Consider the following 144,179-nt stretch of genomic DNA (forward strand, 5'->3'; position numbering starts at 1 on the left):
TTTTGTGAACTTTGTTTTCATTCATGCCATTCCAAGCAAGTGTGTCAGTTTTTACCTACCTACATTTTTCCGTGGTTTATTAAGTTTCTAAATTTATACTGACTTTTTGATCACGCAGGACACCAAATTTACACGCCTCTGCGTAGCATTTTTCCTGCCACAATTTGCACACCATTGACTTCAGAATTAATATTTTGCGTGTGTGTCCCGTCGTCTTTCCCATTTGCACTGTTACTTCTTTGTCAGCCTTATCACTATGGAATTTAATTTTGCTTGAAGCTAGAGTGCACTGACAAAGGCCACGTGTGTACCTAGTCACGTGACAAAGGTAGTTCCCGTTACCTAGGATCTACTGTTCGCTTTGCCAAGTAATTCCGATTTAAATTTTGGTAGTTCGCAGATAAGAGTCCGCAGTCTTATTGCAAATCGCAATTAGCATACCCATGTACCGTAGTACGCCACTAGAGGACTCTAAAGGAAATGGTGCAGGTTACTGATAAAGTGCAAATTTCTGTATTCGAAACAGAACTGCACTGCAACAATCATTATTGACCTGTGCATTTGCATCAACGCATGTCACAGTAGTTAGTGGTCCAGAGTCGTCAAATGCTCGGTACTGATACTATTAGGCCATCAGTTGACGAATGTGCATGCGTTCTCGCACAACATTTTGTAGAACTACATTATCTCTTTATCAAATGCTGTAAAACATGAATAAATCCAAAACTACACGTACTGGTGCCGTTGTAAAGGTTCTTATATCGTCCTATAGTATAACACATAATAATGCTTCTATATTCTCAAGGTACAGTTGTAATCTAGAGGCAGCCGCTTCCACAAACTTAAGATAGTACTTTTCATAACCATCAACAGTGCTACTCTCTGTTACAAAAACTATTATCTTAATACGTCAAGTCCAGTACATTGCACAAAAACAATACTGCATCCATATAGAACTGTCAAGAGGAAACGTAAAACCTAAGGTCTCTAATTCGAGTAAGTTGGTGAGTGGTTTCCACGGAACACAGCTTCAGAGTGGGCCCAGAAGTGCCACTTGAACACATATTTCTTTCGGTTTAACACAGTGACACTATCCTTTCTTAAAGCGCAAAAAATCTCCACTCCCCCTAAATTTGACTACAACCACAATTTATCTTTAAAGTGCAAAACCCTCACGTTGTTTATGATGTTACCAAACAAATGTTGCCCACTCTTGAGGGGCTTCACCACCGCTGTTGAGCCATTTAGCCATTCTCTTTGTTACTCTACTATGTAGACGTTTCTTAAGAATTTCTTCTCGTTTGCCTCACACATTTCATTACACAATTTCGACAACTTATTTCTTAAACTCTCGTTTTCGTCATCCACTTCTGCCATTGACCAGTTTTATGCTTCAGTCTCGGCTCCAGGTTGTGACCTGTCGTAAAAACAGTTTTCACTCTGTGTTGCTAAATAAACTCTGCAGTTTACAAATTGGCCAATATGGCATTAATCTACATGTCTGTGTATTTTTCACGTTCTGCTGATTCCTGTGTCCTGCCGTTGCAGAACGATATGAATACCTTTCCATCGGTGTCAGTAAATTTAATATGATTTATCGATTGGTGGTCCTCTTTTATAGCATTTGGTTCCCGGATACGTAGTCCCGAAACATTTTGTACTAAAAACACCACAAATTTGACAACTGGTGTCATACCATTGTCAGTAGATACTCATCTGACGTTTTTGCAATGGCAGCACAACAGATAATCTTGTAGTGTTTCAAACACGTCTAAATGGTGAATAACGGAGTGCCAAAACACAAAACATTTGTCTGTGAAGAATCTGGAGTCATATGCGAAATACGTAAATGATTTCAATTGGAGCATCTATCACATACATAGATTCATGTGAATGTTGCACGAAATAAATTGTCTGTAAATAAATATATAATTATTCAGTTTTCGTGGGTTGCTTTATGCCGTTCTTTAAGACTTGGCCCTGTTTGAACACGACAGAAATCGCCGCCAGCTGCGTTCTGCCTCCTCTCACACGCATTCATATCCATAAAGCCAGCGGCACCTTTGCGTTTTGCAGAAGCGTCTTGCCAATCTAAGAGTGTGAGTCAAATGAAAACCTTAAATTTGTAGTAACCAATGGAAATTTCGCACCGTTTTCCTGTAAGTTGGTAGTCGTGCTGCAAACAGCGTGTAGGTGGCATAATAGTGCAGATTTACACATACCGTCGCAGTATTAGTATAAAACTGCGGCCGGCCGGTGTGGCCGAGCCTTTCTAAACTCTTGAGTCTGGACCTGCAGGTTCGAATCCTGCCTCGGGCATTGATGTGTGTGATGTCCTTAGGTTAATTAGGTTGAAGTAGTTCTATTTTCTAGGGGACGGATGACCTCTGATGTTAAGTCCCATAGTGCTCAGAGCCATTTGGAACACTTTTTTTTATAAAGATGGGAGCCCCACTTGCGACTTGCACCAGGGAAGGACAACGTTCTGTTATTCGGTGTTTGCGTAGTGAGTGTGTGAAACATATTGATATTCATCGACGAATTAAGGTTCAGTACGGTGATGGATGTTTGTCACAGTAACAAGTTACGAATGGAATAGGAAGTTAGCAGATTGTTTGACTTCACTCGAAGATGCTTCTCGTCCAAGTCAGGCACAGTGAGTTGTAACCCACATAACATTGCAGAAGTTGAAGCCATGGTGAAGGAAAACCGCCGAGTGACACTGAATGACACTGCAGAATTTTTACAGATCAGTCGTGGGTCAGCACACCACATTGTGCATGATGTGTTCCAGTTTCACAAAGTGTCTGCAAGATGTGAACCACGGCAGCTGCCCCCTGAAATGAGAGAACGACGTGTTGATGTCTATGAAGAACGTCTCGGCGCTTTGGACAAGAATGTGATGGCTTCCTTGCAAGAATCGTTACTGGGGACAAAATGTGGGGTCACATACACCAACCGGTAACGAAGAGAGAGAGCAAAGAATGGTGCAATTCCTCATCACCAAAACCAAACAAGTTTTGAACAGAACCACCAGTAGGGAAGGTTATGATGACTTCCTTTTGGTTCGAAAAAGTCGTAATTTGGAAGCATTTCGTGCCTAGATGGACCACTCTCTACTGTTCATCATACACATATCTCCTAAAAAATCATCTGCGGAACTCAACAGAATGAAAGCGACGTGGAGTACTGTCAGCAGGTGTCCTTTTGCAACATGACAGTCCGAGGCCCCACATTGCCCGTACAACAGTTGCAACAATCACAGACCTGTATTTTGAGTGTCTCCCTCATCCACCATACTCACCAGACCTTGCCCAAGTAATCTGCATATATTTGAACCACTCAAAGACACAATGGGAGGAAAGAAGTTCCGTTCTGATGAAGAGGTATGCGACTCGATGCGTGAGTGACTGCGCGGACTACCAAAAGAATTTTTTTCTAAATCAATATACGCACTTTGTAAGCGCTGCAGGACTTGTATTGAGCGTGGGGGAGATTATGTTGAAAAATGGTATATCTTTGTACCACTTTTGCACAATAAATAACATTTAATAAGTACTTAAGGTTTTCATATGATTCACCCTCGTATACGACTTCTTCAGCGGCAAAACGGTCATAGGAATCCATGTCGCCACGTGGATTCACCAACCCCCAAAAAGGGAACAGCTCAACCATCCACAGACAAGGTGACGTTGAGTGTTCTTTCGAATGTTACGGGGTGGTGCTGGTGGATTACGCTAGTGAGGATGAAATCGTCACAGGAGCAAATTATCGAAGCCACGATAGGCCACAAAACCAGCATGTGGTGCTATGTCGTATGCAGAATCAGTTTTCGTCGAGCAAAGACAGCGGTACGAGAGAGATTCAAGATGAAGTGTCGCAGGCAACCGTCTGAGGAGGTGTCTTTTCGCCACGACAGTAACGTAACTCATTCTACATACGACATATCCCCACATACTGTTTCCGTGGGCTACCAATTTTCCTTCACTCCCTTATTCTACCAACACCGTATCCTGTGTGACGTCTCTTTAAAGGTGATTCTTTAGGTCGAATATTATCTGAACCATGAAGTACTGACATCTGCATCAAAGGTTTCAACCAACTTGGGCATCGCTAAGGAATTTTCGTCGTATAGATGGTGAATGTGTATAGAAATACGATCACCAGTTTCCAGTGTCATGATCCGACTTGTTCTAAGCGATAATTAAAACTCTATTACTTAACATCGTGTCCCGATTTATGTTGGTCAGATAAAAGGTTCAAATAAATAATTGAGGAAAATGCTCTCATTGCTTGTTCTGTAATTACGTGTGCAAATGCCTTTGCTTTTCCGGTTGCAGTTCGTAGTAGTCGGTTGGCTTGACCACTGTAGTACGGTATTACCGCGGAACAGCGAGTCGGGAAGCGGCGGGTGTCACGAGGGCCGTATCTGTCGCCGCGGCACGGCGCAGCCGGCACGGAACAACAGAGCGATAAATTAGCACTGCTCCCAGCCACTGGCGCTGAAGGGCCGATACGCTCGTGGTCCCGTGTGGCAGCGCCGCCTGTTACCGGTACACTGCTATCGCATGTCCCGGGGCGCGAAGGCGCAGCCGGCAACCCGCGACACAGATAACGCCGTGCTCTGCGCTTCCGCGTGACTTCCTCGCGGTAACTGCTCGTCCGTCCGTGCCCACGTCTCTCTTGCGGTTCACAGTCCATCACAGTGCTCACTGCGGAACGACGACAAGGTGTCTTGCTGTTTGTTTCATGTCTCGTTTACAGCCGGAGCTTACTCGTAACGTAATTCAGTACTCGGGCTCTGCACACGGACAAACTCCAATGGAACTTGTTGATATCGCCAGTTGGTAACTGGTCACTTGCAAACCATTTTCTCTGGAGCTGAATAGCTCTCTGTAGGCGGCTCCACTGTGGAGTAACTCAAAGGTAAATCACTCCCAACGTGTTACCAATAAGTTGCCAGCGAACTGGCGTCCAGATTGCTACCCGATATCCCATATCAGCTGCGTCGTCTCCTAGAACACATTTCCGTTTTTCTGTTGCTTTTTTTTTTTGTAAGAGGATGAGTAGCTTTAGAACAATATATCTGCACAGGAAGTGAAAAAAGTCTCATTTTGTACTTCTGCACAACGCCAGAGGAAATAGACTCTAAATCATGAAAAGTTTGAATGCTAATAGAAATCCCCTAAATTCCAATTACACGATTAATCACACAAATTTAAATGGTGTGAATTGAAGGAAACACTTGGGGATTACAATTACATTGAACAAAAATTGCCGCGACACCATAGACGCTAGTGTAGGGAAAGCGAACCAAAGACTGGAATTTTTTCATCATTGCGAAATAGCGACGTGAGTGTCAACGATATCACGAAAGGAAAGCGAAGTATTTTGCTCTGGTATATACGAATAATTACTTTTATTACTATTTTTATTACACTCATTGCTATTATTACTATCGTTATTGAAAAGTTCAATTTTAAAGTACATCTGCTGTCTTTTCAGAGAGATTTTTTTACGTCATTGATACAACACCAGGGGTACGAATCTTATGTAAGGACCTTCACTGCTGTATCTCAGATTTTCGAATAATAGTCATTATAGCTCTCATGAAATTAATGTTACTCTAGTAAAATGTTTTATATATTTTATTGTTATTCGTATTATTATCTTCACGGTATCACAGGAAAGTTACATGAAGACTATTAGACATACTGAATAAAGTACGCACAACACACGACAGACAAATTTAGTTTCGTAAAATGTGCAGTAGTGTAGTAGTACTACAGAGCACGTGTCAAAATTTACAGACAAACTTCCATCCCACAGCGTCGCATCGATTTAGTTTCTATGAGAAAAAGTACGAGTACCACCATAGCAGTATCTTAAAAATGTCTTTATCATACGACTAATTTCAGCGTCACATTACCGCCATCCCCAGGCTCCGTTTACCAAAGAACAACAACACTGAAAATTAAACAAGTATAAAACAACGAACACATAAAATTATGATATTCTAGTGTATTAGTCGAAATAACCTTAAGGTAAGTACGAATAAAGCACGTATGTCAATACCTCCATTTTTCTCTAGTCCAGAAATATCTAAGCGTATGAGTCCGAATCACAGTCATAAAACGCAAGGCTGCCGTCATAAGGCAATGGACACCTCAGAAGGGCAATTTTCGTCCCTTAAAAACCAAATCATTAAAACAACAAAAAGTACCAAGGCTATAAATTTAACAAAGACTCCAAAGAATCAGACATAATATAACTTAAAACGTTCGTTAATGGTTAAAGTCGTATGCCAAAAGTGTATATGTGATATAAGAACCTAACGTTAAAAGTGAAACAAATGTGGTACGGGATAACCACAGACCTGTTGTAGCTGTATTTGAACCACACGATTTTCTGACAATCTCTCTGCAAGGACTGAAATTGCTCTCCTTTCAAAATCATTTATAATTTTGTTAAATAAATAAATATACAATGCCTCAATTACTGTGTTCACTATTACACCCTTGTGCGATTAACACAAAAACCTAACCGCAAGAAACAAAACTAAAACATTCCATAATAAAAAACCTCCTAGAAACAAATCCTGGGGAGCCGAAAACACATTGTACACCTGCAACCTAACTGCTACCAACACACTGTATGAGTGTTGGGCACGGCTGCCTAAGACCTTCTGGTACCCACTGATCTCTAATCACGTCATGGGGGCTGCTGTGTAACACGTGTTAAGTTCGGCTCGCGAAATTTAGTTGAATTCGAAGATGTTCTCGCAGGTGGTGTTGTCTAGTACCAGTGGAAATTGTGTGAACAACAGTGTTCTGTGCAGTAGTGCTATTTTTTTCTGTGCTCCGCCAATATCTTCGAGAAAATAGTAAACAGAAGAGTCAACAGTAGCGCTTCCAGCAGCGGGGAAGCAGCAGGTGTGGCGGGCTCGCTCTTGGTGGAAGGTGTGGCCGCGGCTGCCGGCATAGCGGTGCTGGTCCGCTCTGAGGTAAAGGCTGCGCTTCGCAATAAAAACAATCTCGATTTGATAGCAGGCACTATATCAGTTACTGTAACGGCAGTATTGGCCAAAATATGTGAAGCTGTTGAGGCCAATACTGCCGAAATTACAGCACAAAAAATGTCTGTGTCTGAATACGAGAAAAAGGCACGTGAGTTGGAAATGAAACTATCTGCCGCAACAGACGAGCTAGAACAGTACCAAAGGCGAAATAGTCTACGACTGTTTTGAAGTAGCAGAAAATAAGGCAGAAGACACAGAGAACCAGCTTATACAGGTTGCGCGTGAAAAATTAGGCGTTGAAGTGACAAGGCAGACATTGACAGGAGCCATCAGGTGGGACGAAAACTACCAGGTGCTACCACACCTCGTCCAATAATAATTAAATTTGTCTCATACCGAAAAAGAGCAGAGATCTTTACCCAGAAGAAGAATTTAGCAACGACAGGACTTACAATAAGGGAAGATCTGACACACGAACAACTAAAGATTCTAAACGGTGCCATATCCCATTTCGGTCTTAAGAATATGTGGACTCAGGATGGCAGAGTAATCATTAAGACAGCAACTGGAAAGAAGACAGTCACAAACATGACAGAACTGAATAGTATTAAGTGAAGCTACTCGAGCCAAAAGTACAAACTTAACACCATTTGAAAATTGTAACAGCCCTATACTCAGATAGAGTCTTTTAATTGTATTAACTTTTTAATTATACCAATATTTGTACCTTCAACTAATTGTTTTTGTAACTATATTAACTTTTACTATTTTTTGTATCTGTAGCTCTAACCACTACTTAATTTTAGTTACTGCTAATACTTTCTCTCAATACATTCTCTTCCATTCTGTAATAGTTCTATTGCAATCATTAGTCTCTCATTTAGTTCATTAATCACCCATCTCTTCCGTTTAAATGGTTCATATTAAAATCACTATCAGTATCACTTTAGCAAATTTCAATCTAATTGTAGCTTCCTACGATAATCACTACTTGTCTCACATTAGTAAATTTCAATTTAATTCTAGGATTCAATTTAACTCCTACGGTAATCTGTTAATTATTAAGTTTACTTCTCTCTGCTGGCAGCATCGGCCTCTTAAATCACTCCCCTTTCCCTTATTTCCACCATAAGGTGTTTCAAATACGCTAATTACATTTCTCCTCTTACGACATAGGATACAAAGTGACACACATCTGTCACTATTTTGGTCATATTCCCCATGCACCGAATACAGCTAATCCATTTTCTATACTCCCGGAACCTCAGGAAATCTCTTGCGGTCACCTTTCTTTCGGCACTCGCGGAGTCACAAACAGGGCGCGCAAAATCTCGGACACCCCTGTGTTATGTCATTTGGCGGAAGCACTGGCCAGTGCCCCTCGCGGCAGGTAGTGCCTAACAAAGGGACAAACCAGTCTGCCACCCTACTCCAGGCTGTCCAGCGGAACGCGTTATAGCTTTTAGCAGCTCACTGCAACATCCAGTCTTTACCTGCACATTACGAAGAACTTAGCCTCCTCTTCAACCAAATATACAACCACGTAATCCTCTTATCCGAAACGTGATTGAAACCACACATATCCTCTGCATCTATTCATCTCCCAGGTTACACATTTCTTAGGGCAGACAGATCAAAAAAGCGAGGTGGCGGGTTCGGTGCGTATATACGAACAGATCTCAAAGCGAAAGTCTTATGTACGTCAAACCCTGCTGAAGAAAAAGAGGCTGAATTCAGGTTCATTGAAATAAATATACAAATTCGGAAGTTCTGGACTGTCGTCGTGTACAAGCCGCTAAAAATAAGCTCAATGAGTTCCTTCCAGTCGGAATTACATTCACTTCAGTGTCAATACGAACATGTCATCGTAATGGTTGGCTTGAACATATACCTGCTAAGAGACACTCCCTCCGAAATAGACCTAAGAAGACTGTTTACTTGCAATAGCACGAACATTCTTCCATTACAACCTACACACCTTACGGCGCACAGCCATACTCTTATAGAGGTAATCCCAACGAAAAAGACTGCCAAAATAAGAGATGTTGGTTAAACATCGGCCCCTGGCCTCTCAGCACATGATATAATATTCCTGACCTACACTGTGCAGCCCCCAAGGATCCAATCGCGATACATATCTTGTAGGAACATGAAACGTATTGACCTTGACGCTCTAACAGCCGATTGCTCAGAAATCGCAGGGCATGAAATAACCAGAGAACCAACAATTGACGGCATAATTAATGAACTTGGTGATAAATTCACTGCGGTCTGTGACAAACATGCACCTGTGCGCCCAATCAGAGTAAGAAAATCTCCTGCTCCATGGCTGACAGCTGAATTACGTCAAATGATGACTAATAGGGATGCTGTCCACAGGCGTTTCAAGGCAGATTCGAAACCCGAGCGTGTCGAAGAATATAGAAAGGTACGGAACAGAGTGAAACAATGCATTCACAATGCTAAAATGAGGCACGCTCGCTCCCTTGTATGCAGCGATCTGGCGCCCATGACTCTATGGAAGAATCTCCGTAGGTGAGGGGTCGGTAAGACTAAATCGGATACTACTTTTCATGTGTGAGCTAACGAATTAAATGAATTCTTCTCTGCACCTCTGAATACCCGCAAGGCTGATAATTACCGTCCACAAGAATCCCCAAACAGGATAACAAACAACACCTTCCATCTAAAACATGTAACAACAAATACGGCAAGAAAAGCAATAATGAGAATCTCTTCTGATGCAATAGGCAACGACAGTATCGGTATAACCATGATTATGAATGTTGCCGATATCTTAGTACCTGTCTTAACTGACATATTTAATTTTTCCCTCGTGAACGGAATACACCCCACTGCATGGAGAAGAAGCATAATTCGACCCATCCCTAAGATCGAAATCCGCAAGTGCCTAGTGATTACCAACCAATTAGCATACTGCCTGTTGTTTCCAAAGCACTTGAATATATTGTTTATGACCAAATCACTGAAAACTTGCATGAATTGAGCCTATATGACAAATTTCAATCCTGCTTCCGTAAACATCACAGCACAAACACTGTTCTAATCAAAGAAAATAATGACCTGAAATATGCCATCGACAATCGAAAGGCAACAATATGGACGCTACTGGACTTCAACAAAGCGTTTGACACTGTTAAGTTTGACATATTGCTCAGAAAAATGCTACAGCTTAATTTATCAGATAGTGCAATGCGATGGTATGAAAGCTACTTAACAGACAGACAGAAATGTGTTGTCTGCGTAAATGAAAAATCTTCCTGGAAACATGTTTCCTCAGGAGTGCCACAAGGATCAGTCTTAGGACCACCTTTGTTTTCTTTGTATGTCAAGGATATTTCGTCGGTTCTGTCTTCCTGTAAATATCAGTTCTATGCCGACGACCTCCAGCTCTACCTAAGCGTCAGACCTGAAGATGTAAACATTGCAATCGCTCAGATGAATGATGATTTGTCTTCAGTAGTGACATGGGTGAGAAACCTGGGGCTTAAACAAAATGCAAAAAAGATGCAAGTAACATTAATAGCCCATCAGATATTAATAAGTTCAGATTTCCGCGAACGGCTACCTCCTATTCTGCTCGACGGTACTCCAATACGATATAAGAAAACAGTTCAGAACTTGGGTGTAACTTTGGACGAGCATCTCAACTGGTCGGAGAATACAGTCGCAGTGTGCCGCAAGACGTCTGCTTGTCTCTATGCTCTCAAAAAGTTTCGGAACATATTTCCACAGGACTTGAAACGCCAGTTCGTGCAAGCACTCGTTCTACCGAACCTCGACTGTTGTGATGTGATTCAACAAGGCATCAGTAGTGAAAAAAAAAGTCTGCTATAACTAACCGTGAATGCCTGTGTGCGTCACACCTGCATCATTCGCCGATATGATCATGTTAGTGCTTCATACTCCGAACTAGGATGGCTGCGGCCGGACAAATTGCCTTACTACCACACTCCATGTCTACTTCACCGACTCCTCGTCGCGCAAGCACCCCAGTTCCTTGGTTCAAAGATTAAAAACCTGTCATGCCATCATAATCGAAACACGAGGTCACTCTTATTTGGTATCCTAACTGTGCCCACTTACAAAACAAAAACTTCCGCGAACTCCTTCTCAGTGGCCGCTGTCCGCCTCTGGAACAAACTGCCACTTACCTTACGCAAAATTCAACCTCCTGCTGCTTTTAAGAAGAAGTTGAAGCATTTCCTACTATCATCCTCATAACGTTCTCCACAAAATTAATGTAGAAGGCCAATCCTCTCATCTGTCAAATGGCAAAGCTAGCGTCTTCTATCTTGCTTCTGAGATGTCCTCCTCTACATCTATCTCTATTAGCCACAAAATCTTCTTTTCCTTCAAATTTCCTTAATTATGTTTCATAATGTCTCTCTATTCTTCTCCTCCATTCATCATGAGTCTCCCTCATATTCCCTGCTGCTAGCACTCCTATCTAAAATCTGCTTCTTCAATAATGTCTAATTATATCAGTACTTATAATCTACAAATATAAACTCTATATGTATGTATTTTTCCAGGTGTGCCTTTCTAATTTCTTATTTCACTTTTTGTACTAGATGTAGTTTAACATGCCTACTAAAACATATGAATGTAAAAGAAGTAGGATTCCTGGTTAGATGTAAGAGAGGGACCTATGGCCCTAATCTTGCCAGGTTAAACAAACAAATAAATAAATAAATATACATAAATATGTAGGCTACTATGTCGTCAGATAAAGTGTAAAAACAATAGAAATAAGGTACTGTCCCTTCTTATACACCCATCACTTATTCCAAAGACTGTAAACCACAATATCTGCCACGTCTCATGCTTTGACATATCGATTCAATGTATATGAAATCAGAGGGAAAAGAAGAAATGCAAACGGCACCTTGACCTCCATGATACCAAACCAGAAAGTATCATTCCATAAGAAGTAGGACATGGGAAAACGAACACGTAATAAAAATCTATGGCCTAAGTAGATATAACTTGAGAGGAGTTCTAAACCCTTATTCTAGCAACTGTGCAGTATGCCCTAATAAAAATTGCTAACTTTAAAAACCTCAGTGCGTACTCTGGAAAGTATAATGTGCTACAGAGCGAGTGTCCTTAGTAATCGTTATACAATGTCTGGTAAAATACAAATCACAGCTGAACTCATCAAAATTACACCATGATGGTAAGATAAGAAGCAGAAAAAAATTCCACATGATAGGTCGATAAAATATCCATAAACGTGGATCAGCGTTTGTCAGATAAATCAGATCCGAATGCTGGCCGTCAACTATACATCTTTGGCATATGCCTTTAAACATTAATGAACATCTTTATTTGTATCATGTCTGATACTTTAGACCCTTCATTAAATTTATATACTTGGTACATAGTGTTGTTTTAATGATTTGGTTTTTGAGGAGCGAAAATCGTCCTATTTCGATGTCCATTGTTATTACATACGACGACGTCCATGCGTTTTGTGACAGTGTTTCAGATTTATTTTGTGTTTAGTTTTTATACGCTTATACATCTCCGGACTAGAGGGAAAAATTTGGATGTATCAACGTATTTGCTCTATTGGTACTTACAAATACACATATTACTATTACCTCAAGATTGCTTCAGCTAATACATTACAGTGGTATAATTTTATGTGTACATTGCTTTATAGCCGTTTTGATTTCAAGTACTGGCATTGAGTTGTTAGAATAAACACATTTTCAAGATAGAACTGTAGTGGTATTCTTCCTCATATATGTAATCAGCTGAACTCATCTATGCAGTAAGATGTACATCCTTAGATTTAGTTTGTATTTGCAGATAGACAACCCAATGAGCTCATATCGAAAGCTGTATGTTATCGTGTCTTCCTCGGTAGTTTATACCAGTGACAGCAATGAACTTCAGAAGACACTGAAGATGGCCAAGTCATAAATGGTTCTCGTATTGAGCAACTGTGATATAAGTTAAAAAATTTTTAAAGTTGATGTGTTCCCTGATATGTCTATGTCTATGCAGTTTCTTTGTGAAATTCTGGAGGTATTAATAACACTGTATTTCGAGCTGGAGTGGAAGGGGTAAGAGGTAGACCTCAAGAAACTGTGGAGACCTCCCCAGTGAATGTAAGTCTGGATGTCCACCTTGTCATCCGGCATGCCAGAAAACTATTACAATAATGGCAGAGAATTATTATTTCTGGAAAATGCATACCATGTGAGGAGTACAACCCAGCAAAAGGACAGCCTGTGATGCATCACTACCATTATAAACAAACGAAAGATATTGAAATTTATTCAGCTGCTTGAATAAAGGAAAAGAGATTGGGAAAGTTTTTTCTTTTACTGCAGAGTAGTCAAGTAATCGTTTCAACATATCTCTACAACTGTTCAGAAAGCCGTTATGAAAACTTCTAATCTCATGGAAACACTGCTAATTGCTACTTGAGGAAAACCAACCTTGACATTGAGTAAGCTGTCCATATAGTTAGATTCAAAGTATTTAGTGAACATGAACATAAGCATTGTAGAAGGAAATCATGATATGAATGCAATATATGTCTTTCGAAAGATAATCAGGACTAATTTTCAGAAAAAAAGTTCAGGAACCAAATTTTCGAGTTTAGCAGTTTAAAAGTTCCTAGTTATGTAGGGTGTGAATGACGATTATTTCCAATTGCGTCAGTACTTTAGAGTAAACTAAGTCGAACAATATTAGATGCTACGCTTGTGATTAATGAAGTGGGAAACTACCACAAACTGTCGTACTGAACAACCTAAGCTGCAGCAGTTGCATGGTGCGGACTATAGATCCTAAAGATTTAATGACCAAGACCTTCAAGCAGAATGTCGGCTGTAGCTTCACTTAGTACTGGGATATGTTTCGCTAGGATTCGTAGTTTTCGATTATTTCGAGAGAAACGTACCAATGTGACTTTGAAACGCGTGCCACCATAGGCTCAAACCACACCGATAAGGATTTTTGAAATGTTGCTCTCGGGAGTACCAGAAAGATTTCAGTCTCAAGTAGTACAGGACAATCACAGGAAGATGGTAGCCATAGCAACAATTTGTACTGTAGACTGGCATGCCTGTGTTGGGAAAGAACCAGACCTCCAACCGCTAATGTAAGGTTTGAACCTCAAATCATTATAGGAACAGAAAGATGCCTGTGGCAGGAGATACGTTCACTCAAAATTGTTGGAAGTTACCTAACAGTGTGCAGAAGATATAGGTGGAATATCGTTGTAAGTGTCGAGGCTATACTGGACAATCGAAATAAATAAATAATTGCTTCCTTTGAGCGACCTCCAAGCTCAGAGAATTCAGTTGTGGAACAGTTCAAAGAAATAGATGCCCCACTCATGCAGTTATAGTATCCACCCTTGATATGAAAATCGTTTCAAAGACTGTGGTAGGTATGTATCGTCGTAAGATCTTATACTAAATTCTTTCTCCGAAAAATTTTTGAGCAGATAGTTCAGGACACTATTCGAAGTGCAAATCTGTGCAAAATCATACTTCAACTCTTAGCAACAAATAACCCTGAGGAAATAGGTAGGAAAATGACAGGCACAAATATTAGTGACCACATAATAGTTGTAGTGAGGCACTAAAACATCCATATCCACCATTAGTATACTTGAAGTTTGTATATTTTACAAATAGATAAAAATTCGCTTGGCAGCTTCCCAAGTAATTACGCAAGTGTATACAAGATGTGGCCTGAATGCAGAGAAGTTGTGACGTGGCCGCTGAAAAATTTACACCGAATAAATTGATAAAAGAAAATACCGATCTCTCGCGATACACAAAACTGGTCACCACACTGTTGCTGAAGCAACTAATAATTCGTGCCAGGTTTAAAAGAACAGTAAATCTCCACTACTTGCGATTTTTTACTGAACCCTAGCACGGGCAACAATGTGAGATGCTTTAATAGCTTCCACTACAACTCACTGTCCTGAAATCTGACAGAAAATTCTAAGAGATTCAGATCATACATAAAGCAAAGCAACATTAAATACCCTCACTACACTATATCATTATTGATGACAGCGACACTAACGCAGTGTTATTCAACTGTCCCCAAGTGCCTTCACCACAGAAGACGAAGCAAATATTCCACACTTAGAATCAGTAATATCTGCCAACATGAGTAACTTAGAAGCGAATATCCTCGCTTTAGCGAAGCAGCTAGATGTATTAATAAAGGCAAAATTTCCTATCCAGATAGTATACCAGCTACGTCTGCTGATGCAAATCTCCATACCTGCCAGTCATTTACTTCAGGTCACTAGACGAAAGACCTGTACCAGGAAATTGAAAAGTTGCACAGTTCGCACAAGTACTCCTGAAAGGAAAATTGAAGTATCCAAGGAATTACTGACCCCTATCAATAACGTCGATTTATAGTAAGAATTTGGAAAATACACTGTACCAGAACATTATGAATTACTTTGATTGAAACTTCTAAAAAAACTGAGTGCCTGTTGAATATCGCTTTAGTTGTACAAGTAGATTCGTGATACCTTGTCACAAAGGTCGCAGTACATAGTAATTGACAGGAAATTAAAACCATATGGTCAGTTGTGCAGGAAGTGTCTGATCAGCAGCGCAAGTTTGACGACTTAAAGTCAGTCCATAGTAAAAATATTTCTCTTACTTGTAAATCATATATATGTACAGTATTGGACAATCATTTTCTGAGCATTGGTGGCAAATTAAAGATCTAGTTTCTACAGGGAATGCTATAATTCTTTTGGCAAACATCTTTCCCAGATTGATGTCTGAAATATTCCTCTGCGATACAGACAAGTGGGAAACTGAGTCAACAATAAAATGACTCAAGACTATATGCTCTCATGGATATATTAAGTATCTTGCACAATATTAAAGTACTGTGCTGCACATGTTAGCCCTGTATTTAGCCACAGTTGTAGTTTTTCCTTTGGGAATGGTCCGTTTCCTGAACGATTAAAGTACTGATTAGGAAAGCCGCTTACAAAACGGGAGGAAAGGCTCATGCAGAATTTTTTTTTGCCTATTTCTATGTCGTCAGTGTTTGCTAAAGTTATTGAAAAAGCTGTGTTTGTAAAGATAATTGATGATTTTATATCACACGATTTGCTATCAAATGTAAAGTTTGGCTTTAGAAGTCGTTTAACAACTGAAATTGCTATATTCCGTCTTCTCTGTGAGGTACTGGATAGGTTAAACAAATTGTTTCGAACGCTAGGCTTAATTTTTTATTTAACTAAGGCGTTTGATTGTGTTGATCACAAAATATTTCTCCAGACGTTGGCCCATTACGGAATACAGGGTGTAGCTCACAATTGGTTCACCTCATACTTTAGCAACAGGCAGCAAAAGTTAATTTTTTACAGTGTTGAGAATGGCTGAATGTTGGGCTGAGTGGGCTACAGTCATGTGGGGGGGGGGGGGGGGCAAGGTATCAGTGTTTTGCCCACTCCTGTTCCTTATTTATACAGGGTGATTCAAAAATGCATGTAAATATTTTAAGGGTGTATTTGTGATGTAAATATAAGACAAAAATGTCCTATACAATTTTTGCTGTACTTGGCTTATTACAGAGTTATGAACAAAACATGATAATACATTCAATACAACGTAAAGTATTTACTTCCCAGAGTTCACAGTTTAATTACAGTGCATTTGGACTAAAAACGCAAACTGGTAAATAAACGTGACGTAACAAACTGAAACAATTCCTCGCGAATACTGTATTACTTTAGTTCCTGTTGATTGAACTAAATCAATGCAAAATAACTAAGGAAAATACGTGAAGAATTTACAGACTGTACTGTACTGTATTTGCACAAATCTTAATGCAATGCATGTTCAAAATGCTGTCCCTGAACTTGCAGACAGACCCGTGCTCGTCGCCGCAATGATCTCTGCACATTACACAGTCCGTTCAACTCTCCACGAATAATTTCACAACCACCTTCAATTCTTTGTTGTAGCACTTCTCTGTTCGGTACTGCAGAAGAATACACCAATGTCTTTAGTTGGCCCCATAAATAAAAGTCTAAAGGGTTCAGGTCAGGTGATCTGGCTGGCCAAGCAATAGGTCCTCCGCGACCTATCCATCGATGTGGATACGCATCATTGAGGTACGCCCTTACGTTGCGGCTGTAATGGGCAGGAGCACCATCGTGCATAAACCACAAGGTGGCTCGTGTTGCAAGAGGGACATCCTGTAACAATCCAGGCAATTCCCCCTCCAAAAATTCGCGGTAAGCGTGCCCAGTCAGCGTTGGAGGTAGAACACGAGGTCCGAGTAAGTCATTCCCCACAATATCACACCAAATGTTTATGGAGAATTGATGTTGATATCCACGCACAATTCTCGCGCCAGGATTCTCGACAGCCCACTGGTGCATATTATGCGAATTGATTACACCCGCACGAGTAAACATGGCCTCATCTGTGAATAATATCCGCCGAATGAACATTGGATCATTCAAATGACGCTCTTGTAACCACTGGCAGAATTGCTGACGGCGAGGATAGTCTGCAGGTGTCAATTCGTGCACTTTGTGCAGGTGAAATGGATGCAACTGTTGTTTCCGAAGCAGCCGCCATACAGTAGATTGTGGAAGTCGTACAGCTGCACTAATTTGTCTCGTACTGATGGCTGGATCTTGGTCTACCAGGTCCAAAACATGTTCCTCGACGTTCACTGTATGCTCAAGTGGTCGACCTGAATGTGGCCCAGTACGAATGCCATACTCCCGCATACGTCTGTCCACAGATACAAACGTCTGATGACTTGGTAACCGTCGTCTTGGAAACAGCTCACTGTGCCTTCGTCTTGCTGCAAGTGCGTTTCCATCTGCTGCACCATACACAAGGTGCATATCAGCATACTCACTGTTTGAGTACATCATGTGCACGAAACCTGTAGCCTTCCGACGATGAATGAACGACAGGAAGTACGTTTCCGTTACCAACAACATCAGCGCCATCTTCTGTACAGTAGGAGTAAACAGCAATTGCAAACACAAACAAACACTATTCATGCAGTTTCGAATCAACTGTTGGGAGATACGTATGTGCATTACGTACCAGAATATGGCATCCTGCTGCTTGCACTGACGTCTTTTTGATACGGACATGACTTTCGTATTTTAACGATAACTCTGGAATGAAACGTTTATGGAAAAACATTTATAGAACATTTCTGTCTTATATTTACCTCACAAATACACCCTTAAAATATTTACATGCATTTCTGAATCACCCTGTATAATGGATATCCCCCCTATTATTATGGGTAACACTAAAGTATTTCCGTTTGCAGATGACACTAGCTTTTTAGTAAAGGATGTTGTGTGCCACATTGGCTTGGTTGCAAATAGTGCAATTCATGGCTTGTAGAAAATAAACTAAAACTAAATGATAGTAAGACCCAGTTTTTACAGTTTCTAACACACAATTGAACAAAACCTGACGTTTTAGTTTCTGAGAATGGGCATAAATTTATAGGTGTTCAGATAGACAGTAAGCTGTCGTGGAAAGTCCACATTCAGGACCTTGTTCAAATACTTAATGCTGTCTTTTTACTATTGGAACAGTATCGGAAGTGAGTGATCGTTTGACACGAAAATTAGTCTACTTTGCTTAATTTCCTTCGCTTGTGACGTATTATTATATTTTTGGGGTAACTCTTCTCATTCGAAAAGGATATTTTTGTCTCAGAAATGGGAAGTTCGGCCAATAAGTGGTGTAAGTTCAGTAACCGCTTGTCGACCCCTGTTCCCTAGTATCGGTATTTCGACATTGGCCTCTCAAATTATATACATATTCCTTACTGTCATTTGTTAACAATATGAGCTTATTCCCAATAATTAGCAGTTTTCATTCGGTTTATACTCGGCAGAAATCAAACCTGCGTTTGGATCTAACTTCCTTAAGTCTTGCGTAAAAAGGTGTGCAATATCCTGCTGCACCAATTTTCAGTAAGCTACCACTAGAATTCAAAAATATTAGTAGTTATCCAAGCGCTTTCAAATCGAAACTGAAGAGTTTTCTCATGAGTCACTCCTTCTATTCTGTCTAGGAGATCCTTCCAAAATTAAGCTGATTATTGTTGTACCATTGATTGCGTTTACTTTACTTAAATAAATAATAAAGAAAATTATCGAATGAAACAAAAGTGGCATCTGGCGTTCTTGGAAGTTTTATAGGCCCTCAGCTTTGCAAAATATATGTAAACGATTTAGAAGACAATTTAGCCAGCCACCTTAGATTGTTTGCAGGTGATGGGGTCATATACCATCTAGTAAAGTCACCAGAAGATACAAAACAGTTAAAAAATGACTCATACATGATATCTGTTTGGTGTGAAGATAGGCAGTTTCCTCTGAGTAAGGAATAATGTGAGGTAATCTGCATGACCACATACTAAAATCGTTACATTTTGTTTACACGATAAATTACTCAAAATTTAATGCTATCAACTCAATTAAATAATTAGCAATTACAATTAGGAGTAACTTAAACCGTAACTACTTGATAACATTTTCTGGAATGAAAACCAAAGTCTGTGTTTTATTATCAGAAAGCTTAGAAGATGCAACAGGTTTAATAAAGAGACTGTCTACAGTATGCTTCTCTGTCCTCTGCTAGAGCACTGGTATGTGGTATGGAATCATTACCATATAGGATTGATGGAGGATATGGATGGACGGAGGACCTTGGAAAATAGGGGAGTGAGTGGCATGTGTATGGTAGGCGAGTTGGGATGACAATCATTAAAACAAAGGCGTTTTCCGTTGATGCGAAATGTTTTTACGAAATTTCGATGACCAGCTTTTTCCTCGAACGTGGAAGTATTTCAGTGTCGGCAACCTACAAAGGGAGAAATTATCTTCGTAATAAAATAAGAGAGCTCAGATATCGCATAGAAATACTTATGTTTGTTATTTTTGCAGAGTAGTACATGTAGTTGTTGATGTATACATCGTCTATTCGGCTTATTTAGGGATTTGTGACTGGCCAGTTGCACTACTGGCGTTTTCAGCGATTTCGTTGACATTACTAATATCAATTAACTGTGAGGGTCACGATAGAAAACATACTTTGCTAAGCGTTATGTAAAAAGTAATGGCGATTGCAGGTCGATAATTTTTCACCGAACAAGCACAGTAAATTCGTACTAATAAGGCTATACAAATAAAACGGCTAAATTCTTAATACTACAGTGTTAAAAGTCGCGAAGCTGAGTTAAAATACATGAACGTTACAATTTGTAAGTTCACCATTAAGTGAGTGGCGTAATAAAAGGCTAAGTGAATGAAGACAAAAAATTGATTACGGGAACTAATTGATATAGTTGCAAATTTTTATACAGAGGTAGGAGGGATGCCACGAATAGCATACTAAAAACCGTGAATGATAGGAGTTGAGTTTGGGGGTCTAGCTCAGATTGTCGTAGCTTTTGTACGTTCCCTTGAATTCCTCGCAAACAAGACCCTCTAACGAAAATATAACTGAGTACAAATATAACTTCATTAAATTTCCTACAAAAATTTCTTATTTAACAATTCCTGTCTTATTCAACAAGTGCTGCTTAACCAATAAGCTATATCAGTAGCACCATTATCAAAGCCATGTGTATTCGTTTAAATGTCAAAGATAAATTTAGCTACAACAGTAGTCCCACAAGAGTGTTGTGCTTGAAATCTGATATACTTTGAGAAATAATGCAACTTTACTTCTGTTCGAGATTGGCATCTTCTTTCTTGATTATAAATCTATATTTACTCTAACGAGTAATGTGTGTGTGTGTGTGTGTGTGTGTGTGTGTGTCAGAGAGAAAGAGAGAGAGAGGGAAATAATTTAATTTTAGTGGCTAAGCTTGTACTCTATCTCTCTCTCTCTCTCTCTCTCTCTCTCTCTCTCTGACACACACACACACACACACACACACACACACACACACAGAGCTTGTACTCCCCCCCCCCCCCCATGAACCATGGACCTTGTCATTGGTGGGGAGGCTTGCGAGCCTCAGCGATACAGATAGCCGTACCGTAGGTACAACCACAACGGAGGGGTATCTGTTGAGAGGACAGACAAACGTGTGGTTCCTGAAGAGGGGCAACAGCCTTTTCAGTAGTTGCAAGGGCAAAAGTCTGGATGATTGACTGATCTGGCCTTGTAACAATAGCCAAAATGGCCTTGCTGTGCTGGTACTGCGGACGGCTGAAAGCAAGGGGAAACGACGGCCGTAATTTTTCCCGAGGGCATGCAGCTTTACTGTATGATTAAATGATGATGGCGTCCTCTTGGGTAAAATATTCCGGAGGTAAAATAGTCCCCCATTCGGATCTCCGGGCGCGGACTACTCAAGAGGATGCCGTTATCGGGAGAAAGAAAACTGGCGTTCTACGGATCGGAGCGTGGAATGTCAGATCCCTTAATCGGGCAGGTAGGTTAGAAAATTTAAAAAGGCAAATGGATAGGTTTAAGTTAGATATAGTTGGAATTAGTGAAGTTCGGTGGCAGGAGGAACAAGACGTCTGGTCAGGTGACTAAAGGGTCATAAACACAAAATCAAGTAGGGGTAATGCAGGAGTAGGTTTAATAATGAATAGGAAAATGGGAATGCGGGTAAGCTACTACAAACAGCATAGTGAACGCATTATTGTGGCCAAGATAGATACGAAGCCCACACCTACTACAGTATTATAGTAGCTCTGTAGATGACGAAGAAATTGAAGAAATGTATGATGAAATAAAAGAAATTATTCAGATAGTGAAGGCAGACGAAAATTTAATAGTCATGGGTAACTGGAATTCGAGTGTACTAAAACAGAGAGAAGGAAACGTAGTAGGTGAATATGGATTGGGGCTAAGAAATGAAAGAGGAAGCCGCCTGGTACAATTTTCCACAGAGCACAACTTAATCATAGCTAACACTTGGTTTCAGAATCATGAAAGTAGGTTGTATACATGGAAGAACGCTGGAGATACTAACACGGTAACAGATAGATTATATAATGATAAGACAGAGATTTAGGAACCAGGTTTTAAATTGTAAGACATTTCCAGTTGCAGATGTGGACTCTGACCACAATCTATTGGGGAACTGTACATTAAAACTGAAGAAACTGCAAAAAGATGGGAATTTAAGGAGATGGTACCTGGATAAACTGAAAGAACCAGAGGTTGTACAGAGTTTCAGGGAGATCATAAGGGAAAAATTGACAGAAATGGGGGAAAGAAATACAGTAGAAGAGGAATGGGTAGCTTTGAGGGATGAAGTAGTGAAGGCAGCAGAGGATCAAGTAGGTAAAAAGACGAGGGCTACTAGAAATCCTTGGGTAACAGAAGAAATATTGAATTTAATTGATGAAAGGAGAAAATATGCAAAATGCAGTAAATGAAGCAGGCGAAAAGGAATACAAAGGTCTCAAAATTGGGATTGACAGGAAGTGCAAAATGGCTAAGCAGGGATGGCTAGAGGACAAATGTAAGGATGTAGAGTCTTATCTCACTAGGGGTAAGATAGATACTAGATACTGCCAACAGGAAAATTAAAGAGACCTTTGGAAAAAAGAGAACCACTTGTATGAATATCAAGAGCTCAGATGGATACCCAGTTCTAAGCAAAGAAGGTAAAGCAGAAAGGTGGAAGGAGTATATAGAGGGTCTATACAAGGGCGATGTACTTCAGGACAATATTATGGAAATGGAAGAAGATGTAGATGAAGATGAAATGGGAGATACGATACTGCGTGAAGAGTTTGACAGAGCACTGAAAGACCTGAGTTAAAACAACGCCCCCCGGAGTAGACAACATTCCATTGGAACTACTGACAGCCTTGGGAGAGCCAGTCCTGACAAAACTGTACCATCTAGTGAGCAAGATGTATGAAACACGCGAAATACTCTCAGACTTCAAGAAGAATATAACAATTCCAATCCCAAAGAAAGCAGGTGTTGACAGATGTGAAAATTACCGAACAATCAGTTTAATAAGACACAGCTGCAAAATACGAACTCTAATTCTTTGCAGACGAATGGAAAAATTAGTAGAAGCCGACCTCGGGGAAGATCAGTTTGGATTCCGTAGAAATACTGGAACACGTGAGGCAATACTGACCTTACGACTTATCTTACAAGAAAGATTAAGGAAAGGCAAACCTACGTTTCTAGCATTTGTAGACTTAGAGAAAGCTTTTGACAATGGTGACTGGAATACTCTCTTTCAAATTCTAAAGGTGGCAGGGGTAAAATACAGGGAGCGAAAGACTATTTACAATTTGTACAGATACCAAATGGCAGTTATAAGAGTCGAAAGTGAAGCAGTGGTTTGGAAGGGAGTATGACAGGGTTGCAGCCTCACCCCGATGTTATTCAATCTGTATATTGAGCAAGCAGTAAAGGAAACAAAAGATAAATTCGGAGTAGGTATTAAAATCCATGGAGAGGAAATAAAAGCTTTGAGGTTCGCCGATAACATTGTGATTCTGTCAGAGACAGCAAAGGACTTGGAAGAGCAGTTGAACGGAATGGACAGTGTCTTGAAAGCAGGATATAAGATGAGCATCAACAAAAGCAAAACGAGAATAATGGAATATAGTCGAATTAAATCGGGTGATGCTGAGGGAATAAGATTAGGAAATGAGACACTTAAAGTAGTAAAGGAGTTTTGCTATTTGGGGAGCAAAATAACTCATGATGGTCGAAGTAGAGAGAATATAAAATGTAGACTGGCAATGGCAAGGAAAGCGTTTCCGAAGAAGATAAATTTGTTAACATCGAGTATAGATTTAAGTGTCAGAAGTCATTTATGAAAGTATTTGTATGGAGTGTAGCCATGTATGGAAATGAAACATGGACGATAAATAGTTTGGACAAGAAGAGAATAGAAGCTTTCGAAATGTGGTGCTACAGAAGACTGCTGAAGATTAGATGGGTAGATCACATAACTAACGAGGAAGTATTGAATAGGATTGGGGAGAAGAGACGTTTGTGGCACAACTTGACCAGAAGAAGGGATCGGTTGGTAGGACATGTTCTGAGGCATCAACGGATCACCAATATAGTATTGGAGGGCAGCGTGGAGGCTAAAAATCATAGAGGGAGACCAAGAGATGAATACACTAAGCAGATTCGGAAGGATGTAGGTTGCAGTAGGTACTGGAAGTTGAAGAAGCTTGCACAGGATAGAGTAGCATGGAGAGCTGCATGAAACCAGTCTGAGGACTGAAGACAACAACAACAACAACAACAAGCTTGTACTTTCGAGAGAGAGAAATTTCATCTCTATCTGGTTCCACCATTAACTTTGGTCACATTAGATCTGTGTCTCGTTGAATCAAAATCTTTGGTCGTATTGTGTAGTGTGTAAATATTTCGTATTGTGAAACAATTCTTGAGCGCTTGAAAAATACATAGTTTGTGACATATAAGTAAACATCTTATCAAAACACCTTCTTCCTTCATTCCTAGAAAGGAATTCGGTCCTTTATTTATTTATGTGTTACCGCTGTTTACAAAATATATGCCACTTAGTTTCTAGGACAGGTCGTAATTCAACAGTATGAAACTTTACCTGCACAGAATGTGCAACAGTTGATTATGCTTAATAAAATTTCACCGTCAAATACATATAGACTTAAAGGTAATTAAGAAATGAACATTTTAAACTTATCGGTTTATGAATTGAGGATAGAAATTCAAGAAGATGAAGACAGATTATGACAGATTATGAACACCATCATTTTCATAACATGTCCTATTTTATCAAGGCTTCATAACAAAGGTATCATTTAAATTACACATATTACTGAAGACGTTTCTACATAAACTAAAATGACAATTGATCCATTTCTGTGTTCCTTAATTTAGTCTCATTTTACATCTAGATCTGGATGTTAATACCACTGCCTCTACCTGTTCCAACATCATAGTGTATTTTGTGTATGCGTTCGTGTCATTCAAAGTATTCCGTGACCGTGTATCTGTGTTTCCTCTTATTTGAGTAATTGTTTGTTGTAATTTGTATAATTCGTGTAACGTACGTGACACACTATTGATTACTTTATTGAGTATGCTCCAATCGTCCTACTGTGGTAGAATTTGTCATATATGTTTCAGTTTGTCATAGTGTAAAGTGACATGTCATGAGTACCTAATTCTACGCCCGTGCACATGGTTGTTTGGCTGAGACCAAACCGATGGAGGTGTTCTGGGTATGAACAATGGCCCACGAGGAAATGGACTATACCACGAGCTGGATCTATATGTTTCAGCCTCATTCGTCCCTTGATGTTTGGGAAAAAGGTGTGGATACGACAGCTGTCGATTTCCTTCCTCACTGCCACGTATCATTTCGCCAGCGGTTTAGTTGGCGCGTTTCTGTGATTATAATTTCAAATATCTTGTCGAGTCTGTCTTTCTTCAACCGGTACGCTGCTGCTCTTGGGCAGAGGGTGATGTCAATGAGACAGTCCCATCACAATGCGTAGTGTCCCCGCCGTCGCTGTGCTTGAGACCCCCGACATCCTGACGAGAACCCTTCTTTGGCCACATCTCATAATGATTTTATGTGTTGCAAGCTTCAGTCGATGCAACCAGGCGCTCGCTGCTAAGCACACTGTGTATTCGAGTAGTGCAATATTTTATGTACGTTTTATCTATATGGATAGTCAAAATTTGTGGTATTTAGTCTTGCTAACTAACGCATGATTTTCATTGTTTGTCAGTTGTAAGCCTCATATGAGCAGAGAACTTCAGTTTATCGACCGAGTATACACCTTAGTATCTTGTCACTCTTCAGCGTTGCAGGTTGTGCTATTTAGCCTGATGGTGAGATTTCATCTTAGGTCGCCTTCAGTAGTAAGTACACCGTTTTATTAACTGCAATTGTTAGTTTATTGTTATTGCACTATTTATTGATGTCTAGGAGGAGTTGCGTAGCCTTTTGTTCTAAGTGTCTTCTTGAGTTTCCCTGCACCACTCTGGGCGAATCATCGACGTACGCTATTAACCCCTATTGCTGTAACTTCTGTGTAGAAGCTGTTTGTCCCCGGCTCAATAGCAATGTTTCAGAATAAGGGTCCACATAGGGACTCCTGTGGGCATCCTCTGGCGATTTGGTAGTCAGCTCTTTGGTGGTCCACTCGCTAATCCTTCAAGTCCGTCTCTGCAGTAGTCAAAGAAGCTGTAATACAAAGTTGTTGGGATCTGCATTAGTCTTAACTTCGCGAGTAGCGCCGGCCACCATAGGTTGTCAAAAGCGCCACATTTATCAATTAATTTTGTCACGACATATTTGCCCCGGGCTCTCTGAATTATGTGTAAAGCCCTCTTCACTGCGTCGTCGACAGACTTGTGCGGCCTGAACCCATACCGATATGCACTCAGGCTCAGAAGCTGTTTGTGTGACTTCAGTCTGACACACATTAACCTCTCCTTGGCCTTTCATTGTACATTCAATAGACAAAATGGTATGTATGGTTTTGCGTCTATTAAGTAATTATCCTCTGATTCTTTGGTAATCACTGTATTGGCAATCTTACAACAGGCAAATATTACCCCTGGCAGTAAAGAGCCATTAAGTAACTTCGCCACCTAGGGAACGATCTGTGGTACAGCAGTTTTGATGGTTTCTGTGTGAACTCCATGAAGGCCCAGAGCTTTTCTGTCTTTAAGATTCGTTATTGCCAGCGCAACCTCATCGGTAGCGAAAGGAGTAATGATTCTACCACTTATGCAGTTAATGCCCATTTGTCTGCGTAGGTCTGTGTAGTGGTTTTTGCCGTGTGTAGGGTCATCGTCTGATAGTGGCTTGTTTAGCGGGTTCCATGTCGAACACATGCAGACCTGCGCCTTTGTACCTGTTGTGTACATAGCTCCTCGTAGTCAGCGCGTACACAACTTTCCCACTAGAGCGCGCCCCGCTAAGCACAACAGCGTAGGCGCAGCAGTCGTCCGTCTCCGCACTACGAGATGGCGCTGTCATAGCGACGGACCAAATTCTGCTTCCGCCGATCCACGTATTAATATGTAACGCAGCCAATGAGATTGCTGCTAACGTAGAACCTTTTCTCCTCACGGATCACACTCGCGCAGGGATACCAGACCGCGCGAGGTATTATAAAGAGTGCACAGACCTCCGATTAGTCTCTCTCCGGCGGTATTCCGCAAGGTTACCGCCCTTCGGTTGTGCCATTCCAGCACTAATCGAAGCGCTAGTTTTGCAGGTGCCAGCCAGCCAGCCAGCCAGCCAGCGGTACAGCCGAGCAGCAGCAGCAGCAGCAGCAGGAGCGGTCCCGACCAGCATCAGCGGTCCAGCCTGTAGCAGCCAGCCACCCCTCCTGCAGCAGCAGTCCAGCCAGCCAGCCCGCCCTCCAGCAGCGGCAGCAGCAGCAGCTGCAGCAGCAGCAGCCCCGTCCGCGGTAGCGGCGCCAGCTGCGGCATACCTGCCAGTCGGCGTCAGCGTCAGCTTCAGCTTCCACGCCAGCAGCTTGGGACTCTGGTCGTCGTCCGTCTTCGTCTTCGTCCGTCTTCGTCTGTCCCCAGTTTTCTTCTTCTTCTTCCCCTTTCCTTTTTGTCCTGTGTACGTTTCTATATCCTTGTCATCATGTCAGCTCCCACCACCACTACGACCACTACTACCGCAGCCATAGTCTACACGTCCCCCTCTGCCGCCACTACCACCATTACATCGTGTGCCCAGTCACACACCCCTCTTTCCATCCCTCCTCTTCTCACTCTCCCTTCGCCTTCACTCTTTGTCGCCCATTGTCCAGCTTCTTCCTCCCGCTCCTCTCCCTCTGATCGTTTCCCCCCACTCCCCCAGCCACTTACTGCAGCTCCAGCTAGGGTGGTGGCCCGTCGGGCCACTGCCCACGCCTAACTCTTCCCATCGCCTTCACCGTCACCGCCACCGCCGTCGCCTTCACCGTCACCATCTCCGGCGCGGTCTGCTGCGTCCACGCCGGGACCTGCCCGTTCCCGCCACGTCCGTATAGCTCCCATCCCTCATGTCACCACCCACCCTTCTGCCGCCGTTAAACGCCCTAGTGGCACCGCCACCGACTCTGCTCCCAAAAAGGCCCCGCCCCATCCTCCTTCCCCCTCCCAGGATGCCATCGATGTCACCCCATCTGCCACTGCTCCCAATTCCTCCTCCCCCCTTCTTTATACAAATACCTCCTCTCCCGTCCGGATCCTTCCCTTATCGAGGCCCGGAATCTCTCCCTCCTCCTCCGTCAACACGTCCCTGGTGCCCCCGTGTCTCTACTCACTCCCAGACGGGATTCCATTCTCATCTCCTCCCCCAGCCCTACCCTCCATACTGACATCCTCTCCCGCCTCCCCATCACCCGTTTTGGCCCCAATACTTCCCTCACCCCTGCTCCTTCTCCATCACCCACCCGCCAACCCAAACCCCCGTGTCGCCCGCCGACCCTCACCACTGTGATTACTTGGCTCAGTCCGACGATCACGGAGGAGGAGGTGTTAGCGGAGCTCAAGGTGCATCCCACACTGGAGGTGCGGGCGGTCCGCCACATTTTCAACTCGTCCAGCCCCACCCTGCATTGACCGTCTATTGAAGGAGGGTGCCCTCCTCTTCCACCAGCGCTATAAGGTCGACCCCTCCTATTTTCCTCCTCAATCCCTGCGCTGCCAGAGGTGTCTGCGCTATAACGCACACCCAACAGCTGAGTGCCGCGAGGCCCCCACCTGCCCGCATTGTAAACAAACGCACTTTCTCCGGCAGTGCCCTAACCTATAATCCCTTCCCTCCTGCAATACCTGTAATCTCCCCCATCCCACCTACTCCCAAAAGTGTAAAGCCCGACCCTCTCCGACCACTCCTGAACTCACGGTACCTGTGTGTCCTCTGGATACTCCCACCCCTCCTGGCAATTCCCTTCTCCCCCCCCCCCCCCCAACCCCTGAGGACATCACACCCTTCAACAGGTCTCCCTCACCGCTCGTTCCATTTTCCACTTGAAAATGTATGCCACCTACTCCAACAACCAGGCCCATTTCACCTTTTCCCGTCTTGACACACTTGTCTAAATCCCAGTCATGGCGCGACAGCACCGTATCCTTTTCAACAAAATCCGCTCCCTTTCCGCCAACAAGAACCTCTTCCTGCACACCCTTGCCACCCACCTCGTGGATGCCTTCCTGCTCAATGAAACTTTCCTCCGACCCCACCACACCGTCCACACGTCGCCCTACCTCCTTCACAGCTCCAATAATCCCCTTCCGATTGCGCGTGGTGGAGTTGCCATTGGTCACCACCGCCAGATCCCAGTACGGCTCCAACCTCTCCTTCCCGACCCCACAGAACACCTGATCCTTAGTCTCTTCTTCCCTGGCCTTACCGTCACGTGCGCCACCATCTATGTCCGCTCTAACGTCCCTATTCCCTTCTACTTCCTCTCCCACATTGACCGTACCTTCTCCTCCTAGGTGATCGCCGCCGATCTCAACATCCATAGTCGTTCCGCCGCCCAGTTATGGCGGTGGCATCGGTTCCTCTCCTCCCTTCAAGGGGACCGCATCCACATCCCCCAGCACACCCGTCCCGAATCCAACTCCACTCCCGATGTTATTCTTTCCTTAGCTAACCTCCTTGTCTGCATAACGGTGGATGTCCTGGAAACTATTGGTAGCGACCATCTCCCTGTCCTCCTCACCGTTTCCGAAGGTCGCCGACCCCGCCCCGACCCTCGTAATGACCCTCCCCCAAAGTATATCCATGACTATTCCCGTGGCAACTGGAATGCCTACCGGGATACCCTCTCCACCCAGGTCGATAGCCGTCACTTCACCTACCACCACCCGGACGATGTAACCCATGCCGCCTCGTTTCTCCAGCAGACCTTGTCTGAGGCCCTGGAGGCCCACGTCCCTACTGTCGCCATCCACCCCCACCATCCTAACTTACCAACACAGGCCATCCTCCTCCTCTGTGAATCCCGTTGTCTCTACCGTGCCTTCCTCCACATGTGTGACCCGGACACATTACGACGCCACCGGCAACTCCAGCGACACATTCGTAATTTGCTCGCGGACAAGAATGCCGGGACTGGCGACAGACAAGCACCCGTTTGAATGCCACCCTACCTATGAACTCGTCCAAGTTCTGGTCAGCCTTCCGTCGCCTTACTGGAACTAAACCCTCCCCCTACTATCCTCTCCTCCATGATGATCACCCACTCCCTGACACCCTTAGTAAGGCCAATCACTTTGCCTCCCACCTCTCCGATGTATTTTCTATCCAGGACGATCCCCAGTTCGATTACTCCCTATTCCCGGATGTCCTCGATGGAACTGACATCTCTGTCCCTCCCCTAGTGGCTGGTTTCCAGTGCTTGGACAACATTGCACACACAGAACTCAATGCCCCTATTACTACACAGGATCTCATTGCTACACTCCGCACCAAACGCAACACCGCTCCTGGTCACGATCGTGTCACCTACCGTCACCTTTGTGAAGCTCCTGTCTCTTTCCTCTCCCTCCTCGTCAGGCTCTACAATGTGGTCCTGTCCACCGGTTACTACCCCGACCTGTGGAAAACCTCACGTATCGTGATGTTCCTTAAACCTGGTAAACCGCCATCCGCTGTCTCCTCCTACTGTCCCATCAGCATTACCTCGGTCTTCAGCAACGTCCTGGAATCTATCCTCACCCGCCGCATCCACCAGCATCACCGCCAGCACCACCTCCTCCCCATCACCCAGTGTGACTTTCGGCCATCATTCTCTTCCGATGACCTTCTTCTTCACCTCACTCATCTCCTTTCCGAACAGCTTAATTCCCATCACTCTGCAATCTTCCTCTCCCTGGACCTCGAACGTGGTTATGACCGCGTATGGCATTCCAGTCTCCTCTTCAAGCTCCAAACCTTCGCCCTTCCCATTAATTACGTCCATCTGATCGGCTCCTTTCTCTCCCGCCGTCCGTCCTACGTCACCATCGATAACACAGATTCCTACACCCTTTTTCCCTCCGCTGGTGTGCCCCAAGGCTCCGTCCTCTCCCCCCTTCTGTACCTTTTGTATACGGCAGACATGCCTCCGCCATCACCCCCCATCCACCTTCTCCAGTTTGCCGATGACACCGCCTTCCTTGCCCTTGCCCCCACCCTGCAGTGCTCCCAACACCTTCTCCAGTCCCGTCTTGACCGGTTCACGGATTGGTGCAACCAGTGGTTGCTCAAGGTCAATCCCTCCAAAACCCAGGCGATCATTGTAGGCAAAACCACGCCTTCCTTCCGCCTCCTTGATTTCTATCTCACCATCTATGGCCATCTTATCGCCCTCACTCCCACCCTATAGTACCTTGGCGTCACCCTCGACCATCGCCTCTCCTAAACCCCCCATCTCCGGATAATGCAAGCCAAGGCACACTCCTGCCTCCGCCTCCTCAAGCTCCTTTCGGGCCATACGTGGCGTCTGGACCCCTCCACCCTCCTCCACACCTATAAATCCCTCATCTGCCCTATCTCTGCTACGCTCATCTGGCCTGTATCTCTGCCCCCCCCCTTCCTTTTATACATCCCTTCTAATCCTAGAACGCCATGCTCTCCGCCTCGCCTATCGCATCCATCTCCCCTCCCCTCCACGGACTCTGTACGATCTCATTCCCTTCCCCCACCTCCTTCTTTTCCTTGAAAGGATACGGATCCTGTACACCTCCCACAAACTTGACCCTCCTCACCTGCTTGTCTCGCCCATCCTCTCCCAACCCCGCCCACTGCCGCGCCTGTATTCCCACGCCCCACCTGGTCTCCATCTCTCCACCCTCCTTACCCTCTCCCAAGGTGGCTTCCGGCAGCTCCCCCTCTCTGATGATGTCCTCCTCCCCTCCATGTACCCATCCGATCAACTTTGATCCTCCTTCCCTCTTCCTCTGTCTGTTCCTTTGGGCACCCTCCCTCCCTCCTCCCTTTCTCCCCACCCCTCCACCGGGCTTCCCCTCCCCTGTCCCTCTCCCCCTCCTCCCTTCTCCTCGGCCATTGGCATCTTTGTTCTCTCCTCCCCACCCTCTCCCCCCTCATCCTTCTTCCCCTCTTGGCAGGTCCCCGGACTCGCACACGCTACGTGGACTTTCGCGCGCTGGAGATCATCGCTATCTGTGTCTCGTGTGTGTGTGACGTCGTTTTGTGTTTTTAGTGTCCGCCGTCACGCTTCTACGTTCACTTGTGCCATCGGATTCGTCAGTGTTCTAGGTGCCGTGTCAACGTGTTTTCGGTGTCATTATCGTCGAGTGTGAAAGGCTCTGTGTTTTTTTTTTTGTGTGTATCTGTGACCACTATTTTCTAGCCCGTCACTATGTTCATTCTGTTTCTCCAACCTGTGTTGTGTCATTGTCCACACTATGGCTGAAGAGCGGCGTAGCATGCCGCTGATAGCCTACCTGTTTGTATAGGTATTAAAATAACAATAAAGGAAAGAAAAACTCCGATTAGTCAGTCTGCATTAGTCTGTAGTTAAGTTTTAGTCTGCGCTTAACAAGATTATCATATTCCCTTACATAGACATGAAGAGAAATGTATAGACACTTTGTCAAGTATCAGATATATGTGAAAATAAGATTAACGTACCAAGACCAAAGGAACTTCAGATTGTCTATTGTAAATAGCATCAAGAAACCAGTTAAGTTATTTTTATGTTTGCTATTGTTTTAAGTAATGTGTTTGAAAATTAACCAAATTCTGTTTAGAGTTGGTCATCGTTAATCTGCGACTCTGAGCGTGCTAGTGGCATTTCTACCGTCTGACCTAACGGCCGAAGATAAACACGCCACGATAAGACCACGAGACATGTTGCTGACACTCGCATACTTCACTGGAGCGATAAGTCAAATAATCTGATGGTGTGTGTACCGAAGGTCTTACAGTACGCACACCACAGTACCGTTTCGTTGCCTTAATGTTGGTGACTTTATTTTTCTCTGTTTGTGTATTCAAGGGCTCTCCCCATGTGTTATTCTGTAACCTGGTCCTGACAAATATTTCCAACGGTCCTTCTTTGCTATTTGTAATTCGTCTTTATATCGTTTGCCTCAAAGTGTTGCTGCAGTTCGACTTTTATTTCTTGAGATGTCTCTGCTGACTGGTAGTATCGTCTTTTCCCTAGCTAGTCCTCCCTTAGTATTTGTTAATAATGTCGACCTTGGGATACTTTGTTCACGTAAATCACTGATTTTTTGGGACTGTAGATATCTGAGCCCCTTGTAGTAGATCAGTTAATATGTGTGCCCTGTGATGGATATCACCTCGCGAGCTTTGCAAGAGGAATTCTTCAATAGTATCCTTTAGTATCTGACAGTTTGCTCTATATAAAAGCAGTCGCGGTTGTTGTTGAGTGAATTATTTATTGATGTCTTATATCCTGTTACCCTGTCCCTTCTTTTTGTCAGTGTTCGCCATATACTGCTCTCCTCACCGATTTTGCAGATATTCTCCTCATTCTTACATTACCATTCCACTTATTTTTCAACATACTTCCGTACCACTGCATCTCAGAATCCTCGACCCTCACCATCTCCTCTTTTTCTCAATGTAACTGATTTAGTTCCATGCTGTGGAGTATCCTAATCGTAAATTTAAGGCCAATAAATTACACAAGTAAACTTGGAATGCAATACTTTCTTTGCTGTGCTAGTTTGCTTTCTATGTCCTACATATTTCTTTAGTCGTGGGTTACTTTGCTCAAAAGTTACCAGAGCACTTGTACTTTCTCTCTTTCGTTGTCCCTAATTCTGAAAAAATTTTCCTCTGATCTCATTTCACTTATTGCTTGTTACTTTCATCTTTCTTTGGTTTTACTCCAAGTCATAATCTAGGCTGACTGAGCTGCACGATAGCTGCTGCATCAGATAAAGATCTTTAATACGGAAACCAGCAATTACAATCTAGTTAGCCTTTAGTTACCTGAATATATTTACATTGCATTTGTTGCCCTGTCGGACTCAAGGCAAACAGTTCATTGTTACCTCGGTCAATCATGTATGTTGACAATATGTTTGCCAGTGTAGTAGTAAACAATTATGTTTTAATTTCAGCCCAGCGAACAACGAAAAAGGAGTCGGACAGATGAAAAACAAAAACTACGTTGAAAAGTAGACACAAAATATCCGCATCAGCAATGGGACATTAAAGCCATAAAGGAGTGTTAGATACAAAATATTTGCTCACCTACCAGTTACTACAACGCCACACCGTTGCGTATGTTATAATTAATGTCAGCTCTGAAGAACTCGCTAGAAAATACACATGAGCTCAGTGATAAACGTTCAGTCTTCAACCTCTTGTGACAAATTAATTGTGCCTGCTAGACTTCTTAAAGTAACTACGTGTCTTGAATGGGCCTCCATGGGATTCGCCCTCAGAGATACCATCCTATTTCGTGGTAGAGGATCGCAATAATTTCAGTCCCAGAATTCAAGTGCAATTAATTTTATATCATACGAGAAGCGTTAGGCTGATAATTCTTCTGCTTACAGATATCATTTATTGTTGAATATGAGAGCATTTAATTCCGTTAGTGCTGCTTATGCAGCTCGTAACGACTTAACCAATAAGTACATGGTTTTAGGGCAGATAAAATATGTTTGCTATGCACAGATTTTCTCGGAAGATATTTGATAACTAGCAGAGCCTCTCCTGGGAAATTTACTGAAGATTTCAGAGTCACTAGATGTTTCGATGAGGATAAGAGGAATTTTAGTTCCTCGGGCGCTAAGATTGCGCGATCCGTCACGGTGGAATTAAACACGGCAGTATACCGTGGCCCGCCTCCCTCTCGGAGACCCAAGATTTCCCTACAGATGTTGAGGTGGGCCCGCTTTCCAAGGGGTATTTAATTTATGAAGGTAATTTCGTGTCTCAAGGCTGTGGCAAGGTGAGAGGTGATTTATGCCGGATTCATAACGCCTGCATGCCGCCTGGGGACCGACCATCCTTCCAGGCGGTGTCTTTAGAGACGCGCAATTAGGACGACAAACTGTCGTCCTTCGGAGGAACACCGCGCCTCAGAGAGCTCCTCTCGTATCTGCGTGAAGAGGTGCTTCTGTCTTAGAATATTGAGTCATTGCCTTACGAACATAACATTTAGTTCCGCTTATTTCTTCCAATATAGTTCATTAACCTCTGCCAGCAAAGGATAATAAAAACATTGTATTTATTATGTATTCAAATGTCTTTCCACTGCTACTTCTCAGAACATTTCTTCCGTTGTTCTTTTACGATTTCTTGGGGGAGTTAATTTTAATCTTAACGAAAAAACTGTATTAGTTATTAGGGGAAATAACACATTTCTTAGACATTCATTTAGTGAGTTCAGTCGGTAAATTGACATGGTTAACATAACGATACCGCATAGTCAATTCACCTAATTTATATTGATACTGGATAGTCCGGAACCGCGGGGCTTCTACAGTCGCAGGTTTAATCCTGCTTCGGGCATGGGTGTGTGTGATGTCCTTAGGTTGGTTAGGTTTAAGTAGTTCTAAGTTCTAGGGGACTTATGACCTAAGATGTTGAGTCCCATAGTGCTCAGAGCCATTTGCACCATTTTGAACAGCAACGCCTAGTCCACTCAACTTCCTTTTTGCTTAACAGCTTTGATCCCAAATTCGTCAATCCAGAGAGTCTCCTGACAGTTATCGTTACCTATCAGCAATGCAAGTGTAACTCATATCTTAGACAGATTCCATCATCATTGAAACTAATGATACTCATTCCCTTTCACCACTCCTCCGAATTATATCCTCTTTTGAAGGAAATGCTATCATTACGATGCTTAAAATCCTCCGCCTAAACAAATTCAACAACTTGCCGAACCCCCATACTGACAGCAGTGATTAAAAAGGTCAGCTTAGAGTACACCGAACAAGACACCGAAACATAACTCAACTCGCAACCGGGCATCGATGTGTGCAAGGCACTCCGAATTCAAAACGATAACGGACTTCACTTCTCAGTACAAGTGTTCTCAGAATCACTGATATCAGTGACACACTTATCAATGTGACCTTGATTTACCGCAGGAAGAGCATTGCAGGAACCCACGAATCTCTCCTCACCACAAGCAAAACTACCTTCACAAACGATATTGGAACATAAGTTCCCCATATTCCTGGAACATCTGCGACCTACCACACTCCATCTACTCCTACAGATGCAAATCTAAACCAAACCTGAAGTCACCATCGCCATACGTACAGTTGATCAACCACTCCACACAAACAACTTCCTCGATTCTCCATCAAACGCTGAAGATATAATCTGTTTCATAACATTATCCTGAAGAAAACGTATATCCTTTAGAAAGACCCAACATTCCAAAGCGAATAATTTTCGCCACCCATACCATCTCAGTACCTACATCACATATTTCTATAATAAAACTCATTTCATTTTCGATCGTATCGAAACATTGGTCTAATCTACCCATCGAACTCCTTGTTTTTTTTTAAAGTGGTGCAACAGACATGCAGATCATATACGAAACTAACTGCTCTCAATATTTCAGTAACATATTCTTATCAATATCCTCTAACAACATGAAATCTCTGCGCTCCTCCTCAATGAAACCTTTCTGCAACCACGTTATTCCACCCACATTCCCTTTATATCTTACATCGCACCTATAACCCGCACCCTATAGCCTGGTGGAGAATGGCCATCGCCAGTCTCTGAACCATCATCTCCACTCACTAACCACTCCCAAATGATCCAAATGAGCACCTCGCCCTCACCATCTTTTTCTCAAAACACACACATCCTTTACAGTTTATGACCCATACAGACTGAAGTGTTACCATATACATAATCACAGCTGATCTTAACTTTCACTCCAGCACAACATCCGAAAAATGGTGGTGGTACCTATCATCAATATCCTTAATGGCCACGATATACGCATCCCTGTCCACACCCACCCTTAAAGGCAGGCACACCTCCAATGTCATTATTGTCTCCCCGTTATTCTTGAGGCCCACCGTAATAGAAGCCCTAGATCACCTGCCTGAGTGATCCACCAGATCTCATACCGTGTACCAAACCCAACCTGCACCACTCCTAATCGTCCACCCTAGAATATACAGGATTGATCTCATGCTGAGCAGAATGCATAACATACCCAAATGCACACCACAATCGAAAGCCATGAGTTTAAACTTCAAAATCCCAGCAACATCCTAAGTGAGACTGACATCCTACAAAATACTGTGTTGGATGCTTTCCCAACACATCCCACACTAGACTCTCTACTGTTCTTCCTCCACATGCTCTTCCTCAACTCCAAGAATCCTGTGATGTATACAGTGAATTCTTTGTGCTCATGATTCGGATCCTTTCACATGCCACCGACATCTCCAGTGACATGTTCGCAAATGATGTCAGGACTCGCAAATAGCTTGCGCGAAACTAAACTCCATAAGGTATTGGAAACATTACATAGACTCTCCAGAAAAAACGACACTCCCACCTATCCCATCCTACACAACAACAGGCCATTTCACATCCTACCTGGAGACCACATGATCTCAACTTTTATTACACTATGGAACTTTATGTGTATGAATGTACGAAAACGGAGGTCCCTCCTCTCACCCCTAATCTCCAGTACTTACACATTGCCTGGATCTCTGCGTCGGCTAAATTCTATCAGTCCCTTGAAATACTGGAAAGACATGCATGCCACCTCGTCTTCTGTATCCATCTACCTTCCCCAACTCGCATCCTGTACCAACGCATCCACTTCTCAAACCAACTTCTCTTCCTAGAGCGCCTCTCACCCCTAATCTCCAGTACTTACACAACACTCCATGAACAAGACTCCACACACCAATAACAGCTGACGATATTAACCGTCACTGAGAAGAAAAAAACCTATCAAAAAACCTTACTGTTCTGTACAATATGCCATCTTGTTCACAGGTGGTTACCGAGAGCACTGAAAAACGTACAAAGTCTTTTCAAGAACTGATAATTCATCCTTCCTGACCTCATCATATTGACTTACCACCCTCTTGACAATTTTCAGCAAAATCTTTGAAATAAATCTATAATTTATTAGCATCTTGCAACCCACCTACCCATTCCCTACACCCAATGTGACTTTCATTCCAACAAGTACATCGATGACCAACTGCATTACTTTACCCACATAATCTCCTGTCAACTAAATAATGGAACTCCGCTATATTTATCTACCGTGATATCCAGAAAGCCTTCGATCATGTATTGCATACTGGACTGCACTTCAGGCTACAACTCTATGCAGTCACAGTTAACTCTGTCCACCTTATAGCATCCTTCCTTTAAAACTGTCCTACATATGTCACAACCAAAAATGTCTGCTCCCACATATTTCGCCGTGGTGTAAGTGTGCCTCAAGGCTCTGTGATCGCACCCTTCCTTTACATCCTGTACACAGCAGACATTCCTAAATCACGACCCAAATATACCTCCTGCAATATTCTGAAGACACCACCTTCTTATCCACTCATCTCACCCTTTAAGTCTCCCATACTTCCCTCCACTACCTCCTGAATCTCCTAGTAGAGCGGTATAATACATGTAAACTTCAAGTAAATCCACAGAAAAGCCAAGACAACGTCTTCAGTTGCACCACTCAGTATTTCCATCATCCAGGTTTCCTCCATTCCATCCTTCTAATTATCAGGGTAAATCATTTAGGACTAAGTCTCAACAGAAAAGTAATATGAAACACATGTCTCCTTACCATCCAACACAAAGCCTGAAACCGACTATAGCTATCAAAGCTACCAACAGAACACACCCCTGGGATCTACATCTTTCTACTGTTATCTTCACCTACATATCCCTCATCCTCCCCATCTTACCATATGCCAGCATTGCCTGGATCTCTGCGTCGGCTAAATTCTATCAGTCCCTTGAAATACTGGAAAGACATGCATGCCACCTCGTCTTCTGTATCCATCTACCTTCCCCAACTCGCATCCTGTACCAAAGCATCCACTTCTCAAACCAACTTCTCTTCCTAGAGCACCTCCCATTGTCCCAACCACTAATAATCAATCCAGGTGCCCTGAGATGTCATTACATTCATATTTCACCCCTAATGCACCTTTTTGCCTTACCCAGCCTCTCTTGCTGTAATGTTAAGTAACTCCCACCACCCATTAATGAAATCCACCCTGAGATAACACCTGTTTCTTTCCCAAGTCACAACATCCCACCTTACACCATCCTCACATTTTCTGTCTACCCTTCCTACGCCTGGATGATTACTAGTCACTAATTGCAGTTCTAATGGTCTCATAGTCAACTCACCATCGCAAATTAAAGCTGACAAAACATGTATGGGTCACCTAGCTTCGAAGGAGTTTTAGGAAGATTACCCATGACATTGTGATTTCCAGTCAGGAAGGTCGCAGTTCGTAGTAATAGACGGCAAATCATCGAGTAAAACTGAAGTGATATCAGGTGTTCCCCAGGGAAGCGTCCTGGGACCTCTACTGTTCCTGATCTATATAAATGACCTGGGTGACAATCTGAGCAGTTCTCTTAGATTGTTCGCAGATGATGCTGTAAGGTCATCCGAAGACCAGTAACAGTTGCAAAGCGATTTAGAAAAGATTGCTGTATGGTGTGTCAGGTGGCAGTTGACGCTAAATAACGAAAAGTGTGAGATGATCCACATGAGTTCCTAAAGAAATCCGTTGGAATTCGATTACTCGATAAATAGTACAATTCACAAGGCTGTCAATTCAACTAAGTACCTGGGTGTTAAAATTACGAACTACTTCAGTTGGAAGGACCACATAGATGATATTGTCGGGAAGGCGAGCCAAAGGTTGCGTTTCATTGGCAGGACACTTAGAAGATGCAACAAGTCCACTAAAGAGACAGCTTACACTACACTCGTTCGTCCTCTGTTAGAATATTGCTGCGCGGTGTGGGATCCTTACCAGGTGGGATTGACGGAGGACATCGAAAGGGTGCAAAAAAGGGCAGCTCGTTTTGTATTATCACGTTATAGGGGAGAGAGTGTGGCAGATATGATACACGAGTTGGGATGGAAGTCATTACAGCATAGACGTTTTTCGTCGTGGCGAGACCTTTTTACGAAATTTCAGTCACTAACTTTCTCTTCCGTATGTGAAAATATTTTGTTGAGCCCAACCTACATAGGTAGGAATGATCATCAAAATAAAATAAGAGAAATCAGAGCTCGAACAGAAAGGTTTAGGTGTTCGTTTTTCCCGCTCGCTGTTCGGGAGTGGAATAGTAGAGAGAACCCTCTGCCAAGCACTTAAATGTGAATTGCAGGGTAGTCATGTAGAAGTAGAAGCAGAAGTAGAAGTACTGTGTGTGTTGTGGTGTGTGAAATAATGCATACTCCAACCACCATTCCTGAATTTCGTAATATTCATGGACGAATGCACATTTACTGGAGTCGGCATATTAAACATGCACAAGATACACATTTGGACAGAAAAAAAGTCCTTGCTGAAGGTGATTTAAAATCACCAACACAGGATTGGCATTAAAATCTGGGCAAGGATAACTGGTGATTATAAGATTGGACGGCATCTACTGTCAAACAGACTGACAGGACCGAATTATGTCACAGTTATTGGAAATGTTTTGCCAACCCTAATGGAAGTAATGCTACTAAATTTTAGGATGGTCATGGTGTTGCAGTGTGACGGAGCTAAAGCACACTCTGAAGCTGATGTATGGAATCTCCTGAAGATCGCATATCGGAATCGATGGAGTGGTAGAGGTGGACCATTTCCATTTCCAGCATGGTCGCCACATCTTACACATCTCAACTATTTTCTGTGGGGTAGTATGAATATCCTGAAGAGTATAGTGTATGACTCACCTGTAACGTCAGTGGAAGACCTTATTGCTCGAGTCCATAGATTGAATCAAATACTTCCAAGACAACCACATGTGCATGAGGCTCAGTGATGCTGATGTAGGATCCGCATTGATGCTGGTCGTACACACTTCAAAGCCATCCTTCTTGAATATATCTACATATATAATGCGGGTATACAAAAAGACATAGTGATCCAAAAATCCATCAACATGCTCTGAGAGCCAGCAGTATGCACCAGAACAAGTAAATAAAGTCTAGTAAACATGAGCTCTAAAGTGCATACCTTATGACATATCCATCTTCGATAGATTAAAACACATCTATAGTGCTGAATAGATGCTTATAGCTCTTAAGGTATGTATTTCATTAACCATATTTACTTGACACTATTTTCATGTTTTGGTACACTCTGGCACGTCCCAAACAGTGGAAAGCAAAGACTCTGCTGTATAAGAGACGTATTTGGAATTACTGAAGTGGAATAAATGCTCCTTACTACTGCCTCTGAATGTATTATCCTTTTACTAAATCCCTGTGTTATACGCTCGTTTCCCCAGTTCCCTGTAATATGAAGTAAGAATTAATACATGTCGTTAGTTTGCTTAAATTATTTCTAAGCTCACTGGCTATGTTATACTTCTAGGGAGGTTTATTGCTCACTGAGGTGCTGAACCACATAATGGGTATTGAAACGGTTTTTATTATACTGTAGCTATTGGATCTTGAGTCTTGCTAATTTTGTTGACTCTGAGTTGCTTTTAACGAAGGGAAGGTAAAGGTTTTTTGGCCATCAGCCAATAATTCTCATTTTTGCCTTATACTACTTCTTCACTGCACCTGTGATCGTGGTGAGACTCTTGCTTGGGAGATACCATCCACGAGTCACGAAGCATTGGGGAAATTTCCTCGTTCCAGACACTCCAGGATGGCCCCATGTCAACTCATATCACATTGTGTCTGGGTACCTCTTCCCGGGGTAAAAGGCGCTAGGGCACTAGGCTCACCAGCCAAGCCCTTGCTACTGCCACACTGAAGGCTGCATTTTGCCTGCAGTCAGGTCAGAAACACATTAAGAGGTTGGCCTCCAAAGGTTTTATTTATCGTCTCGCTAAGAAATGTCGCCGTTTCGAAAAGATTCTGATACACATTAATACGTGTGACAAGAAAACTAACTCATTCATTACTGCCAGTAAACAATAATCGTGCTGTGAAGTACTGCTGAATTGCTATACAGTAACGCACAGAAACGGTGCCTTCGGATTCCAGTGCTGCCGGTTGCATACCTTACAAATGAAGAGGCCACTGTTGTATCAGTGCTATACCACCTGCGTTCTTTAGCGCTGTGTGTACTCCGCTAGTATGACGAATGGTACTGCAACCGCTTCATACTCGTGCAGTCATTCTCTCTTGCTGCAGTTTGCAATAGTCGTGGCGTAGTATGGGAGTTGAGTAAACGCTATTGCTGTTGTAAAGTATCACTGACAAAGGAGATATGACCGATTGTGGGGATCAGATTGTATCCAACAAAGTTGCGTTTTGTGTGACAGTCAAGGGTGTAAGACGAATCATAAGAGAGGCAATGTATACATGTACAAATGCATTCCACTAGAGGAAGAGTGGCTACCGGAAAAAGTTCCATGTTATTGTCCACATTGGTTGCAATCTCGTTTATTCCATTTCCACCATGAGAAAAAGTATGTGTCAATGAAACTAAAACTGAGCACAGAACAAGAACACTATTATGTCCCTGTGGACAAAAAACATTCTATTTCTTCATTCTTTTTGTCATGGCAGATAGTGTTTCTGGAATAACAGTGAATGTAGTAGCTTACCATAACTTCCGTAACTTTTCAGAAGATTAATGTAAAATTATTTTAATGAATGCTCATTATTTCGAGGATGTTTTTCATAGGTGTTTCGTTTGCCCCGTACTTTCGTCGCAGACTTGGTAAAGCATACGAAGTGTGTATGAGTCGACATAATTGTTAGACATTCTCTGAAAATAAATCTTTTCTCTTCTAACAGTAGTCAGGCACTTCGTATCTGGTATTTCAACAGGTATTTGGAATATCGTTTAGATATTGTGTAGCTGGAGTAATCGAAAACAAATTGAGCTCGTCACTTGTTTCATTCATCGCTCAATGTCGACGGAAAGCGGAAGTTTGTTTCCCGTTAAAATGCGCAATTTTACGTGCCAAATCGTTAGAGAGGTCGCACATTAATCTAGTGCGATACTTGCTTTATTCTAATGTATTAACAGGGACACTAAAACGCAGAGTATAAGTAACAGTACAGCACCGACTTAGGGGCTGTGCATACTTGGCAGTAGCATTAAGCACGGGCCAAGTCAGTGCTGTGGCTGCCGAAGTAGAGTTCATTCGTCATCCTGTACCGTACTAGAGTAACCTGGGAACGCTTTATCGAATGAGCACGCAAAATGTTGCTTTAAAATCATTATGTACTTAATGACAGCAAACTAACTGACACTTTCCGTCGACAATGACCCTCGCATGGTATACCTGATGAGCACTTGTACCGTCCCCAGTGAAATATTACAAATAACTTGGAAATAACAGTAAAACAAAAACATTTTAATATTAGATTATAACTGAACACTAACCGCTCGGGCGAGATACAATTTTCTCTCATGCGTATTATTATTATTATATAAAATTCTGTGAATGATTTTCGAGTGCAGAAAATGAAAACCTGCTCACGAAACAAGAATGGACCAGATAGCCGAAAAAGGAGCTATCATTTGTCTTATTTTAGCTGTTATCACTTCTCTTGTCTTCGTTGCGAGTAGACGGACATCTTGGCGAGTGCCTTTGAATGTAAACAATACTGTATCTTTAATCAGATAATACATTAGTGTCAAGTTATTATTCACTTTTAATTTGTAAGAGGTGAGCCCTATCTCATGTCCGCTTCCTTGAAATAACCTGCATTTTAAGTAATTTACAGCGCAACAATAGCGGCGAATGTTGCAGCGAACGACGCCATTATGGGGCAATCTTAACTTATAAAATTATCGGAAGCGAAAAACTCGCCCGCTACAATTATAATAACATTTTTTCACAGTCGCCAGCCTTTTCAGCACAGCACGTAGTTATAAGATTTCTATTTTCAGTTAAACAGATCAAGAGCCACGACCCAGTCTACAATGCAAACTCTAAAAGTGGTGAGAAATAATTCTCTCTGGCGTGTGTGGGCAAAAAGTAAATAATAATTACAGATCTCATGCTTGATTAAAAACGTAATTAACCGATGCAATAATCTGAAAGAGTTTACTTTATTTTTCGACTTATATATCTATGTTCTAAGATCAGTGTGTCTTACAGTTAGTAGTGTGACAAATAATTTTGCTAAAGATTGATTAAATGGATAATTTCCACAAAAGAAATTTAATGTAACTCAAAACTGAAACCAGATTATCAATTATTTTGAGCAAAGCCCACCACGTTACGTCAGGAATACTCCTCAATTATCAGTGTGGAATTTGTGCATAAAATAATAAATCACGTTGTCACGCGAGACACTAATTGTTTGATCTGACTCCAGTTACGAAAAGCAAAAGTGAAACAGCAAATATTTCCTGACACACCAGAGAAACTACGTCTGACTATAAAGAGGGTAGTCAGAAGCAGTCGGGAAAGATTGTAATGGTTTTTCCCGGAATACTGCGTTGGGAAATAATTATAAAGAAAAAATTTCGATGCTTTGAGCCGTTTTCGAGTAATTTATCACTGAATTCAGACAATCACGTCGTTGCTCGCGCAGGTTTGAAGTAATTGCACGACCTAAAATGCGGCAGTGCAAAGACACCTCTGGGTAGTGACTAACCACTTGTTGAAATACTTATCAGTTAAAATGTCCCTTCCTCAGAGGTGATTAACTTAGGTGAGCAATAGTTGCGTTTCTTCGATTTGAGGAAACCAAACGAAGAAAAAGTTTCGCGGAAGTACCGTTAGTCAGCTGCTTGAATTTGTCAGCGAGGCGATATGATTGGCTAACTTAAATACTAAATAAATTGATACGGCCAAAGTATTAAATTTTTTTCTTAACAATTATTTCTTAGTTTAAACTCCATAGCAACATACTTTACACGATTTTTATACTATTCCTGAGAGCCTGTATACACTGAGGTGACAAAAGCCATGGTATGCCTCCTAATATCGTTCAGATGGTTCAGATGGCTCTGAGCACTATGGGACTTAACATCTGAGGTCGTCAGTCCCCTAGAACGTAGAACTAGTTAAACGTAACTAACCTAAGGACATCACACACATCCATGCCCGAGGCAGGTCGAAACTGCGACCGTGGTGGACGTGCGGTTCCAGACTGAAGCGCCTAGAACCGCTCGGCCACACCTGCCAGCCTTAATATCGTGTCGGATCTCCTTTTGCCCACCGCAGAGGAGTTACTCGACGTTTTACAGGCGCTACTAATTTATCAGGAGTCCTTGCATGAGCACTGAGCTATGCTGCTTCTATAGGCATCCATAAAGGGGAAGTGTTGCCGGCGCAGTATTTTGTGCGTGAACTGACTTCTCAATTATGTCCAATAAATGTATCATGGGATTTATGTCGGGTAATCTGGTGGACAAATGAATAGCTAGAATTTTCCAGAATGTTATGATAAGGCGTGTTGTGATCCAAGAAAATTTTATCGTTGTTTTGGAACATGAAGTCTCCACGTAGCGGAATATAACCGTTGTCAGTCAAGGATCGGTTCAGGTGGGCCAGAGGACCCAGTCCATTCCATATAAACACAGCCCACAGTATGGTACCGACGATGGTGTCACTAATGCGGAGTTACTACTAATTTCTTCACGAAAAAAGACGAAGTAAATATTCCAGAATTCGAAATCAGAACAGCTGTTAGCATGAGTGACATAAACGTAGATATCTTAGGTGTTGCGAAACAACTCAAGTCACTTAAGAAAGGCAAGTCTTCTGGTCCACATGGTTTACCAATCTGGTTCCTTTCAGAGTATGCATACACAATAGCGCCTTTCTTAGTAATCATATACAACCCCTCACTAGCCGAAAAGTCTGTTCCTAAAGACTGTAAAGTAGTACAGGTCACACCAATATTGACGAAAGGAAATAGGAGGAGGAGGAGGAGGAGGATATTGGTGTTTAACGTCCCGTCGGGCACGAGGTCATTAGACACGGAGCACAAGCTCGGATTAGGAAGGATGGGGATGGAAGTCGGCCGTGCCCTTCCAAAGCAACCATCCCGGCATTTGCCTGGAGTGATCTAGGGAAATCACGGAAAACCTAAATCATGATGGCCGGACGCGGGATTGAACCGTCGTCCTCCCGAATTAGAGTCCAGTGTGCAGGAAACAGAAGTAACCCATTGAATTACAGACCCATATCACTGGCCTCAATTTGCAGTAGGATTTTGGACCATGTACTGTATTGGAACATTATGAATCACCTTGAAGAAAATGACTTACTGATACTTAACTAACATTTATTCAGAAAATATCGTTCAATGCAACACACCTCGCTCTTTATTCCCATGAAACAATGAGTGCTGCCGACAAGGGATTTCAGATCTGTTCCATTTTCCTAGATTCGCAGAAGGCCTTTGAAACCGTTCCTCCCAAGCGAATGTTAATGAAATTGCGTCCATATGGAGTATCGTCTCAATTGTGTGACTGGAGTCGTCATTTCCTCTCAGAGAAGTCACAGTTCGTACTGATAGACGGTAGATCATCGAGTAGAACAGAAGAGATATCCCGCGTTCTGCAAGGTAGTGTCGTAGTACCTTTGCTGTTCCTGATTTACATAAATGATATACGTGATAATCTGAGCATCCCCCTTAGATTGTTTGCACATGACGCTGTATTTTACCGTGTAGTAAAATCATCAGACGATCAATTCCAATTACAATATTATCTAGAGACAAATTCTCTATGGTGCGAAAAGTGCCAATTGGTACCAAACAAAGAAAAATGCGTGGTCATTCACATGGGTACTAAAAGAAAGCCGATACATTTTCGGTATACGATAAATCGCACAAATCTAAGGGCTGTGAATTCGACTAAATACCTAGGAATTACAATTACGAGTAACTTAAATTAGAATGATAATATTGCGCGGAAGGAGAAAAAAAGACTGCGCTTTGTTGGCAGAAAACTTAGAAGATGCGACTTACCCACTAAAGAGACAGCCTACATTACACTTGTCTATCTTCTACTGGTATAGTGCTGCGCAGTGTCGGATCCTTACCAGGTAAGATTGACGGTGGACATCGAAAAAGTGGAAAGGAGGGCAGCTAGTTTCGGTTATCGCGCAATAGGGGTGAGAGTGTCACTGATATGGTATACGAGTTGGAGTAGCAGTCACTAAAAAAAAAAAAAAAAAAAAAAAAAAAGAACAAAGTTGGTTTCCTTTCCGGAGAGATCTATTTACGAAATTTCAATCACTAACTTTCTCTTCCGAATCAGAAAATATTTTGTTGACACCCACTTACGTAGGGAGAAATGATCGTCATAAAGAAATCCGTTGGAATTCGATTACTCGATAAATAGTACAATTCTCAAGGCTGTCAATTCAACTAAGTACCTGAGTGTTAAAATTACGAGCAACTTCAGTTGGAAGGACCACATAGATAATATTGTCGGGAAGGCGAGCCAAAGGTTGCGTTTCATTGGCAGGACACTTAGAAGATGCAACAAGTCCACTAAAGAGACAGCTTACACTACACTCGTTCGTCCTCTGTTAGAATATTGCTGCGCTGTGTGGGATCCTTACCAGGTGGGATTGACGGAGGACATCGAAAGGGTGCAAAAAAGGTCAGCTCGTTTTGTATTATCGCGTTATAAGGGAGAGAGTGTAGCAGATACGATACACGAGTTGGGATGGAAGTCATTACAGCATAGACGTTTTTCGTCGCGGCGAGACCTTTTTACGAAATTTCAGTCACCAACTTTCTCTTCCGAATGCGAAAATATTTTGTTGAGCCCAACCTACATAGGTAGGAATGATCATCAAAATAAAATAAGAGAAATCAGAGCTCGAACAGAAAGGTTTAGGTGTTCGTTTTTCCCGCTCGCTGTTCGGGAGTGGAATAGTAGAGAGATAGTATGATTGTGGTTCGATGAACCCTCTGCCAAGCACTTAAATGTGAATTGCAGAGTAGTCATGTAGATGTAGATGAATAAAATAAGAGAAATGACAGTTCGAACGAAAATATTTAGGTGTTCCTTTTTCGCACGCGCCATTCGAGTGGCAGAGAAGATGTATGAAAATGGTTCGATGAGCCCTCTGCCAGGAACTTAGGTGAACTGCAGAGTAACTATGCAGATGTAGATGTAGACCATGGAGCCATCACCTGCTTGCATAAGGCCCTATTAACACCTTGGGTGCACGGCTTCGTGGGCTCTCCGCGACACTCGAGCCCTATCGTCAACTCTTACCAGCTGAAACCTGGCCGCAATCGATCAGGCGACGGTCTTCCAGGCGTCTCGGGTCCAACCGATATGGTTACGAGCCCAGAAGAAGCGCTGCAGTAGATGTGGTGTTAGCATTGGCACTCTCATCTGCAGCTTACTGCCAAGCTTTACCGCACCGTCGTAACGAATGCGTTCGTCGTACGCCCCACACTGATATCTGCGGTTATTCCTCACAGTATCACTTGTCTGTAAGCACTGACAACTCCCCTGCTTACGCCACTACTCTTCGTCCTTAAGTGAAGGCTGTTGGCCACTGCATTGCCCATGGTGAGAGGCAACGTCTGAAATTTGGTGTTCTCGGCACTCTCTTGACGTGGTGGGTTTTGGGACATTGAATTCCCTAACGAATTCCGAAATTGAATGTTCCATGCCTGTAGCTCAAAGTAATATTCTGCGTTCAAAGTCTGTTAATTCCAGTGGTTAGGCCAAAATCACGTCGGACACCTTTTCACATGAATCGCTTGAGTACAAATTGCAGCTCCACCACTGAGCTGTTCTTTTATACCCTGAGTAAGCATATCGCTACCCCACGACTTCTGTCACCTCAGTATATACGTATTCACTACGCGCCAATGTAGCCGAGAGCGATAATGCGTTTGTTCCTGGACTCAGGTAGGTGCGCCGGCCCCAGATGGAATCAACCCTGCGGATTGACGACGAGCGCCGGTATGGCGACCGGCCTGGATGTGCTTTTAGGCTATTTACCACATCCTGCTAGGAGAATACCGGGCTGGTCCCCACGTTCTGCCTCAGTTACATGACTCGCCGACATTTGATACCGTTCACACTCTTTCACGGTTTCCACTAGCCGCAGACAGCTGGGGTACACCAGTTTCGCTCTGGGGGGGGGGGGGGTAGGGGGGGAGGGGGGGGGGTTTGGGGTGGTGACAGGAAGGGCATCCAGCCACCCTCTGACACTAACAGCGCCAAGTCCACTGTAAGAACGACGATCCCGCGTTGAAGCGGGGCAAAGGCCCTAAGAAAATTATGATCATGAGTATATATGTATACATACACAGAGACAAAGAGTTCCGAGATGTCCTCATACGACTCGCTGGTGAGCTTAAAGCGAGTTTATGGAGATCATTTCTTGTAACCACGCAACGTTCTCGAACAATAGTCTTCTGCCATCATGCCGTGCTTACACTGATGGAAACAGAAACGGTTACACTATGAAGCACCAGGCCGGTATTAATTGAACATTGTGACAATATTAATAACGAGATTACAAATGATAACCATTCATTCTATTGCCTTTCGCTATCAGTAAAAGACGTGACTACCATGAAAAAGATACCTTTATGGCATGGAAACAAACAGCCTCCAAATTTTATTTTAAGCTATTTATTGCCTTATGTGGAACACGTAGTGTGTTATATCATCAAGATTGCTGTGTTGAAGTTGCTAGTAAAGGATATGTCTTCGTATCCTTTTCATTAATGTTTCCCATTCTTAGCACAAAATTTCGAGCATTCGGCCCACCTTCGACAATTTGGAAATAAGTACCGTGTCACTAAAGAGCTCCCCACACCATTTTTCCATAAACTCATGAGGAACGGCTGCTTCCTGTGATCTTCCGTCACGTCGACGACGGCCGCCTTGATGTCGATCTTATCACCACAAGCAAAAGGGAGAAACATCGCTGAGTATCACAAAATGCCACTAATATTTGAGTACATGTTTGGTAGTTTAGTGCTCAGAGACGAAGGTGCAACAGCAGCGCTTTAACTTTCCCATCTCGTCCCTAATAAATTACTGACGTGCTTAAACAGAAAACTATTTAATTGTTACTCTTTCTCTCTGCCCCCGAAGTAGTCTGCGGCTGTGGTAGGGGGGAATCTCTTTCAGCCATGTGTTGTGAAGTTGTGTTGGCGGTCATTTGTTCCTGAATTTGGTTAATTATTCGGTTCAAAAAGTCAAGTGGCTTTGAGCACTATGGGACTTAACATCTGAGGTCATCAGTCCCCTAGAACTTAGAACTACTTACATCTAACTAACGTAGGTACATCACACACATGCATGCCTGTAGCACGATTCGAACCAGTGACCGTAGCGGTCGCGCGGTTCCAGACTGTAGCGCCTAGAACCGCTCGGCCACTTCGGCCGGCAATAATTCGGACTGGATGAAACTTGTGATGCAGGTTGTTACTTATTAATTCCTTTTCTTAACGGCATTATCAGTAATAATTTGTGATTCAAGAGTAAATGATTCATCTATCATACAATGCAGTAATTGTTGCAGATTACCAGCAATCATATCCCAGTCGGGAATAGATTAAATAATATCCTAAATGTTATATTCCACTCTCAGTACTCAACAAATACTTTGATCTGCCTCAAGAAAACATATGACTATCGGCGTCCACATACGGGTGTGTGGGGCGCTGGAGAGGGGGCAACAAAAAGAGAAGTGAAAAAGAGAATAAGGAGAAGGTTAACGCCAAGTTTGCTGATCACCAATTCACAATGTTAAGAAATACCTCGGAAGAAAAATAACGCTTTGCAGATGAAGTGAAGAGGAAGTAAAAAGCAGGCCTTCAGAGGCAAAGAAGGTATTTCTGAACAAAATGTTTTTAAGTCTCATAGACTCCCATTCGAGGAATAAATTCTTCAGAACGTAAGTTTGGAAAATAGTTCTATTTTCCTTTAGTTCACGTCCATGGTCACAATTTTTTTCACATCATTCTACCAATTTCGGTCTATGATGAACTGTTTTATAAAAATTTATTCTACACCCCGGTTCCCAAAACTCCTGAAGATAGACGTTGACTGTGAATATTATACCACAGACATAGTCCCTTTAACAGTTCAGGGATGTCAATAAACCAAACCAAAGATGTAAATAACCATGCAAGAGTAGCGGCTATTAGACGCAGGGAGCCAATCCAACAGGAAGGAGGTACAAGGCTTGTGTTGTCTGTAGTTCAATCATGCTTAGACGTTCAGTACCGCGGTTCGATCGCATCCGCATTGTTAGTTTGTGCAAGGAAGGGCTCTCAATTAGGGAAGTGTCCAGGTGTCTTGGAGTGAAAGAAAGCAATGTTGTTCGGACATGGGGGAGATACAGAGAGACAGATATTGTCGATGAAATGACTCGCTCAGGCCGCCCAAGGGCTACTATTGCAGTGGATGACCGCTACCTACGGATTATGGCTCGGAGGAACCCTGACAGCAACGGCACCATGTTGAACAATGGTTTTCGTGCAGCCGCAGGACGTCGTGCTACTACTCCAACTGAGCACAATAGGCTACATGATGCACAACTTCACTCCCGATGTCCATGGCGGCCGGCCGCGGTGGTCTAGCGGTTCTAGGCGCTCAGTCCGGAACCGCGTGATTGCTACGGTCGCAGGTTCGAATCCTGCCTCGGGCATGGATGTGTGTTATGTCCTTAGGTTAGTTAGGTTTAAGTAGTTCTAAGTTCTATGGGACTGATGACCAGTGCAGTTGAGTCCCATAGTGCTCAGAGCCATTTGAACCATTTTTGTCCAAGGCGGGGTCCATCTTTGCAACCACGACACCATGCAGCGCGGTACAAATGGACCCATTAACAGGCCGAATGGACGCTCAGGATTGCAATGACATTCTCTACACCGATGAGTGTCGCAAATGCCCTCTACCAAACTATCGTCGGAGATGTGTTTCGGGGCAACCCGGTCACGCTGAAAACCTTAGACACACTGTCCAGCGAGTGCAGCAAGGTGGAGGTTTCCCGTTGTTTTAGAGTGGCACTATGTAGGGCCAACGTACGACGCTTGTGGTCACAGAAGGCGCCGTAACGGCTGTATCATACGTGAATGCCATCCTCCGACTGGTATTGCAACCATATCGACATCATATTGGCGAGGCGATTCGTCTTCATGGATGACATTTGGCTTCCTCTTTGTGTAAATTTTATGAATGACTTCCTTCAGGACAACGACATCGCTCTCTAGAGTAGCCAAAATGTTATCCGGAGATGAACCCTATCGACAATACCTGGGATAGATTGAAAATGGCTGTTTATGGACGACATGGCCCACCAATCACTCTGAGGGATCTACGACAATACGCCGTTGACAAGTGGGACAGCCGGCCGGTGTGGCCGTGCGGTTCTGGCGCTTCAGTCTGGAACCGCGTGACCGCTACGGTCGCAGGTTCGAATCCTGCCTCGGGCATGGATGTATGTGATGTCCTTAGGTTAGTTAGGTTTAAGTAGTTCTAAGTTCTAGGGGACTGATGACCACAGATGTTAAGTCCCATAGTGCTCAGAGCCATTTGAACCATTTGAACAAGTGGGACAATCTGGACCAACAGTGAATTGATGAAATTTAGGATAGAATGCACCACGAATACATGCATGCTTCAACCCAACAGGACGTGCTACTGGGTATTAGAGGTACCAGTGTGTACAGCAATCTGGACCACCACCTCTGAAGGTCTCGCTGTGTGGTGGTACAACATGTAATGTGTGATTTTCATGGGCAATAAAAAGGGTGGAAATGATATTTATATTGATGTCTATTCCAGTTTTCTGTACAGGTTTCGGAACTCTCGGAACCGAGGCTAATGGTTCAAATGGCTCTGAGCACTATGGGACTCAACTGCTGTGGTCATCAGTCATCTAGAACTTAGAACAGCTTAAACTTAACTAACCTAAGGACATCACACACATCCATGCCCGAGGCAGGATTCGAACCAGCACCCGTAGCAGTCGCACGGCTCCGGACTGCGCGCCTAGAACCGCGAGACCACCGCGGCCGGCCCGAAGTGATGCAAAACATTTTTGTTGTGTGTATATTCGAGTAGCTGTTTAATTCGCAATCATGCCGCAGCTTCTGTTACAGCACTGTATGCTAGGGACTTATATACTGTTGGAAAACCAAAACAGAAAAGTATCAAAGCGTTTGGTATTTTGTACAACAGAAGACTGTTTGTAATTAGGTGGACTAAAAAGGAATTAGGGGGTTTTCCGTAGGATCAATGAAGAAAGGATGTAATGGAAAACACAGACATGAAAAGGGGAAAGATGACAGGAGGTGTCTTAAGACATCAAGTATTAACTTCAATAGTACTAAATGGTGCTATAGAAGGTAAAAACTGTAGACAGAGACAGAGACTGGAATATATCCAGCAGTTACTTTTCTGTTATATAATAATTTTTTGTGTCACATATAAAGCTTACTTCTATTGCATGACATCTCTGGAACCTGAACAACTCATTAGTATGGAATATGACAGTTACAGAGTCTAGCACCATTTGGAAAAATTTCTGTGCACCGCTAATGTAATATTATTCCAGATAGTGTTAAAAGGTACCATCAGTTTGCTAAGTATGCTGCTACTTATAGGACAATGTAGTCGCTGTATGATCATAAGCAATCGAGGAAAGCAAAAATATATATAGCGTATCGAATGGCATGTAACTGAATGAGGTGTCTATATATGCTTAATGATAACCTTAACAAAGAAGATAATGGGATGTAGTCTAATTAATTCGGGTAATGCTGAGGGAATTAGATTAGGAAATGAGACACTTAAAGTAGTAAAGGACTTTTTCTATTTGGGGAGCAAAATAACTGATGATGGTCGAAGTAGAGAGGATATAAAATGTAGACTGGAAATGGCAAGGAAATCGTTTCTGAAGAAGAGAAATTTGTTAACATCGAGTATAGATTTATGTGTCAGGAAGTCGTTTCTGAAAGTATTTGTATGGAGTGTAGCCAGGTATTGAAGTGAAACGTGGACAATAAATAGTTTGGACAAGAAGAGAATAGAAGCTTTCGAAATGTGGTGCTACAGAAGAATGTTGAAGATTAGGTGGGTAGATTGCGTAACTAATGAGGATGTATTGAATAGGATTGGGGAGACGTTTGTGGCACAACTTGACTAGAAGAAGGGATCGGTTTGTAGGACATATCCTGAGGCATCACGGGATCACCAATTTAGTACTGGAGGGCAGCGTGGAGGCTAAAAATCGTAGAGGGCGACCAAGAGATGAATACACTAAGCAGATTCTGAGGTATGGTTGCAGTAGGTACTTGGAGATGAAGAAGCTAGCACAGGATAGATTAGCATGGAGAGCTGCATCAAACTATTCTGAGGACTGAAGACCACAACAACAACAACAACAAAGAAGACTCCGTGCAAGCTCCAGTCTCCCTGATTTTATCGCCATCGTATTTTCGGGAGTATACGAAGGAGGAAGCAATACATTGGTTCACTCTTGTAGGAACATAAGCTCTAGGAATGTTTACTGTAAACATTAATCGAAATGGTAATGCAGTACCTGCTGATCTCCATGTGGTTTCGCGTTTGCTAAATGAATCAGCGACAAATCGTTCTGCTTTTCTTTGGATGTAGATTTACCTCTACCAGCGCTATTTGGTACGAAGACTAGATTCGTAAACAATATTCCAGTGCAATAGAAAGGAGGTTTTGTATGCTATATCATTCATGCTGACGATGGATAGTCCAGTCAGATCTTTTATTTATGATGTTCCTTATTATATTATCAGTTTCTAAAAGGTACAGGTTCTCTCAGGGAGCTTCCAATGAATCTTAGTATGGAACCGTCCTACTTGATACCAGTTGTATCTGTTTGTTTCGCTTTAAATCAAACCGTAGCCGTAATCCCTAATTTTTAAAGGATAGGACTGCTTTCAGTAATGTTTCTAGAGTTGTGTAATCATAGAATGATGGATCTGGCAACTGACAACCCCAGCACAAAGCGTCTGTTCTATGCTCCTTAGATCTCTTGCTACTATTTTCTAGCCTAGCATTTGATATGTATATAACAGCATCGTCCATGAAAATCCTCGTGGAATTCCTAAAGAGTACTTCAGGTTATTTATACATATATGGTCGAAAGTAATAACACCCCACTCGTAGAAGAAGATTTCTCTCTGTCAGGGATGACTTGCTGGGTTCCGTTTGCTAGGAACTCTTCAGTCCGGAAAAGTACCGAAGACCTTCTGGAAGTCAAGCAAAACGGCAACAACCTTGACTCCGTTATCTATTGGTTTCGTGTACGAACTGAGCGAGCTGGAATTCACGTGTTCCTTGTTTGCCGAATACATGTTGATTCTTTCCGGAGGCTGTCAATAGGTTAACAAAAACTTTGTTCAAACACTCAGCAAACGTTGACCTCAGTGACATAGACCTACGGTTTTCTGCGTCAGTTCGACAATCCTTTTTGAAGTCTGGAATGAGCTGTGCTATTTTTCCATAGGACTTCACAAGAAGCGACATATAGCCACTCCTACACAGTACTAGGGTAAGATTGCCTGGGAGTGGAAGGACCAGACAAAACAGAATTGATCATTATTCGTATCAAAATTTTTAGTAACACTCCTCACGAATAGTAGTTTTTCCAATTAGGTTAACATTAGCTTGATATAATAAGAAAAAAACAAACACCCAATACAATAAAAAAATAATAAAATTTGCTGATAACGGATAAAACAAACTCTTCACAGGTTCTTTTTCTTCGTTGAAAGGAGCAATTATTAAGTACAAAACTCAAGGTTACCCCAAATAACAGTGTTTTATAAGAAATATAGCATGATTGGATAACATTTTCTATACAGGTGAGCAATAAACACCTCTAGAAGGTTTTTGACTATATGCAACCTGTAATTCGTCTTTACTTAAAAGTAGTTTATTAAAAGGAAACCAAAACAATCAAAACTGTCTGATATGAAACCACCACGTATCGGGCAGTGTGGTCCGGACGAACAGCCATGAAATTCCTTAGAACGGGCCTGATACGCGACTTAGCACATTCCTCCTATTCTGAGCAATCAGCGGGTACACACCATAAGACGAAACCTACAATGATAGCCCGATGAACAGAGAAATAACTATCAAGCAAAACGAACAAAAGCTTAAATCATCAGATTACACGAGAGAAATGGAGAAGCTCTGAGCACCTGGCAGTATTAAAGTCCATGTTCAGCCATGGTAAGGAAAGTTATCACTTAATTTTTGGCAGAGACTGTAAAACAGTAAGAGAGTACCATATGTTTTGATTAACCCGCTCTGGAAGGCTGGGGGCAATAAGGTGTCACGGTGATGTGTTTAATCCATCATCGGAAAAAAAGTTCCCAAACTTCCTCTGACAGTGACCTTTGTATGACCTAACCAACATAAAATCTTACTCACATGCATAATACATTGTCCGTTACTACTGCGGAACAATCAGTTGAATCGAGTAAACTCGTCATTAACCACCAAAATATAGCGCTGCCCATCTTTGGTCTGCGATAGAGGACCGGCGTAATCAATAAAAATGCACTTCATGGAGACCTCAGCCGGAGTGGAATAAAGCAAACACCTACACTCGTAGGATTTCGGCTTAGAAATCTTACATTCGCGGCACTGATTAACCATTATTGTAATATCATGATACAGCGTCGGCTAGTTTAGCCACTCATGGATCTCGTGAATGGTTTTATATACCCCCCAGTTAACCCACACAACAGAAGATTTGAAAACAGCCGGGACAAGTGGAGTAGGCAGACAGTTTTTAAGCTCTTCGTCCTGGCGCTCAAACCAGCAGAGAATATCCTTCGGCAGTTCGTACCCTGGAATTTCCTGACCGGCTCTCAACTGCTTCCTAATGGAGCGCAACTTGAGGTCCCGTTCTTGTCGTTGCGGAAGGTCAGAAAACACTACCGGAACCTCAATAAGCACTGAATTAACAAAACCTACCACCTCGGCATTGCGGGTAGAAGAATTCTTCTCCTCCTCTTCGAACATTCTGCTCAAGGTATCCACTATAATGTCATTTCGACCCCTGATATGGCGCATGTTGAAGCAGAAGGCAGAAATTCGGAAAGCTCGCCTTGTAATACGCCCAGTTTTACGCAGGCAAGCCAGAACCCAATCTAGCGCCTGGTTGTCTGTCTACAGTGTGATTTTCAGCGTTCGAGGTAGTATTTAAATTTTCGTGAATTGGAACTGGAAGTATCTGGAGACGAAGAATAAAGGTGTTCACTCGCCATCTTGCTCCTGAAACAAAACAGGGTGCAATTTCTGCGTTAGAGGAGTCGATTTGGACAATGAACTGTTGACTGAAGTGAGGAGCAGCCACAACACGGGCTTTACTCAAACCTCTCTTAAGTGCATCAAACATAGCCCGTTGACTGTAGGTCGAGACAAATGGGTCACCCTTGTTTCGATCCTGGTTGAACAAAGTAACTACCAAGGCAAACTTCGGAATGACTTTTCGAAAGAAGTTAGTCGTTCTAGCGAAATGGGTTACCACTTTCTTAGGAAGGCGGGAGTTGTCGGAACCAAGCCTGATCAGTCCTGTCCCCTTCGGCCGAGATTAGATGCCGGGGAAAAGATACCTCACGGCGAGGTAAAGTAATTTAGCCAGTTCGTCTGGTTCGGCAGTTGGTCACGCTTGACTTAAAGGTTACAGAACTAGATGCTAATGCTACATTGTCTAAGTAGTTATACAAACACTTGAACTTCAGATATCTGAGCAAGGGATAGATTAACCTAGATTCTGGTAATACATCCGGTTAAGATCGAGAACGGAAAAATGAGTGCCACAGGAAATCATAGAAAACACCCATGTTGACCAGTTTAGTATAGGTTAGATTAATACTAATTCCATGGATCATGAATACGATATATCGTAATGATGTGGAACGAGTCAAATTTTCCAATACATGACACAATTAAGTTAATTTAACGACATAATTAAGTTAATATAACAACTTTTTTTATTTTTTTTATTTAGAATTTTTTGTTTTTTTTTTCTTTATTTATATCTAAAAATTCTTCTATAGAGTAGAAGGAGTTGTGTAAATTTAGAAATTCTTTTAATTTCTTCTTAAATACTTGTTGGTTATCTTTCAGACTTTTGATACTATTTGGTATGCGACCAAAGACTTTAGTGGCAGTATAACTCACCCCCTTCTGTGCCAAAGTTAGATTTAATCTTGAATAGTGAAGATTATCCTTTCTCCTAGTAATGCAGTTATACACACTGCTATTACTTTTGAATTGGGTTTGGTTGTTATTACCAAATTTCTTAAGAGAGTATATATACTGAGTAGCTACTGTGAATATCCCTAGATCCTTAAATAAATGTCTGTTGGATGATCTTGGGTGGACTCCCACTATTATTCTGATCACACGCTTTTGTGCAACAAAAACTTCATTCCTCTGTGATTAACTACCCTAAAATAAGACGCCATATGCAAGCAATGAGAGAAAATAGGCGCAGTAAGCTAATTTACTAAGATGTTTATCACCAAAATTTGCCATGACCCTTACTGCATAAGTAGCTGAACTCAAACGTTTCAGCAGATCATCAGTGTGTTTCTTCCAATTTAATGTCTCATCAATGAACACACCTAAAAATTTTGAATATTTTACATTAGCTATATGCTTCTGAATGAGGTCTATATTTATTAATGGCGTCAAACCATTTACTGTATGGAACTGTATGTACTGTGTCTTATCAAAATTCAATGAGAGCCCATTCACAAGGAACCACTTAGTAATTTTCTGAAAGACATTATTGACAAATTTCATTAGTTAATTCTTCTTTGTCAGGTGTGATTACTATACTTGTATCATCAGCAAAGAGAACTAACTTTGCCTCTTCATGAATATAAAATTGCAACTCATTAATATATATTAAGAACAACAAAGGACCAAAGACCGACCCTTGTGGAACCCCATTCTTGATAGTTTCCCAGTTTGAGGAATATGCTGATCTTTACGTATTATGAGAACAGCTTATTTCAAGTTTCTGCACTCTTCCAGTTAGGTACGAATTAAACCATTTGTGCACTGTCCCACTCATGCCACAATACTTGAGCTTGTCTACCAGAAATTCATGATTTACACAATCAAAACTCTTTGACAGATTACAAAAAATCCCAATTGGTGGTTTTCGGTTATTCAGATCATTCAAAATTTCATTGATGGAAGCATATATGGCATTTTCTGTTGAAAAACTTTTCTGGAAACGAAACTGACATTTTGTTAGTACTTCGTTTTTAGAGATATGTGAAGCTACTCTTGAATACATTACTTTCTAAAAAATTTTGGATAAAGCTGTTAGAAGGCAGATTGGACGGCACCTGTTGGCATCAGATCTATCCCCTTTTTTATGCAAAGGTATAACAATAGCATATTTCAGTCTATCAGGGAAAATGCCCTGTCCCAGAGAGCTATTACACAGGTGGCTGATAATCTTAGATATCTGTTGAGAACAAGCTTTTAGAATTTTGCTGGAAATGCCATCAATTCCATGTGAGTTTTTGCTTTTAAGTAAGTTCATTATTTTCCTAATTTCAGAGGGAGAAGTGGGTGAGATTTCAATTGCATCAAATTGCATTGGTATGGCCTCTTCCATTAACTGACTAGCATCTTCTAATGAACACCTAGCTCCTACTATATCCGCAACTTTAGAAAATGATTATTAAAGATTTTTCAACTTCTAACTTTTTGTTCATAAAATTTACATTCAATTTGATGGTAATACTGTCTTCCTGTGCTCTTGATTGACCTGTTTCTCTTTTAATAATATTCTAAATTGTTTTAGTTTATTATCAGAATTGCTGACTTCAGACATGATACACATACTTCAGGATTTTTAATAACTTTTCTTATTGTAGCATAGTAGTTTTTATAATGTTTGATAGTTTCTGGGTCACTACTCTTTCTTGCTGTCAGATACATTTCCCTTTTCCTGTTACAAGATATTTTATACCCTTAGTAAGGCATAGTTTGTTACATTGTTACTTACGAGTATATTTAACTATTTTCTTGGGGAAGCAGTTTTGAAATCCATTTACAAAAGCGTCATAAAATAAATTATATTTTAAATTGGCATCAGGTTCACGGTACACCTCCTCCCAGTCTAACTACTATAGGCTTTCCCTGAAATTTTCAATTGTTAAATCGTTGACTCAACGTACTACTTTGGAGGACTGTTTAGTACTGGTGAATGGAGCTATGGCATATATTGTAACAAGCTGTGCACCATCATCAGAAAGACCGTTCTCAACAGACTGAGCATTTATCTCATTATACTTATCTTGGTCTATAAAAAAGCGACCCTTTGCCACCCTAGTAGGAAAATCAATGACAGGTGTCAAATTGAAAGAACCAAGTAATATTTCAAGGTCATTTTTCCTATTACCCTCTTTCAGAGAATCTACATTGAAGTCCCCACAAATAATAATTTGCGTCCCCTGTCTGACAGATAGCACAACAAGGAGTCCACATTCTTCAGAAACAGAGGAAAATTTCCCGATGGGAACGGAAACACACACAATGATCACTTTATGATTAAGGACACGGTAGTCTACAACAGGTCTGAACCCTACCACCCCACAAAGTTATTATTATTGAATAAAATCGTCGGTGATAAAAAAATATCAGTGATGCATACGCGACATAGACGGCATTAGAACACAATCAATGACCATTTTATCTAGCGAGTCATGAAATACTTCCATCTTAGGTGGAGACAGCCGATAAGGGCATTTCCTGGCTGGAAGATGGTCAGAAAGTGACATTTAATATTAGATAGGATTAGTCGTACGTAATTTAACTGTCAACTGATCAGTAGGTCAATACGCAAACTGTGACTACATCCCGCTAACCTTAATATTACAGAGATGTGCCCTCCTAGGATTGTGACACAAGTTAAACTTCACTTAAGACCGAAGTGCAAAATAAAATTTATCAACATAATCCGAAACTAATCCTGCTCCACTCACAAAATCACACTCCAAGAGGAGGTCGGTGCTTACACCCTGTGCCACCAACACCTTCAACGGTCAGGAAAATAAATCGACAGGACAAAACATGTTCACGGATCCTATCAAAGAAAGAGATTAACCATTAACATTTCCACTAGTTCTACCTGTGGTGTTTAAATTGGGAAACTTACAAATGATCGGGCCTCTGGAGTAACACCTACGACTCGTTAATTAAAGTGTACTTGGTGGCATGCAGTCAAGGAATATTTAGATTTAAAAAAAAAATTATTTCAAAGGCAAAGTCAAATTTTTGCAAGTGTTCTCCCCAAGTAACTTAATCCGTGCCTACATGACTCAAGTCGCATGTTTCTCAAAACTGAATCAGTTCTGTACAGTTAAAGCTGCTGACAAGAGACGCCCTGAGCCCTCTGCTGAAACTGCTAGCACATTCGCACCATTGGTTTTAGCCAATAGCATGCGCGGGATACCGATCACCTGTGTGGACGGTGGAGTGTTCTGCAGTGCAGAATACAGTTGCTTTTCTCTCTCTTGGAATCCCGACTTTAAGTAGCAAAGACACCTCTGGCTCTGCCTTTCGTGACCGGCCACAAACGTAAGTTAACAAGAACCGCTTCCGCTTCCGTTGCCCATTTCAATTAATTGTCCCACCCCCTAGACTCTCCTAAACCTGGTAACGTGTGACCCTAGGCACGCCCATTGTACGCCGTACATTGAAATACATCCTCTTTATTGTGCCTAATATCCTGTTTTGTCATTTAACTGTAGACCTGGATGTCCAGCCTCTTATCCTGACTGCTCGACCTCCTGCATCCTGTCGTCACGAGGCATATGTAGCTACAATCTCGCCCCCATACCCAAACCCTGTATACATTTACAACTGGTACCAGCAGTGGAATCATATACATTCACAACTGGTGGCAGAAAACCCCATACACTTTACATTTGGTGTCAGAAATGGGATCCGTTCCACCATTCAGCCCATAGGGTGGCTATTTCTTTTGGTTCATATTTGACATTGTGTGGTTGGTCAATATTCGCCGCTGTTATTCCGCTACAAGCCGAGCCTGGGTTCTGCAGTGTGCCGGGTGCGACGCCAATGCCAGACGCTGCGTCCGCAATACCAGCGCCCAGGGCAAAGTCCACACTCCTTGCCTCTCGCAGTGTGCCTTTCCTTCACATGCTCGCTGAGTCCACCGAGAAGTGCTCCACAGAGTAAGGGCGCACAGAGTCCGCTATGGCCCCATTTGACGGACGCAGTCGGCCCAGCTTCTCAGTAGCCGCCGGCTAACTCTGAGACCAGCGCCGAGACATGAAGAAAACGCTCGAAGCTTCTGTATCGCTACCGTGGCTACCCAAAGCGCACAGGCGCGCTGTTCACGGTCAGCGCAGTTTCCCTGCCACTGCCGCCGCCCACTTTTCCCGCGAGTCAGCCCACTACTGCCATATGCGTTTCGGTCCTCGCATCAGCGCGCCCCACACAGGGCGAGTTCCTTCTGCGCCGTATAACCAGCCGCTCTGCCGCCCATGCTGCTGCTACACGAGTACTACGTGCGTACGGCCCGCCGCTGCCACGGTATCTTCTATACTGTGAGTGTTGATTTGTGTTGAGACCTTGCAGCCATTTACCCAGAGAAGAACGTAGGGAAAATACACTTTTGTTGAACATGTTTACTGCCATAAATTTCTTATCCAAGTTTTAAACTCTGTTGTCGTTGAGTTATTTCATGCCTAGTTGTGATGAGCAGTTTTGAAGGTAATTTTGAGAGCTTTTAGTTGATCTCCAGGGATGTGCAGCTTGCACAATGTGTTTGGCAAGCACAGAGTCTCCCAGCTGTTCATGGCATTTTCTTCCGTTTTGTTTTCGTATCATGATCAACTCTTTCCTATAAGCATTATTTCTGTGTCCTATAATGAAAGTAGGATCCTTCCCCTTGCACCATTGACATGAGCGCTTTAAGGGCTCTTTAACGCCCTGTGCCATCTTACCACGTCTGCAAGGTTTCCGAAATCATTGGCGCTCTAAATCTTTTTATGTTGATGGGAGTTCGTTTTTATTGCAAGGCCAGGCACAGACACGAAATCAGCGTTTAGGCCATGTAAGAAACGCTACAAACCATTGGATTCTGACGGTCCTCTTGACGTCCGTTGTTTACAACTGGTACTAGGCGACTTAAGGCCCCAAGTACATACACAGTCGTAATTACACGATTAGTACTTATGTTGCCGAAACCGATAGGTCGTTGTGTGACATGCCGGATTGCATAACGAAAGGAATTAACTTTTTCTACCTTCTCTTTCTTTTCTTTCTCGTCCCTCTGCATTTACTTTCCCAATCGTTTATCGATTTCTGTCCATACCTTCTGTTTTTCATAAGTGGTAGTTCCTTGGTTAACTCAATGCTCGAAGTTACGGTGAAACAGAATTGGTCTGTTAACCCCTTCTACGGTCGCAGGTTCGAATCCTGCCTCGGGCATGGATGTGTGTGAAGTCCTTAGGTTTAAGTAATTCTAAGTTCTTGGGGACTGAAGACTATAGATGTTAATTCCCGTAGTCCTCAGAGCCATTTTTTTGTTAATCGCTGTAAGTTTATAAGAGAGGATATGACGATTTCTAGATGTTATCCCCCACAGGATAGGCTAGTACTGTCGATTTAAAGTGATGTATGAAGTTGTTTCATTGAGGTTATTGGTGAGCAGGCAAAAGGTCCTGTGTGTGTCGTTTTATGTGATGTTAAATGGTCTGTTTTATGCTGCGACCCGTGCCACTTTATTGTGCAGCGAGTTTCCAGTCGAGACAATGTTTTTAGCCGTCTAAATTGCGGCTTTGTTCCCAGTGAATGCTTACTATAAGCAGAGACCACATGGCACAATCAAGTGGAGTGGCACATCTGTCACCTTGCGATAAGTCAGCCATGCCCCCAAAGGTTACCACTTCTCTCCCTATACTTCGTATTGCCTCTACTAAATTAAGTCTAATCTTCCTTTGATTTATGAGTCATTTATTGCAAGTTTTGAGTGACAATGTACGCAATGTATTAAGTGTTTAAAGGTACCTCTTCCAACTACTGTATACGTATTTGTAATTTGATGATATTGAGCTGTTTGTATTATTCTGCTTTGTTGCACAATTTTTTTATTGTACTGTATTTCACTTCTAGATCTCCTTTACTGACAATGATTTTGTTTTGCCTTTCGAAAGACTGCATCAAGTTCACCTTGCCAAAGTATTTCTACAACGCCACTTTTTACAAGCCTATGTAATTGGAGCTTTCGTTTTGTTGTCACAACTAGAATGCTTAACCCCGCCTTGCGCGTCCATTCCCTTTGTCTTTTCTTGTTCAATAGACTGAGATATTTCCAATTTTCATCTAACTTTTGCAACTAATACTCCACTGATCCAATGCTTTGCAGATGAGGTAAGCCTACTGTCGGTTTAGAATCATTTAATTCCCTGTTTTCTTTCAAGCAGCCTACGATTACAAAGGATTGAGAGTTTTTCACTCTCATGCCCGTTTATCACACTATAATTCCGAGTGGAGTGGCAAGTGACCACCAGCTGATGGAACGCGAAACAGAAATGGTTGGCCGTTGTGGCCGAGGAGACATGGATGTGTGTGTTGTCCTTAGGTTAGTTAGGTTTAAGTAGTTCTAAGTCTAGGGGACTGATGACAACAGATGTCAAGTCCCTTAGTGCTCTAAGCCATTTGAATCGGAAACGCATTGCCATAACAAAACCGGCCGCTATGGTGTGTCTTCCCGTGAACCGCCATTTAGGTTGGTGGCGCTTTGCACTCCCGAGCCTCCTCAGAAGTATTGTACATCCATACTACCTTCCGTAAACCCTTTGCATGCCAGCTGCGATATGCATTTTCGTGGAAATCCTTGCTAAATGAAGCACCCGAGTTACCTACTCAATAGAGAAGAGTTGAATGCGTCCCTGAAGTGAGCTACTATCTCGCTGTAGAGCGGTGCGTGAGGTAGAAGGTTCACCCAGGTGAACACAAGTTTCGTTATTATTCACCCTACTTCTTACGAAGTAATTTGTAGACGCATTGAGGATGTTACGAGCGAGCACGGAAATTGACACTGCTGCCATTTGGATACAGTGCCCCGCCGTGTGTTTAGGAAATGAGAGACACCGTTTTGTTTATTCAAACAAACACAGCCATGATGATTGAAGCTCGTGCTGAAATAAGCACTAGTTTGTTGATGTTTATCACCCATGACGTGACGTCATCACCAAAGCGCAGTAACGCGCTATTATGCTGAAAATTTAGTTAGCAAGAGACTTCCATCCAAATGAATAAAAGCTTTATTGCACAATGACGCAGTATTCTGCACCCTTTTCTTTCGTAGCTCACCCTGTTACTTCAGCGTTTCCTGAATTTTGTGTTTGTTGGAAATCAACACTGAAATACACTCTTTCGTCCAATATCTGTTTGAGAATTAATGCAAGTATTGTACTATTGATCTTACCTGAGGCTCCTAAATGGTTTTTACTGTGCCACCATGCATTTTGTGTTGTCCTGTATCAGTTAGGGTGTCTTCAGAGTGCACCATTACCGGTATTTGACCCTCTGCTAGCCAGCATTGTCTTTTATGTATGCTTTGCATTACACCAACAGTTCACGCCGCCCGCTGTGCAGAGTGCTGAAATAGCCACTGCCACTTCCCCTTCGCCCCTGTCGCCATACCTCGTCCCTCGCACATACTTCCCCGCTCTTTCCCCTCCCACAAGACGTCTGTAACGCCACAGATAATACCCCCTCCATCACCCTGCTTTAGAGAATTGCAATGAAAGTTCGTCGACGTCACACTTCCTTCCCAGGCAAGACACGTGCTCTTGTTCTGTCAGTCAAAGTTTGTTTACAAACAGTGCGTCCGCTCGTGACGCACAGAACCACATTCTAGATGTGAAACATTTCGTATTTTGTGAATTGATTAAAAACTCACTGCATTCTCTCCCTTCCTTTATATAAACTCTTCTGAATAGCACGAGAATATTGTTAGTTGTTTTGTCACTATGGACAAACCTTTTAATTACCACTGGTAAAGTTTCGCCTGCCTGTCCTCTATGCCTATAACTTTGTTTTACAAGCTTATATTATGGCATACGACAGTCCCCTGATTTCATCCTTAATTCCAGTGTTTTTCCAGTATAAGAAAAGGCATTGTACTTTGTATTTTAAAGTGGGTTAATATAGATAAGGTTTGTATTATGTGTGTCTTATGGTGCCCCATGTCTTGGACTTTGTACATGCATCCTCCATTAAACTGAAATCTGTTAATATTTCATAGCCTGAGCAACTTTGTGCAACTACTACCTTCAGAAAGAGTCAGATGACATAGTAAGATTTTACTAAGGATGAAATGCACTTAATCCAGTTCCAGCCAAGTAAGGTGTTAATGTTCTGCAGTAAGTCAATTCATTGTGTTTCTTGTTTGCCATAGAATTAAGTGTTTTGTTATAATAGCACATTGTCCCCTCAAACTAATAGAAACCACGATAGTTCATTACTCTTTTGCGAAGCGTTCTGGCATCATTTTAACTTCATTTGTCTGAAGACTGGATTATATGGACAGTGATGATTTCAACAATTTCAACTGTTACGGGAAATATTGTAATGTAATTCGAACAATTAATATTTAATTATGTTCTTTACAGATGAAACTTAATAAACTTAAATGCTTGTAAGTCCCCTTCGTTACATACACTAAATGAAATATTGTAACAGATCCTTCCCATAGTATTAAGGCACCTACTAGGGCAAACCGTCTTTCTGGGGAGTAACTGATGCCGTTTCGTAAACAATGACTGTCACCACTTCTCTGGAAGGGGAAAGGAATGTACATGGCGACAGCCAGTCAAGGAATATTTTAGGGAATTGGTTTATTTTTTTTCTAAGGCACAGTCAAATCTTTACAAATATTCTCTCCTATTAACTTACGCCATGCCTACGTAACACAAGTCGCTTGTATTTCAAAACCGAGACTGTTCTGTCCAGTAAAAGCTGCTGACAAGAGACGCCTTGAGCCCTCTGCTGAAACTGCTAGCGAATTCACGACGTTGGTTTTAGTCAACAGCGTGAGCGGGATACCGATCACGTGTGTGGACGCTGTAGTGTTCTGCGGTGCAGAACACAGTTCTTTCTCTCACCTGGAATCCAGGCTTCTTGGGAGGCAGAGCCTATGGCTCTGCTCTTAGTGACTGGCCACCAACTTAAGGTAACATAAACCGCCTCCCCTTCCGTTGCCCATATCAATTAATTGTCCAGACAACCAAGACGGGCCTAAACTTGGTAACTTCCGACCCTAAGAGCACCCATTGCACACAGTACATTGAAATACATCCTCTTTATTGTACCTATTTTCCAGTTTTGTCATTTAACGGTAGTCCTGGATGCCCACTCTATATTCCTGATCGTTCGACTTCTGCACCCTGTCGTCACGGGGCATATGCAACGACCGCCTCCCAGCTTTTCCAAACCCTGTACAAGAGTATATTTACACTACTGGACATTAAATTTGCTACACCACGAAGATGATGTGCTACAGACGCGAAATTTAACCGACAGGAAGAAGGTCCTGTGTTATGCAGACGAATAGCTTTTCAGAGCATTCACAGAAAGTTGACGCCGGTGGCGACCCCTACCACGTGCTGACATGAGTTATGTTTCCAACCGATTTCTCGTACACAAACAGCAGTTAACCGGCGTTTCCTGGTGAAACGTTGTTGTAACGCCTCGTGTAAGGAGGAGAAATGTGTACCATCACGTTTCTGACTTTGATAAAGGTAGTATTGGAGCCAATCGCGATTGCGGTTTATCGCATAGTGACATTGCTGCTCGCGTAGATCGAGATCCAATGACTGTTAGCAGAATACGGAATCGGTGGGTTCAGAATGGCAGTACAGAACGGATCGTGGCTGTAACGGATCGTACAGCCACGTCTTGATCCCTGAGTCAACAGATGGGGACGTTTGCTACATAACAACGATCTGCACGAACAGTTCGACGACGTTTGTAGCAGCATGGACTATCAGCTCGGAGGCCATGGCTGCGGTTACCCTTGTCGCTGCATCACAGACAGGAGCACCTGCGATGGTGTACCCAACGACGAACCTGGGTGCATGATGAATCCAGGTTCTGTTTACAGCATCATGAAGTTCACTTCCGAATTTGGCGACATCGCGGTGAACGCACATTGGAAGCGTGTATTCGTCATCGCCATACTGGTGTATCACCCGGCGTGATGGTATGAGGGGCCACTGGTTACACGTCTCGGTCACCTCTTGTTTGCATTGACGGCACTTTGAACGTGGACGTTACATTTAAGATGTGTTACGACCTGTGGCTCTACCCATCATTCCATCACTGCAAAACCTTGCACTTCAGCACGATAATGCACGACTGCATGTTGCAGGTCCTGTGCGGGTCTTTCTGGACACAGAAAATGTTCGGCTGCTACCCTAGCCAGCACATTCTCCAGATCTCTCACCAATTTAAAACGTCTGATCAATGGTGGCCAGGCAATTGGCTCGTCACAATACACCAGTCACTACTCTTGATGAACTGTGGTATCGTGTTGAAGCTGCATGGGGTAGCCATCCAAGCTGTGTTTGACTCAATGCCCAGGCTACCAAGGCCGTTATTACGACCAGAGGTGGTTGTTTCAGGTACTGATTTCTCAGGATCTATGGGCCCAAATTGAGTGAAAATGTAATCAACTGTCAGTTCTAGTGTAATATATTTCTCCAATGAATACCCCTTTACCATCTGCATTTCTTCTTGGTGGAGCAGTTTTAGTGGCCAGTAGTGTACAACTGGTACCAGAAGTGGGATCATATACATTTACATTAGGTGTCAGAAAACCCCACATACTTCACAAAAGATTGCTGTTGGTGTCTATCAGTGTACAGAGGGCTCGTCATTGTACTTACGCAACAAGGGAAGGGGATTTTGGGTAACACCCTTTACTTTATTACATGCGCTCGGCAACGTGAAGGAGGTGCCACAACTTCCCTGCCTATAGCGTCAGCTGCCAAACGCCTTGTTTGGAGATCTCTCACTTTCGAGCAAAATGCTCCCGCCGACCACAGCGATTAAACCTACCTTGGGAGAACCTCATGTTATCAGCTCAAACCGCTCCCAAAGTGAGTTTGGCGTAACCCCCTCCACAAGAGTGACTAAAGTATCCAAATCACAATAGGTAGTCGGTCTCTTGACCAACAAGACCCTGGAACGGTTCTCCAGTTTAATACGTCGCAAAATGATGGCAACAATCTCGTACTTAACCAACTCTAGATCAAATTCCGTGGTATCAGAGAGTACTTCATGAATATACTCACCTACGTTCCCGACAAAAGATAGTGAACCATAAAGTACCTGATACTTACCGTTATTTTAGGGCCAGATATGAAACACATTTGGAACCAAGGTTCTATCATCATAAGTGTGGGATCCTGCCCACTGATGTAATACAGGATGCCCCGGAGCCAACATACAAGCAAATAAAACTAATTGAGTTTCATACAGTAATTATATTGACAATAATTACCTTGGATTTACAATGACGTGTCACAAGCAATTGTAGACACGCAAATAATCAATGTCCTTCAATATATACAATTTCCATGCAAGTAAATATGCAGATCGCAAATCACAGCTCGCCTTCTAGTGCGGCTCTTCTAGTGCTCGTTTTCTAGTCTCTCTTATAGTGTGTGTGAGGCTATTCTCTTCGTATAGGTGGCGCTCCTGTCGTCGTGTGGTCCTAGTCAGCCCACTATTTGCTGATGTCGTCTCGCAGCCTTCTCTGCGGTTACGCTCTATGTCGACGTGCCGACGCTTGATTTACGCCGTAACAGTTAGAAATTTCAAAGTTAACTAGTTAACAGATAGTTGAATGTTGTTGTTGTGGTCTTCAATCCTGAGACTGGTTTTATGCAGCTCTCCATGCTACTCTATCTTGTGCAAGCTTCTTCATCTCCCAGTACCAACTGCAGCATACATCCTTCTGAATCTGCTTACTGTATTCATTCTTGGCCTCCCTCTTCGATTTTTACCCTCCACGCTGCCCTCCAATACTAAATTGATGATCCCTCGATGTCTCAGAACATGTCCTACCAATAGATCCCTTCTTCTAGTCAAGTTGTGCCACAAGCTCCTCTTCTCCCCTATTCTATTCAATAACTCCTCATTAGTTATGTGATCTACCCATCTAATCTTCAGCATTCTTCTGTAGCACCACATTTCGAAAGCTTCTATTCTCTTCTTGTCTAAACTATTTATCGTCCACATTTCACTTCCATACATGGCTACATTCCATATAAATACTTTCAAATACGACTTCCTGTAATTTAAATCTATACTAGATGTTAACAAATTTCTTTTCTTCAGAAACGCTTTCCTTGGCATTGCCAGTCTACATTTTATATCCTCTCTACTTCGACCATCATCAGTTATTTTGCTCCCCAAATAGCAAAACTACTTTACTACTATAAGTCCCCCATTTCCTAATCTAAATCCCCCAACATCACTCTACTTAATTCGACTATATTCCATTATGCTCGTTTTGCTTTAGTTGATGTTCATCTCATACCCTCCTTTAAAGACACTGTCCATTCCGTTAAACTGCTCTTCCAAGTCCTTTGCTGTCTCTGAGAGAATTACAATGTAATCGCCAATCCTGAAAGTTTTTATTTCCTCTCCATTCATTTTAATACCTACTCCGAACTTTTCTTTTGTTTCCTTGCTCAATATACAGATTGAATAACATCGGGGAGAGGCTACAACCCTGTCTCACTCCCTTCCCAACCACTGCTTACCTTTCATACCCATCAACCCTTATAACTGCCATCTGGTTTCTGTACAAATTGTAAAAGGCTTTTCGCTCCCTGTGTTTTCCCCTGGCACCTTCAGAATTTGAAAGAGAGTATCCCAATCACCATTGTCAAAAGCTAGTTGAATAGAAAGTGCTACACCGTGTGACAGAAGATTTAATCGCAAATCGTCGTCTAGCTGGTCGTATTCGTTTTATAAGGTGGAGCGTTAAGTTGAATAGAAATGGCAATACTGTGAGACAGAAGATTTAATCGCAAATCGTCGTCGAGCTGGTCGTATTTGTTTTATATGGTGGAGCGTTAAGTTTCGAATGTTCATATCACAATTAACTGTGCGAGTCATTCTAAAATTTACTTTCTTCATCAGTATGTCAAGCACTTATTTTCGTTCATGCAGTCCGAGTACAGTTAACGTAATCTTTAAGACAACAAAGGATGCCTTTTGAATGTCTTACTGCTTTGTTTTATGTTTCATGTGATGTAATGCCAATTAAGAAATTAAAAACTATTGCAGAGAGTTAAATGCAGGAGTAAAGTCTGATTTATAAATTGCATATTCTGGAAGAATATTTCGTACTCAATGTAACAATGTGCTCTTTAATTTCGTTTTCATATATGTTTCTTTGAAGGCTCAGTGATGAAATGTATAGCTAAAGTGTACCTTTTTGTTAAATAACGCATCCACTTCTCAATATCTGCCGCTCCGATGCAAATACACGTACGTAACGAAGTTACAATCGTTGAACAGGCAATCTCGCCTTCCTTTTACAGTTTTTGTTTGGCATTTCCAGCACCAACAAATTTCCTGCGCGTATATTTGTAAACGCAAAAAAAGCAATTGCTTCAAGCGCTGTCTCTTTTTATTACTGGGCCGCTTTGCATTTACCCAGATATATGGACACAGGAGATCACACTTTAATCTGATCAATCGGAAAGAGTTGATAGAGTGGGAATATTGACTAAAAACTGGAGCAGTATTTCAGTGTGACATCATACGTACACTGCACAGAAAGAAGAGCAACATTCTAAATGACAAGTTCATTTTATTGACAGTGATGTGCCAGCCGCTTCATGAGGATACTTATGCCACTGCTGAAGTATCCACAAGTTTACGTCATCGCTGCCGGCTTCTCGAACGACTTTATGTCGATCCTGAAGGCATAGCATCATTGTAGAGGTAGAACCGCTGTACCACACCGACCGGCGGTATACGATAACAAATAGACCAAATGAAACACACATGCCTCAGTAAAAGGTGTCCAAACAGTCGCATCAAAACTCATTGTATCCCCTCTGGCGGATAGGGAGGCGTTTATTCTCACAAGCCAATTATATTAAGGGACCGAAATGCATCCTGAGATAAGCTGTCCCAAAACCTTGCTCCTACATCAGCAATTCGGCAATGCTCCTTGGAGGCTCTGGTATTCAATAAGTTCCCACTTGATCATATCCCATAAGTGTTCAGTTGGCGAGAGATCACATGCATTAATACAGAACCTATCCTCATGACTGACATTTACACAGCGAACACTTTCACGATACCAGAGTAGCTATGCTGGGGGACTAGTGGTGTCAGTAATATCACGGCAAGAGACAAAAGTTATCTCAGTCCCGCTCTAAGCAGACAACTCTCAATGAGCCCTCGTAACACAGCTCGGACTGCATATGCCTGAATTTCGTCCATGGATGAAGTTAGGTCGGTCACCACTACTTACATAATGCGTCGATCTTCACGTACGCCTGAACTACACGGACGTCCAGAAACTGGTCTGCGTGTGTGGGATTGTTCCAAAACCCACTGTTGAAAGCAGCGACATACGACCGATACCTTGAGCCAAACATATGCAACATTCAGTCGATACCTCTATCCACCTCCCTGCTGGTCCATATTGTGACTCCATTCAAATGGCTGAAGCTCTTCAGTAGGAGTAGCAACGTTGGCGGGACATCGTTGTTTCCTACAGTGAATGTTTCAAATTCCTTTCACCTGTTAGCTCAGTACAGTTACAGCCTACGTCAAAACAGAGGCCGCACGGACAGGTTTCTTGAGCGCCATCTTATCGACGATGACCGTAGCAAATGAATAACTTAGGAATCATATCTTCCCCGGGTGCCACACAACACAGTCCTTGAGGATAACACATTTTATTTCCGACAGTGTTGTAAAAGTTGTTGAAATTCCGTAGACATCAAAATTTCGTTGTTGGATAATAAACAATTGAAATAAACAATTGAAATACCTACAGAGGTGAGAATCATGAAAGATTTTCGCTTTATATGGTTGCTTACAATCAGGGTAAAGTTCTGCACTAATATTTCTTCATATATTCGTAAACGTCCTAACTGAAGTCGGGAAAGTGGAAACGATGATTTCTCCCTCACGAACATATTGCGAGAGACCCAAAAGGCCACCAGGTAACATGAATCCTTAATCACTTTCCAAGACCGATCTAATACACATAAAGCTTGCCATGTCAGAACTGTCCATTGTACAGAGAGATACCTCCGTTCTTATTCTCCACATATTTATAATGAAGTCCAAAAGTCATGGAATACATCCTAACAACGTATCGGACATCCTTTTGCCTGACCTAGTGCAACAACTCGACGTGGAATGGACTCAGAAAGTCGAAACTGCAATGAAGAAATATTCGGCCATGCAGCTTATATAGCCGTCCAAATTGCGGAGGAGTCGTTGGTGCTGGATTCTGTGCACGAACTGACATCTCGATTACATTCAATAAAATTCGAGAACAACTGTGGTCCGCTGACATGGTACATTAGCATTCGTAAAAATTCCACCTTTCATTGGGAAAATGAAGTCCATGAATGGCTCCAAATGGTCTCCAAGTAGCGGAACATAACATTTTCCAGTTATCAGTCGGTTCTCTAGGGCCGGTGGTCGCAGTCCATCCCATGTAAACAGAGACCACATCATTAAGGAGCTACCACAAGTTTATACAGTACCTTGTTCATAGTACCTTGGCTTCTTAGGGACTGGGCCACACTCCAACCATACCATCAGCTCTTATTAACTGAAATTAAAACTCACCCGACCAGTTCACAATTTTCCAGTACTCTTGGTTACAACCGGTATGGTCACGAGCCCTGGAGAGGTGCTACAGGCGATGTTCGTGTTGTTAGCAAATGCACTCTTGTTCGTCGTGTGCTGCCATTGCCCATTAATGCCAAAGTTCGCCACACTGCCCTAATGGATACGTTCTTCGTACTTCCCACATTGATTTCTTTAGTTATTTGACACTGCGTTGGTTATCTGTTAGCACTGAAAACTCTAGGCAAATGTCGTTGCTTTCATTCCTTAAATAAAGGGCGTCGGCTACTGCGTGGTCCGTGGTCAAAGGCAATGTCTGAAATCTGGTAATCTCACACCACAGCCTTGACAGTGTAGCTCGCGGAATAAAATTTCCTAACGATTTCCGAAATGGAATGTTCCATGTGAATATTTCCAACTACCATTCTGCGTTGAAAGGCTTTTAATTGGCGTCGTGCGGCTATACTCAAATCGGAAACGTTTTGACTTGAATCACCTGAGCACAAATCACAGCTTCATCAATGCACTGACATATTACATATTCCGTTCTCGATGCCGCCGCCATTTTCACATGTGCAGATCGATATCCCATGTATTTTAGCACATCGGTGTACATCTGCAAGTAATCTGTGGAAGGCACAGTAATGGTTTCTGGCGGTAAGTACTCAGTACACCCATTTCCTATTGAGCCGCGGTGGCTTAAATTTTGACGACCATCTCCCATTACTGGCCCCTTAGGTACTTCTACAACCGGTATTAATCCTGATCATTCGCCATGACGAGGGTCTTTGGTCGAGGAGAGTATTGTTGGTTTCGGCATGTCATAGTACCGGCAGTAAGCGGGAGGCTGCGTGGCTGGCGAATTGCTTTTTGTGGCACTCCTCCTCTCCGCGCTTGCATCTCGTGAAGCAGCGAGTTGTTAAGTTGGTCGCAGCCAACGATTTCGGGCGGGATGAAGTATTAATAGCAATGAGTTGAGGAAAGGGCAGCTGACGCCACGTGCAACCTGATCAGGAAGCACCAGGACAAATCTAGGGGCTTAAACATTACGTCATCCCTGCTTGGAATCCTGGTCATGGTTCCTTTGCGCTTGAATGGAGTTAAGTGTTTATCTTTTACTGATACTTGTTATCTTTAGCTCACGTCTGTATTAATGTTGAATTTGACTCGTCATGTCCATTACGCCTCCGAGTGATTGTATGGATGGTCACCGCTCACTACAGTTGATTTTAATCTGTTTTTTCCATATCATATACATTGCAAGTGTATGAATACTCTCTGTTGCAAACTGAGTTGATGTATTTGGGACTGCAACATAGTCTGTGTCGAAGGCAATGCACTTTTAAAAGAGGGTGTGCCTTGATGTTTGGATTTGTTGATATTTGTTTCAGGTCATCTATTTTCATGTGATATTAATGAGCATCAAGCTAGTGATTTGTATATGTCGTTACTTCCATAGTAAGTTAATATTACCTACATTTTAGGAATTCTCGTTTGTAGCCTTATTTGTGCAGATAACTGTTTCCTTCCTAATGAATATGGGCATGGAATTTCTGGCCTCAGACGAGACGTTCCTGTGTCCTGGACTTGGAGCAGAGACGTGTTTTCTTCCAGCTGCGGCGACAATTCCGTCGCCGCACGACGTCTTGATTTTCCTGCAGCCAGGCGCCTGTATCAGCTGACTCGTGTTCGCTCGGTTTAAGTAAATTTGATCGTTTTGTACACGCCACGGAGAGTGTTGCCCATTTAATCCCGGACCACTTGACATATTCAAACATCGAGCAAGCACACAAGTCTCATGGAGTGTTCTGCAAGTCTGAAGTTTTTGTGAATATATTCATCCTTTAACAACTTGTTTAAATCTTCCTGGACCCAATTACTAGTTCTGAGGCGTGTTAAGTTTTAAAGACTCTTAGTTGTAATTGTGAACTGTGGAAATTTTGGTTATCTGCAGCCATTAGCTACTCCATTCACTGTCAACCTTAAGTGGTTCCTGCCAGTTTGGTGCCATAATTGGTTGCTTTAATTTGCCACCTTTGTTGTATTTTGAGGGAATTTATATTTATTTAAACATAATTGTTAATGTTTCCGCTGATGTGTACCAGTTGGAAGTCACGTTTAAATTTTATGCCCACTCAGCTTTTCGTATATTTATGGGGATTGTGTATTTTTTGCCCTTGGGATTTGAATAATGTTTATAAATTGTTAAACACATTTGTTTTAAAAAAAGCTGTTTTTCATGATATCACAGCTACAGAACAATGCTAAGCAGCCTCGCAGTTGAGTGTTTAACTTCACTATTAATAAAAAATGAACGCCAACACAAATAAAATTATTGTCTCTCGCCCATGTGTTACCGGGGCACACTCTAGGGTAAATGCCAAATTGCGAAGAACATAGAATCAAAGATGGTACCTCTCCGTATTAATTGAAGCTATTTAAATTTTCTCTCGTTGCCTGATTACACTCGTCTAGGGGTCTTCGACAGATTCTGGGTTACTGGTTTTTTTTGGGGGGAAAAATGCGGTAGGACATTTTGCTGGCGGGCCGTTTCAGCGACGATGCAAAAGATTCGCTGTGAAGCCCGTAGATATCCTCTGTACTGTCCCTATCTCGCCCCAATGTTATTTCTGTATTTTTAGAGCGCTGATAAAAGACAGTTGCTTCCCGCGAAAAAGTGCTCGCCAGAGATCAATTATGGTTCCTTAGACAAACGCAGGCATTTTAGCCTGTGGGCATTGAACGTCTTGTCTCAAGGGGGGATATATGTACTAAGAGATATGGCGATTACTTTTGAAATAATGAAGTTTACTTATTATTTTCCATGTGTTTCGTTTTCATTTGAGTGCCCCTTGTACTTCAAAGTTATGACTTCTACTTGTAACCTAATTACACTGCATTACCTGATATCCCGGTGTTGTTCACGGAAATTTAGTGACCGAAGGAGGCAATTACTTCAGAAAGTGGGGACCGCTGATTCAGAAGTTCAATAACCTCATTTCAGCACTGTATGACTGATATTTGGATGATATCATCAAAACATTAACTCTTATCTTAAACGTAAAGCAAGACTTCCTTGGAAGTTGTACATGTCATCTGACGTTTACACAAGGAGTTTTTATGCGGAAGTATTGGCACGTTAATCGGACACAAAAGAACAGTTTTTAGAGAAATTTGTAGCAGGGTTGAATTTTATGCAAAACTGTTTCAGTTACAGTCATCTGCAGACTCCAGGTTTAAACAAGATGGCTATCCAAACGGGACTCGAGAATGTTCTAAGTTCTATCCCTAAGAAAGACATCTAATAAATTTTACACGTAAAGGTTTCACGAATTCTCCAAGAAAAAGAATGTTAGTGAATCTAATCCAAACCTACTACACGACACTTGTACATTCTAACTAGAGCACGGGGAGGAATTAGCCCAGTTATATGCAATAAAAGTTTCTCTGGCCGAGAGATAAGTTGTGAGAAAACAGGTGGGACGTTTACATTGATTGATATACAACATTAAAAAAAATTATAAACTAGGTGCAGTTAAATCCGCACTGCCGTATTTCTGTTTCGCTACCGTGTTACTAGAGGAGGCCGAAAGGCACGCGTTTTATCTCAAGCAGGCTGGCGTGAGGTCTGGAACATGACACTGAAATTAGAAGTTAGAAAAACGGACGTAGCTGGTGGAATACTTAACTTTAATCCATTAATGACGAACGTCGCTCTTGACGGTACATGATTCATAATATCAATAGTAACTGAATATGGCACCTTGCTATGTCTTAGGAAATGACGTAGCGGAAGGCTATGCTAAACTATCGTCTCGGCAAATGAGAGCGTATTTTGTCAGTGAACCATCTCTAGCAAAATCGGCTGTACAACTGGGGCGAATGCTAGGAAGTCTCTCTAGACCTGCCGTGTGGCAGCGCTCGGTCTGCAATCACTGACAGTGGCGACACGCGGGTCCAACGTATACTACCGGACCGCGGCCGATTTAAAGGCTACCACCTAGCAAGTGTGGTGTCTGTACGTAACTAAAAATAAATTTATAAAATTTCATACATGATACTTCAGGTTTCCAATCTGGCAATTAAAAGTAAATAAATAAACATAAAATAAAATAGAAGGAAAACATCACATTTTAAGAACCATTTCTCTAAAATTTTAAACAAATCAGATTAGAGGGCTAAGATGATTTAAGAACGCTCACTCAAGTCAGCATATTTCAGGTTGCTTTTATTTACAGTAACAGGCAGAGAAATACTCTCCTCTTTGTTGCAGAAGATTGTTATCACTGTGAATGTCAACTAGATTAATTGATCGGTTGTCATAATCTCTGTTTTTATGGGTGTCAGGGACAATACGATTAACTTGATACTCCCATTAACTCTGAAGACTTCGTTTGACTCTCTAGTTAAGTACACTTTCAGATGGGTTGTATGTATCCATCACACGAAAGAGTCGATGGGATCCACCTCTTCGTTAAAAGTGACCCGGATGACTCAGCTAAGACACATGCAGTAAAAGTTGAAGGGACTTCGCTTTGCTCGCTGCCGTGTAAAGCCCCTCTCAGTAACTTGCAGTTTTAGCGAGCAGCCACGCATCGGGACAAGGTGAGGATGAAGCAAGCGCTTTTAGTGTATACCTGTGGCTGATGTCCTCGGTATCTTAATTAAAATCTGGCCTTAATGAGGTTTCAGTTAAGTACCGGGCTCATCCGGACCAGGCAGGGTTCCGCTATTAACCACACTCTGCAGACACGACGCCCCACCTCAAAGCTGTCTCGGTCGGCGGGCATGACGAAACAACTTGGGCCATCAGTGTCGCTGTATAATTGCAGCAGATGTCATGGCTCCAGTGAGGAAACGCCTCTTAATACGAGAGTGTCGTTTAGCAAACTCATCAGTTCGCTCTGACCACTTACGGGGAATGGAGAACAGCAATTACGTAGAGTGAATGACTTTATATGGTAAAGAGAGACACTGAGAAACAGACCTCCATCCTCTTTAACTTTACTCACACTTACGAAGATAACTGCCGTACTTCACGCGGCATCCGTTACACTAATATCTGGTGGCATACACAGTACGGGTTTGTGCCAAGACATTTCATATGCTGATCACTAAGCCATATGATCTTATTTTTTGTAGGACATGTTTCTTCTAATATGTCTTGTAGTCGTATATCACGAAAATATGTTCGGCCATAAGTATAGATCAAATACTCGGAACGATGCTGTTAATACTCTTACTGACATAAGTCTAGATGAATATACAGATTGTTTGGCTACATATATTACCTATACCGTGCAGCACTTGTTAAGTAGATTCGAGACGTTTACTGAAGAGTCTCAGCAGGTACTTCCTTAATGTTATGCATCAGTTGTAAGGTCTGCTTGATGTTACAAACTTTATTACCGATGGGCGTATCAGTAAATAAATTAATATTACCATGGTGCATTACCCACTGAATATCATTTACCTAAACTGTTCTTCAAGATCGTGAATGTTGAATAGTAACATATGTCCAAAGAAGGTGCCATCTTATTTTTCAGTACGCAAAATACTTCTCAGAGTGGGGCGACTTAACTCCCAAAGTATTGAGATATAGATAGACAAATAAATATGGAGTGGTTTAAATAGTGTTGTGCAACACGCTTCCTGGCATATTACACAGTCTGTGTGAAGGTAAACCAGTCTCCTGTAGCAGTATTTCTGCTATCAGAGCCTAGAGGGGGATGAGTAGGCATGGAACAAGACATCATCTCGGCGCTATGGTGTATGGGACTATCCGACGGTGCACCCAGAAGTGGCACCTTTTCATAATAATAAAGCCTGGTCGAGCGAGTATTAAGATTGGCCAATCCAGCCTAGCAGTACTGTCCATCTTCTACTGACAGTGCCGAGAACAGTGCCATGCCAGTCACTGACGTGATACAGATGACCTAGTGTCATCTACAACTATCCGCTTCCTTTTCTAGGTGTTGTGCTCCGGGTGTACGCTAAGAACTGATGTTGTCAGTTCTTTAACGGGTGCCATCCAGCTGGTGTCAACTCCCATCCGTCAACAACCGACTCCTGACTGTCACCAAAGGGTCTGGGGTTAGTAGTCCAGTACTGTATGCATCTCGCTTGTCGCCCACTTTGGGGGCTTCTGAGTATTCTGCATGTTCTGTCTCTACTGCAAGCGAAACATTAGCCACTTGTGCATTCAGCTCCACATCGACTCTTAGTCACGGTCAAGGTATACTTAAAATGCTTTCTTCTTTATTCCAAACCGCCTCTTTTATAAAATGTCTGACGCCCCACAACTATACTGAGGATCGAAATGTCTTGTTTTTCGTAAGTACTCGCACTTGTGTTTCACTTCGACGCAAGGTTATACCCCTTTGCTGGGTTTGTTAAGCATTTGTGTAACTTCACAGTTCTGTTGTGGCATCCTGGTCTTACAATGGAACACATATAAATGAGTTTTCCAACTGATCATTATTGTCTTAAACAAGTTATATAAGGATTTGCATGTACAGACTTACTGACAAGTCGGGTTTACTCGCTAGATAATCTATATGTTTGTGTGTTTTACATTTCTAGCACCACTCAGAACCACTACTACTGCTACTACTTCTACTACTACGTACATTATTTAGCACCCTCTCCGTCCCACGGATTTTCATCTTTACATTACGATTTTATAACGTTTTACAGCCTTTTGCTCAAGGCCGATACTTTTTACTTCAAAGAATTCTTCCTGAGGAATTAGAATTTTTAAGTTTCGTATTCACGTTGGGTTCCTTTACGTAAGTGGTTATTCAAAGTTTTCCTTTATGTAAGACATTAACCAACCAAAGTTAAGTTTCATCTTTAATTATTAACAGTACAATATGTGTACATAACTTCAAATGATGTGTGTAAACCTCCATTCATACATCCTGTCTGACACGAGTGTCTGTCATTCCAAGTCCTGAAGAGAAGAAAACTTCATGGCATGTAAATCGCAATAAGCCAACTCAGGTACACTTAGCTACACCCCTTGCAAGTTTACTAAAAGGTACCGACTAGGCTACAGGAATGGTTAAATGGAAAATAAGAAACATTCATTTTACTCTGCTACTACAGTCCTTTGTTTACCCATAAGATAATCACTGAGTACATTTTTCGTGAACATTTGATCGTTTTTTATTAACTCGCTTATTTAGCGTTCAATACCTGCTGGTAAATTCTGACAGTACAGTACTGTGTTATGCAAGTCATCAACATCAATTGTAAGAAAATACTTGCAGTCATTGTCCTTCAGTGTTTCTGACTTGTATCTTTTTCAGTACATTATATCTCTGTTGGCACTACGAAGATTGTGTAAGTGAATAGCTGCAAGACAATGTTTGTGTAGTTTGTTTGCATGTGCAAATGTGCAACGAACACATACTCTTGGCGCAGTTATCATCAAATTATAGAATACCTTGTTATTTGGTAGTACAAGAGCTTTTCTATCTTCCACATCGACTCATGTAATGTGGCCATTTCATACGTATGTATTCACACTATCACATTCACACAAATATTATTATACTTATAAATATTTATGATGTACATCCCAGCAGGCACAATTCATTCTTCTAATTTCCTGCAGCACATGCTGTAATTCATCAATGATTTAAGTATTATCCATAGCTGCAGGTAATGTGTTATTTCGTAAGTAAGTAAAAAACGATGCGGAAATATGAAATTGCCAGGCTGAGAGGAATGACATGGGGGGTCAAGGCCCATTTAACTAACATCATTTATCGCTCCTACAAACAGGTAAGAAAATTCTTAGCTTTTTGGCATGTTCAGTTTGCAGATGAAGGCGTTCAAAATGTTGACTGACACAGTCACTGAATTACAATAATAATGGCCTCAAACAAAATTCAAGAAGTAAGGACCTTAACAACAATTGATTTAAATAATTTAAATTTAAAAAATGTATAACCAGCCAATAAAAATAATTAAAATTGAGTTACTGATAAATTTCTTCAAGTGAACTCAAGTATGTCCTGCTTACCCATATAATTTACAGCAAAATTTAGTACAAGCATACAACGTGTTGAAATCTGTTTTCGCAGGACAGAGCAGATCAGGTTGATGAAAGGGGCCAAGATCAGTTACTGTTAGTTACACAAGAACACACAACTTTATTCCTTGAAAACCAATGCACAGTTTTTTCTTTAAAACAACGAGGATCAGTTCATGACTGAGAGCCCTAGTTACTTCTCAATAAAGTTCAAAGAATTCCTTTTAAACACAATGATTTAGAGAAATGGATAAGGGCCTTACTTAACATATCTTCTTGGTTAAAGGTCCAAATGATATTTCAGATCAGCAAAGGGAATTCTTTAAAAGCCAAACATTTACAAATCTCACCTAAATTCCATATTGAGGAAAATTCCAATTAATTCCTCAGCTGAAATACCAATAATATTTCAACATAATAAATGGTCACCTTTAAAGACAAGCATATACACAGTACAACAGAAAACGATCTTAAGAAAATTTGAAATACCGTGACAGCTGAAGGCCCAAACAATTATTTATAATAATTAAAGATAAACCTTAAAATAGCCATTTACACAGTATGGCTGAAGAACTGAAGATAAAGAGAAACCTTAGAAACAGGAATAGACACATTACAGCTGTAACCCACAGTTTAAAACAAACGCAGCTAAAGTCCTCTATACAAACAAGAAGTTTACATAAATCACGGCTACAGGGCTAATCTTAAAATACTTCACATAAGGCTCAGCTGAAGGCCATATATTGAACACACAACAGACAAAATTAATACATGGCTAAAGGCCAGGCACAGTACTTGAGGAAATTGTTTTTGTATGTTCTGGGTCGCTAGCTTAATTTTATAAAAAATTAAAAAACTGTTAACACACACAATTTTTTATTTTTCACAAATTTGACCTTATTATCCAGAACATGCAAAGACCATCTACTATCCCTTTTACCTAATTATAATATAATAATTTAATATAACATAATATAATAACTATAATAAAAATCTTTTATCTTACATACATTTACCATAGGTGCATGTAAAGTAATTGAATATATTATGTGGTAAACTATTATTTTAAAAAACAACTTTTTTATAAAGGCATTATTACATCATTTTCTTAGCTTATGAAACTGTCCAATTTTGTACTTTGTTGGAAAAGGTGTTTTGAAAATTATATTAAAGTATATAAAAATCATTTTACAACTTTTTATAGGCCCAAGAATTGTCACATTTTGAACTTTTGTGAGATGTGTTTTTTAAAATTATTTTCAAAACAGTATTAAAAAAGCATTTTTAGATCATTTTGTTAGCCCCAAAAATTATCCTGTTTTTGAATTCGGTGAAAAACCGTTTTTTAAAATTATTTACCTATCAAATTTAAAAAAGTATTTTTAGATTATTTCCATAGCCCCAAAAAAGGTCCTACTTTGGACTTCTGTGGAAAATGTCTTCTTTAAAATTATATTAAAGAATAAGTACACAAAATTATATATTTTCTGCTTTAGCAGTCATAAGATTATATAGATGCAGTAAATATGATTTCAGGATCCAAGTTTTTAGATTCAGGTTTTTTAAAAATCTAAATCAGACATGTGGGAAAATTACTTTACTTTTACCTACTTTATGAATGTAGGGAAATTACTAAAAACAAAAGGAAATTAGTTTAAAAATTATACTTTGTGGACAAATGTATTAGTTAACAGAAGTAAAATTTATACATTGTGAACTCTATATCATGAAATTCATTATATCTATTTTTAAGTTTCTTGATTACTTCATGTTTCAGTTTCATTTGTCCTTTTTAATTATTTTAAGCTCCCATGGCTCGTTTAATTTTTATATCTATTTGGCAAAATAACTTTAAAATCATTATTAAGTACCAAACAAACTTTTTCTCCATATCTCGTATTAAAATATACACAATCAGTAAAACCATATAAAACAATCTCTATTTCAGCTATTTTTTAATCTCTTTTGGGACACTAACATGATTAAGCTTCTTGATTAATTCTCCATTTACAGAGAATAAATTTTCTCATATTTATATATAATAATTTTTATTAGTTTTTCAAACATTAGTAATGACCGTATGGTAAAGTATCTATTTTATTTTCAAAAACATATCTTTTATTATCATGAGGACTTACTGTTTGTCTACTTCAACTGTATAGATTTCATGTTTCTCACTTTTGATTAAATTAAATTTTATATATTGATCTATATTGTTAAATAAAGAATCCTTATAATCTTCTAAACTTGTGTTGTTTTTAACAACACTTTTTTCAATCCTTTAGATTTTTTTTCTGTATTTTCGTCAACTTTATAAGCATATACCTTTGCTCTTAAACCGCAAATTCGTCCATTATTTTTCCATTACATTCATCTTTCGTTTTCCAACAACTTTTTTTTACTTGTGGACTGTTATATATATTACCTGTTGGTTGATCACTTGTATCAAATAATCAATCATTGATTTCGTATCTTCAGAGAAACCTTCTGTTTTAATATTATAACAATCTGTATCTTGATAACATAACTCGATATTTTCTCCTTATTTAGCTTTCATAAGTTTATGATGAAAACCATACATTAATTCTTTAGATAAATCAAGTATACTTAATCCAACATAAATAGGTTTATTAAATACTGTTTTAGTTTTATTCAAGATTTTCACTAAATATAGTTCCATTTGGTAAGTTTGGTTTAGCTACAAGTTTATCACACACTTTACTATTTGAAACTTTTTTATATCTTGCCTATTGCTTATATTATCCATTGTTTTACCAAATACAGAATTACTCAATAATTTATAGAAATTCTTTACAAAATAATTTTTAGCTTTAGTTCTTAACTGTGTGTTTAGATGTATATACTTCTTTAACCAAACAGGTTGTAAAAGTTTTAAAACTTAATTAATTTTTGAAAATTACATTCCTAACGAGAAATATTGTTAAAAATTACGATAATCTACTACATAATGACACTTTTTTATCTAAAGTACTTGTTAATATACTTTCATTTGTAACTGGAATAATTTTGATTCTGGAACTAGCAGTAAATCTTTATCTAAATAATGTAATTTTTTGGATATTCTATATCTACTTCAAAAATATATATCCACTTGACTATTGCTTGACATTTCACTTATTCTTGTACAAGAAGTAAAGCTGTGAGTACCGGGTGAGAGTCATGCTTCGGTAGCTCAGATGGTAGAGCACTTGCCCGGAAAAGGCAAAGGTCCCGAGTTCGAGTCTTGGTGAAACTCTCATTCTGGAAATATTTGGTGGTAATATACCAAAACAATTATTAAATTATTTAAGAAAACGTGACTTATGTTACAATACAAAATTTTGATGAATTAAAATAACCAGGAAGATGCATTTAAATGGCAATTTGTTAATTAAAGGATTTACTATTCTCTTTCTGTATTTATCACTTTTCCAAAATTTATGTGGAAGAATATTCAAAAATCTACTTAAATATTGAATTCTTGTTGGATTATCAATTATAAAATCACCAAATTTATTTGTTAACATTGGTGCTGCACTTTCTCATTGTGATAATTCTTATTTCCAGGTAGTTCTTCACCCTGAATTCCTACTAATCTAACAATTAATTGTCTAACATCATTGTGAAAAACATTTTCTATTGGTTTTTCAGTATATTTTTTAATTAAACCTTCACCTATTTTTTCAGGAGAACTTGGTCTCAAACATCTTTAGTATGTCTTCTTAAGGTTGGAAAATAATCATCTACAATTTGGTTTATCAAATATTTATATTTACTGGCTTTACTTTATCTTATTTTATTTGGATTATTATCAGAATGCAATGCACCTGAATTATAATTTATATCTGCATAATTTGATAAATCTATATCATCGAATTCTTGTATTCATATCATCTATAATAATGTGTCTTTCTTTTAAAAGTCTCATTAATCCATCCTTATATTTATATGTTTTTCACCAATTTTTAATTAATCTCCACTGAATTCTACAGGTACTTAAAAACATATTTAAACATACTGACTGGTTTTCAACCAAAAACTTTATCTTCACTATGATTAATATACTTCAAATTTCTTTCAATAACATTGATATTTTCAGTTTCATTTATCTTTTTACTTTTAGTTTGACGACTACTTGATTCTTTTTCTCTTGGTATTTATTTGCTACATATAGAATTTATGGTTCAGTTAATGTATAATCGTATTTTCCTGGAATGTCATCAAATGAATCTTCTAATTGTTTAATTGGGGAAAAATGTAATATGTTCTATATGATAACGACATGGAATCATTTGTTTCTCAACTTCTATATTTTCTTCAACTGCTTTTAAAGCATTATCACCTAATCCTTTGATTCCTTGTTTTACTTTTTCAATAGGATCAATTGCAGGTTGATCTTCCTTTTTATATTCTTGATATTCTGTTCTTGGTTGCTTTCCGTAAATCTTAAATTGTTCTTTTAATTCTTCAGCTTCCTTTCTATTTGTTTACCTTCATCATACTTTGTAAACATTTATTAAGCCAGAAAAACATTAATTATGTTTAAAATTTATGTTTAATGTTAGAGTTTTTGTTTTTATTTAATGTTTATGGTGTTAAGAAATGTTGTATTTTATTTCTGAACCCACCTTCATTTGGTTTTCTAGTCATGTCTATTGTGAAAAATCCAAAACCATCATTCCAACATTTACTATACATTGCTTTAAAAATATCAAACATGAACAAATTCATGATAAACATGATTTAAATCTATACCACCTTGTCCAAAGATATTTAACGATTTATTTTATCTCTACCTACCTGTTTTGGTATTTTTTAATATGTTTGAGTTAAATAAAAACAATCTAAACATTTATGCCTGCTTCTAGTAAGATATCCTCTAACTGTATCCTGGTTTTCAAGAATGAAATCATCGAATACCACAACTGAATTATTTTCACATTCATGTAAAGGAATAATTTCTTCATTATTTTCAATTAAACTAACAATATTTTCTTTAATTTTAGCTTCAATTTCCTTACATTGTTTTATAAAATCTTGTTATTTTGATTAGTGTAAACTTTTTCAATAATTATATAAATGATTAATTTTATTGCTATTAAACCAACCTGTTGTTAACATATTGTTTTAAATCACTTATTTGGATTTTCCACAGCCACTTGATCCAATTATCACACATCTTATAGAATTTTGTAAAAGTTTACCATGTTTGGTATTTAACTTATTTTCTGAAATGCTTACTTCAGGTTCCTAATCCGTTTTCTTCATGTATTTCATCATTTTTCCAGTTGTAACTGAGTAATTATTTCAACTTAGTGATAAATCTTCAATACTTATGACGAGATTAACTGTTCCAATACATGATAATTATACCAATGATTCATAATTAAGTTTTTATTCAACTATTATAACACCAAATATTACAACAAAATATAATAAACTTTTGTGTGATGGCAATATAGTCTGAAAAATTTAGAATAACAGTTTTGAACTAGATATTACAAATTAGTATACTCCTATATGCCATACTTTGTATTTGTTACATTTCAGACAAATCGTAAGAATTATCAATTATTTGTTTTGTAATTATTTGATCATGTTAAACTAGAGAATATTTATTTAAAAATGATATAAATGAAGTTTTCCTTAAAAAATGTGGAATATTAATGTGCCAAATAATTTTCTTAAGGAATATGATGCATTTTTAGACATTAAAAAAATTACTTTACTAAGATCAGATACCAATATTAGTCGATTTAGTTTTATAACTAATTATCCAATTTATGTAATTAATATGATACATAGAAAACTACCATGAACTTATGTGCAACTTTTAATCATAAAATTGTGAATGATACACTTGATTATGTATTATGTATGGTAAAAAGAATCTTACATATGATGCCCAACTTAGATTACTTACTCAAAATGTATAATTATTAAAATTTGCTTCCATATAAATGAATGACGAAATTAAAATATATATAAAAGTGTTAACTTCATGCTTATACACAATTCTAAAACATTTTAAGCGAGACAGAAAAAATAAAAAGTAAATATTTTAATATAATTTATTTTTGTTAACTACTTCATTTTTAGTTATTTACTTATATTCACTGTGTAAAATTATTTTTTATCATTAATTTTTTTTAAGTGGATAACACTCAGCGATAGCTAAAGCAGTCTTTAGGCTGTGCCAAGCCACACTTAAGACAGTGTAGTGAATGTATATAAAAGAAGGTATTGAAGAATTTTGTAAAGATAAATATTGAACAGGACGACATAAAAATATATGTAGAGAATGCTGCAGAGAATGTAGTAAAACCACTGTTACTTGTAAATGTTGTAGAACTGTAAATAAGTTTTATCTCAAAAGGCATTAACAAACAACAAATCATAATAATCTTTTTGCCTCTAAAGCAAAAAGTATATAAATTTATGTACTTATTTTTAACATAATTCTAAAATTCATGCTTTACACAGAAGTCAATAATAGGACTTTTTTGCGGCTAAGAAAATGATCAAAAATACATTTTTAAAATCTGACATTAGAAAATAATTGAAAAAACGGGTTTTTCACAGATGTCAAAATAGGACACTTTTTGGGGGCTAAGAAAATTTTCTACAAATGCTTTTTTAAAATATTGTTTTGAAAATAATTTTATAAAACTCATTTTTAAAAAAAGTCAGATGCAGGACAATTCTTGGGCCTAGAAAAACCTGTAAAAATGATTTTTATCTACTTATTCCTTAATGTAATTTGAAAAACATATTTTTCACAAAATAAAAAATAGGACTATTTTTGGTGCTAAGAAAAATGTAAAAATGCATTTTCTAAAATTGCTTTTTTTAAATAATAGTTAATTACTTAATATAGTGGATTACTTACATTCACCTACAGGAAATGTATATAATGTAAATGATTTTTATTGTAGTTATTGTTATAATATATTATAATTAGATAAAAGGGATAAGAGGTTCTTATTGTATTTTCTGGATAAGTAGGTACATTTTGTGAAAAATAAAAAATTGTGAGTGTTAACAATCAGTTTTTTATTTTTTATAAAATTGAGCTAGTGAGCCAGAACATACGAAAACAATTTACTTACTTGTGACAAAAGAAAATCACAATCATAAAGAATAGAACAGTGGCGCTCAGAATTGTTCCGAGGGTCGGCCTTGGGAGGAAACTAACAACAGTTTAAGTGGGATAAGCAGCCAAGGGGGACACTAAATAACTGGCACGACCTAGGAACAGCTGAAGAACCAACCAACAATTTAACCAATTCCCTTATATCTGACCAATGGTACAACGACGGATAATATCGGTCAAGGACTAGAACACAAACAGCACTTCACCTCCAGGTTCAGTGGGCAATGAACTTTTCATTCTCGCAGCTAGCGCCTCACAATCTGACAGCGTGTGTACGCCGCTTGTGATCTCAGCCTGGCCTTTCACCGCGGAGGCTTCCTTGCTGCTCCGTCCCAACAGAGTGACACAATCTAGCACTTAGACAGCATTAAAATAACTGCTCAGGCGAAACCAAACAAGCTACACACGGTTGCACGAAATACCTCCACAAACAACTCGAACAATACCAAAACGGTCATTGTGGAACAACAGGGACGAATCACAAGTCGACAGACATAGAGAACCCAGAAGCAGTTGGCACCCACATGACCCCATGTCGCACACAGCTCATATGTATTAAACAAACAATAAAATTTAAACGAAAATTTTCGGTGCAAGACCAGTTAATGATAGGTATCTTTTCCGACAGAAAAATTTCATTTACAGTGTAAGTCAGATAACATAAGACACTGAGCATGGATGCAGACAGTCAGGACACATGGCTGCAATGAAACAGCATGCCATACTAGGAAATGCTCAAGAGCTATCAACATGGTCGCAAGTAAGGCAGGGACACATAGCGAGAAGCTGCCAATAGGGAACCTCTCCTGCCAACTTAGTAGGTGCCATTAAGAAAAACCGAACATTAATGTCTCACTGGATTACGCTGTAAAGTGAAAGTTATTATTTAACCATAACAGCACTTACAGAGTGCTTCCAATACGGTCATACACCCTAGGAAATAAGCTTCGCTAAATTTGTTAGGTGTAAAAGAGAACTACTCACAGGGATTTGTCAATTATTACAGGTAGGAATATGAATATCAGCTCACTAAGGTCTTACCATTGACTGGAATTTGTACCACATAAAATGAATGGATAATACTAATATCAGAGAACCCACCACCTTCTAAAATATAGTAAAAGAAATGCTAAAATTAAGAAACAGTTTGTTCCCTCACGTAAAACAACTAAAAACCAAAAACAAAATTTTTAAAAACTCAAGAATTAATAGGCCACTGACTATAATTATATCTGAAAACTGAGCGTGTTACTTAGACATAACAACATTACTTATAGCAAAATTCTAGCGAGCATGCCAGACAGCAGACTACCACAAAGTATTTCGAATTCACACAGAGCAGACTTGTAATAAACTGGTCCTAGAATCACATACAATCAAATAACAAAGGTGTGCATGACGTGTCAATGAAACACACGAACATCTGCTCTAACACCATGCAGATTTGGATGTCGCTGCCTGCCGAAGGAGAGTGAACGGGGACCGGGAAATTACGTAGTGCCGATCCGCAGCGCGTGTTCTAGGGGACTGATGACCTCCGATGTTAAGTCCCATTGTGCTCAGAGCCATTTGAACCACTTGCGAAGGTGTTGCAGGTGCAGGATTTTTTGCACGAATTGACCTCTGGATTGTGTCTCGTAAATCCCCAATGGGATTCATTTTGGGTGACCTGATTGGCGAGATCATTCGCTGGAACTATCCACAATATTCTTCGAACAAAATGCAAACAGTTGTGGCCTGGTATCGTGGTACATTGTCTTCCATAAAAGGTTTGTCGTTTCCTGGGAACAGGAAGTCCAATAATGGCAGCAAATGGTCTTCACAGTGCTGAACATAACCGGAACCCAGTCTGTTCCACCTAAACACACCCTATATCATTATAGTCGGGTCAAACCAATATGTTCACTAGTCGACGGGAGTCGCTGCAGACGAGGTCGTGCTGTTAGCAAAGGCCCTAGCATCGGTCGTTTACTACCATAGCCTATTAACATAAAATACCGCCACGCTGCTCTAACGAAAACGTAGTAATAGCTAATGCCTGAAATTTGATGTTCTTCTCACGTTGTTGATACTGTGAATCACGTAATATTGAATTCCCTAATGATTTTCCGAAGCTTTGTCCCGAGCGTCTAGCTACAACTATCATACCGCTTTCGAAGTCAGTTAATTCCCTTCCTGTGGTCATAATCACGTCGGAAACTTTTTCACATGAATCACTGGAGTACAAATGACATCTTCAACAATGCACTGCCGTTTTATGCACTGTGAATGCGACACTCCCTCCATCTGTATATGTGCATATCGCTATCCCATGGGTCTTATCACCTCACTTTGTATGACATTTTATATAAATAAAAATCTGTACCTCCATTTCAGTGGAGGTTCAAACTGTGGAATATCCAGCTTCGTGGACTGATGTTAGACTGCATAGAAACATGAGCATGCACAATCGCCATCATAGCTTCAGTCAACCACATCTTGCGCCACAAGGGAGGATGCACTGTCTTGTGCACCAGAAACATCGTAAGCCCTTCACATTAGCGCCTACCTCCCAAAAAGAAGTAACAAACTTTAACTTCTCATGGTTGGGATTCTGAGTCGTATAATATTTCTTAAAAGACATCATAGTCGCCGTTGACTGTATGAAATGTTTATTATTGTTACTCCCTGCAATAACCTGTGTGATCAACTACCTTTCGTTGGACACTAGTTGCAGCCAGTCTGTGGAACTACCGTCCAATGCACAGACAGGTGTTAAGATCACAACTCCGACAGCTGCGTTTTGAGTTCCACCCAGACCAGGCGACAAATTGTGGTCCTGTGTTCCTGCTACTCCCCGTATGACCATTGTCGGCGATTATTGTGGTGAACTGGGGAGATGACTAACTCCTTCATTGTTTTTGAAAGGTACATTGGTGGTACTTCTTGCGCCATGAGCTATGGCAGCGGGACAAAGCTGACATGAATTATTAAAAAGTAAGCATGACAATGCTACATCACTGATGTCTAATATCCCTTGTATTACCACTAATGCGAATGTACAAAGGTGCTCTATTTCAGGACGACAATGTTAGCCCACAGAAGACATGTGTCTCTATACCGGGTGTTCAGAAATTCCCTCTTTCTCTAAGGCATCGGTGGATGCATCCATGCCAGCGGGTATGCAACATCACATAGTTTCTCAATCTATGAAGTTCCATTTATTCACCTCCTCTGCTTATGGACGCTTCACATTTAGGACGTGATGTGTTAGAAATGAGAGATGAGTTTGTGACAAATACCTAGAAATGGTTCCAGCATGATGTTGAGAGACAGGAAGGGAGAGGTATCATAGCTCCACTAAGGTGAGGTCACATCCGAAATAGCGCCAATGCGCAGCTGAGCGCTGGAGTAGATACAGCAGCCTTTCAGTAGCGGGCATGCGACCCCTGCAGCCGCGCGCAGCATAGCGACCGCCCTCCCGTCCGCCGCTGGCCTCGCAGATAACGAGCGCGTGCTGCCGCCAGTGTGGCTGCAATCAGGCTGTGGCAGCCACAGCAGCCCAGCGGGAGGGAGTGGGGGCAGCGGCAGCCACAACGCGCCTCCCACCACCATCCCCTCCATCACCCACAGCACGGCCTGTCCCGGATCACAATCTTTCCCGCCGCCACGCGCTTTGTCTGCTACCAGCGGCTCTTTCGCTGGCAACAACACCCTTCTCATTCTTTTCGCCTTTCCGTATCTGATTCCTGAACCCGCGATCCACTCAAGTAACGAACCGCCTATTCTGCAAGCAAAGCACTATGTTACTCATCTCTTCGAAGTCATTTGATAACAGTCGTTTCTCCTTTTCGTGGTCTGTTTCTCTGTTATTGTGAATTTCAGTGCCAAGACTGGTTTGAAGAGGGTTCCACACTAATTTACGCTGCCTAAGTCTCTTGATCTATAATGTTCTATTAAGACAAGTCATCGTCCAGCGTCATTATCAAAATTCTCGAAAAGTTATTCACTTGGTTTCTGCAGATTTTTAACATAGCTTTAATAAATTTCCGGATAGACATAGGCTATATACTTGGTTTTTGCTTGATGTGGAGAATGGCCACGTAAACAAACTTGGTTCAAATGGTTCAAATGTCTCTGAGCACTATGGGACTTAACTGCTGTGGTCTTCAGTCCCCTACAACTTAGAACTACTTAAACCTGGCTACCCTAAGGACGTCACAAACACCCATGTCGGAGGCAGGATTCGAACCTGCGACAGCAGACTGTAGCGCCTAGAACCGCTCGGTCACTCCGGCCGGCAAACAAACTTGTTATAGGCCTTATATTTTTAATATATGTAGTATTTGTACTAGGGCTATTTGGCAAGTAAAGAATGATTGGTCGCAAAATGGAAAATACCTTGAAAATCTGATGAAGCTTTGCACATATGTGATGGGCAGTGTCACGTAGTTCTTCTCATTTCTGAACACAAAGTGAGGGCGTAAAGATGCCTAAAAAACAGTGTCTCCGCCTAGTATAGGTGCATTCTGTGAGATTGTCCCTGATTTCGTGCAGCCCCCAATAACGTAGCTTTCAAGCAGTTCCTTCTTCATGACAACTCTCGGTCGCATTCTGTGGGGGCAATGAGGATACTCCTACATTGTTTTGGATGTGATGTGTTTGATCATTCATCATAGAGCCCCAACTTGGCTCCCCCTGATTTTCGTCTCTGCTCAGATAAACAACTAGCTACGAAGAAAACGTTTTAACACAGACGTTCTACAGTTCTACAGTTTAGCGTAGAAAATCTCCGCTCCCGGTACCTGAGTGGTCGGAGATTTTCTCCACTCAGGCACTGGGTGTTGTCTTAATCATCATCATTTGATCCCCATCGTCGCGGAAGTCGACGAAGTGGCGCCAAATCGAAAGACTTGCACCTGGCGAACGGTCTACTGAACGGGAGGTTCTAGTCACACGACATTTCATTCTCAGCGTAGAAAATTTTCTCAGAGCATAGGAGGCTGCATTCTATGGGGAGCGTATCGAACAGCTGGTACAATTCTGGCAGGTGGCCGAATTGGAGCGGCAAATATGTAGAGAAGTGTAGTTAACTGATGAAAGTAAAACGGTTCTTATTTTCATTGTGATTCCATTTTGCAGCTGATCGTCCCTTACTTTCCGAATAGCCATTGTATATCTGCGCCGCACGGGGTAGCTCCGCGGTCTTGGGCGCTTTGCACGGTTCGCGTGGCTATCCCCCGCCGGGGGTATGAGTCCTCCCTTGGGCATGAGTGTGTGTGTGTTCTCCTTAGAACAAGTTAGTTTGAGCTATAGTAAGTAGGGACCAATGACATCAGCTGTTTGGTGCCACAGGAACATACGACAAATTGTATATCTGTATACTGTACAGCTATTTAAATCCAAGTAGACTTTCAACATCACCAAAATAACGGGGAAGGATGATGTATCTCATATTTTTACGTGATACTCTAAAAAACGTTGGGATGGACATGAGCTACATATTTTAATATATACAAAGGGGAAACGGCAAAGAAAATCTGAAAAAGCAAATATCTTGAATCGTTCTGGACCGACTTCTTAAGTTTTTATCTGATAATCCAGTAAAAATTCACGTGGATATAAGCAGTGCATTTTTTAAAAAAATAATCTACAGATTTTCCGTTAAAACAAACTGCGAGGAAGAAAGTGCAATGCTGTGTTATTAAAAATAAACGGTTTTGTTTTATTTCTCGCAGTCAATTTTAAGTTATGACAGTGCCTATAAACAATTAGAAAAACTGTTTCTTCAATGTAGTTTATTTATTCTCCTTATGTATAATTTGGTACACAAATTGTATACACGGCAATGTGCTGGTATGTTTACTGTCTCGCTGTCGCCTTTACGAGAACACAGGAAAGATGTTTTTACGGCTTATCGGCTTACGATTAGAATACCACAATACAATGTAAATTTAATCCTACCAGTACGCAGGCAAAAGTATGTGGTATACTCTCTTTGAAGATATTGGGTTGGTGCATAAGTACATGGAGATTTTGAACCTTCCCCATTACATACAAACATTGCACGACGGTGGAATAATCACAGCTCATCACATTTACCAGTTCTGGGGTTTAGTAGGCTGGATCATTGTGGCTTCCCGAATTGAAGGAAGCATATATGACATTAACTTGGAACTACTATAGAGATTTGTCGACCAGAAGACCGCTCCATTCGAACTATCAACAGAACTGGCAATGCTAAAGGTATCCTAGTACTTTCACACCACTGACAACTGACTATAAACAACGCTGATGACTACTATTAAGGATAGTGAAGCTTTGAAATATGTATCGATTTGTCTGCATTATATATACATGATTGACACATTAAGAGTTCCAACCCTAGAGTACAATGCACTACTACAATACGATATTTAGAAAAGTTGGGATGAAGTATCACAATCTCTACAGCCCTACCGCTCAAGCCTCACTGAATTTACTTAGATTAATAGCTTACCATTGTTCTATTAATTTGTCCTTACTACATATTTTGTTAACTTTTAATGTTTACACGAAATTTTGTCTCTCAGTTCCTTCCCTACCAGCGCAAGTGAAGTGTTATGGTAGGAGGACAAAAATTCCATACAGTCATCTATGTGATACTCATAACATTTGCGATGTATTCAGTGCTTCTCAACATAGCTGCGAGTACGGTTTCCTAAAACACCGAGTTTTTAATAAGAAGTGAGTGCTCTATTTTCGGGATTAAGGTGCCAGTAATGTAAGCAGCTACTATAGCAAATTTCATCTCTACTACTCCAAGTTGATGATAAAATAGTGACTTTTTAAAATATATAAATGACAATTACAATGAAGTAGAATTAGAGTATACGGACGACTTACTCCATGAAGCCACGAAGATCGGCAATAAGGCCAGCGGAAAAAACCATAATACACGAGAAAAATGTTTTGAGCACTACAATATGTACTAGTTTCACGAAAAGAAAACTAAGTATCTTCTATAGAAAGGTAGGCATAGACAGAGTTTAAAAACATCAAAACTGAGCTTCAACAGACACCATGAGACCAATGTATTTTCGCATGGTAGCCACATACCAAGGAAGGGAAGAATGGCTCTCCGAATTGCAGAAAAAGAAATGAGGCAAAGGCAAGATAGAACAAAAGAAAAAACTCCACGTACAGCGCTGAAATTCATTCGCTGGTCTATTTTCCTCTCGCAGTACCGCTACGATATCTTGTATCGGTCCACTGCTAAGCACGGAAACGCCGATGCGTTGGCCCGCTTGCCTGTTGCTGAGGATAGGGCATCCGATTCCTCCGAGCTTGCTTGCATGCTCATTGATGCGGAAACCGATGACGTGGTCGAATCGTTTCCGATTGATTTTCATCGTGTAGCTACAGCCACAGCTGCAGACCCTGTCCTTGCTCCCGTTCTGCGTTTTGTTGCTACGCAATGGCCCTTGTCAAAGTCACGGATCAGGGACCCGTTGGTTTGCCGATTTTTTGCTCACAAAAAGATACTTTTTGTATGACGTGGTGTTTTGCTGCTGCGTTCTGATAATGATCAGTCCAGTCTTACAGTTTCTCCACCAAGGACATGGGGGTATTATTTTTTTTGTCATCAGTCTACTAACTGGTTTGATGCGGCGCGCCACGAATTCCTTTCCTGTGCTAACCTCTTCATTTCAGAGTAGGACTTGCAACCTACGTCCTCAATTATTTGCTTGACGTATTCCAATCTCTGTCTTCCTCTACAGTTTTTGCCCTCTACAGCTCCCTCTAGTACCATGGAAGTCATTCCCTCATGTCTTAGCAGATGTCCTATCATGTAAACTATAATAATTAAAATGGGAAGACGGACACTATGTAAGAAATAAGGAAATAATAAGTACCAAGAAGACTGATGAGTTAGAGGCACACAAATAGTAGATATGAAATGCCATAGTAAATATTGATGATGAAAGAAAAAATGTAAGTACACTAGTTACATGCTGATGTACATTTGCATTACTTACGATTTCATATGAAGAGCAAAGTAGACAACTGCAATGTAACAGAATAGTATAAGCTTACAGAAATAAACGATACTGTATGTGTTACAATGATAAGTAACGAAGCTAACTCAAATAGTAAGTTGTTACCCTATATTATACACAAACAAAGCTGCGGTCCAATGAAGGATTAGAGACAAAGTGATAGATCGTCTGTGGGATGGCGAAAATCCTTCACTTTTCGTAAATGTAATTTGTCAAAGTAGAGTAAATACAATTATCAGAACCGGATCAACAATGGGATCTTTGAGTTGAAACAAGACATTAGAAGTCAGTTACGTAACTTACGTAACTGTGAGGTTATTAAAATCTGTAGGAGGCTTACGGATTAGTATATCATTTCGAGTACCGTGTTACAGCGTCGCAGATACTCGGTCACTGAAGCTCACCTCACTTAAAAAAAAAAAAAAAAAAAAAAAAAAAAACTGTCGTGATGAGACTGAGGACCTTGACCAAGCACTAACTGCAGAACCCAGCGTGTACCAAACATAAAACCAGCCATCTCACCGCGGAGCGGTTAGCCAGACACAGATAACGAGCAGTCGCCAGCAGAGGTGATGGTCCTCTGCTTATCTCACGGGCAATGGTTCTCGTAAGCCTCGCGGCACTTGTTCCTAACTGCAGCAGTGCCTTCCACTGGACCCTGAAGTAGCACGTATAAATCCAACAAACTACGTGAGCACTAGCCGCATTCTTAGATAAGAGACAAAGATTTTATCATTATAGGACACTCTTAAGATACAAGAGGGATTATTACTACTTAACCAGAAGCACAGAGAGCGTACCTTCATTACTTGGCTGTTACTACCAGTAAGACTTAACTGTGCACCCAGTTTTCTGCTACGTTTTAAATTCGTCTGGCCATTTTATGAAAATACACATATCTCTTGACGGAACATCGACAACTGTTATTCATTGTAATTGATAAAATCCGCTACAGTTTGTCAATGATAATGTCCGCTAGACTCGTAAAAGTTATTTGCTTTTTAAAAGGAAACAACTTACCGGTTTCAGAACACATCTTCCATCTTCAGGTGCATTTTAAAATAAGAGTCCACAAAGGATGCATAACAATGGTTAAAGTATGTTAAAATTGTGCATTCATGGTACATAGCATACAAGCAATACCTTCTTCACTCTTTCATAATGCCACTTGCAGTGGAGGACCACGGTACAGGTTTAGAGGCACGTCACACATGGATCGGCAAGAACAAAGCGGTGTTTCGAACACGGTGCTGTATAGACACCCATCAGACCAGAAAGAATCCCAAACCTAAGTTGAAAATAAATTAGGGTATTTGCAAAACCCGTTTGGATATGTGAATTAATTTCGCCACCTAGGACGAACCTTAGCATCTGTTTCTGATACTGTCGTGTGCTGAATTTTCCTTTCTATCCCCTCGTTACAGAGCGTAATTTCATAGGAACATAGTCCAACAAATGTCTCTAAACTACTGAACTACTGATTAAATCACTCTGTACATAAAGCTACCACCACGCTTTAGACACTCCTTTTTACCTGGTAATGTAATTACGAGCAATAGAGATTTTTTTGAAATTTATGGTTTCTTCAACGGTGCAATATAGTAGGTGTTATTCTCCGTTCTTCCACGGTCGTCCATATTTACGATACCCAAACGGCTCTCGTAATAGTATATTACTGAACCCAGTAATTTTATTAAGCGTCATCCCAGAATGTGCATTTCTGAAGACAAAATCACCTTAAGCCAAATTATCTACCTTTCATTCATATGCGTATTACTTTTCTTGAAAATTCTCAGACCTCAGACTGTTGGTTATCTAATATCCTCTAGTACCTTCGCTGTAACAACGACCACATTACATTTCTGGAAAACAGGCAACCTGGTTACAACCACTCTCCGAAGTGACTATCAGCGCCGAGAGTAACGTTCAGTGATGATCGTTCGATTTCGGCGAAGAGTGGAGGGATGGGGTAACTTCTGAGCGGAACGTTATACAAAAGGTTTCAGCAATGGCTCAATAATCCAAAATTTTAATGTATTATTGGCCCAGAATTTCTTATAAAATGAACAAAAGTTTTGTATCACTGTGTGTTATGTGGATGTGATATTCTAGTTTAAGACGTATCATTGCTGCATAGAAACGTCAACGCGTAGTAAATGTGAAATTCTACCTGAGAATGAAGCCTACCCCTGTGGACATCAGAAAAACCCATATTGGCTAACCTTACTAATAAACAGATCGCTTCCCATAGGACCATGTGAATGTGTAAGGGGCGATTAAAGAGTTTCCATTCTAAGGCCACACTAACTTACTTTACTTTACATGTGGTAAGGGCCTTATCGACCTGCTCTATGATTCACTTCCGCTTCTGCCTGTACAATGCGCTGTTTGTCCAGTTGCTGTTTCTGTTCATCCTAGTTGTGTCCTCCCGAAGGTTATCCCGCCATCTGAGTCTGGATCTCTCTCTTCCTCTCGTCCCGTCTGTTGTTCTGCTGAATGCCATTCTAGGTAGCCTATTTTCTGTCATTCTTGCTATATGGCCTGCTCAATTCAACCTTCTCCTCTTGAGCACCTCGACGATGTTACGGTGTTTGTACAGCCCTCTTCATTCTTCACTTCTTCTTATTCTCCATTCCATGTTATTTTCGTGGTATATGGGTCCTAAAATTTTCCTTTGTACTTTTCTTTCGAACATTAACAGTTTTTCTTCATCTTTCTTTCTAAATATTAATGTTCCACATCCATATAACATTGCAGGTATAATGGTCGATTGATGTAAGTGAATTTTGAAGTTATTGCTAAGTGATCTTTTTCTTAGAATTTTGATGAAACTAAAACGTGTCTTGTTTGCTGTTGATAAACGGGCATCTATTTCTATATCTGTTCCGTTGTTATTACTAAAAAGGCTTCCCAGGTACTTGAAGTGATTAACAGTCTTGAAATTGAATCCATCTACAAACTGAGGTGCATATTTTCTGGTTTTCTTACTTATGGGCAGGTATTGTCTTTTTTCATTAACAAGTAATCCTGTTTTCTCAGCAATTTTGCAGTAATTTTGAAACACTAACGCCTTGCCTAAATGTGTAAGTGTATATATTCTTATTCAATCGGAAACTTTCTAATTACAACTTGCACTTACAGGTGTTGCACAATGGACAATTTAATGAACTGAATTAATTAAACAGGGAGCCCTGTAACGTACTTGACACACGGATGCTGTAACTTACAAAGACGATAAAGATAAGGGGGCTCACCACGCTAGTGAATGAAGCGATGGTCACTACTAAGTCCTATTTATTACAACTCCCTGTAGACAGCAATTGAAGCACAAGGTGCACAAATGGCAGAGGTCACATATCTCCCTGATACATCAGTACAGTCTACAATCGAATTAAAGTGTTTGCACCTTGGTGAAGGTCAGATAATAAGCCTGTTAATCAAGAAGGAAGAAAAGAACAACAAAGCATCACTCATGCGCTTATTGTCTTAATCAAGCAATGTTACGCCTGCCATTACTTAATAAGCATACACAAACTTAAAATGTGCACGTCCAAATGTTCGTTTGAAGACTTCGTACCTCCTGCAACTGAGTTTGCGAAAGCTGCTATTGCTTACTATATTTAAGATCAATCTGTGCCAGCGAGTAATTGTTGTGGGGTCAGCAAAACTTAAAGTCATCTGTACTGCATAGGAAGCTGTTCTCTTGCATGGTGTGGGGTTTAAGTAAATCTGCTGGATGTACTGTCCGCTGTCGAGTATCGGATGAAAGCACGCTATACAGGGTGATCACAACAGTAAATGAGCTTTTACCCTTTCTTCGTGAGTGTGAACCTTGTGCATGATTGAAACCTCCATCGACGGTGATACTTCTAAGTGCCGATCAATAACATACATCCTAATAAGACAAGATTCTCCCTTCCACACTCAGTTTTAATGTGGAGAACTAGAAGTGCGGAATTTTAGTGCTGGAGCCTAGAAACAAGTAGCGCTTGATTCCCACTCTCTGTTATATTGGATGCTCAAGCCAATAAGAGTTCCTACACGCATGCACAGTGGAACTCCATTGTCCCACTCGATACATAATTAATATTAACCAATGGTAGCTGCTCTTACTGTTTCTTTCAGTAGAACTAAAAACCATTCATATCTGCAAATATTGTATTTTTATTCAGTGACTAGTTTCGGGCCGAGTTCCACTTGGTTGGTTGGTGCCAGCTTCATATATGCTTGTGCCACACTCCCAAGCATGAAGTTGTTCTTCTCATTCCAATTCTTATAACGTATCTCTAAACTGCCCCTTTTGTAGGATTTCCCAGACTGTGGGACTCGTGCAAGGCTCAGATCTTCAAAGTTCTGCGCGCCTGTTGCTTTTACCTAGATCTGGCAGATGAGCAACGTTGATGAAAGGCTTTTATTAGTCAACAGCTTCACTCCGCTTAGGAAGCAAGAACTATTGCTGTCCAGGAAAGAGCAGATGGTACCTGTCTGGCGAGTTTCTGTTCACACACATAACATTGGGCCTTCCAGATTCCTACCTGACATCCTGCCTCCATTGGTGGTTGCGGAATTTGCACTTTAAAACGGACCCACACCCCTTAGGGTTCGTGGTTTAATATTTTCCCTCCTTTCTCTGCTGTATGAGTCTCCATTCAACTTAAGTTTTGTAAGAATCTCGACGACTCGTTTAAGTAATCCACCAGAAGAAGAAATTAATTTTGAATTTTAGTCTTCGATATGACCATCAGTGACATTAAATTTATCGGTAGACATACTCAATGCAAGTCAATACCAATAGTTTCGTTTATCAGTTTAATGGAGTTTTTTTCTGATGAGCGGCAGTTTTGATAAAGGCCGGTACGTATCATCACTCCTCCGTCCGACTGAAAAATTTTGCAGATGTACTTACGTGTAGACTTCTGATAGTGTAAGTACATCAAGAAAATTTTCATTCACTTGGAATTTGGTTTTTCGTACTCACTTTGGCACAGATTGCTGGGTCAGGGAAAGGATTTTTACTGAATCACATTCATCTTTACTTTTAATAACTGAATACTCACCATAGGTCACACCCTACAAATATACATTGTTGACGGATGTGGTTACAGTGATGAGTATTCAGCTCAGTTACTAATTTGTAATGGTATGATACCGTACTGGCACCTCTGACGAAAATTAGAACCACAGATTTTTGACACTGGTACAAAAAACCTTCAGTTTTTTTACAGTTAAAATGTTGGATTCTCATTTTTAAAATGCCTACAAACGAGTTAAAGTAGCGTTTGAAGTAGTCTTCATTTTATAGACACTCCCAGTACGTCACAGCACTGGAATTACTTTTAAAAAATAAGTACTATATCAATATACAAGTGATGTATGTATGAACTCCAAATAAATACAATTAGTTAAGGAGACACATCGTCAAAGTCAGTTTCATTGTGTGTGTTTGTGTGCATAACGAAAATTTCATACATTTGTGTAAATGGAGGTACATAGAGATAGTGTAAGAATGAGACTAATATATCAGATAAGATTAACGGCTTCCACATGAAGCTATGATTTACATATTTCTAATCAACATAAAACTTTACGTCTGAGGAGGAGAGGAGAGGGAAGTGTTTAACGTCTCATCGACACGGGGTCATTAGAGGCGGAACACAAGCTCGGATTAGGGAAGGACGGGGAAGGAAATCGGCCGTGCCCTTTGAAGGGAACCATCCCCGCATTTGTCTGAAGTGATCTAGGAAAATCACGGTAAACCTAAATCAGGACGGCCTTTTCATCTGATACTCTATGATTAACAATTCACAATAGAGATTTTATTATCAGGTCCTCCTCAGACTGGCATATTTGTCACGATTTGAGTATGACATAAATTTAATGTTCATTATTAAGGTCTGCAAGTCTCTCCCCCTGAAAATGAATTGAACATAGTACACCTTAACATTTACTAATCAGTTACTGTAAGGAAATTCTAAGAAGCAAGCATTGTCACCGGTTCACGGATTTTTTATCTGTTCGTCACGTGAGATGCATTCTTCCATTAGTCTGCCTTGAGAAAAACGAAGTAAGGTCACAAAGTTATGGCGCAGTGGTATGAGTCTATGTTCAATGCTAAATCAGCGCAGACTTTGCGTAACTGCGTGACATCAATGCACATACACCCAGCACAATATTCATATTGTTTATGATTACAACTTATTTATCTTCACAACTGTTGAAGAGTAAGGTTTGGTTACTACTGTTCTTGCTAGTTTCATCTACGTACATGTGTATAACATCTAACCAATGTTCAACCTTTAAATAATGCTATAAGCTAAATGAAAACTTAAACAGATTACAGAGTCCTCCCCTTTGCTTACGAGTTCGATTTTATTTACTGCTTGATGTAAATTACATCACACTACCATTATCTCCTGAAAAGAACATTATTTCATAATGATAGTGTTCATCAATTTTCACAGTTTTCCTGTGTAATGTGCAAATTGTCTGCCATGCACAATGCTTTGAGTTCACTGACCACAGATTTCACGATTCACAGGGTGTTACAAGCGAATATGATTTCACTGGGTTATATAGATCACACGTAATACACGTCTCCTTGAAGACGGTTAGAAAAATACTTTACAAACAGATAATAATGTTCGAAGTGACATTCCTTCCTCATAGTATATTCTTTTTCACTACATAGTAGAAAATTTACTTCAAGCTTCTGTGCCTTATAACTTACGAATATTTACCTCTTGCTCTCAGACTTAATCTGCGTTTGACTTTATTTATACACAAATCCACCATGAGCAAAGAGATCAAGGTCTCTGATTTTATAGTAATTCCTTAGCCATTAAGGATGCATAAATTCTTATACTTAGGTACCGATTGCGTTTGTGATGTTCAGTTTGTTAAAGGGTTTGTTAACATGTAGTTATTCATTCACTCATGCACCATTATGAGACCTGGGATTTCCACTGATGGTGGATAACACGTCGTTATTACCTCCTAGCTCGCAACCAACGGCTGTGGCGATGCATTGAATTTTCCCGCCTTTCTGGTGCTTCCTATTCTGCTCCATCGATCTTCTTGTTCCTATATTCATCGTCTACATTTACATCTACGTGATTACTTTGCTATTCACAATAAAATGAGTGGCAGAGGGCTCAGTGAACCACCTTCAAGCTGTCTCTCTACCGTTCCACCCCGGAACTGCGCGCGGGAAAAACTAGCACTTAAATTTTTCTGTGCGAGCCCTGATTTCTCCTATTTTAACGTGATCATTATTTATCCCTATGTAGGTGGGTGACAACAGAATGTTTTCGTAATCGGAGGAAAAACAATGATGATTGAAACTTCATGAAAAGGTCCCATCGCCACGAAAAATGCCTTTGTTCTAATGATATCCACTACACTACAATTCACGTATCATGTCTGTGGCACTATCTCCCCCATTTCGCGATAACATAAACTAACCGACCTACTTTGAACTTTTTCGATGTCATCCGTCAGTCCCATCTGATGTGGATCCCACACCGCACACCAATACTCCAGAATAGCGTGGACAAGTGTGGTATAAACAGTCTCTTTAGCAGACCTGTTGCACCTTCTCAGTTTTCTACCAATGAATCGCAGTCATTGGTTTGCTGTACCCGCAACATTATCTATGTGATTGTTCCAATTTAGGTTCTTTGTAATTGTAATCCCTAAGTATTTGGTTGGATTTTCACGCTTCAAATTTGTGTGATTTATCGCTTAATCAAAATTTATCAGAATTCTTTTAGTACTCATGTGAATAGCTCCACACTTTTCTTTATTTAGGGTCAATTGCTACTTTTCGCACCATACAGATATCGTATCTAAATCATTTTGCAATTCGTTTTCGTCATCTGATGATATTACTAGACGGTAGATGGCAGCACCATCCGCAAATTATCTAATAGGGCTATGTCTCCTATGTCGTTAATATAGATGAAGAACAATAGAGGGCCCATATCATTTCTTGAGGAACGCCAGATATTACTTCTGTTTTACTCGACGTATTCGTGTTTATTACTACGGACTGATCTTTCTGACGGTAAATCACAAATTCAGTCGCAGAACTGAGACGATATTCCATAGGCACCCAGTTTTTAATGAAGGCGCTTGTGAGGAACGGTGTCGAAAGCCTTCTGGAAATCTAAAAATATGGAATGAATCTGATATTCCCTATCGATGGAACTCATTACTTCACGAGTATAAAGAGCTAGTTGTACTTCACAAGAACGATATTTTCTGAATCCTTGCCGACTATGTGTCAAGAAACTGTTTACTTCGACATAATTCATAAAGTTCGAACATAGTATATGTTTAAAAATAAAACCTACTGCACATCGGTGTTAGTGATATGGGCCCTGTAGTTCTGTGAATTACGCCTACTTCCCATTTTGGGTATTGGTGTGAATTGAGCAAATTTCCTGTCTTTAGGTGCGCAACTCTCTGTGAGCGAGCGTTATATATAATTGATAAATATGGTGCTATTGTATCATCATACTCTGAAAGTAACCTGACTGGTATACAATCTGGAACTGAGTCCTTGCCTTTATTGATTTAAGCTGCTTTGCTACACCGAGTATCTCTGCTTGTATGTATCTCATCTTGGTAGTTATTCTAGCCTATAGCATGATTGGAATTCAGAAATATTTACTCCGTCTTCTTTGATGAAGGAGTTTCAGAAACGGTGTTTAAGCACTGCTTTAGCGGGACTGTCATCAGTGGCTTCACCGTCATTATTGTGCAGGGCAGTTGTTGATTGTGTCTTGCCACTGGTGTATGTATGACCAGAATCTCTTCCCTTCGTAGCTAAGTGGTCAGAGCGACATAATGTCACACATAACGGGCCGGGTTCGATTCCCATCTGGGTCGGAGATTTTCTCCGCACAACGACTGGGTGTTGTGTTGTCCACATCATCATTTCATCCTCATCGACATGCAAGTCGCCGAAGTGGCGTCAACACGAAAGACTTTCACCATACGAACAGTCTACCCGACTGGCCCTAGGCACACGGAATTTCCATTTCCATTACCAGAATCTCAGGGTTATCAGCCAGTTTCCGAGACACAGTTTCGTTGTGGAAATTACTAAATGCACGTCGCAATAAAGTACGTGCTATATATCGAACTTGCGCAAAATTTTGCCAATCCTGAGGATTTTGCTTCTTTTAAATTTGGCATGCTTTTTTCGTGCCTTCTGCAACAGCGATTCGATCCATCTGTACCATGGGGGAACAGTACCATCACTTATTGATTTATGTGATATATATCTCTCAATTGTCGTCGATGGTATCTCTTTGAAATCATTCCGCATTTTTTCTACGCTTACGTGAACAGACTGGAAAGGATGGAGACTGACCCTTCAAAAGCCGTTAAGAGTATTTTTGTCAGATTTTTAAAATACATGTACTTTTCTTTACTTGTTTGATGGTTGTGTGTGTTATGGTATTCAGCCTAGCAGTTACTGCCTTGTGGTCGTGAATCCCTGTATTCGTTATGATACTCCCTATTGGTCCAGTACTATTTGTTGCTAAGAGGTCAAGTATGCTTTCGTAACCATTTACGGTTCGAGTGTTCTCATGAACTAATAGTTCAAAATAATTTTCTCAAAAAGCATTCAGTACAATTTCGGATGACGTTTTATGCCTGCCGCCGACTTAAAACGTATGATTTTTCCAGCATATCGAGGGTAGGTTAAATTCACCACCGACTATAATTGTATGAGTGGGGTACCTATTTGAAATCAGTCTCAAGTTTTCTTTGAACTGTTGAGCAACCATATCTTCTGAGGCGGTAAAATAAACCAACTTTAGTCCGATTGTCAAATATAGCCTCCACCCATGCTTAGGTCTCTGCTAATCAATTTTTTGTTTCCTTCTCAACTGAAACTTCTTTTCCTGTAATTTCATTTGTCTTTCATCATTGCCCCCCGACAGTATAACCGATATTTTCTGCAACGTACAAAGGATACACAATATTTTACACCTTGAACACCAAACATATCATTATTCTCATATCCTTTCTGCAGTCTTCAACTTCAGTTTGCGACATTAGTATTAGGATAAAGCAGAAACAAGGGCGTTTTGATTGTGTTGGTTGCATACATTCAGGAGAAACATCTGTCCAATCTGTTGCCTCGGATTTTAGGGAGAAGGTTTTAATGTGCTGCTGGGTGACTGGCTCACCCAGGTTTTAGGTAAGAGGTCCGCCAGTCACGATTACCTCCTTGTTTCCCTTCGGTATCTGTTCTCTTTTCCTTGTGTTTCCTCTCCTTTTTTAGTGTGTTTCTTATGCTCTTGTTTTGCCTCTGTATGTGCGCATTTGGAACTGCGTCAGGCCTGTGTCTTTTAGCCGTTCTCCTTGTTCGGCGTCAGTCTTCGTCCCTTCACCGCTTGTGTTCCTGTTTCTATGCGTTTGGGCGCTGATGACCACGCTGTTTAGTGCCCGTAAACCTCAAACACACACACACACACACACACACACACCAGAAACATATATTCAGGGGCAGACCTGTTATGTTAACTGATTTATGACCACGTGGGGGTTGCTTTTTGAGCCCCTGATTATAATCCGTCTTTGGGAAGAAAACTCCCGCCCTCCCAATTCCCTACCTCCTCCTCCACCTTCCTGGGAAATACCCACCACTCTGCCCCCCATCCCAACGCCGATTGTGGCACATTTTTTATAGGAAATTGACTGACTAATTAATTAAATTGCCCAATTAATTACCATATTCCCTTCCTGCTAAACTTCCCGACCCACCCCACCATACGCCAACTTCCGCTCCTGAGCTAGAAAAAAATTGGGGAAAAATCTCACTGTTTGTGCAGAGTTGTTGGGCTGTGAAGTGCTGGTATTCCCTGTCCAGCAAATAAATGTCCTAATTACATAATTCTATTGTTGCAGATTGGAGGTTTTGTATTGATGGAGAATTTTTGCTTGAGTACTCACCTGATGTGTAGGGATCGATTGAGCTAGAGTGCAATGCACCAATTACTCATTGCCCCTCACCTCCCCATCCCGTCCCAGAAAAAATTTTTGTTGGGAAGGTCACTGAGCTGCTGGACTGAAAGCATACCATGAAATAAAGTTCAGTCACATTTCAGAGGATATAATAATATATTGTTTGATTATAAAACTCCATTTACAACGGTTGGACCTCTCAATTACTTAATCGGGAAAGCTCAATCATTCTATGGTGTATTTAATTTTGGATGATATAGATCTTGTAAAATACATGTGACTAAATACGTAACTAGATCGCATTTTCCCCAATCGTGCAAGAAATACCGTCACTAAATTGATGTCATCATGTCTCACCTCACGTAATTACACCATTAGAAAACTTCTATCACGTCTTCACACCAACTGCACGAGAGATGTGCCAGGGGCTGCCCTGGTCAGAACATTGCGTCTTGAAGGGCGCAGGAACTTTAGGTCCGTGTGTTAACGTCTCTCAGGTGGCTACTTCCTTCGAACATAGCATCACGTGGCCGTAATACTTTGGTATTTGATATCTAAGAAACCACCACCGCTCTCTCTCTCTCTCTCTCTCTTTCTGCGTGATGTCTGTGAGTGGACCAACATGTGCAAACACACACAGACCAAGGTGTTCCCCACACCTTCCCCGCCCCTCACCCAAACCCTGTTCTGGTAGTTGGTACATCCCTTTATTCTCACGCTTCTGGCAATTTGGAAACCTGTAACACAAGGAACAAAGGCAGTACAGAAGAACTATGATGCAGCGTTTGTTGTGTTCCACCAGAAACCACACTAAACCTTTCCTTGTCCTAAACAATGTATCAGATACCACTCCAACACTTACATATTTCCGACTATCGTTTATATGTGTATATCGAAGGAAAAAGTTATGGCACTTACACATACAACAGATAGGTGTCTTGATTCTCCTCAGTCCTAGAAAATTGACATTTAAATCTTCCAGCCAATCAGTTTCGAGATTAGACTGCTGATACTTTCAGTTAGCAATTCTGGAAGGTGCTACATCCCACCAAGACTCCCTGAAATAAGTGTTTCAGAGCACAGGCATCCATTACTATGTGATAGTCAACAGTGTTACCACAGATGAAAGGACTGAAAAGACTTCACTGATGTAGATTCGTGTACTGTAATAAATGTCACAGTAGGTAGTGCGACAAGGAACAGGTGTGGATGTGCTTATGGGAGTCATATTACGTGCCCTGTTTGTACATTACGCTAATACAGTTGATCACTTGCCTTAGCCTATTGTGAGGTGTTTACAAAATGAATCTGCACCCCTGTGGTCAGATGTACTCCTCAATGCGTTGAAACCACATTACCACACAACAAATCTATCCTCCTGTCAGGACATAATTGTTTATAGTAATAGCAGTCTGATGACTTTTCACACACATCTGGTGCTACGTCAGAACAGTAACAACAGTAAGTTTACATTCTAACAGCATAACATCTCTCATCGCCATATGTAGATGTATAGCGTCCAAAAAAGAATGATACACGCACTCTCACACCAGCAGAGTGTCATTTTCCACAACCTATTAGTTTCCAGCAGCTAAACACACCTGCCACGTTGTCATTACAATAATTCTGAGGAATACAGGGTGTAGTCACATTTAAAAAGCCCTTGCATCTTTTATTTATATTACATACATTCTTGCATGATAGTGTTTGACAGAGCAGGAAGAAATGATACCCCAGTCAAGTCACAGACCCCTCCTATTTCCTTCTAAATTCCATTACATTCTGTCAGAACTGTCCACAGTTAGAAGGCTATCTAGTCCTCCATCCATCACTGATTATGTACACAGCTATCAAATGAGCAAAATAGCACACTAACATACAGTGCACATAGAGACTGAAAAGCATAACACCTACAATTCACCGATATTGAATGATAATCCGCAAACATCCTCCTGTACGTTGTCTTTATGATATTCCTATGATTACGGTGCTAGATATACAATAGCATAATGGTGTCAGACTCTTCATTGACAGCACAGTCTCTCTCTCTCTCTCTCTCTCTCTCTCTCTCTCTCTCTCTCTCTCTCTCTATCTATCTATCTATCTATCTATCTATCTATGTATCTATCAATCTATCGATCTGTCTACCTGTATGCCCTTGTTATTTTTGTATCATGCAATGGAGTAAAACTAAACTACAGAACTTCACTAACATCACCTGGTAGAGAACTCAATAAGATTATACCACATCTACCTTTTTAGATGTATTGGAAACAAATATCGTATATAAGTGTTGACACTGACGATATTTGCCCATCCCATTAGAAATACAATTATTGATGTCTTGGATCAGAGGGTTAGCGATCAAAGTCGGTTCCATGGACCTGTGTAAAGTCTTCACATGTACTGGAGGAAGAGCATATCCCACAGGGTATCAATCACAATAGAGGGTTCTTGTGTTCCTATTTCATAAGCAGTATGATGCATTGTTTTCTGTTGTAACACATTGTAGCAGTGTGTGGCTACGGCTGTTTACACATATATACATTATGTTTCTCTACCACGATTTTGAGGTCTGTGCCAGGTACTAAATGGACAATAATGGACTCTCACAGAAAGGTGAACATCGTATGGTGTACACTAAGCTGCTTCCACAACACACAGTATGGTGAAATAAAAGGCACAGGTGGCGTTTCTTATTAACAGAAATTTCGAACACAGCTCAATATATGGAAACTGTGAGTGATTGCTTCACTACAGACCATCTACAAACTTTTACCCAAAGCTGGTGACCTCTACATTTATACTCACTTTCAACAGTGATGACGTGGAAGACGTCTCAGTGTTCTCTTTCTGAAGAGACCCAGAGAACTGATTCGTCATACTGATAGTGCGTACTGCAGCCAGGTCTCAGTCTCCTAGGCAGTAGTCATCCTAACCCACAATTCTTTGGACACTGCATTTTCCGTTTTTTTTAAACTTGCATTCCATAATCACACATGGAGCAAGAGTTATTCTGCAAGATGTAAGCCCATACAGCACAGATAGTGGGGGCCCATCAGCTGTCAATCTCACTGGTGGAGAAATGGAATGACTTTCATACGCCCAGGCGAGCATGTATGTACAATCATCGCTTCAAATTTTTTGTCTTATTTTAATTTGTTTCACATATTCTCCATCAATTATTGTAATTTTACTCAGTTTTCTGATATTTCAAAGCATTTTACTTAATTAGTTCAGGTGCAAACCCCCACTCTGTGTGGGTTGTCACGTCAACAAAACTTCTCATTGTATCGATCTTTGGATGCTATCAGACAATAACATTGCCGCATTGTTCTCAGTTCCTGTAGCATTGCTTAACCACACCTTCAGTTACTTTGCGAGAGTTGTTTACATGTGGACATATTGCAAACCCTGTTACACTGGCTACATCACTTAGTGTATGAAATAACCATCAGCAAAGAGGAGGTACGATAACTACATTCCTTAGCAGGAACACCTTATGAATTCGGTAAGATTTTATTACTGCTTATCATCTCCCCCTATGGCAATCAGAGTCACAAACGATTCCCACATTCGTAAGAAAAAATGTGAGATTCAAAGATGTAGCACTCTGCCTTCTATTTTGGAAGGGTTTTGCTACTGGGATGACAGAAAACCGTGCGAAACAACACCCAACTGGTGTGAGTGTGGACATACCATTCTTTTCCGGACACTATACATCTATAATTAGTAATTGGAAACGTTTGCTGTCAGACTGTATACTTACTTGTCTACTGTTCCGACAAATCACCAGAAGTGTGTGGAAAGTGGTCAGACTACTATACCTATAAAAAATTACATAATCTAGTCGCAAGGGAAGGATGGCTTTGATGTGGAGAACTTTGATTTCAACACATTGAGGAGTATACCCGGCCGTAATAGATGATAGGTTTATTTTGTAAATACCTGCTAATATAGTTATGTAACGGTTCAACTTGACTTCTATTACGTACAAACAGGACAAACAGGATGGGCAATATTGCTGTAACTAAAAAGATACACGCAATGTCCTCTCATCGGCTCCCCTGAGCAGTTACTCACATGTTCTTTGTCACACTATCGATTGCGATGTTTATTACAGTACACCAAACCATATCACTGATGTCTTTCTAACCCTTTTTTCTGTGGGAGACCTGCTGATTATCACATACTGCTGGAAGCCTGTGCTTTGCAGCATGCAGTCTATTCTCGAATCTGATTGGCTGGGAGAATAAATTGACAAATAATTTCCTAGAACTAAGGAGAATCGAGACACAAAGCCGAAGTTTGTGTAAGTGAGTGAGTGAGTGAGTGAGTGTGTGTGTGTGTGTGTGTGTGTGTGTGTGTGTGTCTGTGTGTGTGTGTGTGTGTGTGTGTGTGTGAATATACAATAATTTTTTCGCATGCTGTATACCATTCTGGTAATAAAGGAAGTATAGGTTCTGCAGGGAGAACTGCGGTTTCAATGCATCAATTGCCGTAATGGGTATGAAAGATTTTATGTGGAAAGCTATTTCCTGTTACAATAACGATATAACCTTATATGGGAGACTGATGTTTCCCGAGCTACAGTCGTCAGGAGGAGGTATTGCCAATAGTTCACTCACTGTTGAGTGTCACATGATTGGCGCTACGGTCGTAATATTTAATTGTAATTATGCGTTCCTGGTTTCGACTCTGCCTGGAGTCTGGGTACGTGGCAGAGATATCCAGCGACTGAGAGAAACGCATATTTCCTGATTAAGGTGCGAGCTGTGGCTGAGCCTCTCGAAGTGGTCATATGAGGTACAGGCATCAAGCTGACCTCACCATGTCGCCCTCTAGGCAAGTGACTAGCGAATTAATACTCAGTATGTGGGGCAGCCTTTACTATTGTGTGTGTTGTGAGCATTCTCAGTTTTTTACATGCACACTTGAGATGATTCAATATCAGTGAATGACAAATATTGGCACTGGACATATTGATAGCATCCGAATTCCTACCACTTTGGTCATCCTCGACAACCTCCAGGACTGGACTGTCCTGTCTGGTGGGCCGAGTCTGGCTGCAAACTTGGGGGCGGTGACTGAGATACGCGTCCACCGTGGCAGCTAGAGCTTTGTGATTGAGAGCTGCTGCGTGACGACAGGGGGACATTAGCTCACGTGATGAATGAGAATTCCATTGATTTCCAACATCTACTACAGAATAGAACATGGTTTAAGAGTGTGGGGTTTACTGTTTGTCAATCTAGTCCAGCAGACTCAGTCGTGCAATGGAAAAGTGGGAGTCAGGGTTTGTTGTTACTATCCTTTCACGTGGTAAACAATTCCTCCTCCTCATTTTTCATCCTGTTGGAAATGAGGGAACCAAGTTAGGAATTACATAGTGATTTAAAAACCAACAGCAACGTCAAATTCCCGATAGATCAATTTATTATTTACATTAGTGGTATTGTGGGCAAACTCCAATGAAACCCGTGACCCATCTCCTCCAGATTATTTTAGAAATTCATATGCCACGTAATGGACTTTCTGCCAAATGACCTATCTATACCAGAGCCCACAAACAGCATGCAAGGAAAATATCCAGAGCAGCGAAGAGCAGGGTTCCGAAACGGAGAGTCTGTGGAATCAAATCCTGGAATTTCCTACTCCCTACGCCAGCCCTAGTATCCACTAGTAAGTTTCAAGTAAAAACTGTCCAACACAGAGGGTATTGAGTTAATTTATACGTCATTCAGTTTGATAGATTACGGGACCTATTTTAAAGATATCCAGAGCCCAGTATTTTCAGAAGATCTGGGGGTTTCCCAGGTATTCACTATTCATGTTAAGGAAGGAGTTAGTGTGGTTTCTTGTCGCACATGACAGATGCTGCTTAGTTCTTCTGGAATGCCTTTGTTCCACAAGCTACAGGTCTCCATAGAGCTAGACGCGTGAGAACAGAGGGGTGTAGCAACTACCAATACCTAAGGGATGGCAGGGTTAGGGGGAATATCTTTGTGTGTTTGCACACAGTGGTTCGCTCACAAAAATGTGACGTCATCCGCTCATGTGGATGACGTCGCACTTGTCTTTATTTAGGGACCAATGTCGCTTTTCTCACGTACAGATATCATGTACATATCATTTTTCCATTGATTTTTATCTTCTGATTGTTTTACTAGACGGTAAATGACAGGATTCTCTGCAACCAAAGTACGAGGGCTGCTCAGATTACCTCCTAAATCATTTATGTAGGTTAGAAGCAGTAGAGGGCCTACATCACATTAAAACTTCATTGTTGAACGTCAGTTATCAATTGCGATTTCCCCAAGGACTTTCCATCACACACTACGAGCTGCGAATATCCCGACAGGGTATCACTAGACCAGTCAAACAACTAAGACCGTACTCAATATGTTAAATCCTGCCTAATCGTCAATATGAGGTGTCTAAAAAACCTGCTTTCTCGGATCGCTAGACAACATTCGGACGAATCATATTAATGATTTTTTTTTTTTTTTACAAAATGAGCAACTACAATATTTAACTTTGTGTTTCACAGATGTGTCTCGAGCACTGGGCGGCATAGGAAATTTCTTCCGTATTTCTTTAGTAAAACAATTCCAAAGCGTGATACATAAAGGGTTCCAGTGATGTATCGTGCTTTGACGCTTCTATGCAAGTCGCTGATCTTCAGGTTGCTGTTCGACTGGGCCGCGACTTTACTACGTAACACAGTAGTCACACACTTTGATTAGATGTCAGTTGTGACGAATGGCATGATACACCTTTGAAATTATAGAAATATGTAGTCTCTTTGAGATTCTTGGTCATACCTATGATTACTTCACGAGAATAAAACGCTAACAGTTTTGTAAACCCTCGTCGCCAGTTTTCTTGACATTATTGTTGTGGTGATCTAGTTGCCACTGTTGTTAGCGTGGACGGAGTTTTTGAGTTGGTGAAAGGGCTTCTGGTGCAGTATACCGCTAAGACAATTTCTCCCTGTCACTACTACACAAGGTCAGGAAACAGGATAGGAGAACTAAGGTTCTACAACACTCCAACAAATTATTAACTATGTGACACGAATATGTTAAAAGTTTTTACTTATATTTGTGACTTGTAGAAGAGTGAAGTATGCAACACTGCTTGTAATGCAACACAAACGTATGCTCAGTGGGTAAGTGCGAATGATCGCTGTCCGCTGTGGCCGAGCGGTTCTAGGAGCTTCAGTCTGGTGCCGTGCTGCTGCTACGGTCGCAGGTACGAATCTAGCCTCGGACATGGTTGTGTGTCTTGTTCTTAGGTTAGTTGGGTTTAAGTTGTTTTTAAGTTGTTCTAAGTCTGGGGGACTGAGGACTTCAGATGTTAAGTTCCAAAGTGCTTATAGCCATTTGAACTTTTTTTTTTGCAAATAATCGTAGGTTGATTAGACAGTAAATAGCAAATGCAAAATGCAAATTAAAACAACTATCTGATCACTTCTGAGAGTTCACTAAATGACATTTCGTGTCCAAGCAAGCCCTGGACGATGATCTATAACGAAGGGGGCGAGAGCTGCTCTTCTGAGTAAGCTTCTGTCCATTGTCGTCCAGCCATTGTCGGATTGTACTCTGCCGGTAATTGGCCGAGGTGAAGTCGATATCTTCGTCCACAGCTCCGCCTAGAGCGCTGGTGAACTCACGCAAGTGGTGAGTCTGTATAGCACTTTCACCAGCTCGAAACTTTGGGCTTGTGGAGCTTTTTTCCTGGCTGAGTGTGGTTCGGACGACACGGTAATTAGTTTTGCGTATGAGCTATATTATCTAGAACAGCGCTGCATGACGAAAGATCGTTTTCTCCGAGGTAATCCATAGCACTCGAAAACAGTTTATTTTCCAAGATACTCATGTATATCAACATTGGCAATATGCGTCTGTAATTCACTAGTTTTCTCCTATTTGCTTTCTTGTGTGTAGTTGTGACCTGTGACTTTCCACACCTTGGGTACTTCAGCGGTTGTATATGACTCGAGCTATTACATCAGTAAACTACTAAAGGAACTGAATTTGTATACAATGTAGACCCTAAGACGCTTTTATCGAATGATTTGAGTAGCTTCGCTATATCCAGGATTGATACTTCTACGTTATGTTAGCAAATTTCCTTCCTTCTCATTCTGAAACATTTACTCCGTATTCTTTATTGAATGAACTTCAAAAAACCGTATTTTGTAACTTCATTTTCTTGATACTGTCATCGGTAACATGACTATCACTATCGCAGAGATCTGGTATTGACTGTGTGTCTTGCCGCTGGTGTGCTTTACCTACGACCAGAACTTCTTGAATTTTTAGCCATATTTTCAGACAAAATTTCAATGCGGAAGTTGTCAACGCTAGTTTCGAGCATCTGTAAGGTGGTAAAAGTCTACTAATAACTGACAGTCTCGACTGTGATAGTCGGTCTTCTAGCACCAAGGCTCTGATTATTAGCGTTCAGCAGAGGGAGATGGCCTACCATTTTGGTCTGAGACTTTCAGAATTGTTTCAGTGCTCAGGAAGCGTCTGTACTACCAGTGTACTACGTCACATAACAGTTTGTTGTAGCCATAGACTTCCACCGAGCCAGCATGGAGTTTCGGAGCTTTGTTGCCCTTCAAATGCTACAAACAAATTATCGCACAATGTTTCACTCGATCAGTGGGTTCCATCGTTTCGATGTCGCTGCTTCAGCTGCTTGTTATGGTACGGTAAAGCGGTCACTTCAATAGCTATGAAAGATGCAGACATGTAGCTGCGAGCAGACAAAATTTAATTACGGTATTACAGTTTTTTGAATGTTGTTGGTTGTTGTGGTCTTCAGTCCTGAGACTGGTGTGATGCAGCTCTCCATGCTACCCTTCCCTGTGCAAGTGTCATCAACTCCCAGTACCTACTGCAAACTACATCCTTCTAAATCTGCTTAGTGTATTCATCTCTTGGTCTCTCTCTACGATTTTTACCCTCCACGCTCCCCTAAAATGCTAAATTTGTGATTCCTTGATGCCCCAGAATATGTCCTACCAACCGGTTCCTTCTTCTCGTCAAGTTCTGCCACAAACTCCTCTTCTCCCCAATCCTATTCAACACCATCTCATTAGTTATATGATCTACCCATCTAATCTTCAGCATTCTTCTGTTGCACCACATTTCCGAAGCTTCTATTCTCTTCCTGTCCAAACTATGTATTGTCCACGTTTCACTTCCATACATGGCTACACTCCATACAAATACTTTCAGAAACGACTTCCTGACACTTAAATCTATACTCGATGTTAAATTTCTCTTCTTCAGAAACGCTTTCCTTGCCATAGCCAGTCTACATTTTATACCCTCTCTACTTCGACCATCATCAGTTATTTTGATCCCCAAATTGCAAAATTCCTTTACTACTTTAAGTGTCTCATTTCCTAATCTAATTCCCTCAGCATCACCCGATTTAAGTCGACTACATTCCATTATCCTTAGTTTGCTTTTGATGATGTTCATCTTATATCCTCCTTTCAAGACACTGTCCATTCAGTTCAACTGCTTTTGCAAGTCCTTTGCTTTCTCTGACAGAATTACAATGTCATTGGCAAACCTCAAAGTTTTTATTTCTTCTCCATGGATTGTAATACTTACTCCGAATGTTTCTTTTGTTTCCTTTACTACTTGCTAGATATACAGATTGAATAACATTGGGGAGAGGCTACAACCCTGTCTCACTCCCTTCCCAACCACTGCTTCCCTTTCACACCCTTCGACTCTTATAACTGCAATCTGGTTTCTGTGCAAATTGTAAATAGCCTTTCGCTCCCTGTATTTGACCCCTGCCACCTTTAGAATTTAGAAGAGACTATTCCAGCCAACATTGTCAAAAGCTTTCTCTAAGTCTACAAATGCTGGAAACGTAGGTTCGCCTTTCCTTAATTTTTTTTCTAAGGTAAGTCGTGAGGTCAATATTGCCTTACGTGTTCCAACACTTCTACGGAACCAAAACTGATCCTCTCTGAGGTCGGCTTCTACCAGTTTTTCCATTCGTCTGTAAAGAATTCGCGTTAGTATTTGGCAGCTGTGACTTATTAAATTGATAGTTCGGTACTTTTCACATTTGTCAACACCTGCTTTCTTTGGGATTGGAATTATTATATTCTTCTTGAAGTCTAAGGGTATTTCGCCTGTCTCATACATCTTGCTCACCATATGGTAGAGTTTTGTCAGGACTCTCCCAAGGCCGTCAGTAGTTCTAATGGAATGTTGTCTACTCCCAGGGGCTTGTTTCGACTTTGATCTTTCAGTGCTGTGTCAAACATTCACGCAGTATCGTATCTCCCATTTCATCTTCATCTACATACTCTTTCATTTCCATAATATTTTCCTCAAGTACATCGCCCTTGTATAGACCCTGTATATACTCCTTCCACCTTTCTGCTCTCCATTCTTTGCTTAGAACTGGGTTTCATGTGAGCTCTTGATATTCATACAAGTGGTTCTCTTTTCTCCAAAGGTGTCTTTAATTTTCCTGTAGGATGTATCTATCTTACCCCTAGTGAGATAAGCCTCTACATCCTTACATTTGCCCTCTAGCCATCACTGCTTAGCCATTTTGCACTTCCTGTCAATCTCATTTTTGAGACGTCTATACGTCTTTTTGCCAGCTTCATTTACTGCATTTTTATATTTTCTCCTTTCATCAATTAAGTTAAATATTTCTTCTGTTATCCAAGGAGTTCTGCTAGCCCTCGTCTTTTCACCTACTTCATCTTCTGCTGCCTTCACTACTTCATCACTCAGAGCTACCCATTCGTCTTCTACTGTATTTCTTTCCCCCATTCCTGTCAATTGTTGCCTTATGCTCTCCCTGAAACTCTGCACAACCTCTGGTTTAGTCAGTTTATCCAGGTCCCATCTCCTTAAAGTCCCACCTTTTTGCAGTTTCTTCAATTTTAATCTGCAGTTCATAACCAATAGATTGTGGTCAGAGTCCACATCTGCCCCTGGAAATGCCTTACAGTTTAAAACCTTGTTCCTAAATCTCTGTCTTACCATTATATAATCTATCTGATACCTTTTAGTATCTCCAGGGTTCTTCGATTTATATAACATTGTTTTATGATTCTTGAACCAAGTGTTAGCTATGATTAACTTATGCTCTGTGCAAAATTCTAACAGACGGCTTCCTCTTTCATTTCTTACCCCCAATCCATATTCCCCTACTATGTTTCCTTCTCTCCCTTTTTCTACACTCGAACTCCAGTCACCCATAACTATTAAATTTTCATCTCCCTATCTGCATAATTTCTTTTATCTCATCATACATTTCATCAATTTCTTCATCTTCTGCAGAGCTAGTTCGCATATAAACTTGTACTACTGTGGTAGGCGTGGGCTTCGTGTCTATCTTGGCCAGAATAATGCGTTCACTATGCTGTTTGTAGTTGCTTACCCGCACTCCTATTTTCTTATTCATTAATTAACATACTCCTGCATTACCCCTATTTCATTTTGTATTTATAATCCTGTATTCTCCTGACCAGAAGTCTTGTTCCTGTGATAGTTAAAAATTTATACCTACTATTGTACGATGTTAAAAAAATGAAAGAAAAAAACAGTTTGACTTTATTAGCGTCCGAAAGCTTACTAAAAGTCATTCTTAAGTATTAATATACAGTCTAACATTTTACAGTCAAATTAAAGTGCGACGTACCTTGCTTCCGCGTGTATCGCCATCCCAGTCGCATGCAGACCCTGCAGCAAACGCCGCGATGCCCACAGCGGAGTAGTCGAGCGGACGCATTGAACGCGGCTTCCTTTAATCACGCCACACGTCGTGGTCAATGACCTGTGTGGACCTGTCATATGTTTTTTGTCCCATACACAATCACGTTATGTGATGCGGTTCGTTATTCTGCATGACATGGCGGAACTGGTGACCGCAGAATTACAAAGCGCGCAGGCCGGAAAATCCATGCGGGTGCGAAATTCTGTTTTATACTGTCTGTGAACAATGCTCTACTGGTTTCTATTTTAATGCAGGTTAGGCTGAAAAACGACCGCACGTTAACGGGCCACCAGTCATAGGTATGCGAACAATAGTGAACAAATTTGTCTCGTAAATCTTCACTCGTCTGCACTTCTTGTGGTTTCTTCTTACTTGGTACTATTCCGCATGACATACTACGGCTTCCCTCGAGGTGGAAATTTGAGAATGATTATTGAATTGTCATTAACCCCTAGGTCTCGTCTCTCCTATCATAATATGTTTCGTAATGGTGGCTCCAAGGAAGCAAGGAATATTGCACATAAACGGACCGCCTACTGCGTGGCCGTAAGAGATGAATCACAGACGCGGATTACGAAAAGATGAAAAAGGAAGTTGGCGTTGCTCTTTTTTAGCAGCCACCCCGAAATTTCCCGGTAGTGATTCATAATGTGATGCTTCAATGTTTGTGCGGATAATATTCGTCTTTATTAGCCTCGGAACAAGATATAATAAGAAATCATGTCGCAACATCTGCGACTCAATGAAAACAGGTCAGGACGGTCAGGCACACCCAGACGCAACGATATGCTGAGTTAATAATTTAGTAAAGATGACGAAGAGGCTGAAAGTTAAGAGAATCATCGTGTGAAATCACCATACAAGGAAACGGCACACTAAAGTACGTGCGTCCGAGGTTCTATCAGTTTGTACATACTTCGTGTTGTGGTTGGCAGGAGAGCCAACACAGGGTTACTAAAGGAGGCCGAAAAGCACGCGTTTTAGCTCACGCCGGCTGGTGTGAGATCTGGAACATGACTAGGGAATTAGAATTGAGAAAAACGGACTTAGCTGATGGAATACTTAACTTTAATCCATTATTGACGAACGTCTCTCTGGACTGTACATGATGCCCAATATCAATAATAACTGATAATGGCGCCTTGCTAGTTCGTAGCCAATAACGTAGCTGAAGGCTATGCTAACTATCGTCTCGGCAAATGAGAGCGTAGAAGTCAGTGAACCATCGTTAGCAACGTCGACTGTACAACTGGGACGAGTGCTTGGAAGTCTAGCAAGTGTGGTGTCTGGTGTGACACCACATTCCTCCCCCGCAAATCGGCGTACGGTTGTGGCATAAGGCTTCCGCCCGCCGTGGGGAGGACCGCATATTGTAGTATGCGAAGAGGTGGGGAGCCTAATAACAGGCGAGGCTGTGCAACCCGCCCCTGCCATTCGGATCGCGGGGAGCTGGGAAACGCCTGAAAACCTGCTCCAGGGTGCAAGCCAACATGCGGTGTATGCGCCCGTAGAGAGACATTAGGGGCCGAAGTGTCGACCTCCATCGGGCCGGGGCACCCGACGGGCGAAGACGACATATGGTGCGGAACGGGCAAGAGTTCCATGTCGGAGGACAACTGGTCACGGGAAACGATCGGCGGCGCGTGACCCAGTGAGGCGCCCGGCGGTTGCAGCGACGCGTCCACTGCGGCCGTCGCCGGCAGGAGAACAGGCGGCGGCGGTGGCGGCGGCGCATCGCCGTGAGGCAAAATGGAAGGCAGCGTCGGTAACACCTGGGGCTGAGGCGATCCAGTAGATGGGTAACCGGGGCGCGGCATATCCCGTGCGACGACAGAGGCGCAGCTGATTGAGATGCCGGCGCACCCCAAAACCAGATACATAGCGCGTCCGAGGCAGCGAAGAATGCGCCCTTCGATCCAACGCCGTGAACCTCGGTAGTGGCGATAGTAGACAACGTCGCCTGGAGCCAAAGCAGGTGTCTGCCGCTGCACAGGAACATGATGCGGCGGATGTAGCAAAGACATCAAGGTTCGATGATGACGACCGTGGAGCAACTCGGCCGGCGAGCGACCATCTCGGGGCTGAGAGCGATATGAGGACAAAAAGAGCAATAACGCGTCCTCCCGAGAATGCGACTCTTTCAACTTCAATATCTGTGACTTGAAAGTCCTGACCAATCGTTCAGCGGCACCGTTTGACTGTTGTTAAAACGGCGCTGACGTCAGATGTTGAATACCATTGGCCTTGCAGAATGACAAATTCTGCAGACATGAATTGTGGGCCATTGTCGGAAACAGTAGCCTATGGAAGACCTTCAATGCAAAAGATAGCGGTTAACGCTTGGATGGTGGTAAATGACGCCATGGAAGACATCCGGACAACAAAAGGAAAATTACTGAGTGAATCTACCACAACCAACCATCGAGCATTCCAGAATGGACCAGTAAAGTGTATGAGTAAGCGTTGCCAAGGGGAAGTGGCTTTCGGCCATGCAAAGAATTTCCGCGGTGGTGCTGATTGTTGTTCGGCATACACCATGCAAGAAGAGTACAAGAAGGGCACATATTAGTAAACGTGGCATCGATTCCGAACCAAGTACACTGCTGACCAGCAAGTTGTTTCGTACTTGCTATACCCGTACCCGTGGTCTAGGGCCGTCGGCCTTTGGCTGTGGAGCGGTGCGGTACGTCCCGGCCGCTCCGTGTCGCGTTTCCGGGTGTGTTGTTGTTTACCGCGCCGGCGCGCTAGTGTTACGTATTGCCGTCACGTTCCTGACACACGATGGCTCTTTCGTATCGGAAAGCCACGATCAAGCTGCAGTTCGACACTACGTACTCTAGACCCAAGGCCCACGAAGTAGAGCGTTTTTTACGCGATGTGGTACATGTTGATCCTAACGAGCTGATCGGTATCCACTTATCTATTGTCTCCAGCGTCGTATATCTTAAGTTCACTGACGACGAAGCATGTGACAAACTTCTCAGACGCTCGACGGCAGGTTATCGGTTCTGCCACTCAGACGGAAACGTGGGTGTGGTGACGCTTGAACGCGCTGGATTGGGAATCCAAAATGTGCGCGTGTTTGAGCTCCCTTTTGAAGTTCCAGCGGATTTGGTCACCCTTGCTCTTCGACCCTATGGAACAGTTCTCGGCCACACGGCCGAAAAATGGAAGACCTTCGACACCTACCCTGTCCTTAACGGGGTGCGACAAGTCCGTATTGACCTGCATCGCCATATTCCTTCGTATCTCACGATCGCTGGTTGCAGAGCAATAATTATTTACGACGGTCAGCCGAGAACCTGCTCCGGTTGTGGCCAGACGGGACACATGCGTACCGAATGCCTGCAACGCCGTCTCGCGCAGACACCCTCGACCGACCAGATTCGTCCGTCGACACCGACCTCTCTGCCGATTACGTATGTTGCGGCGGCGAGACGGGAGACGCCAGCTGTATATGACGACCCCACTGTATTGGTGCGAGCTTTGGAGGACCCTGCAGTAGCTTCCACGGAGCCCCAAGCGTCTTTCAGTGCTGATGCTACTGATGTCCTTTCGTCGGACCCCGGCGCACCGTCACAACGGCTCGCCGACGGTGCGATGGAAGTTGAAGCACAGGATGCAGCGTCCTCCCCTTGCCCTACGTCGGAAACAGAGGCGCGGCAGCGTAAGCAGAAATCACCCAAGCGTCATAAGAAGCGGCGCAAGACAACCGACGACGTAGAACAGCCCGAGGCGACACCGCTGGATGACGAGGTGCCTCAACCGCTCCACCCCGCCGACACAGGCGACCCTACCGTCTCACACGGTTCGACGTCTTCTCCCACTACCGCTGGGTCTGGACCACATGGGGATGCGGGAGATCACCGCAGCTCCGACACCGGGGATGCACCCTTGCCTCCGTCTGCCTCTCGAGATCCAGTGGTGTCAACGTCCCTGGGCGACTGGGCGCAGGAGATGGAGTTGCAGGATGCGTTTCAGAACCAAGACGATGCACCGATGCCGATGGCAGCGTCTACGCGGCCGGCGACAGACGCCTAGGACGGCATGAGCACCTCTCGTCGCTGCCTAGCACTTCGCAAGACCGGCGCTCCACGTCACGACTACTGCCCTCCTGTCATACCATGGTCACCTCCCGAGACTTGATGGACCAGGCATACCGCCTCGCCACGATCAACGTCAATGGCATTACATCTGATGTCAAGACCCGTATGCTGAAGGATACGTTACGCGCTGCGGATCTGGACGTTGTTTTCCTTCAAGAAGTCCGATCAGGACTCTGTCTCGATGCCTACGGATATGACGCCTACACTATGCCTGCAGATGTGGGCGGCGGAGGTACGGCGATTCTACTGCGGGAAGGGATAATGGCCACTGATGTCTCCTATTTACCGTCGGCCCGGGGGGTCGCACTCACGATTGGTACAGTACGTCTGGTGAACTTATATGCTCCTTCAGGCACCGGCAAAAGGAGAGAACGGCGCACCTTTTTTGCCGAAGATATAGCCCCGCTCTTCCAGGGCAATACCGACCACTTGGTAGTAGGCGGCGATTTTAATTGTGTGCTCCGCCCATCCGACCAGGAGCCACACTATACCACCTGCCCGGCACTCCAGGCACTTGTACAGGACTTGGCCTTGTTGGACACCTGGATCATCCAACACGGCGACCGTCGAGCACACACCTACTTTACTAGTCACTCCGCGAGCCGTTTGGATCGAGTCTACGTCACCCGCGGCCTACGATCGGCCGTTGTCGACGCTGAGATGTGGCCGGCAGCGTTCACGGATCACCTCGCATATGTGTGTACTCTCACCCTTCCCCGCCAGCGCGTCCGCCGAAGTAGGGGTCCGTGGCGCCTCAATGTGGCCCTTCTTGATGAGATAAATTGCAGACGCGCAGTCGAGTCCACATGGAGCAATTGCCACCGGCGTTTACCCGCCTACCGTTCTGTACTTCAATGGTGGTTACGGTGTGCAAAACCCGCACTGTGCCGAACATTAGTCAGCTATGGACGCGACCGAGCGCGCTGGTATACTGCGACTACTGATTTTTACTATACTGCGCTCCGCGAACTGGCTGTACAACCGCCGTCGCCAGAGCGACAATCAGCAGTACAACGCGTCAAGGCACAATTGCTTCGTATCAACGCCGTACGTCTTGCGGGTGTGCGGGTGCGAGCGAGGACGACTGATGATGTTCGTGGTGAACGACCTTCCCTCCACCATATCATTCAAGAACGCCGAAGACGCAAGAGGCAGCTCATTACCGAGGTTGAGACGGAGGACGGGCGACGCGTTGACGCACAAATGGATATCGTCCGAGCGTTCACACAGTCATATAAACTTCTTTACGAGAGGGAGTCCCACATGAATGTAGGGGTCAGGGAAGTCCTATCTGACCTACCAGTCTCTCGGAACCTACAAGATGATGCTACGCTCTTGTCGGCGGTGACTTTGGAAGAACTGCGAGAGGCTCTGTTGCGTGGCTCTCCCAACAAAACGCCTGGCCCTGACGGCCTCCCTCTTGAATTTTACAAGCGGTTCTTTGATCTCATGGGCCCAATGTGGGTCAGGATGTACAGTGAACTCCTGGACGCCGATTTTCAGGTACCATCTGACTTTACTGAGGGTCTCTTGATCCCTGTGCCCAAACCCGGCGGAGGCCGTCGCCCTCTTGATTTTCGCCCGTTGACAATGCTAAACACTGACTATAAGCTGTTGACACGCATGCTCCGTGAGAGGCTCAAACCTACGGTAATGGCGGCCATTCACACTGATCAAACCTGCCTCGGGGGCGACACTAATGTGTTTACGACTTTAAGCACCTATAGAGACGTGGTGGCGCTCATGCAAACTTGCCGCCTCCAAGGCGCTCTTGTTGCGCTGGACTTCGACCATGCTTTCGATCGCGTTAACCATGGTTTCCTGCGTGCTGTTATGGAACACATCGGTGTCCCGCGTCTGACGACGTCTGTTGTGCTTCGATTGATCCATGGGGCTGTCACGAGGATTATGATCAACGGCTGTCGGTCCGCCCCCGTCCGTGTCAACAGGTCAGTCCGGCAGGGTTGTCCTCTTTCTGCCATGCTCTTCGCCGTTGCCCTCGAACCAGCTCTTCACGGACTACGGCGACGCTTAGAAGGACTTACCCTCCGTTCCGTAACCTTTCGATGTGGTGCATACGCCGACGATGTGATGTTCTTAGCACGGTCTGGTGACGAAATACACACGGCGTTTTCCTGGCTCCACCAGTATGGGGCGGTGGCAGGCAGTGTGCTCAACCTTCGGAAATCACGCTACATGGAGGTAGGACGAGGAATGCCTGCAGGTCTGGCCGTACCTCTGACAAAGGTCCCGATGCTCAAGTGTTTAGGGATATCACTCCATCGACAAATACAACGCACGGCGGCCTTTACGTATCGTATGGTCTTACGACGACTCCGTTTAGAGGCTCGTCTCAATAAATTCAGATCATTGAACATTTTGCAACGCGCCCAATACGTTAATGTGTACATGGCTTCTCACCTTAACCATTACGCCCATGTACTGCCGATAACGGACACGATGGCTTCCAGGATACAGGCAGTGTTTGGACACGTGGTGAACGATGGTGCTGTTTTCAAGATCCGTTTTGTTACGCTTACTTTACCCTTCGACAAAGGCGGTGTTGGACTCACTCACGTCAAGCACAGAGCGCTGGCACTGTATCTCCGTTCCATGAGGCGACTCTGGCTTTCACCAACAGCCAGTCTCCCAGGCCTACTGATTGAAGAAGTGGCCCCACGTACGCTGTACCCACCGGTACCAGTAGGACATTTATCGCCCTCGCTGTCACACATTAGAACGTTTTTCGTAGAGCATAGCTATGTGTTGCGGGTTATATCGGAGACACGGAATCCGACAGCGAAGACTTATTATAGTGCTCTCCAGCACTGGACTCCGGATAACGACATTGTACGGCGCCACCCTACGGTCGACTGGCCACGAGTATGGCGAGCCATCCACGCGCCGTTCCTGTCTACTTTCGTGCGGTCGACGTGGTATGTGGTCGTTAACGAGAAACTTCCAACCCGACAACGGCTGCATGCCATTCACCTAATTGACGACCCTGTGTGCCCCCGCTGCACGACGTTAGACACGGACGAACATAGACTGAACTGTGGCCCCGCGCGTGAGTGCTGGAAACTGATCCGCCAGATCCTGGCTTTCCTGCTCCGCCGCCCCTACGTTTCGATTTTACCCCAAGAACTCTTTCATCCCGACGCTGTCTATTTCCCTATGACCCGGATGAATGCGGTTAATTGGGTACGAGGAATGGCGATACACTACATATACCGCGATGGAGACAAAGACGTCCTCGATTTATGGTACTATATGATCGACGAGTTTCTGGTCTTAACGAACAGACAGGATTACCGGAACCTTTTTGCGAACTATTTGGGTTCGTCATTCATGGACCCACCACCCAGCTGGGGTGTGCCGGGTGTGAGAAGACATTAACTTGTAGATGTGATCTTTCCACGATTCCCCTATGGTAACAGAAACAGTCTCTGACTGTGTGCAGCGGCCCCGGGCGCTCCAACGATTGGTGGCTGGTGATGTCCAATGCAATGACGACCGCCCGTTCCTGGCCGCCCGCCTAGCAATGTGACCGCGGCGAGCAGGATGGCCCTTTTTAGTTCACTTTATTGGCAACTTTTTGCGCATGGCTGCCTTGTTTTCTTTTATGCATTCTCAAAAAAAAAAAAATGTAGTTAGTAGTTTGTGAAATAAGCATTGTAGGCTGTGATTATATTTTTGTTGAGCTTAATAATTAGTGTGTGTAGAAACACCATTTTCTTTAAGTATTCATTGACATATTTCTGTACATGTTATTTGCATAAGTGCCTTAGTACAACTTCAGTTTTGTGGCTTTGTCATCGCATTTCCATGAAAGTAACCAAAAAGATGGGAGGTTATTTTATGCACAGACAGATTTTTTCTTTTCTTTTTTTGTAATATTTTTATTTTCCATTTGAAGTGTAAAATTTGAGCTTAATTGTTATGTTCTGCACCACAAAGGTGAAGCTTTGTAAAAAAAAAAAAAAAAAAAAAAAAAAAAAAAAAAAAAAAAAAAAAAAAAAAAAGGGGTAGCGTCTTTGATTCATAATCAAAATCGTCTTCGGTCCCGTGATCGATCCCCGCCATTGCCTAAATTTTGATAAATAATCAGCATTGGCGGCCGAAGACTTCCGGCATAAGAAGTCAGCTTCATTCTGCCAAAGGCCTTGTCAAAGAGGGCGGAGGAGCGGATAGAGGTTCAGGGCACTCTCTTGTCCTAGGGGTGGGAAATTGCCCCTAAAGGCGGAAGAATCAGCAATGATCAACGACATGAGGATGCAGAAGGCAATGGACCAATGCATTAAAGACACGTAACGTGTATCCACAGGACATGTGGCCTGTAGATGAAGAAGTGTCATGATGATATCTACATTGGCAAAAGATTCCGGAATAGTCCCTCATTCGGATCTCCGGGAGGGGACTGCCAAGGGGGAGGTTACCATGAGAAAAGGATTGAATAATCGACGAAAGGAAAACGTTTTACGAGTCGGGGCGTGGAATGTCAGAACCTTGAACGTGGTAGGAAAACTAGGAAATCTGAAAAGGTAAATGCAAAGGATCAATCTGGATATAGTAGGGGTCAGTGAAGTGAAGAGGAAGGAAGACAAGGATTTCTGGTCAGATGAGTATCGGGTAATATCAACAGCAGCAGAAATTGGTATAACAGGTGTAGGATTCCTTATGAATAGGAAGGTAGGGCAGAGGGTCTGTTACTGTGAACAGTTCAGTGACCGGGTTGTTCTAATCAGAATCCACAGCAGACCAACACCGACAACGATAGTTTAGGTATACAGGCCGACGTCGGAAGCTGAAGATGAACAGATAGAGAAAGTGTATGAGGATATTGAAATGGTAATGCAGTATGTAAAGGGGGACGAAAATCTAATAGTCATGGGCGACTGGAATGAAGTTGTAGGGGAAGGAGTAGAAGAAAAGGTTACAGGAGAATATGGGCGTGGGACAAGGAATGAAAGAGGAGAAACACTAATTGAGTTCTGTAACAAGTTTCAGCTAGTAATAGCGAATACCCTCTTGAAGAATCACAAGAGGAGAAGGTATACTTGGAAAAGGCCGGGAGATACGGGAAGATTTCAATTAGATTACATCATGGTCAGACAGCGATTCCGAAATCAGATACTGGATTGTAAGGCGTACCCAGGAGCAGATATAGACTCAGATCACAATATAGTAGTGACGAAGAGTAGGCTTAAGTTCAAGACATTAGTCAGGAAGAATCAATATCCTAAGAAGTGGGATACGAAAGTTATAAGGAGTGACGAGATACGTTTGAAGTTCTATAACGCTGTAGATACAGCAATAAGGAATAGCGCAGAAGGCAACACAGTTGAAGAGGAATGGACGTCTCTAAAAAGGGCCATCACAGAAGTTGAGAAGGAAAACATAGGTACAAAGAAGGCAGCTGCGAAGAAACCATGGGTAACAGAAGAAATACTTTAGTTGATTGATGAAAGGAAGTACAAACATGTTCCGGGAAAATCAGGAATACAGAAATACAAGTCGCTGAGGAGTGAAATAAATAGGAAGTGCAGGGAAGCTAAGACGGAACGGCTGCAGGAAAAAGGTGAAGACATTGAAAAAGATATGATTGTCGGAAGGACAGACTCAGCATACAGGAAAGTCAAAACAACCTTTGGTGACATTAAAAGCAACGGTGGTAACATTAAGAGTGAAACGGGAATTCCACTGTTAAATGCAGAGGAGAGAGCAGAATACATTGAAAGCCTGTATGAGGGTGAAGATTTGTCAGATGTGATAGAAGAAGAAACAGCATCATCCACACAATTCCGAAGACGGCAAGAGCTGACAAGTGCGAGAATTTTCGCACATTCAGCTTAACAGCTCATGCATCGAAGCTGCTTACAAGAATAATATACAGAGGAATGGAAAAGAAAATTGAGAATGCGCTAGGTCACGATCAGTTTGGCTTTAGGAAAAGTAAAGGCACGAGAGAGGCAATTCTGATGTTACGGCTAATAATGGAAGCAAGGCTAAAGAAAAATCAAGACACGTTCATAAGATTTGTCGACCTGGAAAAAGCGTTCGACAATATAAAATGGTGCAAGCTCTTCAAGATTCTGAAAAAAAGTAGGGGTAAGCTATAGGGAGAGACGGGTCATATACAATATGTATAACAACTAAGAGGGAATAATAACAGTGGACGATCAAGAACGAAGTGTTCGTATTAAGAAGGGAGTAAGACTAGGCTGTAGCCTTTCGCCCCTACTCTTCAATCTGTACATCTAAGAAGCAATGATGAAAATAAAAGAAAGGTTCAGGAGTGGAATTAAAATACAAGGTGAAGATATATCAATGATACTATTCGCTGATGACATTGCTATCCTGAGTGAAAGTGAAGAATTAAATGGTCTGCTGAACGGAATGAACAGTCTAATGAGTACACAGTATAGTTTGAGAGTAAATCGGAGAAAGACGAAGGTAATGAGAAGTAGTAGAAATGAGAACAGCGAGAAACTTATCAGGAGTGACGGTCACGAACTCAATGAAGTTAAGGAATTCTGCTACCTAGGCAGTAAAATAACCAATGATGGACGGAGCAAGGAGGACATCAAAAGCAGACTCGCTATGGCAAAAAAGGCATTTCTGGCCAAGAGAAGTCTACTAATATCAAATACTGGCCTTAATTTCAGGAAGAAATTTCTGAGGATGTACGTCTGGAGTACAGCATTGTATGGCAGTGAAACATGGACTGTGGGAAAATCGGAACAGAAGAGAATCGAAGCATTTCAGATGTGGTGCTATAGACGTATGTTGAAAATTAGGTGGACTGATAAAGTAAGGAATGAGGAGGTTCTACGCAGAATCGGAGAGGAAAGGAATATGTGGAAAACACTGATAAGGAGAAGGGACAGGATGATAGGACATCTGCTAAGACATGAGGGAATGACTTCCATGGTACTAGAGGGAGCTGTAGAGGGCAAAAACTGGAGAGGATGACAGAGATTGGAATACGTCAAGCAAATAATTGAGAACGTAGGTTGCAAGTGCTACACTGAGATGAAGAGGTTAGCACAGGAAAGGAATTCGTGGCGGGCCGCATCAAACCAGTCAGTAGACTGATGACCAAATAAATAAATAAATAAATAAATGTGTACCCTAATGTCCTTGGTGGAGAAGCTGTAAGACAGAGGACTGTAACGAACGTGGTACCACGACCCTGGACTGATCATTATCAGAACGCAACAGCAAAACACCACGTCATACAAAAAGTATCTCTTTGTGAGCAAACAATCGGCGAACCAACGGGTCCCCGATCCGTGATTTTGACAAGGGCCATTGCGTAGCAACAAAACGCAGAACGGGAGCAAGGACAGGGTCTGCAGCTGTGGCTGTAGCTACACGACGAAAATCAATCGGAAACGATTCGACCACGTCATCGGTTTCCGCATCAATGAGCATGCAAGCAAGCTCGGAGGAATCGAATGCCCTATCCTCAGAAACAGGCAACCGGGACAACGCATCGGCGTTTCCGTCCTTAGCAGTGGACCGATACAAGAAATCGTAGCGGTACTGCGAGAGGAAAATAAACCAGCGAATGAATTTCAGCGCTGTACGTGGAGGTACAGGCTTGGTCGTATGAAAAAGCGATGTCAAATGTTTGTGGTCTGTGATTATGGTAAAGTGACGACCATACAAGATATCATGAAACTTTGTAACACCAAATACAAGAGCCAATGCTTCTTTCTCGATCTGTGAATAATTTCTTTGCGCAGACGAGAGCAATTTGGACGTAAAGGCAATAGGGCGATCGTGCGATCCATCTTTGTGCGCAAGCACAGCACCGATCCCGAAATCCGATGCATCCACAAGCAACAAAAGGGGCTTCTGGGGATCGAATGGCGTAAGGCAAGTATGGGAAAGCAACGCCGATTTCAACTGGCAAAAGGCGCGGTCGCATTCCGTCGTCCAGACGAACGGAACACCTTCACGACGTAAGCGATGAAGCGGAGCTGAAATGGAAGAGGCGTGAGGAACATATTTGTTATAGTAATTTATCTTCCTCAGCACACTCTGTAGCTGCTTCAAATTCTGCGGCGAAGGCAAGTCTTGTATGGCCCGAAGGTGCGTGGCACTGGGATGTATGCCTTGGGCATTGAGTACATGTCCCAAGTATGGCAAGTCCCGAGCAAGAAACACACATTTGTCCTTCCGCAAGCGAAGACCATTTTGTCGCAAGACCTGAAATAATGTTCTGAGATTGGCCAAATGTTCTTCTTCCGTCTTTCCAGAGATCAAAATATCGTCCAGATAATTTGCCGCAGTAAGGACCGACGCACAAATAGTTTGTAGATATTGCTGAAACAATGCAGGGGTGGATGAACACCCGAATGGCAGTCGTTTGAATCGATACGAACCAAGATACGTGTTAACCACCAAAACGCGCTGGGATTCTTCGTCCACTGGTATTTGCAAGTACGCATCTGCTAGGTCCAACTTGGAAAAATATTTACCCCGGCACAGTTTGTCAATAAGATCTTCCGGGCGGGGTAAAGGAAAAGTTGCTATCACTAGTTGTGGATTCACTGTTGCCTTGAAGTCCACACAAAGTCTGCACTTTCCGGAAGGTTTGGGCAAAATTACTAAGGGTGATGCCCAGCGAGAAGCCTGCACGCGTTCCATTACATGTTGTGATTCCAAATCGTGTAGTGTTTTTGTGACCTCATCACGCAATGCGTGGAGAACATTGCACGCTCTGAAAAAATTCGGTTGCGCGTTTACTTTCAGTTCCAAATGTGCTTCTTAGTTCTTAGCGCAACCGAGGCCCGGTGCAAAAATATCTGCATATTCTTCACATAGACGAGAAACACTGTCTGAAGGCACCGTCTGGTTCACTGACAGGACCTGATTTACTATAGACAAGTAAAACAACTGTAATAAATCGAAACCAAACAAGTTCACTGCATAACAAGAACGAAGGACGTAATATGACACAAGTTTTGTTTGTCCTTTGTATGTTGCAAGAAGCCTGCGCTGTCCTAACGCAGGGATATGTTGACCTGAATAGCTAGTTAACTTAACATTTGCGGCACGCAACGGAGGTGTGCCCAACAGTTTGTAAGTGTCTTGATTGATCAGTGTAACTGCAGCCACGGTATCGAGCAGGAATGGTATCACTTTGCCCTTAATGTCCAAGTCTATAAAAAGTTTATTGTCCTGCTGACGACAAGAGCGACTGTCTCGTGCAACGTGAACTGACACTGGTACATAATCACTTCCGACTTGACGGGAGTTCCGGCAACGTCGACGCACACTATTTTGGGGACGAACACAGTCACTGTTAGAGAGAGTGGCACTGCGCGGAGTGGAATGAACTACAGGAACTTCCATGGGCGAAATTCCGCGAGCCTGAGTATTCTTGGTTCGATTCCGCGAAGCAAAGGGCCTGGAACGGTGGTGAGCTTCCGATCTGAGCTTTTTCTGGCAAACACTCTGAACATGTCCTTTTTTATTATAATAAAAGCAAATATCTTGGAGTGACGGGCAATTCTCACACGAATGTTTAGTAGCACATTGCGGGCATGATTTGATCACTGCATTTGCTTGCCGGCGCGGCACACGTGGCAGAGAGCCTGGCGGAAGCGGCGCGGCCGGGTGCGAGGGCTGTTTACTGCTCCGTGCAGCTCGCCCGGCGGGCCGGGTAACCTGACACACTGCTGGCGAAGTTTCAAATGATTCCTGACCAAAGTCAAGTGTGTCCTGCCGATCGAATATGTCCATCACATGTTGAAGAGAGGGCTTTACTAGTTTGAAATATGTTCCCTTATACGAACATCAGAAACGTTCTGTGCAATTGCATCACTTACAATTGTATCTGAATAAGGGAGTCCTCATTGACACTCAAAAGCACAATCCCTAGTAAGGCCTTGCAAGGTTGCAACCCACTCCCGATTAGTCTGACCTGCCGTACGTTTTGTACGAATGAAGGTATACCGTTTGGCAACTACATTGACTCATTCTTTGAAATATGCATTTAATGCAGACAAAATTTCTTCGTAGGACAGAGTTGCTACGTCGCGTCGGGGAAATAATTTGACTATCACACGGTACGTTTGTACCCCGACGGATGAAAGGAGAAAAGGCTGCCGCTCGTTACCTTGAATTCTGCAGGCTGCGAGATGGAATCCAAATTGGCGTAACCACTACGTCCAGCTTTCCAGTGCAGCATCAAAAGGTCAAAAAGTGGGTGCAACAGCGTGTTGTGGCTGCGTTAGCGGTGGAGCGGCGGCTGTCGCATCGTTTTGCATTACACGTTGACCCTGGACGAGCTGTCCAAGGGCATCCTTTGTATGCTGATTCTGTAAGCGATAAAATTCGGACAGTACATCTGGATATTGTTTAGAAGCCATTACACACACCGTCAGGTGGCTTGCGGAGTACGGATGTAAAAAAAAAAAAAAAAAAAAAATTAGATAAGAACACTTCTACTCTCGTCGCCAATGTTGTGGTTGGCAGGAGAGCCAACACAGAGTTACTAATGGAGGCCGAAATGCACGCGTTTTATCTCACGCAGGCTGGCGTGAGGTCTGGAACATGACAAGGGAATTAGAATTGAGAAAAACAGACGTAGCTGGTTGAATACTTAACTTTAATCCATTAATGACGAACGTCGCTCTGGACGGTACATGATGCACAATATCAATAATAACTGATAATGACGCCTTGCTCGGTCGTAGCAAATGACGTAGCTGAAGGCTATGCTAACTATCGTCTCGGCAAATGAGAGCGTAGAAGTCAGTCAGGGTCCGACGAATACTACCGGATCGCGGCCGATTTAAAGGCTACCACCTAGCAAGTGTGGTGTCTGGCGGTGACACCACAATTCGACAACGATAAGCAAAGTAGATTATTCATTTGACGGGTCAATGAATTTTTTCGAAAATATATTAGAAAGAATTGAAAAATTTATAAATAGAGGCTAGGTAACTGTGGAGAGGTTTACATATCAGAAGAATTAGAGCGGAACAGAAGAATGTGATGAAAAACAAAGCATCCAACGATAAAAATCAAACAGAAATGAAACGTTGCTGTTACGACGCATGCTGTCTGTGGATGGTACGTCCGCAATTGTTTAGTACTTAGGACATTTGACATTTTTTTAAAATTATTTGTCCGTCTCAGTTGCAATTTTTGCTACGCTGGTTACCGGTTTCGGGCTGATAAGCCTATTCTTAAAACACATACCTTGTATTTACGGAGTCAATTTCGTTGTATCGTTCAGGTGCAACAGTAGACACATAGGCTAGCTTATGCATGAGAGTACTCGATACTCGCAGCCTGACTATCTGAGTAGAAGCTGTTCGTGCCCTCATATGACATTTTTCTAACATTTTAAGCTGTTTGCCATATAATCTGCCACTGCTAACGCAATAATGAGACGATTCTCAAGTGACTACACTCCTTATGTTGGTAAACACAAGGCAATTTTATCTGACAACGCAACGTACTACACAGGACAATAGCATTAAGATCATCTTTATCTCGAAGTTTAAGCCACATTTTAATCCTGCTAAACGAATTTTCAGAGAACTGAGGAACTGAGGACTGAGGACATAAATACCTACAAAGCATTCTAATTGGATATGGATTTATGAAATGTTTCAAATGCTCCTTAATTTATGTGAGAAATCGACACCAACACGATTGTCAATATCAGCATGAATCCTTAAAATTCAATGATATATAGGTCCTTTATATTTTTCTCCTTAAAAGTTTACATTCTAATGCGATGAAAGTGCCGGCCACGTGAGTGTTAATGTAGCAAAGGCAAAGTCTGTACGACGATCAGGATTCTTCCAGTAGTGAGTAGATGAGTGGGTGGGAGGTCGTGTGACTGAGTCCAACTTACGACTGTAGAGAGATGCATGTGAATATGAGCTCTTATAATCGAAGAATGCAGACGGGCTCACCTTGTGGTTTTTTCCTGCCTCTGCCTGTCTCTGCTAGTGTCCGCTCCAGTGCAGACTACCTATCAGGCTGTGTCCTCCTTCTAGATCGAAATGCTTGAGTTTCCCGTATCTTGAAAGCTGTTGTATGTACTGAATTGGCATTCACTCAGCTCATTATGTCTTGGTTAGAGCTGCTCTCTTTTGCCGCCAACGCTAGTTGCTCGTGAAGATGGCATTCTTCTTAAGAAAATGTGTTATCAAAATGGCTGCCTCAGCGTGAGTTTTTCTACGTGTTAAAATGTCATTCATATATTATTCCAGTTTAGATTTTCAGTTCGATTAAGAGTTTACCAACACATTTGAACATTTACAGAATGTCAGTTTTAAATTCGGTGTGACTATGTATGGGGGAAAGCCAGTAAAAGGAACAAGAACTAATAATGTTTTTAAATTAATTATTTCGTTGCGCACTCACAAGTGGGAATTAAATTTCAGGAGAATAACTTATTTTCCATACACTACGTAGCTCAAATTGAGTACCACGCTATAATTGTAAATTTTGATGTCGACCCTTTGTTTCATGCTTCGGCCTCTGCTGATAGCTTTTCAGTAGCTGAGCTCGGTGCGAAACACGAACTTTCAGTAGCCCGTCGAGAGGCGGTCCTGGCACTGCGAATGCTTCAGTTTTCCTTATCGTGAAATGTACTGTCGGTACTCTGTTCTACGTAGTGCATTCTCTCTGCCCTTTGCTTTTTGTTACAGCTCTCATAAATTTTGCCTACAGAAAATATAACACATAGTAGATTTATATCGTTCATCCATTTCTTAAAACTTTACCGTACTATAAGAAAACTAATAAGCTATCTTTAAGTTTTATATTCGCTTTAAGTAATGATGGCCTTTACCTTACTTTCTCAAGTCATAGAAAAGTTAGTCGCATTTTTGTCAAAGCGCGAGCTAACAGTATTTCAGTTCTATTATTAGAAAACTGCCTATTGCAGCTGTATGAACAGAAACTGAAAAAGTTAAAAAATAAAGCACTTTCTATCACATCTAGTGTAAGGTACAAAAATGTTTCTGTCGTGTGAATATGAGAGAGAGGGGTAACTGAGGCTCTGACCTAGAGGGTGGTGCAACTCGTATTGGCCGGAAGTTTGGAGTAAATGAAGCACAATTTTCTACAACAGGAAGCTCATACAACTTGGAATACTGTGTATATTAATGATCCAATAGACTAATGTAACCTACTGAAAATAGAAACCTATTACCTAGAATGTCTTTAAAAGAATGTTGTCTTCATAGGTTTTCACACAGTTCCTTACGTTGAGGCAGGTAACGTGTGACTGCTTTCTATATTCACAGTTGTGCTTGTTCTGGACATTGTCATGTAAACCCAAACTGTGAATGCAACGTCAGTGGTAGTGTTTAGTACGCAGAGCCATTTAGTTATGGGGAGAATATCGATGAATGGTGAATTAATTTTTAGATTTTAACTCATCTTACTCTGGATACACTTGCTTTTAAATATTATCCATTACATGTACTCTGACTTTGTGGCTGGCGAGGACGCGAGTTCGACTTGCGAGAATCATAATGTTCTCATCTCTGGAAGTTGGGCACACCTACCCTGCTGCACCAATAAGAACACCGTGAAGTCATTGTCCCAGGAAGGGGAAACTTTATTGACACATTCCTGGGGTCAGATACATCACATGATCACACTGACAGAACCACAGGCACATAGACACAGGCAACAGAGCATGCACAATGTCGGCAATAGTACAGTGTATATTCACCTTTCGCAGCAATGCAGGCTGCTATTCTCCCATGGAGACGATCGTAGAGATGCTGGATGTAGTCCTGTGGAACGGCTTGCCATGCCATTTCCACCTGGCGCCTGGACGTGCAGACCGCGTGAGACGACGCTTCATCCAGTCCCAAACATGCTCAATGGGGGACAGATCCGGAGATCTTGCTGGCCAGGGTAATTGACTTACACCTTCTAGAGCACGTAGGGTGGCACGGGATACATGCGGACGTGCATTGTCCTGTCGGAACAGCAAGTTCCCTTGCCGGTCTGGGAATGGTAGAACGATGGGTTCGATAACGGTTTGGATGTACCGTGCACTATTCAGTGTCCCCTCGACGATCACCAGAGGTGTGCGGCCAGTGTAGGAGATCGCTCCCCACACCATGATGCCGGGTGTTGGCCCTGTGTGCCTCGGTCGTATGCAGTCCTGATTGTGGCACTCACCTGCACGGCGCCAAACACGCATACGACCATCATTGGCACCAAGGCAGAAGCGACTCTCATCGCTGAAGATGACACGTCTACATTCGTCCCTCCATCCACGCCTGTCGCGACACCACTGGAGGCGGACTACACGATGTTGGGGAGTGAGCGGAAGACGGCATAACGGTGTGCGGGACCATAGCCCAGCTTCATGGAGACGGTTGCGAATGGTCCTCGCCGATAGCCCAGAAGCAACAGTGTCTCTAATTTGCTGGGAAGTGGCGGTGCGGTCCCCTACGGCACTGCGTAGGATTCTACGGTCTTGACGTGCATCCGTGCGTCGCTGCGGTCTGGTCCCATGTCGACGGGCACGTGCACCTTCCGCCGACTACTGGCGACAACATCGATGTACTGTGGAGCCCTCAAGCCCCACGTGTTGAGCAATTCGGCGGTACGTCCACCCGGCCTCCCGCATGTCCACTATACGCCCTCGCTCAAAGTCCGTCAATGGCACATACGGTTCACGTCCACGCTGTCGCGGCATGCTACCAGTGTTAAAGACTGCGATGGAGCTCCGTATGCCATGGCAAACTAGCTGACACTGACGGCGGCGGTGCACAAATGCTGCGCAGCTAGCGCCATTCGACGGCCAACACCGCGGTTCCTGGTGTGTCAACTGTGCCGTGCGTGTGATCATTGCCTGTACAGCCCTCTCGCAGTGTCCGTAGCAAGTATGGTGGGTCTGACACACCGGTGTCAATGTGTTCTTTTTTCCATTTCCAGGAGTGTATGTTTATATTTCAAACTTGATTCACATCAACCAGATCAAAAACGTTATGAAATATGTTTGGTGCTCTGCTTCACCAATACTTCCACTAAATGTGACCCATTTTCAGGTGCTACAACCAAATGTCATGGCGTGAAAATACGCGACATAATCAGTTGGAGCATTAACGACGGCAATGAAGCTGCCTTCAGAGATCTCGTTAACGAAGGATTGCTTTTCCCATACAAAAGAGGGAGCGTGAATTTCTGTGCCCACGGTTAATACCTGAGCTTTGCAGCAATCCTTTGGAGGCACCTTAATTGATTCATTACAGGCACACAGAGAGCAGTTAAACAAAGCTCTCGTGCGCTCGTTACAGGTGCCCTTCTCCCTTTTGTCCCCTGTGACCTACCATAGCCTGTGAGACTCACATCCCGACTGGCAGTTTGGGTTTCGCATGTATTTACCGTGACAAAGAGAGTGATTCATTCTTAGGAATTATACTGCAAGTAATTTGCTTTCTTTTGTCTCTGTAATTCATCTTAGCATAACCCGATATTGATACATAGCAGCTGAGTGTTTTCAATTAGGCAAGTAAATATTACTAGAAAACCTACATTAGTAATATGTGGTATATTAAACACTAAACACATTATTTGACGTCGAAAATATGTCTTTCTGTTTTCCATACGAAGTTCTTGAAAGCCATTCATTTATTTTTGCCTGAGCCATAAATCCAATTATTAAAAATCGTGTTAAAAATCATTTATTTTTGCGTGAGTTCTAAATTGGTCGAGTACTGCAAAAACATTCGGTATGTGGGTTATCCATTACTAAGCTTGCTACTGTTCTTGGAGGAATGATGAGCTAACCAACCACCATCAGCACAGCAGATTACTGTGGCAGCATGCCCCTGTAAACGCAAAAGACAAAGACGCTCTCCTTTCATGTTCCTTGTCGAATGGTTCTGCATTATATTTGCGGCTAGCCTGGTTCCGGAATGGTTGAGATCAGTGCATCGTGAGTGCGCTGCCTGTTGTAAGCAATCTTACGTTTGTACGGGTACTTCTAAGCGGTAACGTCTTGCAATGAAGGTTAGATCGCTGTTTCGCTTGCGCAACTTGGCATGATGTTTTGTTCGCAACTGTTTTCAGGTTATAGATGTGCTTTCCAACTCGTCGAGGCTTAGTTTCCGTCATTCAAAGAGGGAGGACTTGTTCCATGTTCATGGAACAAAATACGTGTTTCAGTTATTCATACGTGAGATAATTGTAAGCGTGTCATTACCCTTCCACTATCCTAATGTTTCTATGAGAATTCTTTGTTGTATGAGGTTTCCTTTTGTTCCAGTTTTCATGTATGACAGAAATGTAATTCACATGGGCCACTATGGCTCAAATGTAATTACGTTGTTACGCTGCTCATTGAATTCTTGAATAATTAAGAACCATTATTCCGAAATAAATTTACCCTTATCGCACAGTCATTTATGATGTTCTCGAGATTTTTCTAAATGTTCCCATGTACTCTCACATATTAATGTACGTCCAGCTGTGGTAGTTCTGAACACAAGTTATCGAGTGCATTCTGCCTTCAGCGGAATTGTTACTAAAAACGGGTTGCCGTTAAGAAAAGTGTTCTGAATTCTTTGCACGCATTTTACAGCCATTAAGGTTTTGTGGAGTAAGGCTTACAAAGCAAAGACTTATGTCCTCAAACCACGTGATGTGCCTACAAGAGAGTTCACAATTACGCTGATATTTTGATGATCCATCACCGAAGAGTACATTTGGTCTTCAACTGGTCACAAACGTTTAAAAATAAGGAATACCAACAGCTGCATCTTTTATAAAATATAGTAATCGCGCTACAACTGTCAGTTGTTAAATTGCTGGAGTCCAAATACCGTGTAAACAGATATCCATGGGACCAGTGGATATACATGGTACCTGTCAAAATGCAGTGAGGGTTGGATATCACTACCCAATTTGCACAGAGGCCTGAAGATAACACTAATGTAGTGCCGAAATTGGTTGCGTTATCAATATTTTTTATGAGAAGTACAGCTGTTGGTATTCCTTATGTCTACAAAAGATACTTTGCGCTGGGGAGTAAGAAATTGTGATTCTGATGCAGCAGTCATTTAAATATTTGTTCAAGCTCCCGTTTTTATACGCTGCGCAATGTAAGTGTTTAATACTTTTCCATTGTACCAATGAATCTGAAGTCAGGCGTTCATTCTTGTCCAAAAGAAGTTACATCTTTTATATAAAATCAGTTCAAAAAAATGAAGTTGGAAGCCTTTACTTCCTACTCCGGAGAACATAAAATACATGTTGGAAGTTGAGAAGAAGTATTTTAAAGCTTATCGCGTACAACTGGAAATTCACTGAGGCATCCTCGCATTCATTTTGATGTAATTACTTCACACAACGTACTACATGTACTCGTTCAACATTAATGGATCTGTAACTACTATCGCTTACCCAAAGAAATTATTTCAATGTTTTCCCCCTGAAACATAAACTTTTAAGAATTTAATAATATAACCGTGAAAAATTAGGAATATGGCGTCGAGCAACATTTAAAATTTTACATTCATTGAGAACAACATTATTTAAGGTTCTAATCACAAATCTGCAACCTAACGCATTTGCCTTACGCTCAAAGTATTTACCCAAGAAATCTCAGTAACAAAGCCGAAAATTCCTTAAGAAATTTAATATACGAGAGAATGACCTTCTTTGTTTTAGCAGGGTTACATGACCTACGCCGAAAACCACGCAAATTAAATGTGGTCCGGAATTTCCTCTCTGGAGTTCGCGACCATTGCTTATACTTTCGTTCGTGAAAGCATCAAATCTTGAAAGTTTCAAAAAATTTGTTCCCCCTCTGCTGCTCCTCCAGAGCCTTAGGTAATGTAGCTGATCGCACACAGCTTCACTCTTCGGATCACAAACATATCTTAGAAAGTTAGGCAAATCTAACGTGAATGAATGGTTCCGCATTCAGGAATGCTGAAATGTGACAGCAGAGGCAGGTCTATAGTTTGTTTCAGTCCAATGTTCATCTGTATGCGAACGTCATAAACAACTGTGAATCAATGAATCTTTAGATACGTTTTGTGTTTCATGCATATTTTGATCCAAAGTGGAGCATCAGTATGGGTTATGCTCAGGGGTTTCGAAAATTCACTGCAACACATTGCAGTGGCATTGCTCAGAGATTAACAGACGATTAATTCTCTGGAAGATAAGGCTGAACTCTTTCCGAAACGACGAACTGCTATTATTCGATGCGGGCCACATGTGAATGCGTGAGCTGTACAACTTGTGAGTTACCCGGAAAATTAACTGTGGCAAATTCAAGCGATGCTACTAGAACGCGGATGCCGTTGGAACAGACGTAAACTTTGGTTGCAACATCTCCGTCATAATAACAGAGGGAAGGAACAAGAAAGAAAGTCGTGATTATCGATGATACAGTGTGTGTGTGTGTGTGTGTGTGTGTGTGTGTGTGTGTGTGCCTGCGTGTGTGTGTGTGTGTGTGTGTGTGTGTGTGTGTGTGTGTGTGTGTGTGTGTGTATGTGTAATGTAAGAAAACGTGATAGTCAACTTTTTTTTTTGAAATTATTCAAACACAAGGATAGTAAATAAGAGACATAGCATCGGCTTGCCTATGTGGTCACATTCAAGTTTGCTGGACTTTACTGTGAACGCCAGAGGACTTGTGGGCTTCATGCTATCAACTTCTTACGTAGTTTTATATTCTGGACGTGGGTAGTCAGACGAGATTACTCTCCGTGTGCCTAATTTACGATTTACAGGCGAGGTAAGTACATGTCGTAATGCGAGACACAAATTTTTCAGCAGTTAGCTGCCCGCATCAACATTATCAGAAGCAAAACAGGAGAACGTTTTCCGGCGCTAACTTGGGTGTCTTAACACGGAAACGTGAGGAAACTGTGGAAACCATCTGAGATAGAATACAGAGGATTAATGCACAGGTGTATCATCCGATGTAAAATGCAAAAAGAGATGGAATCTTGCTGCAAGAAGCCGAAAATGGAGCTTTGCAATTTTATTTACCAGCTATCCCCAGCGAGACAAGTATCACGCTGTGTAACGATCGAAAATCCTTGGTTGAGGATCTTAGGGCCACGATGCAATTAAAGATCGATGTTGCTAAAGTATTGCTACAAGAATTTTTAAGGAACACCATGCTTTTTTTGTAGAAGCAAAGTGTTATAGATATGGGCTTAAAGGTTATGTATGGAAGCAATGACAGTAACCTGAATGTAATAAGTGTGGTCACTTTGGACACCGAGCACAGGATTTTGGGAAGCGAAGGCAGGGAAAACAATATCAGCGGGGGCAGCCATTAAATGCCAACTGCAGTGCCTAAACAGCCAGAAGGAATTCCCGACACGACAAAACATTGCACAAATAGATGAAAAGGTGGAATGCTGCTTGACAGGCTTTATGAGAGGCAGAGAACATAAATTTCTAGTGGACACCGATATACAAGGTAAGTTGTCAGTCTGTGTCTCGTAGACGGGGGGTAACTAGGACCCCCACATTACGAATTACGTCGAGGTGGTGATAGCAATGTAGAGTCATTGGGTATGTGTAGGGTAATTGGATATGATGTTGCTCAGTTTTACTATCGGAACTAGGAATTTTTATGAGCATATGGGAGTAGGTGAAATGTATTCTGCAATAGTTGGGCTAGATTTTCTCCACAAACGTCATGCCCAAATGAATGTTTCGTAGCACACAACAGAATGCAATGGAGCATCGTTTGCCATCACGGATTAAGCTGCAAAGAAGATAATGTCGCACTCTTCGTGAAGACAATGAAGAATAAATTGCGAACACACACGCTATGGATTGGTTTCCATGATAAACTACCAGCAGATATGGGAAAGGTAGTGTGAGAACGATTTACCACATGAAGCATTGTATCTGGTGCAGCCACTAGGAAAAAATAATCGCACAAAATACATTGCTTTGCGTGCGAAAGTACAGTGTGTGCAAGTAATGTTAACGGTTAATTTGTGGTTCCAGTAAGCTGCGACAACTTCAGCGTGGATATGGTTAGTCTGTCAGAGGGCTTAATAATGATTACCACATTAAACGTGTTAGATGAAGAAATTACTGATAGGTCATGTGAT

The sequence above is a fragment of the Schistocerca gregaria genome, chromosome 2, assembly GCF_023897955.1.
Source record: "Schistocerca gregaria isolate iqSchGreg1 chromosome 2, iqSchGreg1.2, whole genome shotgun sequence".
Taxonomy (NCBI): Eukaryota; Metazoa; Arthropoda; class Insecta; order Orthoptera; family Acrididae; genus Schistocerca; species Schistocerca gregaria.